The sequence below is a fragment of the Pinus tabuliformis genome, chromosome 9, assembly GCF_031772625.1.
Source record: "Pinus tabuliformis cultivar Carrire ecotype Pingquan chromosome 9, CPIR1, whole genome shotgun sequence".
Taxonomy (NCBI): Eukaryota; Viridiplantae; Streptophyta; class Pinopsida; order Pinales; family Pinaceae; genus Pinus; species Pinus tabuliformis.
The window spans coordinates 331,924,659-332,068,837 of NC_142307.1; the positions used below are offsets into that span (position 1 = coordinate 331,924,659).

Below are 144,179 nucleotides of genomic sequence, written 5' to 3' on the forward strand. Positions count from 1 at the left end.
TGTAGGAAATACTAAAAATTATTCATCCAAAAAAGTAGGTTACATTGATGTAGCATTGATCGGACACAAGTCTACTTTACATACTCGTCCCTTTAACCTCCCCATGTTCTCTATTGAGGAACATTCTCATCACTATAATTTGTTTTATAATTTTGTTGAACTACAATTTTGAGAAGTTTTCAAGGTTATGGAAAAATAACATTGTTAGGGTTTAAAGTAAGTTTTGATGAAGAAGTAAATAATGCCGGTCTTCATAATTATAATCATGAGATGACTAGATGTAATTATTGTACTTGTCAAAAGAAAGAAAAGAAAATATTTATTTGTAAAAAGAAAATTATTTTATGTGCTCCTAGGTGAAAGCATCCATTGAGTGCTCTAGGGTTGTGAAGAAGAGTCAAAGTCAAAGTCATGTTGTAAAGTCCCTTGAAGGGATCATGTATCAAAGAAAGGAAATATATTTTATGTAAAACTATTAGTCTAGATGCTACCAAAAGGACTGGTTGGCCTAGAAGAGGCCTAATTTAGCCCTCAAGAAGCCTATTAATTTCAATGGCTCCCAAAACACACTGTAACTAACAATTTTTAAACTCCACACAAATTTTCATCAATTGGAGTTTTATTTCAATGGCTCTCAAAACACAATGTAACTAACAATTTCTAGAATTCATGCAAATTTTCATTATAAATATAAACAAGCCTCTAAGGACAAACAATTAAGTAGCAAACAAGTTAAAAATCAAGATCCAATTCTTAACATCTGTGCTGATCAAAATTATCATATTTACACAAACTGATGTATGTTAAAATTTAATATAATGCAGAACCAAATTTGTCATCATACCAAGATTAAAAATCATAATATTTTTAGATCAAGATGTTTCCTTAATGAAATCCTCTACCAGGGCTTAAAATCTTCTTTTCACTACAAAGAAATCCCTAGGTCAATGTAGTACTATGACTAGTAATAGTGTGCACTGTAACTATCAACCACCATTGGAACTATGATGTGTTTCTTGGTTGAATGTTACAAAAATATAAAAATATACAATAGAAACTGCCAAAATTTCCTGTTGATTTATTATACAAGTGATGCCTAAGTACAATCAATTCTTCAAGTAAGCATGACATGTTGGTCCTAGTATAACCCCCTATGAATTTTTGTGAGGCTTTCAAATGATAGAGGTACATTACATACAAGGGCTTCAAATGATAGAGGTACAATACATACGAGGGCTTCAAATGAAAGAGGTACAGTACATAGCCAAGGTAGGGAATTCACGCCACTAAAAGAATCCACGACAACTGACTCTTCAATGTTTCAAATACCTTAAAATAAAATAAAATGCCTGGTAGGTTTTGACATCTATGGGTGGGACTCTACCACATTTTTTTTCCAAAAAAATCAAGGCCTCCTCATTGTACTATCTATTATAGCATAGTATGGATCAAAGTTCTTTCATCAAGGTTAAAGAGGTGGTTTCCATATTTCAATTAGTGCTAGGTAAAAGAAAAGGTTGTTGTTATATCATATTATAACTTGAGCATAACGTAGTTGTGTACCTTGAGCCCTATTCATTCATTCTCAATCTTATTAATGCTAGATATTCTGTGTTTGCAATAAGTAAAAAAATTCATTTTTCTACTGCATTAGAATGTAAAAAAGGCATACAAAATAGATCAGAGGTAAGGTTGGAGTAGAAGACACTTACCGAAGACATTTCATCCTCTTGCTATGCTCTGCTATTCCTCTTGCAAATCTAAGATAGGCTAATGCAGGTAAGGGGTGATGGAGAAGGTCAGCTTCCTCTTGCAGCTCGGAGGTGGGCAGAGGCAGGTGAGGTCTCTGTCACGATGCTGTAGGATTTCCTCTTGCATCTCGGAGGTGAGAGAAGGTGGGCATGAGCTAGGAAAATGGTAGAGGCTTTCCTCTTGTAGCTCTTAGGTGGGCGAAGGAAGGCTCGGGCTAGGATAAGGGCTCGTGTGGTAGGTTAACAGGGAGCTTTGGATTTGTTTTAATTTTTATGTTATATATATGGTTGTGTTTCATTGTTTTTATTTTTATTTTTATTTTTTATTTTATTTTTATTTTATTTTATTTTGTTTGTTTTTTATTTTTTATTTTTACTTGCTTTTTTATACAATATTAAATTTAATATAATATTAACTTTGTGATATTATAATATATATTAATATATCATGATACATTAAACTCTAGATATGTATGGAGGGAATAACAAATACATAGAGGTGGAGAGATAGAGGGAGTGACATGAGAGATATGGAGATAGAGTGAAGGAGAGGGGAGAGAAGGAATTGAGAGAGAGATAGAAGGAGACGAGTGAGAGAGGGAGAAAAGGGTAAGAGAGTGAGGGAGGGAGACACAAATATGGATGGGGGGGAGAGGGGGAAAGAAAAAATGAGAGAGGAGGGAGATAGTGATAGGGTTTCATGGCATAGAGAGAGAGATATAGAGAGAGAGGGGGGGAGATAGAGGGAGGTAGGAGAGAAAGAGAGAGAGAGAGAGAGAGAGAGAGAGAACTTGAGAGAGAGAAGGAAAGAGGGAGGGACAAAGATATGGAGTTGGAGGGGGAGAGAGGGAGGGAAGAAGAAATACATAGAGAGAGAGAGAAGTGGAAAAAGAGAGAGAGCGAGTGAAAAGGGAGAGATGGAGAGGGGGAGAGAAGGAGAGAGGGAGGGACATAGTGATGTAGTTGGAGAGAGAGAGAGAGAGAGAGAGCGAGAGAGAGAGAGAGAGGTGGGAGAGAAAGGGAGAGAGAGCAAGGAGGAGAGAGAATGATAGAGGAAGTGGGGGACAAAGATGGAGTTGGAGGGGGGGAGGGAGAGGGTCAAGGTAAAAATAAATACATATAAAGAGAAAGGTGGAAAGAAAATTTAAGTAGCTTCTAACAAGAAACAAATGTCAATCGATTATATTTATGTATGTTTATAAAGAAAGTATTAAGATAGAAATCCACTAATCCAAAACGTGTTTATGCATTTGTCCATCATATTTGGATAAGGAAATTTTAGTATCAAGTTTGAAGTTAGGGTTTAACTCCCAAGTTTTCAATGTAGATCTTAATCAATGTTTCAAACAATAACTAAATGATATTAAAGAGGCTACATTTTTCCTCATTTGGCAAGTCATCATTGCACAAAATCATGAAGAAATAGAAAATCAAGATACTTTCATAGACATATAAAATTTAAATCTTAGGTGGGGAAATGAATAGGGTAAAGGTTGAAAATTAAATCCTAGGTGGAGAAATGGCTAGGGTGCATTTTACATATCACTTGAAACCCAAAGATATAATTGTTGATATCGGAGGGTGAAGTTTATAGGATATATAGAGGGTGATGTGACATAAGAGAGTTGGGAGTAAGGCTTCCAAATCAAAAAGTGCATGTGTGTTTGGGTGGACATTAATCCTATGGAACTCAAACTATAAAAATGTATGAGGAATAGAAATATAAGTTTTCTAGGTTTACCCAATGACTAAGAGAACCAAGAGAGAATAAAAGCTATAAGGGTGTGTTGATGGTGCTAGACACACCAACATTCATGGGATATCCCCGATATGAAGTCCCAATTAGACCTCACACCATTTGGTATAGGAGTCATACAAAATATGGCCCGGTTTCCTAATTCTTAAATATTTTCCTTGGCTCTAACTATCACCATGAGAAAGGGATGCAATGGTACCTTTGAAAAGCAAGGTGTGCCCAGTGAGTATTCGGTTGTAGATGTGTCAAAGTTATTTTACTACAGAGGGAGGGAGAAAAGTGAGCCTCTAAGAGAGAGATAATAGTACCACCCAAGAAGAGACACACGCAAAAAAGAAGGATTCGTCTAACATCTAGTGGAATAGTCCACAAGAGATATGATGGTCATTACAACCAATAAACAAGCTATCACCAAAAAATGATCACCTAGCCATTTTTAACTAGGTGGATCAAAATACACCATGTAGGATTAAGTTTACCATAGTAAAATCACTTTCGTTATGGGAAATAATTTAGTAAACCATCTTTATTAAATTATTTCTGATTAAAATTCAAAAACCCCATGAGAATAATTTTTTAAATCATTATTTATTCAATTTTCCCTAGCAATAATTATTAAATCATTATTTGATCATTTTCCCTTGTTGCATATGACAAAATCACCTAGGAATAATTAAATAAATCACTATTTATTTAGTGTTTCTTAATTCTATTTTTGGAATAATTGTTAAGTCACTATTTAATAATTATTTCAATTTCACACATTTATTAATTGTCATGAAATAATTAATAAATCATTTTATTTCTTAATTATTTCTAAATAAACATATTTTACCATTTCGAATATCTTTTCCCTCTCCGAAAAATATAATAACGTATTCATACTGGTTAGATCTTGATTTGGTCAATAATATTTTATTATTTCCCAGTTTCAAGATTAGTCCAATACTTTGTTATAAATAAGAGGGCTTTCTATTCATTCTTTACCATGATCATTATCATCATCACCACCATAGTCTTCCAGCATTCGAGCTCCCACTACAACTCTATTCATTGTTTTGGGTTTTTCACATTTTGAGAGAGAGAACCAATCACTGAAGCATAAGGACATCAAAGGACCTATTCCAGAGAGGGGGATTTGCAGAAACTTGTTGTAGATCTCCTTCACGATGTGTCATTAATAAAAGATTATTCATTTTAAAATTATTTCCATATTGAGTTATTACATTGGTTATTTATTGTTTTTTTCTATTTTGGATTGCATACAATCCTTTTCCTACAGGGTTTTCTCGTTTTATTAATGCAAATATTAAGTGTAAAAAGCCACATATTGTTGTCAGAGTCATTTTTCACCAGTGACTTAAGTGAACCATTGTTGGTACATCTTCTTGAAATATTTGCACTAACAAATGGTGACTCCACTGGTGTAGTAATTCAGCTCCTCGGTGATTGTTGTTTCAGTGGTTTTCAGTATTTTATTCAACTATTTATAGCCTCTCAATTTATATTTTTAGCTCTCCTTTATTTTTGTATAATATTTTTGGATTCTAGTCATTTTTCGGTTCTTTCCGCAGGTCACAGGTACCAGTCGAGAAGGATATGGCACAATCTGGGTGAGATCTATTGATCAAGAGTCTCTGGTGTAATACACACCTTTTACCATAGATTAGTGTTCTAGAACACACTTTTTGGCCAATTTGCTACGTTTTCCATTGTTTCCAGGTGAGTACTTGCAATTTTCATTTTTTTCTAAGAATTTTTCAGAATTTTTTAAGATTTTCAAAGAGTGTTGTGTGTGGAATGGGAAGTGTTTCTTATCTATTTTTTACTCTCCCTTAGGCCTATATTCTCTTAGTTTTTCTCTTTGAGGAAGGAAACAATCCCCATAGGGTTTAGAGTACACCTCCACCTTTTTAGGAAGAAATTATTGAGTTGAGGAGTCTAACGTTTAGTATTTCTAGCCACTGATTTTTAGGGTCTTATCTACTTTATTATATCCCTTTCAGACAGGTTATTTCATCATTTTAACTCCATTTTGAGTTTAACATTTCCTACCCACTTAGGATCCTCTTGTGTATCCTAAGTTTTAGAGCTTCTTTCCTATTCTTTGCAGCATTTTTCACCTCTGACTTTTGTTAGTTGTCTGCACCATTTACAACATATTACTGCCTTTACATCACATTCCTTTTGACATTAGATCCTTTAGGATTCTTTGTGTTTTTGAGTAGTTTGTTTGCCTCTCCTTGGTTAGTTGTTTGATAGCTTTTTGAGTGGGGTTTATGTGCTTGGATTGGCTGTTTATTTTACCGTCCATTTACTACATTATTTATAGTTTTTTGAAAACACATGGCATCATAAAACATGCTCAGTTAACTCATACACTAAACACACATTTGAACACCCCAAGCGAAGATGAGCTTGGTTAACGCTGCCAAGAGAAGACTTGAAACAAGCCACATAATAATAGTTTAACACACATATAATAAGCCCACATGGGCATCAGGGCCAAACAATATGTCTAGTTAGGTGTAGGAACAGTGGGATAGGCTTCCAATAACACCCATCGATCACCTACATTGACACATAGATGTCGAATTTTTAAGGAGATTAAAATACTTCACCATCCCACGGACCAAAGCCAGAGTGCATTAGAAACCCAATTCAAAGGGTGTTAGGCTATGTCGTCGTGTGAGTAGTTCTCCTCAAAGCTACCCAACCCATGGTAGGAAATTTTGTGCGGTGGCTTATCACCAAGAAGAACAAGACTCAACCACCCCCATGGGACGAAGGTAACTGTGGTGACATGTTATCACTAAAAAATGATCACCTAGCCATTTTTAACTAGGTGGATCAAAATACACCATGTGGATTTAATTTTACCATAGTAAAATCACTTTCACTATGGAAAATAATTTAGTAAACCACTTTTATTAAATGATTTTCTGATTTAAATAAAAAACCCCACGAGAATAACTAGATAAATTATTATTTATTTAATTTTCTCTAGGAATTATTATTAAGTCATTATTTAATAATTATTCCTTGTCACATTTGACTAAATCTCTTAGGAATATTTAAATAAATCATTATTTATTTGAATTTCTTTATTTCTGTTGTTAGAATAATTATTACATCACTATTTAGTAATTATTTTGATTTCACACCTTTCTTGTTTCTCACGAAATAATTAATAAATCATTTTATTTGTTAAATATTTCTAAATAAAGGAATTTAACCATTTTAAATTCCTTTTCCTTCTCAAATAAATATAATAAATTATTCCAAGTAGTTAGATTTGAGTTTGGTCAATAATATTTTATTATTCTCCATTTTTGAGATTAACTCCATGCTTTGCTATATAAAGAGGGTTTTTTATTCATTCCTCACCATCATCATTATCATTGTCAACATTATCGTAATTTTCTTGAGCTCCCATTTGAGTTCTTCACTTTTTTTGGGTTTTTCACACGATTGAGAGAGGGAATTCTATTTCTGAAGAATTAAGGATATCAAAGGACCCATCCCATGGAGGGGGACTTACAGACCAATTTGTAGATCTCCTTCACCAAGTGTTATCAATAAAGATTTATTCATTTAAAATTGTATTTCCAATTGGGTTATTATTCTGGATACATTATTTTGCTGCTATTTGTTTTGGATCTTGTTTTCTTTTACTGCAGATTTTCCATTTGTATTGCATATCTAGAATGACAGCAACCATCAAATTTTTGTTAGGGTCACTTGTCACCTAGTGACTTAAGTGAGGATTTTTGGTACACCTTCTAGGAATTTTCACACTAACAAATAGTGACCCCACTGGGTTTTTAGTTACATTTGTCGTCAATAAATGGTGTCTCCACTAGTTTAATAACCACGTTCTTGGGTGACTGAAGTTTCAAAAATTTCAGGGTTTCTTCAACCATTTTTTAGGCCTCTCAATTTTTATTTCCATTTTTAAACCCTATTTTGTCAAATTTTCAGATTTTGTCGGGTTTCTGGTCTTTTCCGGGGGTCACAACCAAGCAAGATACAACAATATTTGTCTGAGATCTACCGACTGAGACTCACGGGGATAGAGAGCACTTTTTTTCTGCTTTAGTGCACTCTAGAGCACACTTTTTTTCCAAGGATCTGCGCTCTCATTGAAAACAGGTCAATACTTGCGTTCTCTAACTTTTCTGAAATTTTTTCAAATTTTTTATAGTTTTGCTGAAAGTGTTGTCTACAGATTGGTTTGGGTTAATCAAATTTGTTAATTAGTCTCCCTTAGGCCTAGATCCACTTGTTTTGTCTCTTTGAGGAAGGAAATATCCCCCTAGGGTTTAGAGTACTCCTCCACATTGTTAGGAAGACATTTGCTGAGTGAGGAGTCTAGAGTTTTCAACATTTTTAGCCTCTATTTTTTAGATCTGAACCATTACCTTTAAGATCCATTGGATAGGTGTATATTACCTTTTATCACTTTAGAGTTTGGGTTTTCCTTTTCCCCCTTAGGACCCCCTTGAGCATCCTAGGTCTTATAGCTTCATACCTATCCTTTACAATCATTTTCACTTCTGATTTTTGTTGTTTTTCTACATGATTTTCAGCAGCTTAGGGCCTTTAGATCCTATTCCCTTGACATTAGATATTCTTGGCCTCTTTATGTGTCTTTGAGTAGCCGGTTTTCCTTCTCTTTCTTAGCTACTTAGTATCCCTTTTTGGGTGGGGTTTTATATGCTCAATTGATTGTTCATTTTTCTATCATTTTAGATTCATTTACAACATTTCAACATTTATTTTCAGCAGTATATGGAATCATGAGACATTCTTAATTGACTCATCCACTTGACACATATTTTTCACACACTCACACCTTAAGCGAATGAGATCTTGGTTAACACCTCCAAGCCAAGACTTTAAACACTACACCTTAGTAAATCAATACACATAGATTAAGCCCACTAGGACATCAAGGCCAAACAATATTTTTAGTGTAGGTGTAGAGTCGGTGGGATAGGCTTCTAATAACACCCATCGGTCACTTTTCATTGAGACATCAAATTTTTCATATTAGGGAGCTTAAAATCCTTCACCATCCCATGGTCAAAGCTAGAGTGCGTAAGAAACCTAATTCAGAGGGGTTCGGCTAGGTCATTGTGAAAGCAGTTCTCCTCGACCTACCTAACCGGTGGCAAGCTATCCAACCCATGGCAGGGAATTCTATGCGGTGACTGACTACCAAGAGGCTCAAGATTCAACCACCCCCGTGGGATGAAGGTAACCGTAGTGACCAATCTTAGGAAAACACCTTATAGGAATGGTTGTGGGAAGTAGTTGGTCCTCTAATGCACCTTTCACTGGACAACTATGCTTGCGGGGACGAGATTCCATCAAGTAAGAAGTTCTTTGGAAGGCCATCTGAAACATTATATCTGGCATTATTTTAGGATTCGGATCACCTATAGGCTAGAGGTATTTTTTATTTGATAAGATGTGATTGCTTGCATTAGAGTAATATCATTTAAATATCTATTTTACACTTGGCACCACTGCAATAAGTGTTTTCTTATTGTTTTCCACTCTTTTCTTCCTATCATTATCACTTAGTATAGACATCATAGAGCCTCCAAGGTGTTTGTCACTTCGAATTTTAGGGCTTCAACCTCAGTTCCCGTTAGGCCATATTACTTCTCCCTGTCGAATGCAAGTTCATCCTCCCAGTCCTCCATCTATTCATCAATCTGGTTTTCATTCTGATTCTACTGATTCGTCCCATTCATCCTTTGATTTTTCATCCCCTCATCCTCATATCGTCATCATGTCAAGCAGCAATGTAGGTGCAGAAACCCAAGGCGATAACCCAAATTCCAACCAAGGTACCCCCACTAATGGAACCTCAACTAGTGTGGTCACTTCGACTCCTTTACTTCATTTTTTAATTGGTCTAAGTCTCCTAGATTTCAACCAGCTTATTAATGATCCCCTTCTCCATGATCCCACATGGACAACAATGCCTACAAAACTCCCTTCATACATCCTGAAGTTTGAGGATAATCCTGGAGATGGCCCAACCAATCATGTTCGCTCCTTTCACATGTGGTGTTCATCCAATTCTATTATCGATGACTCCATTTGTCTTTGGTTGTTCCAACACACACTTACTGGAGCTACTGCGAAGTGGTATGTAGACTAGCCTAGGGAAACCCATTCCACTTTAATGACTCTTGAACAACCATTCTTTCATATTTCTAGTTACCTCTCTATTGTGATACCAGTACTAAACTTTTGACTTCATTTTGTCAAATGTCTGCCAATCACCTTTTCGACCATATTCAAGAATGGCGTAGAAGGAGGAGCATCTGTCGAGCTCTTGACTCCGAAGAACAAGTCTATATGGATTAGATTCTTAGATCAATATTGGCCGCCATTGTGAAATATGTCGCTTCTCACTTTCCTCAATCTGAGGAAGAATCTCTCCTGTGGCTCTTAAATTTGACATGATTTACACCCAGTTAGGTTATGTTTACACTGTCATCCCCGATCTACCTCGACCTGGTGCTGCTAATGCACCGGGGGAATCCCATGCTGCAGATGGAATTGTTGGAACCCTTTCACATCCCCAACCATATGCTCCTCCTCAGATGAGTTATGGTCAGCCTCATGGAAGGACCAATCCCATGTACAATTATCCCTACCCCAATCCTTCACAGGGCACTCCGTATCGAAGTCCCAACACACCATATGCATATACCCATTTGCATCAATCGATGCCATGGCTAGCTGTTGCACCACCTAATTATACCAATGTTGCCCCATCTCCATATTATCCATACGCATATCCTAGTGCTCTAGCTCCTTTGGCACCAGTGCCCCAACCCCCCATGCCTGCTCCCCCTCTGTTGTAGCAAGCACCTCCTCCACGAGGACAAGTGTACACTTAGCAGAGTGGTCCCAATCCCACAAATCCCAAGAAAAGGAACAAGGGAAAGGGTAATAGGAACAAACAGCAGCAAGATAATCAAGGAAACCAGGGTCCTCCACCTAATGCCCCTCAGGGTACTCAACCTAATCCTGCAACCCAACAACAGGGCGGTCAACCCAAGCAAAACAAGGTTCTTCATACAAACAAACCTGTTGATGCCTCGAAAATCGCTGCAACAACAATGGGGGATAACCACCTGGTCCGGACCTTAAAGCAGCTCCTTTTCCGTTTGGTGTGATGGCTCCGACTGGTTTAACTAGGTCCAATTACCTTCTCCCTATTGCTATTGGTTTGTGATGTATCTTTAACTACCAATAGACAGGGATATCAGATCACTTCTTTTTGCTGATCAGGCAAGAGAATGACCCTTAAGCTGATTTGGGTTCAGCCAAGCCACACCTAAAGTTTTGCCTCTTTGAGAAGAGGACTTAAACGAATGTAGAAATTACTCTAAATGCAAGCTTATTCTATGATGCAAGCAAAAGAAACTAATCTAAATCCTATCTTAATTATGCAGATATAGATCTAACCCAACTAAGAAAAAGATAATTAAAGTATTGGAATTTAAATATGTCTTGTTTATAATGAATATCAAGTTAATGAAGTAGTTCGATTAACTGATATTATGGTTACCAAAACACATCCTATTAAGACCTCTTAACTGAAATAATAAACCAACAACATTCAGGAAGTAGTTCACAAAAATGATATTAATTATCAAATCAGTAAATCCAATAATTGAATAATGATATGTGGAAATAGTTCACAACACATTACCATTCAATAAATCAGTTTTATAAGACAGATTTTTGAGTAAGTAGTTACTCAAAAATGAGAAATTAATCCATAAAAACAGAGATACATAATAACAAGATTGAGACAAATTACCCATATTGACAATAGTGCACAAATATGAATAAAATGAGACATTCCTGTTACCATAAAAATGAAACTGATATTTGAAACAATAGTATTAAAAATATCAATTTATTGCATCCATTTATCTGATCTTGGTCTCCAACAGTCCTTTACATTGCTTGAACTTCTGCCTTCAAAACTAGAGCCACAATAGTGCAAACTTTGCCTCTCATACATAATTCAAGATACAAAGGAAAAATCTTCAATAATCCCCAGATCTGAGATTTTCTCTCCTCTCCCCTACAACTCCAAATTCCTACTATAGTAGTGCTTTCAGAAGTCTAAAATTGCAGAGGAGAGCAGCCTCCAATTACATTATGCAATCTGCTATTTATAATATTTGTGAAGGAATTCTTGAGAGGAGAGTTTATTGAAGAGAAATCTGTCAAATCCAATTTTATTTGCTCAAAAATCCTTATCTTAAATTGCTGGAGCATTCTCATTGATTGAGATTATTTTCTCCTATTTCTTCCACTGTTTTCCTGCAAAAGAAATCAAAATAAATTAAGATGCAATCAAAATATCATTTTTAGCAATTAAATCCAATCAAATTCTATTTAAATAAATAATTGAAAATAAAATATAAGCTCTCTATTGATGTTTGGAGTGGTTTAATTGGCCAAAGATGTTATTAACCAATGGATCTGCAATTAGAAGAGGCTTTGGACAAATGAAAATGAAGAAAATAACTCAGAAAATTGATTTTGTTTTCAAAATTTGGAGTCTGATCTTCTGCCTGATTTTTGACCCAATAAATGATCAAATCTGTTAGTGAAACCTCCTCCAAAATGTTCTCCTTGATTTTCCCTTTCCAATGAGTCGTCCGAGGCTTCATTTGGCCAAGTATAACTCAATCTATGAGCCTCCAAAGTTGATGGGTCAAGTCTGGCATGAATCTAGAAATTCTGTTGCTGGGCTAAAAATATTGTAATTAAAAACTAATCCTAAATTAGTCTCTAATTAATTCTAATTATAAACTAAACTAATTATTAATTAATATTATTAATATAATTAACTATTTATAAACAAATTTAATCTAATTAAAAAAACTAATTAATATTAATCTAAATGATATTTAAATTTAAATTAAATTAATTAAATATTACATATATTAATTAATTTAATTAATATAATATATTACATATAAAATATTAATATTTAAAAATAATAAATATATATCTACCTCCGTTACCTTTTATTAACTCCATTCCTTTTAACCTATTTCGAATGAGTTTTGAAAACAAAACATAACATAAGCTTTATAATAAGACTTAGTTAATTCCCCTTTGCATCGACAAATCAGGAGAATATGGTATCGGGGTTTTTAAACTTGGGCACAATACAAAATCCCCAATCCGATATCGGCATCGGGGTATGGTGTGGTGTCGGGGCTTTTGTTAAACAAGTTGTGTTTAAATCTTCCGATTCAATTAAAAGCCCCGATGCAATCAGAACAATTTTGTTATATGTTTTTTTTTTTTTTTAATTTTAATTTAATTAAATTAATTATATTTAATATATTAATTAATTTAATTAATTTAAAATATAATTTTAAACATAAATTTCTATTTTGGTTTTACTTTTATGAATTTAAGTTTCTAAACTACGGCCACTTTAACAAAAATAAAAATAAAACTACAGTCACTTAAATGTTTGTGTTTTCGAGATTAGGATTTGATTTGGAAATTAGAATGAATTTTTTAAAATCCCGATAATTAATGATTTGGCTGCATAACTAAAAATGGAAAAATGTTAGTAAAAACTCGCTATGGGTTAATATTTCAAAATGAATGCATTATTGAACTAATTTATTTACAAAATGCAATATTGTACATTTTATGCATTTTTTAACCCACGCTAGATAAATGATGAGACTTCAAAGGAGTGCCATTTTCAAACCAGTTGACCAAATGAGACGAAACAAGCATCAATGTGAAGCTTATAAAAAATCGATTCTAACAAAGCAATCAAGACAAGAATCCAAAGAACACGAAAAATTAACAAAAGCGTAGAGCAATCAACTAAATAAAAATCCAAAAAGGTGTTTAGCCAAAATTTTAATAGAAAGGGTCCCCATTATTTGAAGTGAACACATCAATAATGGGGGGGTTGTGTTTTTACCACAACAATGGCGGCACACGGGAGAAGAACCAGTTATCTCTCTTTGATATGAATGAGATTTTCCTAAAATTGAAGTAAAAATAATTAAAGAAGAGAGAATAATTTTTTGGAATGCTTGACTAGGTTCATTAATCTTAATAAAAACAAGAATCATCTAACTATAATTTTTCTCAAAATTTCTCATAAATTAAAATATTTCAAAATTCTATATCAGTCCTTAATTAGTTGTAGAGATAAAACAGGAGTCACTTTACAGCGTAGCTTTTAAAATATACTCATTTGTCACAGATAGAGCCACTGCTGCCAGCAAACATCTATAGTCTCGACAGGGTTACCTTTTAATCATCAATGATTCAGAATCCCATCTCTTCAAAAATTATTGACCTCGAGATAAATCCATTTATATATGTTTCCTTTTTTTTTCTTTTTTTTTAATTTTATTTTTTAAGTAAATCTTAAAAGCCATTGTCCTGGTATGGTAGCCATATAGTTGACAATGCCATTCACTTGTTAAAATTGGGCTGAACAAGCTAGCTCGTGATGAGACCCCTTGTCTTATAATTGTTTGCAATCATAAGCCATTACCCTGGTTTGTTTAGCAGTGTTGGTAATGTCAGCCTATTTTTCCCCTATGATCATGGTAAATAGGCTCAAGATGAGACCTCTTATCTTTTAAGTTTAAATATATTTCTGGATTATACTCTAGAAAAATAAGACTCTTTGGGACATGGAGAATCATTGACTCCTTGAGAGTTAAGAATGACAATTTCAGAGTTAAAGGTGCTTTGTTGTAAAATGTCTTTACTTGGTTAAAAATAACTTTTCTTGACTGATAATAGAACTCTGAAAAATCCTAATGAAATTTTGAAATCTCAAAATGATTACAATTTGATGAAAAATAATTTTTTTAGATTTTATGATACTTTTCCAACTTCTCTTGATTGGTAATCTCTTCCTTAAATATGTTTACCTTTATAATAAGAAAATCAAACTCTACTAAGAGATTTAAGAAAAAGCTAATAGGTGACTATTAACAATTTTTCTCCATGTATGTTGACCATTGTTAGGTAACAAGTAGGCCTTCCATATAAATCACGGCAAAGTCACCAAAATCAAAACTGAAAACCAAAAGAAAATAATTCTTATGCTAAAGTGAGAAAAGAAATCAGGAAACAAAATTAAAATGAAGAAATGTGAAAAATGAAGGAAAATCCAAGTTTCAAAAGATAAACTCAAACAAGAATGCTTATACCAATGTCTCAACAATATGAAGAAAAAGAAAATAATCGTGTAATCAATCTTTCTTATGTTGAGATTTATGAAAATCATACCTTGCAGGGTTGTAAGTATTTTAGGCTTTTTGGATAGCAGTGACGTTAAAATTCAGCCACAATGAAAACTTCCTATCTGGTATCAATCTTCTTGTTTCAAAGCATCATTTTAATCATTTTCTAACAAAAACAAGATGCCTAAATAAACAAACTAAAGGTTGAGAAACTTCCTGATGTAGTTGTTTCGACGAAGATTATCGCTGCTTCTTGAAATTAAGCCAGAAGAAGAGTATGGACTTCAAAAATATGATCCGGCAGAGGATTGAAAGTTTTTATGAAGAGCTGCAAAACAGATTTGTATATCAGAAAAACAAAACTGAAACTAAAGCAACGAAATGGAAATTAATGAAAGTGGGTACATGAATCTTACCATTGGATAATTTCTTTTGATCTTACCTGAAAGGTATCAGTTTCTCCAAACTCGCTGACTTCTTATTTTAATTATCATTAAAAACATGAAGAAGTCAAACTAACCAAAATCCTATAACCCAAAATCATTATTTATTTCATTTAAACTAAAGCAAGCAGTAAAATGTAAAAATGGAATGCTTAGTGCTCAAGGGAGTTGAAATTAAAACAAATGCATCAAAAATGAGAATTTGCAGTAATGAATGTTTCTCAAAATACTATAAGTTTCATATAAATTCCATGATTTTATAAATTGTCCAGAATCAAGACCAAATCCAAGATAATAAAATTTAAATATGAAGATAGAGAGGTCTTGAATTCTATTTTTAATTATGGAATTATATATTTAAAACTAAAATGTATGAGAAATCAAAATGGTTTAAATATGTTGCAAATTGGTCATTAACTGCTTTCTTGCCATAGTGGTTACCCAAGCTCGCTTTTAAAATAACACATCGCCGTATCAGATGATTCACATAACATGTTTCTTCACTATGCTTCAATTTTAATCTGCAAGACTTCATTTTTGTTGCTATGCCATATATCAATTAAATGTTAATGGCTCAAAGGCATGCATTGGAAGCTATCGCATCGGTGGTTTAAATATCAAATTGCAAATATGAGATCATGTGAAAAAAATATGCGCGATGAAATGTAGTGATCACACTATTGAAGAGCTGTTATATTGCGAATCGGGGACAGTCATGTCGCAATTCTTATATCACACATCGCATCTCGCGATTTGTATTTTGCACATTGCACATTGCGCATTGCAAATTTGGAATAGTGATATGGCCATAAAAATGTGATGAAGCGATTGTGATATCGGCGTTTCGGAATATCGGAGAATAATCATGTTGGAAATGCCAATATCGGCGATGCGATGGATGATGTAGCGAATCGGCAATCGGCAAACTTTGGGTACCCGATGTAACACAATATGATTCTTGCGATGCCGATATGCGATGAAGAGTGGACCCGATAAATTTATGATGGGATTTTAATAACATATCGGATCCGAGATATCAGCCCTTTTAAAGTTGTGCTCCTACCATTATTGCGATTAAACGGATGTGATATTTTCTATGAATTTGATTTGAATTTCATATCGAGTCCGGAATTATATGGTCATTGCAATATCGGTAAAGTCGATTATCATAGATGGGCGATTCACGATAATGGAAGTATACTTCAACTGCAAAGCTCCGATATGCGAAATGCAATATGGCATATGAGTAAGATAATATATCGGAAGTATTTTATGAACAATTTTCTATAAAAAGAAATGCTAAGAACTACTTCTGATGAAATCTTATGATGTGAATAGTCTTATGATATTCCTTGAAATTTCAATTGGGTTTTCTAAGTGAATAAAAGCAAAGTTAGAAAATGCTTAAATTTTAATGAATCAAAAGTAAAATTTCCCTGAACCTATTGCAAATTTGAAATGGGTTTACTGCTTACCTTATGTTTTGAAAAGAAATAAAAACCCGCAAATAGAACACAACACGAATCAAAAATAAACTAAGAAAAATAGAAACTAATAAGAGATGAGAACGGACTTGTAAATGCGTACCTGGAAGGAAATTGTCTGCAGATTTTACCTTATAAATCTTCGGATCCCTCCTTCGATTAAAATTTTAACTTTGTTCAAAATCATCTCATTATTTATTCTAAATCTAAGTGTGCAATCAGCCTAAATAAAATTTGTTTATTCATGTTCAGAAAATATGAAATTTACCAGAAATAAATATGAAAATAGTCTTCCCTTTTGAATTGAAACAGCAATTTATTACCTCCGCTTATTATGAATAATTTTGAGAAGAATCTGTATTGTTATAGCGACTGTTCAAAAATGCCTTTATTAAATTAATATGATGCGTATTGCAGCATCAAATAATAAACTAAAGATTAGAATGGGATAGAGCTACCAATTGCAGAAAAATATCAAAGCAGATTTGAATGCGTGCACTCAACAAAATGGACATCCTTAAGGTCAGCTTTAGCAAATTCCAAAGAAGATAATATGAACTTCATATGATTAACGTGAAAGGTTAGACTGACTAACAATGATTGAATTAGAATTAAGCTTGTCATAGACAGTCACACATTTCATGGGATAATAGGGTTGTGAAGCTTTTATATCCTCAAATCCTTACCATATAAATTTCAAAAGAAAATCTTAGAAGGAAATCCCGGAACGAAGAAAAGTGGCTTTGAGGCAATCGATACCAAGTGCAACTTTAATTGAATTTAATCAAGACATTTTTCAAAATAGGAAGAGTAGAGATATTGCTATAAGAAATTTTAAAAAGGAAAGCAAGAATTAAAATTTTCTGATAAGGAAAAATGTTTTCACTGAACATGTATGAGAATGGCTGATTGCTTTGTTTTATTTTTAATCTACAAAACTGTTGAAAATAAATTAACTACATACAACAAACTAACTAATTTAATTCTACTCCTATTCTAACCATATACATGAAAATGACTAGGTATAGTCATATTTCCAGTGTAACCATTTTCTCATCTTTATTCCCGCATATATGTACAGTTCAAATATTAGTAATAAACATATAAATCTAACTAAATTAAGGAAAATAAATCTGAAATCAGAATGTACAGTTATTGTTAGCAACTTAATTAAAATCTCTTTCTCTTGAAATTTCCTTTCCAATTGAATACCAATTGGATCATAGAAATCTGGATGGATTTCTATTAAGGATTGAGCAATGTTCAAAGGGAGAGATAACAGGCCAGATTGTGAAGATGAGCTTTTAAATTCAAAGGCCTGGAAAGAATTGTTAGTATTATGTACAAATGTTAAATCATTGACAATTTTCCTTGAAGGAAAAGTTTCCAAATATTTTTCAAATGAATTAATGAAAAATGAATGGAAATCTATTAAATACAATTGAAAATTATTAATTGAATTAGAATGCTAGCCAGATTGTAAAAATATATCCTCTAGTTGAGATTGTCTTTGAGGAAATAGAAGCTTTTGATAAGAAATGAACATCAATTGATATTGACATGTTAACAACTTTTGATGTTCATGGTTATAGCATGAAACTTCAATTTCCCAATAAAGCAATTCATCAATTGAGTGTTTGATAGTAAAGTGCTCAATATGGCAGCATAAAGTGTTAAAATTCTGAAAAATAAAATCAAAAAATAAATCTAAATTTAAACAAAATAAGTGTGAAAAAAAGACTAAAATCAAATCACTACTTTTACAACTAATGTTATAGCGCAATTGGGATTGTTTTGAAATGATTTATTTTTCACAAAGATTGGCCAAAATTATGGAATTTGAGTAATTTTCAATTCCAACTTGTGAACTAGAAAATGAATTATAATTATGAGTAGGAATGAGAGCTTGATTATGATATGAATCATAAATTGGAATGTTTTCTTGAATGGTGAAATCATGAAGATAATTTGTTACTCTAAAATGAGGATAGGTTGGAATAATTTCTAAATTGAAATGTTCCTCATTCTCAGATGTTATCTGAATTTTATCATGAGGATTCTCTTGAGAAGAATAGAAATCAACATCCTCAATGTCAGAGTAATTATCATAAACAACTTCACAATTTTCTCTAGAATTCTCTTCAATCTCATCCAATATATCCAAACAAGGAGGAACAAGAATTTCATGTTCCTTAATGGAAAAAGAATGATCATTAATTGCTTCTCTATCTTGATAAAAACTTAATGGTAATTCATTTAGATCAGCCTTTGTATTTTCTGAAATATCATTAATACCAAGAGGGGAAAAATTACCATCATTAAAAATATCAGGATAAAGGGAAAAATGTGAACCTGAAACAATGTATTTAAAAGTGTCTCTATTTGAGAACTCTTGTGCATTATGCTCATTGTAAATTTCAGATTGCAGATCATTCCTTTGCGTGCTCATGCTTTCTTGAAGGAGGCTGCTTTGCTGCTCTGATTTTGGCATTTGTTCATCATAGAAAAATTCAGAAATTTGTACAGCAGTTTGCATTTTATTATTTACTTTGATTGCTGCTTGTACTTGTTGATTTGCGATCTAATTTTCTGAATTGACTGTAGAGTAATTTTCAGATTCTAAGGCAGCTCTTTCTTCAAAATTGTTGTTGTTGTCTTCTTGCATTTGATTAGAAATATCTTCTAAGCTTTGTGAAACCACTTCATCACAATTTATTTGCACATCCAATTGGGATTCTCATTTATATTGGAAGGGGATGGAACAAAGCTTGAATTAATTTCATATGGATTGAGAATGGTTGGAAGAGAACAAATATATTAAAACCAATCTAATGATTCTTCTTCCGTAGGTTTATCTTCAACTTTAAATCTTAAACAATTCAAGTGAAATCGAATATTAAAATCATTAACATACTCATTTTCAAACCTTCGTAGATATTCAATTTCATCACATACTTGTTCATAATCATAGCCGTCAAATTTACAAATGAAAATTGTAACAAATTGATCCCAACTGCGAATTGAGGCAACTAGAAGAGTTTTACACCAGTTTCTGACTTTTGCCGCAAATGTGAGAGTAAAGATTCTGCATAAGATTCCTTCATCAATTCCTTGAAAATCATAATTTGAAACATTTTGAATAAATTGAAAGACATGGTTAAAAGCAGAAGAATTTCTCTTACCTTTGAATTTTACCTGAGACAAGAGTCTTACCACTTCGGGTGGAGTATTGGAAGATGCACGTCCATGGATGCAACTCCAAATTGGAAGCTTAAGAGGAGCCATCGTGATTTAAACAAAATGTTAAAATTGAAAAGACTCCAACAGACAACAAGTCTCAAGCCCTCCTTCTAGCGCCAAAATTGTTGATGCCTCGAAAATCGCTGCAACAACAATGGAGGATAACCACCTGGTCTGGACCTTAAAGCAGCTCCTTTTCGTTTGGTGTGGTGGCTCCGATTGGTTTAACTAGGTCCAGTTACCTTCTCCCTATCGCCATTGGTTTGTGATGTATCTTTAACTACCAATAGACAGGGATATCAGATCACTTCTTTTTACTGATCAGGCAAGAGAATGACCCTTAAGCTAATTTGGGTTCAGCCAAGCCACAACTAAAGTTTTGCCTCTTTGAGAAGAGGACTTAAACGAATGTAGAAATTACTCTAAATGCAAGCTTATTCTATGATGCAAGCAAAAGAAACTAATCTAAATCCTATCTTAATTAGGCAGATATAAATCTAACCCAACTAAGAGAAAGATAATTAAAGTATTGGTATTTAAATATGTCTTGTTTATAATGAATATCAAGTTAATGAAGTAGTTCAATTAACTGATATTATGGTTACCAAAACACATCATATTGAGACCTCTTAACTGAAATAATAAACCAACAATATTCAGGAAGTAGTTCACAAAAATGATATTAATTATCAAATCAGTAAATCCAACAATTGAATAATGATATGTGGAAATAGTTCACAACACATTACCATTCAATAAATCAGTTTTATAAGACAGATTTCTGAGTAAGTAGTTACTCAAAATTGAGAAATTAATCCATAAAAACAGAGATACATAATAACAAGATTGAGACAAATTACCTATATTGACAATAGTGCACAAATATGAATAAAATGAGACATTCATATTACCATAAAAATGAAACTGATATTTGAAATAGTAGTATTAAAAATACCAATTTATTGCATCCATTTATCTGATCTTGGTCTCCAACAGTCCTTTACATTGCTTGAACTTCTGCCTTCAAAACTAGAGCCACAATAGTGCAAACTTTTCCCCTCATACATAATTCAAGATACAAAGGAAAAATCCTCAATAATCCCCAGATCTGAGATTTTCTCTCCTCTCCCCTACAACTCCAAATTCCTACTATAGTAGTGCTTTCACAAGTCTAAAATTGCAGAGGAGAGCAGCCTCCAATTACATTATGCAATCTGCTATTTATAATATTTGTGAAGGAATTCTTGAGAGGAGAGTTTATTGAAGAGAAATTTGTCAAATCCAATTTTATTTTCTCAAAAATCCTTGTCTTCAATTGCTGGAGCATTCTCATTGATTGAGATTCTTTTCTTCATATTTCTTCCATTGTTTTCCTGCAAAATAAATTAAGATGCAATCAAAATATCATTTCTGACAATTAAATCCAATCAAATTCTATTTAAATAAATAATTGAAAATAAAATATAAGCTCTCTATTGATGTTTGGAGTGGTTAAATTGGCCAAAGATATTATTAACCAATGGATCTGCAATTAGAAGAGGCTTTGGACAAATGAAAATGAAGAAAATAACTCAGAAAATTGATTTTGTTTTCAAAATTCGGAGCCTGATCTTCTGCCTGATTTTTGACCCAATAAATGATTAAATCTATTAGTGAAACCTCCTCCAAAATGTTCTCCTTGATTTTCTCTTTCCAATGAGCCATCCTAGGCCTCATTTGGCCAAGTATAACTCAATCTATGAGCCTCCAAAGTTGATGGGTCAAATCTAGCATGAATCTGGAAATTCTGTTGCTAGGCTAAAAATATTGTAATTAAAAACTAATCCTAAATTAGTCTCTAATTAATTCTAATTTAATTGCTAATTATAAACTAAACTAATTGTTAATTAATATTATTAATCTAATTAACTATTTATAAACAAATTTAATCTAATTAAAAACTAATTAATATTAATTTAAATGATATTTAAATTTAAATTAAATTAATTAAATATTACATATATTAATTAATTTAATTAATATAATATATTACATATAAAATATTAATATTTAAAAATAATAAATATATACCTACCTCCATTACCTTTTATTAACTCCATTCCTTTTAACCTATTTCGAATGAGTTTTGAAAACAAAACATAACATAAGCCTTATAATAAGACTTAGTTAATGCCCCTTTGCATCGGCAAATCGGGAGGATATGGTATCGGGGTTTTTAAACTTTGTCACAATGCGAAATCCCCGATTCGATATCGGCATCGGGGTATGGTGTGGTGTCGGGGCTTTTGTTAAACAAGTTGTGTTTAAATCTTTCGATCTGATTAAAAGTCCCGATGCGATCAGAACAATTTTATTATATGTTTTTTCTTTTTCTTTTTTAATTTTAATTTAATTAAATTAATTATATTTAATATATTAATTAATTTAAAATTTAATTTTAAACATAATTTTTTATTTTGGTTTTATTTTTATGAATTTAAGTTTCTAAACTACGGTGATTTTAATGAAAATAAAAATAAAACTACAGCCACTTAAATGTTTGGGTTTTCGAGATTAGGATTTGATTTGCAAATTAGAGTGAATTTCTTAAAATCCCAATAATTAATGATTTTACTACATAATTAAAAATGGAAAAATGTTAGAAAAAACTCGCTATAGGTTAATATTTCAAAATGAATGCGTTATTGAACTAATTTATTTACAAAATGCAATATTGTACATTTTATGCATTTTTTAACCGAGGCTAGATAAATGATGAGACTTCAAAGGAGTGCCATTTTCAAACCAGTTGACCAAATGAGGCGAAACAAGCGTCAATGTGAAGCTTATAAAAAATCGATTCTAACAAAGCAATCAAAACAAGAATCCAAAGAAAACGAAAAATTAACAAAAGCGTAGGGCAATCAACTAAATAAAAATCCAAAAAGGTGTTTAGCCAAAATTTTAATAGAAAAGGTCCCCATTATTTGAAGTGAACACATCAATAATGGGGGGGTTGTGTTTTTACCACAACAAAACCTTATGCTTGTTGTGGATTCTATGATCATTATACTCATGAGTGTCCCCTGTTACCTCAAATGCACCAAGTATGGGAAGCTCAAGAAGATTCTCGAGGATTGCAACCCTCCGCTCCTCCTCCCACTCTTAATTCATCTCAACCCGATGTGCTTACCAACCATTTTCCCCAACAAGGGTATATAGTTGCCTAACCTTCGCAAGGTCAGATTTATTAACCAGCTCCTCTGTCTAGTCATATCCATTATCAGATTCTCATGATGAATTATGATGAGGTAAACACCGAACAAGTCAACCTCTAGACTCAATCGTGTCAGCATAACAAGCCATCTGCTAAGTCTGTGACTGTGTCCCAACCCAAAGGGTCTACTGAGCCTCTATCGACACCCAATGGTTCCTTAAAGATCCCTCAACCTAAGGTTGAGCTCATACCCAAGATCCCCAAAGGTTCATTACATCGAAATGTTGCTTCCACCAAAGCCGCCCATACATATAGCATAGTAGATGACTTGGCACAGTTTCCTATTTCCACGTCAATGCTGGAATTCCTCCAGACGTTCCCATCACAATGAAAATCTCTACTATCTTCTCTAGGCATTGTAGGTCCTCAAGAGGATCATATGTTTTTTATTCCATGTTGACAAGTCATATAACCCTCCTCTGCCTTCATTTGTTTCTTTCCAAATTCTAATCTCCATTCGAAACACCAATGTTCGGCGATGTATCATTGATGAAGGTGCCTCCACCTATGTAATGGACACTAGTGTTTGGAAACAACTTGGATCCCTTGACCTAATATCCCCACCCACCATCACTTTACATGCATGGTACGGTCATCCTTCACAGCCCATTGGCTTATACCACAGTTGCCAAGTCATAGTTACTGGCATGATCATTTGTATTGATATCGAAGTCATTGATGCGCCCCTTGACTATAACATCCTTTTGGCGTGTAGTTATACTTATGCCATGTTAGTTGTCGCATTTGCAGTTCACCGTAAGATGTTCTTTGCCCACAATGGAAAGATCGTCACTGTCGATCCATTGACATATTATGATCCAAAAGCCCAGACTTCTCCTCAAACAAACATTTCTTTTGTGGATGACAATAAGACTAGATGAATCTCATCTATCTCACCAGGAGTCTATAAATATTCCTCTTTACTTGGTGCTTACTATAGCCCCTCGCCTAATACTTCTGAGCCTAGCTCATCAAGTGTTTACATGCTCCAATCATCACGGACCACCCACAAATCAGTCGTTATGCCTTCACAATAGTCTACACCTTCCCAAATTGTTGTTCTTGACTTAACTCCACCTTCTGGTACAACTCCTCAAGGATCACTTCCTTCTCCTATTATCTCTCTTAATCCAATTCCACCCAAAACCGTTCCCCCAATCCTTAACCATTATTGAGCAGTTCCTCTAGGCCACTATCCTTTTAGTCATATACCATTTTTATTCCCACCTCATGGTGTCTATTCTACACCTATCATGGCTATATTAAGTTTACCCAATATTACCTTAGGAATCCCAGTCTAGTACATATATCCCCTCGTAAACACTCTGCCTAATCAATTGAAACCTTACATCGTTTTGACCCTAGTCCAACCAGTTGTTCCTAACCCTTCCTTTTCTTCAGTTCCTTAGCAACCTCAAGATGAGCCTACTCCTATTAAAAAATCATGTGGTGACGAGGGCAAAGCCTCAAAGAAGGGATCCCAAGACAAGGCTCTCCCAGCTACTCCAGCTACCCCTAAGCCCCCAAAGCCTCTTCTTCCTTGTGCTTTGTGTGATGTTGTCGCTCATGCCACAAATAATTGTCCTGGAATCCCTCACATTAAAAAGGTTGTCACTGATACCTTTCTTAATCCTAACATCCCCAAGGTCCATGTAACCTTGCCTGAATCGGCTAAGAGAATCTGATTATTACATACAAACCACCCTTGCACTTTGTGTGATAACTATGGCTAGTATTCCCATTGTTATCCCTGTCTTGGAGATTTTTGTGATACGCTTCAAGTACTTCGCAAAATAGAGGCCACTCGTAATGAGTACACTTCTCCTCTACCTACGGAGTTTGATCCCACCCCTACTCCAGAATAGGAGGTCTCCCAACCACCCATCATGATCTCTCCCCCTGATGTCGAGATGATGGACAATTCTTCTCCCATCCTCTACCTATCATCATTCATGATATCGCTCCTTAAGAACTCCCTAGATATCTCCTCTCGTGATTATGTTGAACCTCCTTGAGCGGAAACATTGGTCTCAACATCGGCAGATATCCCCTCTACTAGTCATATGTCTCTCAGTCATGATGATGCATATGTGAACCTAGTTTCTCATGAAGATGCTTCAGGTATCTCTTCCTCGTCATGTGGTCTTTCTTCCTCTAGTTTTCCCATATTCTACTATAGTGAAGACACTGTGGAAGCTATGACCATCCCTGATTATCCTTGTGATGATATTGTTGGGCATGGAATCCCCCCTAAGGCATGTTTTGGGGCTCAAAGCCCATGTTTTGACAGAATGACGTTGTAAAGCCCCGCAAATTATGGGCGCAAAAGTATGTTAGAGTCATATGGTTGTCTTATTGGCTTATTGGGACCTGACTCAGGTTTAGAGGTGATTTAGCCAAACAAATACCGATACTATTGGCCCTTTCAGCAACAATCCGCGGAGCACAGACTGAGATCTCACCCGAAGTAGTATGAGAGGGTGCTAGAACCATGTTTTCACACCCTAGAGATGTCTGATGAGTTCAAGAGGTCTGCAGTTCGACCCTACTCACACGTCGCTATGCACGGTTTCCCTTCCTCGCAGCCTGTGATGCTGCCTTCGTGTAGCCCTACTCGGGGCCCGAACGTTGTTATTACCCAAGTACTTACTAGTATTCTACTGTTAGTTGATTAACTTAGCTTATTTGTATGCTTTAAGTTAAATTTAGCAATATAAATCATTCATACATGCGCGCACAGTAAACAAACAGTATATTTATAATTTACATCAACCATGTATTAATCCAAGAACATATACATGAATTGGTAACAAAACCTTTCTTTATTAATCACTTCTTCAGTTATAAACTCGACTCCACCCTACACACTCAACTGCAAGGGTCCGCGTACTCAGATGCAGACTACTAGGCCTTTACACACTCAACTGCAGAGCCTTTTCCTATCCTATGACCCAAGACACAGTTAGTCACTTAGACTCTATCCTCTCTTCTTCATTGCTGCTTGCTCTCTTTTACACTTAGAGCCTCGCTCTATTTATACAATCCCATGGTCCGCGGACCATGGGTAGGCCAACATTACATCCAAAACTAGGGCGGACAACCCTATGACTCTAACATACTTCCGCGCATGCAATTCGCGGGACTTTACAACATCATTCAGTCAAAACATGGGCTTTGAGCCCCAAAACATGCCTCAGGGGGGATTCCATGCCCAACAGGCCCCCAACACAAACATCGTGACTCACCCTTGAGTCACTCTGTCGACGTAGAGATCTTGGCATGGAGTTCCTCCAATTATCCTCGAACTGTGCTGATGTCGGCAGCGCACTGAGTTGCTGCTTGTTGAATTTGTTGCACACTATGTTCTGAGACCTCTGATTCTAAACTGTTTCCATACATCTGTACCAGTATATGTTTATAGTCTCATGCCTTTGTCCGGCTCCCTGGAGCACGAAGACTGTGCTTCTGCCGGCTAGTCAGATAGCCGACTCACCCGTGTAAGGCTTCAAGCGACTACCATTCTCCATTTAGTTTTACTAGCTAGACCGCGCCTCCGTCTGTGACCTCCTTAACCACGTATGGTCCCATCTAATGCATTATGAACTTCACCGTGAATTTTTCAAACTTACTGTCATACATCAGCACTAAATCATTTACCTTGAAGGTGCACAACTTAATATGGCGATCGTGCCAGGCCTTTTCACGCTGCTTTTGTACCTGTTGATGAAAACCAGCCAAGAACCGTTCTCCCTCAAGTTCTTCCAATTGCGCGAGCCTTTCTTCGTAAGCTTCACGATCTGTCATCCCTATACTAGAGGCTATTCGTAGACTAGGTACAATATACTCCATTGGCATGACAACTTTCATGTCGTAAACTAACCGGAAAGGTGTTTGTCCCGTCAGTTTCTTGCACGTTGTCCTATAAGCTGATAGAACTACTAGTACGCTATTAAGTTATGGTATGTTCTATGGCTAGAGCAGTTTACTTCTTTTTATTATTATTATCCACAGATTAGCAATCGCATGTATAGTAAATAAAGTGCAGATAGAACATTAAACAATCGACAAAAAACAAGACAAGACAAGATACACAAGATCTAGCCAGGGACAAACCCCAATATGGGGAAACCATTTTATCAAATCTTCCTTTATCTTCAATAATGCAGCAGAGAGAAATAGTACATAAATCTGATTTACATTAGCAACAGAAAACCCTAGATCAGCCCTAAACTAGGGTAGACAATATATTGCAAACCAACTATCGGATCGGCTTGATTCCTTCACAAAAAAATGTGGCTTTCTGAGGAAAGTCAATTCCACCTACAGCGCAAATTTGAGAGAGATTCTGATCGTCAACGTTGGTCAAACTTTCGATCTGCAGTTGCAGCCCTAAATTGTGCATCCTTCCTTCCACACGTGTGCGAGAAGAGTCCCTTTCTGCACAGTAGGAGAGGGCCTCTTTTCTGCGTAGGAGAGAGAGAGAGATGTGATGAGATGAGTGTGTCCAAGTGAGGAAAAGACCTCCAGTATTTATATACAAATGTTGATGATGAATAGATGCGTCTGTTGGGCTTCTGAGCCTACATGAGTTGCTGGTCTCCTTGATAATTATTCCATAATCAAAATAAATTCATATCTCCATAAATACTTATCGGAATCGGATGATCTTTAGATCAATCCTACACCGCTCGATGAGAGGAATCTAGGAAAAATATTATCAGCCATGAATAAGGTGACCCACATGGATTTTGGCCCTAGTTTCCAAGTTTAACATACGCATAGGTCCCAGTCAGTGCGTCTCAACTGGTGGACCATGTTCAGCACTTCACACATCTTGTCAAAGGCTTCCCCGCGGATAAAAATTGGTGTGCTTGGTCTTATCATCCTTCGTCATTCGCGCCCTCATCTTGCCCGCTCCTACTTATTGTTCCTATTTCCTAGTGTGAGGACATTGTGCATTCGTGCAAGTTGTGTACCATACGCCTGTACGGCTAGGCCCCTATCCTACTAGTGTAACCCCTTATTGTTATTAGTACAACCCCCTTATTATATTGTTGTACCCATGTAGTCCCCATATTGTTATTATTGTGCCCCATAAAAGCCCACTTTTGTTATTATTGTGTGCTTACATTATTATTGTTATGTCAGCTCTGATTATATTATAGAAAGGATGTCTTATCATTTCTATCATCTAATAATTGTTCATTTGTGTAATGTAAAGGAGGTTGCACCCTCAAAGAGGCTTATTTCTAAGGCATTGATCTATATTTTGTATCTTTTTTTGAGTTGGTTTCATAACATGTACCCATCTGGAGAGGTGAGTGCACAGGCTACTTCGTCCATCATAGTCGTCTTTCATCCGCATCTGAGGCTTTCCAAACCGTATGAGCATCATTATTTTGTAGTTGCACCAGTTCTCAAAACTTCTTTAATGTGTACCCCACCATCTTGCGGGCGTAGCGCTCAGTGCCCATTTCAGAGCGTCAAAACACTGTTGTTACGGTACTTCTCTTTCGAACTTTTTCAGGAATTCATCCATGACTGCTAACCCGTCATAAATAGGCAAATCCCTTGCCTTTTTTGCTGCATAGCGTAGTGACTTTATCATCATGTTGCAATTGAGCGTGGTTACCTCATGTAACTGATTCTGCCATCATTCTATTTCCTCATTCGAATCTGATCTGCAGGAGCTTTCGCACTCCCACGAAATCCTGCCATCCGTTGTATGATTCACCCAATCCTATTCCCAAGCGGTTATCTTGTAGATACAGTCTAGATTGTTGACGCTCTCATTGTCACACACTGGCTCTGTGTAGCGCGATCCTTCTGCAGGGTTTAAAGGTACCACTACACGTAGTGACTTTTTCTCAAAAATCATCTTGTGCTTCTTTAGATTTATCACTATGTTCATATCAATGGTCCAATCTATTCCTAGTAGTGTGGGATAGGGATTGTTGTCATCAACAATCTCTATCACTTTGAAATATGCAAGCACACTCGCACCTTCAATATCTACCATTATTCCCTGCAATCTTCCCATCGGTAGGATATTTTGTTGGTTCGCCATTCGCAATTGAATAAGAGACCATTGCAAGCCCATGCGCTCCCATGTCTACTTTGGCAGTGCGTTCGCGTCCGATCCTAAATCCAGAATCACTTTATCCATTTCATATTCACCAATTTGCGCAGTCAATCTCATCTCCCTTCATGTTCGCATTGTGTGCTTCCCAAGCTTCTGGACTATGTGTGGTTCCCTTAATCTAGTACATCTAGTGAGGAGTTCTTCTAGTCCCTTCACAACCTTTCTATCACACAACAACTTCATGCATGTCGCCAGAAAGGTAGTAAGCATTGATGGGTCCATCTCTAGTTCTAGTTTGTCTTTACTACCCAAAGTGGAGGCCTTCGTGAAGCTCTTCTTGGATTCCATGAATGTCTCCTTCACGCGTTCCAAATCGAACTCTGGTTCCTTGGTTGGAGCCTTGTGAACCCAAGAGCTCTCTTCTAGTTGCTTACCTTTGTCATCTCCTATCGTGATACTGCTTCGGAGCACGATGTTTACATTTGGGTCCTCCTCACGTGGCTGTTACAGGTCTACTTGGGCACATCAATCCTGACTTCTAGATCAGTACTATTAGGGTCCATCAATCCCTAATTCAGTTGTTTTCATTCCCTAATGAGGTAAATCTACATCATGCTTTCCTCCCAAGAGTTTCCATGACACCATTCATCCAAAAGTGTCCCTAAGGAGATCAGTGCAGGTAGCCTTTTATCAAGCTACATTGCAATGCAGAAACTGCACTGACTAGGTGCACTGCAGTGCACTTAGCCTTTGTTTCACTTGCGTTGAGTGAGATTCATCAAATTTTTTAAATGACTCCATTGGATTCCTCATCCAATGGATACTTCTCGAAGTTTCCAGATTGATTGAGCTCACATTTGGATGAGGAAGAGGATGAATGAACCTCAATCCATTTTCCCTTCCTCCATGGAACCACCTCCCAATTTTGGCGGAGCATTCATGAGGGCCATTAATGGCTTAACCTCCTCCATTCAGCTATAAATTAACCAAGAATTCAAAGGCTGGTCTAGGTTGGAATTTCTTAAGCTAAGGAGATGTTGTTTGAATGAGATTAGTAAGAGTATTGTAATGATGTCGAATTGTTGCTTCATGAGGGGAGAAGGGATCGAAACTGGAAGGAAGACACTGAATCAAGCATGAACATTCATGGGTTGTAATCTCTCATTTTATCAATAAAGAATTCAAAGATTTTTCCATTCATGGTCTTATATGATATATATAGTATTCTGGAGTCTATGATATGTTTAATTAATATATCTTTATTGTATGATTTGATGGGTTTCTGTCTCAGCTTGTGTGCAGTTACTTTCCAAGTGAATTAAGTATGGAAAGGAGTGGCGGAATAGGTCAAAGGAGAGATGGAGCAAGCGAAAGCTACAGGTTGGTTTCTCCTCTTACCTCTATTATCTATTGATTAAAGAAAAGGTAGTGAATTACTTTGTTTGTTGTTTCTAGACTAGCTACTAGGTCTAGAGGGTTAGGCTTTTGTAGAAACACTAAATTTTCCCAAAACAAATTGGTGACTCCATTGGGGATCGTTTTAACCCTTTTAGTAGCTTATCCGCTTCCTTAGACACCTTGACATACTTGTTGTAATTCAGCCTTTTGCATTGAATTTTGGTCAAAATTTGAGGTTAGATGACTCTTCAATGGTCGCACAGGAATCAGTGTAGGCTAGCCTTAGAGATAGTGCACTGTAGAGCAGTTAGGCCTTCTTTGACCTGCATTGATTAAGCTTGGAATATTTTGATCAGCGCAGTTTGGCCCTCTTTGACCTGTGCTAATCAGTCCAGATTGGCCCTCTTTGACCTGCTGATTAATTTTGAAATCATTGAAATTAACACAATCTTTAGTGAGAGCTAGTGCTATGCAGTGTAGTTAGCTCCTCTGTGACCTGTGCTGATCAACCTTAGGTTAAATTCTCACCTTTGGATTTAGTTTTTGCCAAAATTCTGTTGATTGCTTGCTTGTTGAATATCAATGATGTCTTATCTCTGAAAATAGTTTTTCATCTCCTTAATCCAACCCTACTTTGATTGGATTGATTAATGTTTCTTTAATGTTTTCTTTGTCATTATCTGTCTATAGTCAAAGTTAGAATATAGTTAATTGATCTTTGTCAAAAGAAAGTGTCATAAAATCATCTTTTCCTTCGAAACTTGAATTGTCGTAAAGTCTTCATTCATGGAAGATCGATTGATTGATGTGTGCATTTGATTTGTATTTTCATTTAAAGTGTCGAAAATCTTCATTTCTTTAAAATCGAAAGTGTCGTACAGTCCTCCTTTCCCTTTAAAAGAAATTGTCACAAATCGTCATTTTTTAAGAAAAGAGTTTTAAATCATTTGTGCACTAGTTTTTCTTATTGAATCATTCACATTAAGAGAAACTGAAAAGAAATACATGAAATTTGCATTTTGTAGTTTGTGAATGCTTGAAAGGAATAGTTCACTAATTTGTGCTCTTTGTTGCTTGTTCAAAAAGTACTTGTATGTTCTATCCCTCATAGCTAGGATTTTCATTGCTGAAATTAAATGGAAAGAGTGCTTCTCATTCTAGTTGCATCTTTAGGAATTTCAAAAAAACATCATGTGGTGAACCTTCAAAGGAAAATTTTAAGCAAGATCAACCTACAATTTACATCAATTAATCTAATAACTCATTGGAACTTAACAAAAAACATCTAGAGGTCTAGGCTAGAGATGTGTTCCGGTGTCTTTAAACCTAGTGGTTGTCGTTTTCACTAAGGTTGGGTGATTCCTCCTCTCTGATTCGATAAGTGCTAGTACGGACTTGTGCTCCCTGTACCATTGTGTATATGGTGGGAGACCCCAATAGGTTGAAATCCTTTATCCCTAGGAAGCCAAGTCTGCCTCCTTATCGATCACAATGCACTGAGCACAGCATTTGGGAAGATTGTCTATCGTATGTAAAGTCCTTGGTCATTTTTCTTTCATTTCTCACCAAGGTGTATATTGCAGTTTTGCAATTTATCTGGTAAACCCTCTTGTCTAGAATCTCTAGAGTAGTCACTTTCGTTCCTCTTTGACTCTTTAAAAGTAGAAGGGTCATCTAAGAACTTGTACTTTCAGGCTCATTAAACATCGAAGGCGACTAGAGTCATCTTTTATTTTTTCTTGACTCTTTAAAAATGAAAAATTGAAGCTGTGTTCCAGTGTCATAAAAATTAATTAACCGCGGATAACATCCTCCACGCTCGCTCCTTAGTTGATCTTAGGTTGAAACATATAGCGACAAATATGGAGTCCACCAATCAAGGAATTCATTTTGATGGGAATCCTAGTCCTTTTCCTCAATTTGGAAATATTGGTGCTCCATATATGGCTACATTGTCCCTTCCAGGATTTACCATTGGCTTTCCAGTATGGTTGTTTTCAACCTCCTTGGTTCAAAATTTCATGATTTCTATGCAATCGAGTACACCTCCAACTGGACAAAATCAACCTATAGTTGGTCCTAAAGTTGACCCTTTGCCTTCTTCCTCGTTTGTTTCTTCCTCCCCTTCTTCCTCTTCGCCTGGTGAAAGTATTGGTACTAGTAACCAGGTGGCTAAGAAGAAGAAGAAAGGGAAGAAGAAGAAGAAGAAGAAGCAAATTCAGCAGAAGGGAAACCAAGAAACCATTGCTTTGAATGCAACATCTGATGAGAAACCGTCTGTCAAGCCTCACAAAGTTTGATATCCATGCAAAATTTGTGCGGGAGACCATCTTCTTCGAAGTTGTCCTGATATTCCTCAAATCTTAGAAGAATGGTCTTCTCGTTCACATCATCCTGTGTCATCAACCTCTGGAGATCATGTTGGTGACACACCATCAACTAGTGATAGTAAAGTTCATGGAAAGAAGGGAAAAGTCAAGTTTCCATGTAGGTTATGTGAAAGGAATCACCCAATTCACCTTTGTCCCTATTTGGATGAAGCCAAAAAAGTGTTGGATAACCATCTTGCTTCACCACAGTGACTTCCATCTAGTTACAAGAAACTCTCCCTATATCCTTCACTAGTTGATGAATTGATTGATCAAAATCAATTTCCAATCGAAACCACTCTCTCTGAAAGTGAAACCGACCCAAATCAACAAGTTGAGGTCACAGTTGACCCGATTTCACCTTCAGCTAATCGCACATTTCCCGAAGAGAGTGAATATGATACCACTCAAGTTATTTTTGTTTCTTTAGATTCTAATGAGCTTGGGGGTAGTCCTCATGTTCCATAAAGACAAGAGGAAAATCCTCCCACTCTTGTAACTCAAGGGGTTAATTCTCCTCTTTCTACGGTACCCCCTCCAAGTAGTCTGGTCACTTCCTTTGATTGGAATCGACTAGCAGGATTTCGTCTTCCTTCTTATGTGCCTTTCCAGATCATAGTACAAGTTTGTAATATGATTGTATCTATCACTGTTATAGACAAAGGTGCATCAGTGAGAATCCTTACCTCAACTTCTTAGCAAGCGCTCGGTTCACCGCCGCTTGTGCCTGTTACTCATAATCTGTTTGGTTTTAACAAAGAAACCAGACAACCATTAGGGATCCTCCCTTAGTTACCTATTACTTTGGGAGGAAAAATCATTTATCTTAACATGATGGTAGTCCCACACCCTTTAGATTACAATTTACTTCTTTCACATGTCTATGTTTATGGCATGGGAGCTATTGTTTCAACACTCTTTCGAGCGATTTGTTTCCCGAATGAAGGTAGAATTGTCACTGTTGACCAGCCTTCATTTCCTTGTCCAAATATGGCTCCCAGTCAACCATCTTCCCTAAATGGTCCTTTTCTATCAATGGTATCATCGCCGCCACGGGTTAATTATGTGGCAACCTATTTCATACCTACATCAACTGAAAATCAATTCAGTGATGTTGTACATCATGTATTGGGGGCATTGGAACCAAATCTCTCCTTCATGACCTCTTATGAGTTGTAATTCAATCCAAGGATAGTTTGTTGTCTTGTGTCAACCTCATTAAAAAATGAAACAAGGGTCACTGAGGATAGTTTGTTGTCTTGTGTCAACCTCGTTAAAAAATGAAACAAGGGTCCCCGAGGATAGTTCTTTGTCTTGTGTCAACCTCATTAAAAAATGAAACAAAGAATACGAGGATAGTTCTTTTACTGTGTTAACCTCATTAAAAAATGAAACAGGCCCCATGAGGATAGTTCCTAGTCTTTTGTCAGCCTCGTTAAAAATGAAACAAGGAAATTGAGCAGAGTTCCTTGTCTTGTGCCAAGCTCATTAAAAAATGAAATAAGGTCCCCTGGAGAAAAGTTCCAAGTCAAGTCTTTGATTAGATCTCGTAAGATCCCAGTCAAGTCTTTCACTTGATCTCATAAGAGAACCTTCATTCCATCCACCTGATAGCCATGAGTAGTCTACTTAGGTGAATGTAATGAAGCTTGGGGGGCATGTTAAGTTTCCCTGTAGGTTATGTGAAGGGAATCACCTCATTCACTTTTGTCCCTACCTAGATGAAGCCAAAAATGTGTTGGATAACTATCCTGCTTCACCGTAGTGGCTTCCATATGGTTACAGGAGACTCTCCCTTTCATCATGCTAGGGGCATGTAAACCAATTGAAGTATATTTTAGTTTTCTGTTTCAAGCTTGTGTAAAATTGAAACTGAATCCAAGCATAGTTTTTTGTTTCAATCGTGTGTAAACATGAAACTAAATCCAAGCATAGTTCCCTATGGTTAAAGCTTGTCTAAAAGTGAACCCGTTTCTATTTTAACGCTTGTGATTTCCATTCTATCAACCTTTTCTATCATATGAGCCTTGGTTGTTTCATTCCCTCACCACCGTCTCTTTGGCCGATCATACGCTTTCACTTGGTTGTTTTACCCTTTTTGAGGAACAGTTGCAATGATTGGTTTTATTAGCCAGCCTCTTCACATAAATCAACATGTTTTGAGAAGTTCCAACATCAATGGAACCAGTTGCTACCCTAGACACCACTCGTTCCTCAAAATGGAGTCCTCTTTAAGTCTTTTCAAACTCTCTAAACATGAAAAGATCGTCAAGCGCTTGTTGTTTCTAGCTTGTTAATTGATTAGAATCAATATCTACTCAGTATAATTTTACCCCTTCTTCGGGCTGAGATAGATTAACTACGAAAAAGGTACTTGTTGATCGAACATGATCAATAGGTTCTCTCTTGTATTATTTTATGCTTTTTTGGACTTGAGAGACAAATTTATGAAAAAGAACTTGTGGAGTTTCATTTTCATCCATTTTCAAACTCTCTAAATGTGAAAGGGACCGAGTTATCTTTGTCGTTGAACTCATTAAAAACATTAAATAGTGACAAACTTGTCCATCTAGACAAGACCGAGTTTCACCTTCACTAGACTCATTAAAACATCAAATAGCAATGGATTCACCCGAAGGGTGGAATTATACAACAAGCATATGTTATCCTCCTCAAGCTTGATAAAAATAAAGAGGTATTGGTCAAAAATGACTAGGGAAAATGGAAAAAGCTTAGAACAATTTATGGTAGCAGGTTGTTCTTGAATATGACACTTTCACCTCATCACTGTGACTATGTGGGTTGGGTCATTGAGCTTGATAGTTATCACACCGTTGCTTTATCATACCATCCATCACTTTGTTTTAGGTCAATGCTACCAATTCACTTCAGTGTCGCCGATATGTTCAAGAGAAGTCATTCAGTTCAAAACTTCATCCTTTACAATACAGTAAACCTTCATTTTCATGACTTCCATTCCTGAACCTTGTGTCGTCAGTCGATATTAAATCTACAAAATCATTTACCTTGTTTCGTGTCGTTAATGTGGGATACATCAAGGCCCTCCTGCGACGAGTCACTTCTTGTCGACATCAGCACATCATCCAAGAAGTTTACATAGAAACACCCCTTCAGTACCTTAAGGCTTGCATACATCAATGGTAGGTTTCTGGCTTCCAGCGATAGGTTGACATCAATGGCCTTCAACCAAAAGACTTTGTATGGTGTTCGGCATCAAATCATTTATTCACACCATGCGAAATGTATTGCAATACCTTGAGGGTCATTATCATTATCAATGATTCCTCTCGTATCTGTTAACGACTTACATCATTGGTTGGTAATCAGATGATGTCTCTCCATGTTCTACTTCAGATCATTTATTCACATGGTTAGACTTGTACATTAAGTGAAATATTTGACGAGATAGAAGACCCTGGATCTAGTTTCATCCATCTGGGCTGCGATATATTTTTAGGAGTACTATATCAAATGTACAAATGGCCTTACACTCATGGTCATCCATTCATGGGTCTACATCTGTAGACGACAATATTTGTACATATAATGAAAGTTTATAAGTTGAGCATGTATATGCCTTCCCTTAGCTAGTTCGTGAAAAAAAGTCGAATTATCATGATATTTTTATTGCAACTGATGCAGATCACCTTCCACTTTGAAACCTTCTCTCTAAATGGTAAAGCATCTCACTCGACATGTTTATTTTCGACTTCATGCTTTAGGGGGAAACTGTTACAAGTCAATTTGGGCACATCAATCCTGACATCCAGATCAGTGTTATTAGGGTCCATCAATCCCTAATTCAGTTTTTTTCATTCCCTAATGAGGTCAATCTACATCATGCTTGCCTCCAAAGAGTTTCCATGACACCATTCTTCCAAAAAGTGTCCCCAAGGAGATCAGCATAGGTAGCCTTCTATTAGGCTGCATTGCAATGCAGAAACTACACTGACTGGGTGCACTGTAGTGTACTTAGCCTTTGTTTCACCTGCGCTGAGCAAGATTCATTGAATTTTTTAAATGAATCCATTGGATTCCTCATCCAATGGATACTTTTGGAAGTTTCCAGATTGATTGAGCTCGCATTTGGATGAGGAAGAGGATGAATGAACCTCAATCCATTATCCCTTCCTCCATGGAACCACCTCCCAATTTTGGCAGAGCATTCATGAGGGCCATTAATGGCTTAACCTCCTCCATTCAGCTATAAATTGACCAAGCATTCAAAGGCTGGTCTAGGTTGGAATTTCTTGAGCTAAGGAGATGTTGTTTGAATGAGATTAGTAAGAGTATTGTAATGATGTCGAATTGTTGCTTCATGAGGAGAGAAGGGATCGAAACTGGAAGGAAGACACTGAATCAAGCATGAACATTCATGGGTTGTAATCTTTCATTTTATCAATAAAGAATTCAAAGCTTTTTCCAGTCATGTTCTTATATGATATATATCATATTCTAGAGTCTATGATATGTTTAATTAACAGATATTTATTGTATGCTTTGATGGGTTTCTGTCGGCCTGAGTTGACAACTTCTGTTGTGACAGCGCGTTCTTTAGATGTGGCGTTAACGATGCTACAAACCATGCATGGTGTTTCCCATTCGTTAAGGTTATGTTGGCTTCACGAATCATACACTTCAATCTCTGATCTAGCTCCTAGGGGGTCTCACCTGGAAGCATTGTGATTTCCTTAAACCCGATAATCGACTCTATCTCTGATTTTGGTCTGCTAATTCCCTGTTTAGCGCGGCTTGGATATCCACGATCCCTACATTTGGATTTTCATTAGAGTGCTTAATATACCACATCGATTCCCAATCCTGCAAGGCACTAACCAGTGTTTCATTCTTGATATTATCATCCGTGACTCCTTGTGCTTCCCATACAGCCTTTACTACGTACCAAAATTGGTCTAGATCTTCATTCCTACCTCTTTAAATACCGGCAACTTTATTGCACTCACCATGTTGAACTGTGGTGGTGGCGGAGGTGGTGTTGGCGAAGATGGGGGTGAAGATGGTAACTAGTGGTGGTGTAGGTGGGGGTGGTATGCATGTAATTCGTTGCCTTATCAAACTAATCACGCTTCTTGGTGAAACTTTCCTGAGCTCTTCCTCGCTTTCTCGCGGAGGTGAAATCAAGGGACTAGTCTCTAATTCTTCACTTCTTCCATTTCTGTAGATCCTTCCACTTCACGTAGCCCCAAACATCAATTTATTCACACAACCTGCTTTTCACCCAGTATCATTTTAATCCAAGTATTCAAAGATTTAATGTACTTACCTCGCAGTCCTTGGAGGAAGCTTCATTCCGCCTCGTTGTAGCTGACTGACGTGTATATCGCGAATTCAGTGATAAACCCTCCTATAATTCGATTGAGCCAATGGTCCACAGAACACATGATCTTATCTTCTAATGCTTCTAGTCAGTGCACCATCTCTGGGGTCCACACAATAGGTTTTCCGAGCTTGCACCTTCCCTGAATGTCTGCTAGCTTCACGATCCACTCATACAACTCAAAGGGGAAAGATGCAAAGAAAATCTCGTGGATTTCCATATATAATTAGTGCTCCAACCACTGTTTCTTTGATACTCACAGATTCCTATTTTCTTGTGTCGCGAACTCATGAATATTTTTGTCCAACCACCCTTCAATTTCTTTCTTTGTCAAATTCCAGTGACACAACATCAGACATCCCTTATGCAGATCTCGGTCCCGGCAATGGAACCATTTGTTAGCTTATTGGGGCATGACCTAGATTCAGAGGTTATTTAGCCAAACAAATCTCGGTACTACTAGCCCTTTCGGCAACAGTTCGCGGAGTATGGACTGAGGTCTCACTTGACGTAGTATGGGAGGGTGATAGAACCAGGTTTCTACACCCTGGAGATGTCTAATGAGTTCAAGAGGTCCGTGGTTCAACCCTACGCGCACATCGCTACGAACGCTTTCCCTTCCCTCGCAACCTGTTATGCTGCCTTCACGCAGCCCTACTCGGGGCCCGAACACTGTTATTGCCCAAGTCGTTACTAGTATTCTATTGTTAGTTGATTAACTTAGCTTATTTGTATGTGTTAAATTACATTTAGCAATATAAATCATTCATACATGTGCACGCAGTAAACAAACATTATATATGCAATTTACATCAACCATGCATTAATCCAAGAACAAATACACGAATTGGTAACAAAACATTTCTTTATTAATCTCTTCTTCTATTACAGACTTGACTATGCCTTGTGCACTCAGCTGCAAGGGTTCGCGCACTCAGTTGTGGACTATTATGCCTCTGCACACTCAGCAACAGAGCCTTTTCCTATCATACGACCCAATACACACTTAGTCACTTAGACTCTATCCTTGCTTCTTTCTCTCTTTTACACTTAGAGCCTTGCTCTATTTATACAATCTTATGGCCCGCGAACCATGGGTAGGCTGACATTACATCCAAAACTAGGGCAGACAACCCTATGGCTCTAACATACTTCCACGCCCACAATTCGCGGGGATTTACAACATCATTTGGTCAAAACATGGGCTTTGATCCCCAAAACATGCCTTGGGGGGATTCCATGCCCAACAGATATGCACCATCATGCATACATCCTTTCGTAGCAAACCCATGACCAACATGTTGTGGAGTCCAAAGACTTCATCCACACTGAGGTCAGTTGGTTCATACCCCCTTACTTCAAACCCATGACTTCAAACCACATGCACCTTGTGGTCATTACATGGAAACCCAATTTTTGGGAAAGGGGGCATACCTATTAGAGGATCCAGAAGAAGAAATCCTTCCCATTTCTCGAAATGCACTCTACCTCAAGAAATATTACCCATAGCATTTCCCATCTAAGTGCACATATATCTGTCTTTCTTCTTGCATTTAGGTAGCTTCCATCCCCCACATTCTTACATATTGTCTTCTTGCATTTTTCAGAAGGATCTATCATCCACACATTATATCGGTTTTGCCAATGGTGTGAGTTGCTTCACCAGGAATCTTGCCTCGACAAGTTGGGTTGTTTTTACCCCCATGCATTCGTTAGTCCACTCCAACAACATTTGCATTGGACCTGCCACCAATAACCAGGCTGAATATGATTCAGGGATAGGTTTGTTAGTGAATGCCCTTGATCATCGCATCCTTCACCTTCATGTTTGTCTAGATTCCTTGCTACTAGTCATGCAATTGAATGGCTTTTATCGTGTGCATAATCTCGTCCTATTTAGAAAATATTTATGAGTTAAGCTTTTGATGCATGAATTTGAATCCATTTCATTCAATCATGTACCTAGAGCCCAAAATCTCTATGTAGATACCATTGCTAATAACATTCTAAATTGGCATTTATGACATGTAAGAAGACATCCATAAAACAGATGGTGAACCACAATTGTCACAAAAAGATGCATGATCATATACATATGTATCGTCATGCAAGTGTTTTGAGTCCATAACTCTAAATACATCCCACATGCCCACACACATGTTATCAAAAAACAAAAATAGGGACCCACATCTCCCTATGCCTCATCACTATCATCTAGCGATTCCCAAGCCAACAGATCCATCCCACCAGCCCATAAATCTCGTATACCCTTTCCGTCCATCACCATGTGCATCATGATGCCTCACCACTCCGAGGGTAGACCCGTATACTCATCTGTGTACCAATCTTCTAGCTCATGCCATCTATTCTCTGTCACTCTAGACAGTAGTACATCACATATATGTTGAAGATCCTCTAGTAGAGCCCTATCATCTAGCCTCTATTGCGATGAGGATCCACCTTGATCTACAGCTTGTCCTGCATATCTTGTCGGCCTCACCGATGTTATATCTGCATCCCATAAATCTTAGTAATCAGTACCACATACATACATTTTTTTAACTATAAATGCAACACTTTCACTTACCATCTGGGCCCCAAGCTTGTCCTAGTGGACGTGATAAGTCAGGATCCCCACGATAGTTCATGTCGTTGTATGGATAGTCATCTATATATAACAGAATCTGGACCTAGCGAGCAAAACAATTGGGCCGAAATACACATCCAACTCCCCTTCCACCTCCTCATCTCAGTCGCTGCTCCCAATACCACATCCTGGGCTCCTGTGGGCCCCCATCCTGGATCTGAACATGAGGTCATATCGTGGGGATATTCTCAAAGAAGAGTGAGCAAAAAACTGTCCCAAATGAATAGTTATCATTGGTTCCCCATCTACATAATGTCAACTTTATTTTAAATGACAACAACATCATCAGGGCCCACCCATAGTAGGTCCCTCCCAAAACACTCTCCATTAGCATCATCTACCCTCTAGTGATAAGGTGGAAGGCATGGCTAGCACAAATTCACGACACCGTTGTGGCTACAGATCATGTCTCCAATCTCTCCAAGTCATCAATTCGGATAGTCTTGCCCATCACATGACAACCCCATTTACAATGGTGCTCCACAAACTCCTCCTGCTAGGGGACATCATTCCCACCTTTGCATACTAGATCAGTCCCCTCCATCACATATGTTGGGGGGGCAATATCCCATTCTTGGGGGCATGATGGTTCCCCCCAACCACATTCTCACTTGATCAATATAAGTCTCAGCCTAGACCTCAATGATCTAAGTATGGTCAGTTATGCTTTCATTCTTTGGATAGTTTATCCTACCGGCCTCTCCGGCGAGCCATATACACATTGCATATTGTAGAGAACTTATACCATCTATTGAAAAATTATACTCTATGTGATCCCACATTTACCATCTAGTCCCCATGTTTGACTTGGTGAGTAGGGAAGATCCTAGACCCTCTAGTTGTTCATTCCCTCATGTTTTCTTACCTTGATTCTTCATCAAGAACCATTCTTCCAAGAAGCATTAAGGCCATCTCTAGACAAGTAAGGACACATACCTGAAAGTCGACGATCCTAATTCCAACAGTTGGTTTGTCCGCTACGATCTCATTGAGAAAAGAGATGATTTCATTTCTATCGCCATGCTTCTCCTTGAGAACTTGTCCTAGTAAAGTCTTCAGCTGCCAATGAAGATTGACTGAATGCTTGCATTGATTTATCCCGCCGCTAGTGTGCTCAAGGTTTGGGAACCAATGAGAAACTTCACCCAAGAGCTTAGAATCTGAAAAGGATTTTCTTTCCTTGCAAACAACCCTTTCAAGCCATTGAATGTCATCCTGTGTGTTGGGAGAGGTCACATCCTAGTAAGCAACAATTTCCTCCTAAGCCTAAGCCTCAGAGTGAGGCCTACTAGTATGACCATGCTCCCCAACACCTTGTTAGCTATGAGCATGATGTCGTGGAATGGTGAGCAATATTATCCAAAAACATTATAGTCCCTAAGAATATTGCAAGTGTAATACCCATGTAACCTAGGCCCATTACAGTTCGTGGGAATAATAGAGTAGTCCAACTATAAATAGGGACCTCACACCCCCCCTTTTCACAATACCAAAGAGAAAATAAAACCTTGTTAGTACCTATAGCAGGAACAAAAAGACATAGAGCACTGCCAGCAAGTAAATTCCAGGGCCATGAGAAAAAAAAATAATAGAGGGAGATAAGTGGCATGCAACCTAGAAAATTGAAGTAGACACAGAAGAAATAGAGTTGTATGGAGAAAACCAAACTGACAATCCACAGACTTAATTTGAGAGAGGAACCGAAGACCTAGAATCACCCAAAAACCAACCAAAACAATAAAGCAGAGTACAAAAATCCAGAAGAACAAAATTACCTCAAGTACTTTTGACGTGGAGGAATTGAAAGTACCTTGTTGCGGACAAAAAACTGAGTGATTTGCCTTCAAATCATGTCAATCCAAGGTAGGCACTGTGTGAGTTACTTTTTCTACTTCAAACCAAAAGCCCTGCTTTTCGATCTTACTCCTTGTAAAATTTGGTGCCTTAAGCTTCGATACATAGAAAGGTTATGCTTTTGGGAGGCTTGTCTAAAAGACAACTCCTAGCTTGCCTTGCACTTCCTCTCATTCCAACAATTTCCAACAACAATACGTAAAACCAGGGTTATAGGGTTGCCTGTAAAACCCCTATGAGGTCCTTGGATTTCCCATGCAAATTTCATAAGAAAACAACCTCAAAGAAGTATTGAGGACAAAGAAATAATTGAGGTGTCATAAATTCAGGTGAAGTTGCATGTATAGTGTATGGGGGCATGCCATGCCACCCCTCAATCGTCTTAGAAGTTGGTGGGGTGGGGAGCACCCATCCCCTCCCTTCTTGATCTCCATCTCCCTTTATTTCTCTATCCCATTGAAATATTTATTAATAGTTAAAAAATTAACAAAAATTTATTGAAATTGTAATTTAAATTATATATTCATATTTAAAAGGTTTTGTAAATATTGAATTTATTTGCACAATACAAATAAAATTTTAAAAACAAAAAATTACAATTTTACAAAAACTTGTATCACCATATTTTATTAAAAAATCAAAACACAAACAATTAAATTACATCTTCATTAAAAAAAATTGAAACATAATTTTATTTTTATATAATTATTTTTTTATTTAAAAACTATTTACTAAACGTAATTTTACCAATAATAAAAATTTAAAAGATGATGTAATATTTATGTGAATTTTCATGGCCATCGCATTGGTATATTTTTACATTGTCATCAAAACTATTTATTTTTATCGAGAGGAGTAAACTTTATATAAAATGATATATAAATAAATATGTAATGAGAACCAATTGATTATATATTTTAATATTTTTGTTGACATGCCATTGAATTGTAATAGAGATTTTCTTTTCATTATTATTTATGGAAGTAAGTTGGGTTGAGTTGGTACATCTAAGTGAAAATTGGGGTCATTTTATTGAGGATTTAATGAAAACGTTAGAATTTTAAAAGGGAGGTTATGTTGAAATTCTCTTAATAAGTTTATAAATTGTTTTTTATTAATAGATTATAATAATATTTGTTAAGGTAATTATAGTGTTAAGAAGCGCTCTATAGTATAGTTTGTATATAAGGAAAACATTGTCCCTTAGTATTATATTGAAAAATAATATATGTGTTGGTTTATATATATATAATATGTTGGTTATGAATAAAATACTTAAATTTTTATTTTTATTTTACATTAGATTTTATATAGTGAGATAAAGTAACCGAGGAAAAAAAAACCTTTTTGTATGAGGAATATACATAAGAAATCTAATACCTACACTATAGTATGTTAGAAATGTGTAACCTAACATAATGTAAACATTTTAACTAGGTGAAAATAAAACAAAATAACAAAATAAAAATAACCTTATAACAATGAAATAAATAGACACCCTAGTATTGATCCATGGTATTCACGTGGAATATAACCTATTTTAAGAAGAAATAAAATTAGTCTAGATCCATCTTAGTTTGATGTTATATTTAGATACATAATTAGTTGTAAAAAATGATGGCATTGAATCCATGTAGCATTTGTTTAGATATGTTCAAAGGTGGGGGAAATATTAGGTGAAATGTAATTATTACATTTTATCTAATATTTTAGCATACCTCCATCCACTTTTTCCTAGGTTATATTGTGTAAAATATCATATTATAATATTACATTTCACCGAATATTTCCCCTCAACTGGTCCACTCCTTATTGTTATTTTTCTTTATATTTGAAATTTGAAAGTAAACAAACTCAGCTATAAAATTAGTAGGGGTGAAGTGAGTAAAATGAAATATTTGGCTAAGGTGTGGCTAGAAATATTAGGTAAAATGTAATAATATTATATTTTACTTAGTATTTCTCCACACCCTTGGCCGCTTTGTATTAGGTGGGGGTGGTAATAAATATTGTACTATTATATTTTATCCAAGATTTCCCCTCATCCAATTCATTTTTTCTTAAAAATATATATTTATATTTAAGGTTAATAAGTAAACTTAACTCTTACATAAACATTTGATACTAATATAATCTTTAACATTTTGACATGGTACAAATAAAATAAAAAATATTGAATCATTAATTATAACTATAATTGTACTTAGTTAATAATCCATCTTCACTTTGGATCTATCAAGCACTGAGAGGGATCAAATTTCTTGATAAATCTAAATACTAATTATCTAGTAAAATTGGTAGTTTATTTAGGTACATCAATGGCACTGAAATGAATTGGTAGTTTATTTAGGAAGACCAATGACTCTGAAATGAATGTTGATAAATGTTTTTAGGGATTTTAATGATATATTAAACCATTACTTTAAAATTAAAAATTGTTAAATGGGTTAAAATGTAAATGTCTCTTAAAAAAAAAAAGCAAAGCAAAGCAAAACAAAACAAAACAAAACAAAAACAAAGAAAACAAAACAACAACAACAACAACAACAACAACATAAAAAACAATTTAAGCAATTACAATAAGAGTGATTTAATTTATTTAACAATTTATATTTATGTTCATCAAAAGTCACTTTCTTCATGTATACTAATAAGGTCCAACCTTTGAAAACAAATACTCTTCATAATGCTTGCACGTAGTTAATAATATTTTATTTTTTCCAAACAAGGAAAAATCTACAATATTTAAGGTTATCATTTAGTTTTTATTAATACAATCTTAAGAACTTGTTATATAACAACATCATCATGTGAACATAAAATGTTATCACCTAAATTACTCATTGGTAGTCTATAAGGGGTACAACTCCACTCTTGTTAGATGCCTCTAGGTTTTCATCATGAATCTATTTTCTAAAAAATATCAATGTCCTATGTTATCATTACTTAGGTTACAATAATAAAATAATATACCTTCAAACAAAATAAAAAATTATTTCTACTTATAAAATCAAATACTATTTATAATTAGAATTTGACTTTTTAATCTAACAAATGTTAATTATGTATTCAACTACTATTTTTCCCATGATAATTAAAATCCTCTTACATATTTATTTTTATATAAACTCTCAAATACTATCAAATTACTAATATATATATATAGAGAGAGAGAAAAGGCACCTCACATAAAAACAAGTTTGAATTATAATGATATACACTATTTTTATTATTTACAAAAGACTTTTAAATAGTGGGAAAATCTATTATAACTCAATTGTCAAATCAATAAAGGAAACAATCATCACACACTATTATTCACAAATACAACCTAGCTCATCATTGTTACTCATGTTACCTCTAATTACTTGTTGGTAGTTCATAAAGAGACACACTGACTTTCACTATTCTGAAATGTCTTTAGATATTAGATAATCAACCTATTTCCTTACATACAAAAAAATCTTAAATAATCAACCTATTTTTTTACATACAAGAAAAAAACGCTTAATCAAACAAAAACAATTTTAAAACATCTTAAAAAACATATTTAAATAACACCTATTTTATTTCTTTAAACAAACAAATAAATAATCCAAAGTACTAGCTTCGTTAGTTTCCATGAAATCAATTACTTCTACGCCATTAATACTCAATATTAATTGTAACATTACTGTCACATGTTCGTAATACTCAATATTAATTGTAACATTACTGGCACATATTCTCACAAGCACAAATCATGCTAGCCCATATGCTTACAAACACAAATCATATATAACAACCTTCATTATTTTTATCATCCACAACAAACCTAGATTTTGAGTGTAATTGATTATTATTATTTTAAAAAACAAACGAATCATATTTATCCAGTTTTAATTAACAAAAATTTGTCACCATAAACCTTGTTAATCAATACTTCTCTTATAAATATGAAGATGAAGAATGAACTATGTTAAAAAATTTAGGGGTTATTTATTTAGTAAATGTGGTATATAAAATTATGTAAATAATGACATTGTGTGTGTGTTTTTTTTTTAAATTTGTTTGATTATAAATTTATATATTGTTTAAAAATAAAGTGATAATATTTATAGATTATAATGGTGGTAGGTCTAATTAATTATATTTGATGTGAGTATAAGTTTAATCTAATTACTATTTTTTTTTAAATTTAAATGTTGAAAAAAATTACAATTTTTTATATTATATACCAAAATTTTATGATAAATTATATAAGAAATACAGCCTTACTATTTTATATAAAAAGTGTATACTAAATCTTTAAAGAATTATGCAATTTGAAAGAATAAAATCATCTAGTAAAACAACCATAAACATTTAAAGAATTATGCAATTTGAAGAATAAAATCATCTGGTAAAACAACCATAAACATTTAAACACATGTTGATACAACATCTAGCAAGTTAGCCTCTAAATAATATTCACTAACAAAATCCTTGCACAATTATGTGATCACCATCCATCATGTAGGCATATTTGGCATCCTAATTCTTTAACAAAGTGAGCACAATGGTCAACATATGCCTATGGGTTAGATTTAATTGTTACTCCACATGTGCCTAGTGGTCATTTTATGTATTAATTAATTCATATGTGCATAACTTATTTATGTAGTGAGGCAATCCCTTTAGACGCTAACAATTTAACGTTGGGTACTAATGTTGAGTGCTCTAGATTGTTGTCAATTTTTAGACCAATTACATCGAGAAAAGTGAGCTTCTTTACATCAAGAAAAGTGGGAGGAGGTATATGTATTCTTGAATTACTTTAACCCATATGGAAAAAAAAAAATTGACTATATTATTTAGAATTTATATAATTAATGATATTTCAACTTTAGATTTATTTAAGTTGACAATAATGTTCAATGCAATGTGAATATCATCCGGAAAAATATTATTATCATTTTCATTTATTTACAAATTATATGGTAATTTTATAACATTTTCTCTAGTAAGTTATTTTCAAATTACTAACCATGATTAACATGGTAATATTGTTTTTTAGTCAAATTATATAAAAATAAAATAAAATAAAAAAAATTAATAAGTAAAATAAAATTTAGATAAAATAATCAATTTATCATTGGTATTTTTGGGCTAACAACCCTTTGTATTATTATTATTATATATATATATATATAGATTTACTAAAGATCAAATTTATTGAAATGCAAACCTCTTTTATAGTAAAAAGAGATTTAATACCTCTTAATATTTAATAAATCAGAAATTAAAATGGATCTAAACTAATTTATATCAAATCTTATATTAACAAAATTTACATTATAATTATCCTTGAAAACAAAAACAAAAGAATCTCCCTCACCAAACTTGAAACAACACAATTAACTAGTACATAGTCTTTGTTAATAATGATATTAATTCATATAAGCCAAGATATAATATGATGGTACATTAACAAAATGTTATAACAAGTTTTCCATATTGGATTTTAAGTAAACCTTGTTTGAGTTTTATTTAAAAAATATTAAAATGTTATATTTTACCAATTATATTTTTATCAACTTTATTATTAATTAATTTTATTTTTAATTAAAAAATAAATATCAATGAAAAACACTAATTTAAAATATATATATATATATATATATATATATATATATATATATATATATATATATATATATATAGTTATATATATTTTGTTATAACGAGTACAAATTAAACTTCACATAAAGTTTATGGCTTGTTGAAGGTATGGGTTTAGGGAGCAGACCAATGATCCCTCCATTGATAACATGGATTATCATAATTGGTATTCAATTCTTGGTTTGATTTTATGGTTGTACATGTAATGTATTTCTTCTATATGGTCAAAGAATTTGATGGTTGTTGATATCAGGGAAGGACACTCATTTAAGTGGATGGTTGTTGCAAAGGATTTAAATTCTTAGGATGGTGGCAGTGTGTCAAATATATTCTCCAACAAGTGCAATCAGGATTGTCTTATAAGCATTGCAAAGAATTATTGCAATATATAGCAAGACTTCCTTGAGGTTTAGCAGAAGGGCTCATTCGTAAATAGAAATATTGTTCGCGGTTCAACACTAGCTTCTAGCTTTATTGTTGGATGGGGAAAGTTTCATATAATGTTTTCTTTGATCGTTTATGTCTACCAGTATTATAGGTTGTTTTTCTTATCTTCAAAGCATTGAGGTTATGTCCAGGGAAGTCATGGGTTCAACATTGATTTAGAGGCATTGGATGGATTTATTATTGGTGGATAGGTTTGGCTCTATATTTGTGACCAATCGAGCTTTGTATTTATCCACCTTGCCTTTCACAGTCATCTTCTTCTTAAACACCCATTTGTTGCTAATGGGTTTCCTTCCATTCGACAACTCCACCAAATCCCAAGCCTCATTTTTGTCCAAGGCTTCCATTTCTTCAACAATGGCCCTTTTCCAAAAAAAAATCATCCTTTGAATCCACTGCCTCCTGAACAGTTATGGGATTATCATTAGTAATAGATAAAGAAAAAATTAAACAGAAAGTGGATGAACTATATCTCTCTAGATGCCTTCTCTATCCTCAAAACCGGAGTGTGTAGCTCTTCCTCTTATGATTCTTGTTTTGCTTTCCTCCTTTAGTTCAAACTCTATCTTATTTGGTTCCTTTTCCTTTGGTAAGACTTCGTGTTTAATAACATATTTCACCTCTCTAAACACCACATCTCAGTTGTACACAATCTTCCTTGTTTCTTGGATCCAAATCTTATAGCCTTTTAAACCATCCTTATACCAAATGAAGATACACCTTTCGGATTTACTATCCAACTTGGTTCTTTTCTCATTTGGAACATGTACATATGCATCACATCCAAATGCCCTGAGATGTGAGAGAGAGGGTTTCTTCCCATTCCATACCTCATGTGGAGTCTTTTCCTCCAACGCTAATAAAGGTGATATGTTAAACAGGTAACATGCAATATCCACTGCCTCTGCCAAGAATTCCTACCCTAATCTAGCACCACTAAGCATCCTTATTGCCTTTTCCATCAACGTCCTATTCATTCTTTCTGCAACTCTATTTTGCTGAGGTGTGTATGGAGTAATCCTCTGATGTGTTATACCACACTTCTTACAGAACTCTTCAAATTCCTTCTTACAGAACTCTCCACCATTATCTGTCCTCATTACATTGATCTTCTTCTTTGTATGATTTTCCACCAAAGCCTTAAATTATTTAAACTTGTCAAAGACTTCAGATTTCTTCCTAAGTAAATGTATCCATGTATTCCTTGAGAAGTCATCTATAAATTAGACATAGTACATAGACTTTCCTAGCGATGGTACTGACACAGGTCCAAACACATCATTATGCACAAGCTCTAGTATCCCTTTCGCCCTGTTAGCATTAGAGGGGAAACTCACCCGACTCTTCTTCCCATATACACAATATTCATAGAAATCAAAATCTAGAGATAAATTAGACATACCTTTTACCATACCATTACCATGCAGTATTCAAAGACCCTTCTCTCTAATATGTCCAAGTCTTTGATTCCACATCATAGCCTTTTCTCGAGGGACCACTAGATTTTATGCTTCATTTTCGGGAACCACAAAAATGTTTCACGTCTCAATAAGAGTACTAACGAGAAGCTTGTATAGAATTCCAATATGATCTCCTGAAATCAATATCAGTTCTTCCCGAACCATCTTGTAGGTATCTTTCTCGAACACTATTTTTACACCTGCATCATCCATCTTGCTTATAGAAAATAGACTTTTGGCCAATGCAGGAATGATAGAACACCAATAAGTGTTCTAATCCTTCCACCTTGAAACTCTAGCTTGACTTTTCTATGTCCTATGATTTTGGTCTTCCTATCATCACCTAACAAGACATCACCACTATCATATTTCTCATACTTGCAGGACCCCTCCCTATTGTTGAAGAATCAAGGGAAATTAGGTGTAGTGTGATTCTTCTTGACATGATAACAATTTGTGGAGTCTTTTTACTTTTTCTTGTTAGCTTAATCTTCTTATTATTATTATTAATGCACATGTGTGTACTTCATTAAACTGCTACCAAAAACATAAGAACAAGAACACAATATGTTGGCTCTCTGCCATGGCCAAAAACTCTCTTCTCTTGAGAAGAAAATCCTTTAGTAAGTTTCTCTTATTGAAGCTTCTTATTGATCAATGCCAAACCTTGGACCCTTGACAAGAATATCCTCCAAGCACAAGTCAAGTCCTTCCTCCTTTTTGCACTTTGTTCCCCGACACTTTCTTCTTTCGGCACTTCATTCCCGACACTTCATCCTCCTTCTTCCGGCACTTCATTTTTCTTTCAACCGTTGGTAAAACTTGTTGCACTTTCTCTAGAAGAGGCACTTATTCTTGGTCTATGATGAGACTCCTTATTTTCAATGATCCCTTCCTTCCTCTTGACCAAATGAGATTCTTCCTTGAGATGTAGGTACAAACTTGGTATGATTGTCCTACAGCCCTAATTTCTCATACGTGTGGTGGTTTACTTGATGTTGTAGGCTCTTTTCTCCTTCACTTGAGTGCCCTTATTCTTTACTTGATTGGGAGGCCTTATAGGTCTAGTTTACTAGCCCAAATAGAGATATATATCAGTTGTGAATTGTTGTTGCCATAGCTGCAGAGACAACCCTCCTTTTCTCGCATGTGTGGTTGTAACTTTCCCAAGAAATAGTCTTATTAAGCTCGGTTGTGTACCCTTCTTCTTCGCTACACTTAGAGACCCTTTCTTCATCCTTCATTCACCCTTTTCTCGGCTTCCTACCTTCGCTGATTTCATAGATGAATTCTTGAAGTTATGAGGGAGTAAGTTATGAGGGAGTGGAAAACCTCTATATATAGAGGATTGTCCCTCCTTTAGGCCGACTAGAAGACTGTTGGCCGACTTGACATATATAGTTTAGATTGCTTCTTTGGTGTTGTCACATTCTTGGAGGAGACTTGTTGACTTTGCTTGGAGGTATTCTTTTGTCTCTAATACATAAATATACATGGTGTAACATGCCCTTAAGGTCTTCTATATTTTCTTTTGACTCTTTGACTCACCTATAGTACTTTAACATGTGCTAGACCTATTTCAATGAGAAAGAAACTCATTGACGTATATTATAAAAATAATATTTCTTTTCTCGAATAAATACAAATATAAAAAGTACATTTATGAAGATCGAACCTAGTTACATTTCATTCAAAACCTATGGGGATTCATGTGAAAGGATGCACCTTAGTCAATCAACCATGCATCATGATCTACATGTGTACTTGAAGAAGAAGCCAAGTACATATCTCCACCTTCATCTATGGTGGTTTTTGCCTCTGTAAAATGAGCATCATTAGATCCCTTTCCTTTCTTAAGAGTTTTACATCTACAGTCCTTTTTTTAGTGCCCTTATTTTTTTCATTTCTAGCATACCTTTACAAATTTTCCAGGAGATTTAGATCTCCCACTTGAGGACTTATTTATGCTTCTATTTTGGGAGTGTTCTCTTACAAGCAAAGGCATCTCCATTCTAGCTCTCCATATTTTTTCGTCTCATCTCCTCTGACAACAAGGATGAAACTATTTACCAAACTTCAAGGTAGTTGTATTGTTTCCTATAGTAACAACCAGACTATCCAATGAGTCTGGTAGAGAACACAAAAAACTGATGCACTTATATTCATCTAAAATTTTAATATCAACATATAACAACTGACTTACCACAATATTGAAGGCATTTAAATGCTTTGTCACCTAGTCTCCATCCTTTATCCTCAGGCTATACACATTTTTCCCACAGGAATAGTTTGTTCACCAGAAACTTAGATAGATACAAAGTCCCTAACTTGTCCCACAAAGCCTTTGTCATAGCTTCCCCTGATATATTCAAAAAATACTGAATTTGAGATTCACAATTGTATTGTACTCTTCACCTTCTGATCTAACTTTGCCCAGTCTTCTGTCGACATTCTTGTTGGTGTCATACCTAGATCTATAGTGATCCACTGATCTTTGTCCACCAACAGATCCCCCATCTTGAGTTTCCACGACTCAAAACTTTCTCCATTAAATTTATCGATCTCTATATTTCCATTGTTTTCCATCTCATTTTACGGCAAGAATCGATCACGCAGATTTCCCACTGTAACATGGTCTACCATAGGCCCAAGAAAAACCCTTGTACATAAGTTACTTGCAAACAGATTCTTAAAACAAAAAAATATACAATTGCGAGAACATAAAACATACACAGAGATTTTCCCTTGGAACCCAAAGAAGGAAAACCAGATTGATTTTTCATTATGTTCCTTTCAATACTACAATACATCATATACATGTCAAAGCATTCATAAACCCCAACCCATTAACCATGGATTAAAACATAATCATAGTTCCCTTGATCGAATCCACAAATACCATTGGAAAAACCATCATGGCAAAAAACCATGTGTGAAAACCATGTGCAAAACCATAGGTAGGTCTGCCCACCATCCTTGCATCCACCCCACATCCTTGGGTCCATCCAACTATTATTAGGTTCACATAAAAAAATATTCCCAGGGTGTTGCCCCCAAATCTGTGTAGGGGAGTTACCACCCCCTGCAAACCCCTCGGCAGGGGAGGTTGTCACACCCCTTGTGATCCCCTTGTTGAGCCCGACACAATGTAAAAGTGCTTGGAGCTAGTCGTGAAAATAATATAACACACACCCAACATGGCTAGTACGCATAAACTTTATACTGGTTATTTTTGTATTTGATAAGATATGTTATTTGGTACCAAATTTTTGAATAACCCAAAAAATTTTGTTATGTTATTGGTCTAATTTCCCTTATAACAAACCAATAAACACAACAAAACATATTAATTGTATATCTCCTTAATTTACTATTAATACGAACTACTCAACTTACACAAAACCATATATATTTACATACATATAATTTTACTTTCAAAACTTTTATTTTCTTTATTAAAAAAAAAAACGAAAAACAACTAAATTTTTACATTGAATGCATATTTAAAAAAACACACAATTTACTTCCTCAAATTCTCGTCAATAAACTTGAAAGGGAAGACAATGTAACCGAGTTGTCTTTAGTGCGACTTTTTGGACTTTCTGGTGCCAAAATCTAGCGGAAAAAATTGAGGTGAAATCTTGATTTGTGTTATTTAAAGTGGTTTTTTTACTATATATATGGATTCAGCACTCTGAAAAACCCCTAAGGGACTTTGATTGTGCAGGGGTTACCCATCAAGCTTGTGATTTCAATAAATTCCTACCAGATTTTAGAGAAATTAGACCAAAAAAACCCACAAAAAAACTTCAAAAAATCACACTAAAAAAAATTCGCAATGTAACCTACTCCACAACTTGTGTCATCTTCCATATATGGAATTTTTTACTCACTACCATTTACGAAGGTATATGTCGGTAGCCATGCTATTTTATCATGGATTGTCTCAATTTTCAAATATGATTATTATCTTCATGAAATTGACGAATTCAAAAATCATGAATATTGACGAACCCAATTCCAAAGTTCGAATACCAAACTATTTAACAATTATATATATAAACTTCTATTCAAAATTCGTTAATGATTTTGTTAATTTTAATTTTATGATTTTAGGGTAGTAAATTAACAACGATTATAATTATCATTAGTTATTAATAGAAATTGTTTTATTATTATTACTTTTAAAAAAATTAGTTGATTTATCATTATTATTTAATGAAAATTATGTTACTTTAAATAATTATAGATGGTTCATAAGAGAGAGGACTTTCATTTTTATTAGTTGTTTTTAAGTTTTTGGCTATTAATCTATCTCTTTACATTTGAGGAAGACAAGCTCATAGCCAATTAGAAGCATTTTTAAGTCTTACTATAAAGACAAAAGATAGTTTAACCGTGATAATATTACTCTCTCATCTTACATGAGAATAAGTTTTGTGATTTTGATCACATGATAAGATATTCCAAATAAAGTATAGGGCTATTAATGGACTTAGGTATACACCTTCCCTTTTGGCTCATAGATGATGATTTTCGTTCTTGAGTTGGTGCTCTCGATTAGAGGAGCTCCTTTGTGATAGATTGTCATGGTTTAGTTTTCTCTTTATGGTTAGATATCTTTGGTTGGTGGAAGTTTGGATTATGAATTTATGATTTTATTTGATTCTTTAAATTACAATTCTGAAGTTTGGATTATGAATTTATGATTTTATTTGTTCCTTTAAATTATAATTCTGTAATATTTTTTTAGCGTTATGCTTTATTGATATTGAATGATTTATAAATTATCTATGATTAACATGACCTAACATTCATACACCTTGCTTGTAGAACGCCTTGATTGATAAGTTAAAAGTAATATGGCATTATTTTAATCCATAATAATATTGTTACGTAAAATGGGTGAAATAAATAATCACATTTTATTATAATTTTAATTTATGGTAAAGTTTATTAAGAAAAATACAATTTTTATTACCTTTATTTTTTATTTTTATAATACAAAACCATGGAGTATATCCTCATTAACACATGTGGAGATAATTTATTAATCAATATTTTTAATGGGGCCACCCACTTTGCACTCTAAACTATATTTATGTTCAAGCAAGCCCTTAGTGATGACAAATATATGGAAGCAACTTTATATTATTTTGTGTCAATGGGGTCATCTCTCTATTCATGACATCCATTAATCTTTTTGGTATTGGACTATGGGGATGGCACATTTGTGAAGGCAGATTCTACTATAATTGGACCACATTTGTGAAGGCAGATTCTACTATAATTGGACCACCCATATAATTGGACCACCCACATCATTAGTTCATTCATATATTAGCTTGTTTCTTTATTGTGACATGGTACCTTAATCACATGGAATTGCCTTTGTTATATATAGCTAAGTTTACATTGGTTAATTGTTAGATGGGCCCGTCCCATTGTATGTGACACCCAGAGTATATGTAAAGAAATATGTGGCGATTTTTTATGCATATAAAGCCATTCTTATGGAGCTATTGCTGCGGTTATATATAAACTTGCATTGGGAAAGGGCATACTTGTATAGGATGATGTAGCCTAAAAGGAAAACGAATTTATTATTATTGTGGGTTAAGGTCGAACTTTTAATTTATGAATGGCTCACATATTGGATGGGGATGTGGTCATGTAATGATTCATGCAATTTTATTTATAATTATCATTTATGTTGGTTGGGTGCTATCTCTTTAGTAAATGGATGGGTAATTGCTAGGATGGTGAGTTATTATATACCATATTTATTGAGCAACATTTACTAATGATGTAAATGGTTAGTCTTTACATCATGGAGGTTACATCATGTTAAAATAGATAATTATTGTATTATTTGATGATGGGTGATAATTAAATTTATAATTCAAATCCATATGGAAGGGGATGTGTTTCATTATTGCATGGTAGTTAGTGTATTTATATTTATGGGTTATAGATAACGTTGTTGGTGATTATTGATATGGTTAAGTACATTAAAGAGGTTGTTGCAAATCTTGAGACATTTTTAAGGTTTTTATGTAACTAAATCCATTATTATTGAGTTGTCCCATGAATAGTCTTATGAAATTAGTTAAGGTGAGAACATCATTATATTGTTTTTATTTGTGTTTCTTTTAGGAGATGAAGATACATTTTAACAACTCATTAATATTGTTTGTAAAAAGTGATATGGTTAACCACATTAAAGAGGTTGTTGCAATCTTGTGTCATTTTTTAAAGTTGTTGTGTAACTAAATCCATTATTATTGAGGTGTCTCATGAAGTTAGTTAAGATAAGAACATCATTATATTGTTTTATTTTTAGGAGGGGAGGGGTTGGGAAATTGAAGTTAGTTAAGATAAGAACATCATTATATTGTTTTCCTTTTAGGAGGGGGAGGGGGAGGGGGACGGGGCTGGGAGATTGATTATTTTATTGTTTCTTTTAGGAGATGAAAGTACATTTCAACAACTCACTTATACTTGATGTAAACAGATAGTTCAGAAGGTTAAAAATGTAAAATTTTATTGTATTCCCTAAAGAACTAATGGATCTAATGAAAACAATTATTTTTTTGTTGGCATTATGACACAGGTTTGGCACTATGACACAGGTGTTGTCTTTGATGGCAACTCACTCAGATAACAGATCATAGTTCAAGCTCTCAGAATGAAGGCAAAAGATATATACACAGGTTCCACTTAACAAAGTCACATATACATGCGGGATAGCCAATCAAAAGGCACGTATGAGTATGCATGCACTTTCATGCAAGGAAAAGCGTGTACATGTGGGAAAACTTGTTTTTATTCCATGGTATTTAGTCCTTGGGATTTGGACCTATGGTTTTAGACCATGGTATCTCGTCCGAAGTGTTGAACCCAGGTATTGGGTCCCAAGTATTGGTTCTATGTGGTTTTGGACCATCGTATTGAGTAAGGCCTAAGAATATAAAAGGGGAAGGAGATCATTAGGCAAAGGCACTCAAGTATTGAATATCTTATGAAGAGTAAGATCTAGAATACTGGTCATGGGGTTATTGTGAATAGCTGGATCTAAATCAAGGAGGAACCTGAGCGCTAGAAGAAGGATAAGTTGTATTGATGGGTCAAGATCTTAAGGCTTGAAGAGAAGTATCTTTATGTGATTTTGATCTGTCATATTTGGCACATGACTTGATCTGTAAATTTGATAATCTGGGTATGAATGATGTCTGAATATTTGAAAATGGTAAATTATCTTTTATAGATCTATACGCAGGTTCAACATAGCAAAGGCACATATACACACTGGTTTGGTAATTTAAAATAGCGTACATGCAGGTTTGCTTTAATATAGCAGCGTATGCACGCAGGTTCTACATATTGAAGTAGCGTACATTTCATAAGATATGTTTTAGCTACTTCTGTCTACTATTACAGTGTTCTGGGTTCTGGTACTGTTACTGTATTCTGGTTACAGCATTCAGAGAAGTGATTGTGTGATTCAGTTTTTGGTTGGTGCAAAGGAGTTTGGTTGATGCAAATATATTTGATGTTTGATTGATGCTATTAATGGATCCAGTCTGAAAAATTATGAAACGTGGTCCCTGGAAGAAAAGAGAAGGTTGTAGCCTTCTATAGACATCAGCTAGTACAAGAGCTAAGGGGTTTGTAGCTCCCTTCCAGGAGAAGCTGGAGAAGGAGAGAAGGTTATAGCCTTCTGCAGGTGGTAGCCTGCACATTGGTATAAGACTACACTAGTACAGAAATATTGTAAAAATAAGTTTCTTATAAAAAGAAGATAGAGACGAATTGCAGTAGGTGGTTTTCACCCACATTGGGTTTCCACCTTATATATTGTGTTCATGTGTGTGATTTCCTGTACTGTTTACTGCACTTGATTACTGTTTTATGGTTCTGATACACAGATTAAGATCAACTAACTAAATTAGAAGTCTGCAAGATATACGCAGTTTTCTCTAAACTCAGTCGCGTATATATGCAGGTTTAACTAACAGAAGTATCATTTATCAATTTGTTTATGGAAATAAAAAAATAAAAAAAATAATGTTAAATTGCTAATACTGATTCACCACCCCCCCCCCCCCCCCCCCCCAAGTATTATTTCCAACATTTTTTATTGTAATAGGGATTGAACCAAAACTTATATGGATTTGTTTTTTCCCTTATTTGGTATGGTTATATTTGGGAGAGATCCTTGGAGCTTAGTTGAATACCTATTGGAGGTACTTGGAGAATGAATAAATCACTTAATGGATGAGGAAATCTGATAGATCTCTATGATATCTCATGTTAATGAAATATTTTTGGATTATGGTTATGAAAGATTGGATGAGGTAACAACATTCCTCTTTAATTGTATTTATCATTGGGATGATTCATATTGATGCATTTTTCTCTATACTTAGTTATATTATTGTAATCCATTCTTGATAGGTATAATTTTCATAGCCCTTAGAGTTTATCTACACTAATTGTCTCCCTTGATAAATTTATGAGGTTTCGGACAAAAATGAAATGCTTAGTTAAGCTCATACTTTATAGCCATAGTGTTCATATATTCCTCAATAGTACAACCTCTCATTGAGCCTTGATTTGAACTATTTTGTTGGAATTCACCTTGCAATTCATGGTATAATATTCTAGCAATATTATCCTAGGAAACACACCCTTGTTCTAAAGGAGACTCAAACTTAATGTCAAAAAGGTTAACAAGGTGACATTGGCCTCCCTTTTAGATGCTCCAAGGCCTTACTTGAGATTCAAGACTTTATATCAAGAAGTGAGACTTTGAGAGGTGTTACCTAGCATATGGTAATTGCAATATTTTTCATCACATGACATATTGTTAGGGGTAACTTGCAAGGATGTTGATGAGCTTGAGATGCATACTTACTTTTTTGGCTTGATGATAGTGCATATTGAGATAATGATATTTCATAATATTTCTTAAGGATGGGTGAGCCTAGTGTTCCTACTTGGTGGATTGTGTGGATGATGGTCTTGGTCCACATTGTTTTCTTCATATCCACATATATTTATATGGTTAATTAATGGTGATGACATGCTTAATGGTCGATAATGTTTATTACCTTGATCTAGGTCATTAGATAGTGGAGCATTGCTTCATGGTTGTTGTTCCATGCATATTTTATGGAATATTGGAATATTTCTATTGAGGAAGAGTGTTCTACCATGTATTTATCTATTTTACTCCCATGACAACGTTTGACAAAATAGAAAATGAATCTCAAGGAGTGCTCATCTCCTTAACTATGTTTCAAAATCCAATAGGATTTGTCTTGACATGATGACATGGAGCTCTTGTGAAGGAGGGATCTAGTATTTTGGTATCGATTATACTTTCATGATGATGTTTTGTAGTATAAACAACCCTTTTTGACAAGGAACTCACATATTTGTTGTATTTTGTATCACCCTAGGGGGTTTTGATGAGAAATTTGGTGGTGATATGCTACTTGAATCTTGTGATGAAGTGCCCAAGCTTGTGAAGTTTCTATTCTACTCTTATGTTGATATTTGACTAGATAGACTACCAAAGTTGTGGAGTGCTCACTTAGGAATATTTTGGAGCACCCTTGAGGGTTTGGTGATGGCATCAAGGTATGAGTTCCCAATAGATTGTTTTACCTTTTGAGATCTCTATTGTATTCCTATGGCGATACTTGTTTTTCCAAAGGAAAAAAAACAATTTTAATTCAACTTTTGAAAAAAGGAACAAAACTATGTTTTGTAGATGTTATTTGAATTTAGTAAGAGAAACCTCTCGGCTTATATGCATAAGAAAAATTGAAAATATAAAACAAACCTGAGAAGTTAAGTATAATAGTAATCATGTCACTTTATTTCCTTTCTTTATTTGGACCTTCTTCCATCCCCCTAAGTGGGGGTTAATTGGAAACATTACCATATTGTTCATAGTTATCTCTGGTGGGTGTTCATTATTTGAATTTGAACTTTCCAAAACATGAACTCTCTTTGTTCCCACTGTCCCATCCTTTTTTTGTGCCACATTTTCTATCGTTCTGGTTCATGGATTGCTTCTAATTTTGTACCATTTTGTTTGTGGGTTTCATTTCCAACATCTACTTGAGTACTCCCTCATTCTTGATTTAATGGGTTCTCTATGATTTCCCCTTATTTTTCAACCATGAGGTAGGGATTGAAATCCTTCCATCCTTTTGTTTTGTGAGCCTACCCCTTTTTCTTTTCTGGGTGCTTTTTTTCCTCAGGGCATGGGTCCTGCAAATGTATTATTTGGTAAAATCAATGGCATTTGAATGCCATATTGTCATAATCCAAAATTTGGTTTCAATGAATTTTTTTATGTTTCAGCTAAATATGGTCAAGTAGAGTCTTACTCAAGTCTATTTCTACACATATTCTAGCAAAGGTAAATGAACCTTTCTCCATTCTTTCGACATCTATATTTTCAAATGACCCAAAAGTGTTTCCAATATCTTCAAGAACCATGTGATTCTAGAGAGGAAGGGGAAGACTTGGTAGCCTCGCCCATACTAGAATTTTTAAGACTACTATTATTGTGGAATAAAAATTGGGGAACCAATGGGTGATTAAAGGCCCTACTCTTCCCTAAAACCAAGGATCTTCTTTCAATACTCTCTCCATATCTTCTTAAGTATTGAGCTAAACTATGAAAAAACCTTTTGAGCATAGGTGTATGCCACAGTTGTTGGTCCAGGTTGTAAGACCCTATGATGCAAAGCATCGGACCCAGGCCAAAACCCATTCAATCTATAGAAAAATGTTATTTACCTCTATTAGATTTACCTCCAGGGTAGGTGCTTGTTGCAGTTGTTCAACAATGTAAGGTCTTGGATTGTGTTGTGGTAGATTTGATGGCTTAGATTCCTTTCCCTGTGTCGTATCCTTATAGGAGAATGAACCTCTTAGGTTTCTAGATCCTAAAGCAACCCCTCATAGCCTCAAAGCCAAGACAATGGTGAAATTTCTTGAAATGTTGTAATCTTGTAGCTGAGATAGATCCTGAAGTTGCTTCCCCTCATGAAGAAGATGTTGTATGTCTAGAAGAAAACCTAATAAATTCTCTATAATTTTCTTGCGATTCACCACATAATCCAAACTAGAGACCCAAAAAGGAAGGACTTCCCATTAAGGGTCTTAATAAAAATCTGAAATATATCCATTTGTTATGACTCTTTCATATTTGAAGAAGAGGTGTTGTTTCGACCTCAGGAAAGCATTCGATCATATTCTGGATCATCTTTTGGCATCTCATATCGACATACCAAGAAAGTATTATAATGTGAAATCCATATAAGAAAGAAATCAACATGATACACATGATTATGGAGCATTCAATTTTCATATTTCCCTGGTTCAAACTCATCCTTACACACAACACATGGTAACGCCATATCCTTCCCGTTGACCTTCACCTCCTCCAAAGCGTCACCCATTACTTTTGACTTCAGGGGCAGGCCCCTTCTACCAAGCTCACTCTCTGCCAGTTCCTACAACAACTCTAAACCTAGACTAAGTAAAAAATCCCCCATATTCCCTTGCATTATTCTCCTCAGGGCCACAAGGAGGAATTCATCAGCATGCACTTTGTCATGTGAAGGAAAGGAAAAGGAGTTGAAGGGACAAAGAAAATCAAACCTAGCAAGGGATTGCATCACCTGGTCCACGACTTTTCCTTCTTCCACACCACGATTTCCATTCTTGATTTCTTACACAAATCCACCATAGCAATTTGGAAAAACCAACCTTCTTGTAGTTTCGGGCTATCTAATTGTCATGTTACGCTGATGGCACCACCAACTTTCCCTCGCCCCATCGATCTAGGGTTTTACTTTGTTGATATTTTCCTATGATCATACTTAATGTAATATATAATTAAATTTTATAAGCACTCACATTCTTGTGCACTTTGGAAAGACCTAAGGTTTTAAGGTTGATTTTGCATGGTTTATGGATCACAATTCCTAGATAGAACACACTACAATTTTTTATGTCTATTTCGGTTCCTATGGCTATACTTGATATGATAAATACTTCATCATGGTGAGTGATTGTTGGGATGAGGACCCCAGGTCTAAGTTTTGCAGAAGTTTGAGTCAATTTTTGTAATATTGTAAAGTCTCCGCAATTTGAGGAGCAGAGCACGTAGAATGTTAAGAATCAAAGGGGCGTTTAGGAAGGTCAAAGCCCCTCACAATGAAATTTGTAGATGGTTCGTGGAACATGGTAATATAATGTAAAAGTTATAAAAGGCAGTCATCTAGGATTCATTAGGCATTTCAGTTAAGTTAAGTTCTAAGTGGAGTAAGATTTTGAGTCTATATTATGGTGAAGGGGAAGGCTCTTATAGATGAGTGCGCAGAGACCTTGGTAAGTCCGTAGTTGAGTGCATGGGCTCCTACAATTATGTGCACATGGTTAGAAAAAGTGAATGTATTGAAGATCTGAAGCAATAAAGTATATTTGAAGCAAATATGTGTGTTATGTGTATATGTATATGTTTCTGTGTTTTTATGCTTAGTTATGATTCAGTTCTCTATCATATTGTTTTAATTGCATCGCGAAGGTTCAGATCTACTATTATATGTTAACTTATGCATGTTAAACACTTAGGCGAAGCTCGTAGATCTAATTAAGTAGAAATTATTTTAAGTCTGTGATCCTAAAGATAAGGGTTCGTGAAGGTCAAATCGGGCCCTAGATTAAGAAAACACCTCGCTACTACATCACATATCCTTTTGGATGCAGAAACTTGGTTCTAGCATCCCCCAATACTACCTTGGGTGAGACTGTAGACTGCACTAAGTGGACTGTTGCCGAAAGGGACAGTAGTGTAGGGTTTTGTTGGTTAGTGTAGCTAACTCTAAACCTGGGTCCAAGCCCCCTCAAGCCAACAAATGGTTCTATTTCCAGGACCAGGATCTATATGAGGGATGTGTGATGTGGTGTTCGTGGATACCAACTGAGAAAGAACTTGAGAAGTGGATAGATCATAATTTTCACGAGTTTGTAGCTCAGGAAAATTGAAATCCACATTGGTCAAAAGAGAGGTGGTTATAGAGATATCTCTACACAGAAGAACATAAAGTTTTCTTTTCATCGTTCCCTTGAGAATTACACAAGTAGTTGTCTAAGTTAGTGGACAACGAACCTACTTGGAAACACGACAATCCTATTGTGTGGACTCCTGAACTGATCAAGCACCTTGAAGAGTCTTATTATAAGGTTGTAAGGGTTGTTGACTATTGGATCGATATTATTTAGGGTGATTTCATCACTGAATTTGAAATTAACACGTATGTATTTTATAGCGAAGTTGAACGCTGATTCTTTAATGGTACAAGAGGTAAGTACCTGATATCGCTAAAAACTTGGATTAAAATGTTGTTGTGTGAAAAGGGTGTTATGCCTTTGAATTGATGTTTAAAAGAGGTCAGACCAAATCTACGTGAAGTGGAAAAAGATTCAAAGCTGATTGGGAAAAATACATTGAAGGCGCGTACAGTCCATTGTTGGGTGAATCAGACAGCGAAGAAGAAAGGACCAGCCCTAACACACCTGGGGTGCACCGCAGACAGAAGGTTAGGGAACTTTTGGGATTCTGCATCCATCCACCCCATCTCCACCTTCATCACCACCTCATACACCTACACCTCCACCTACACCTCCACCTTCATTCTTTAGTATGGAGAATACAATGAAAATGCCTGTATTCAAGGGTCAGGGATCAGAGGATCCTGATCAGTTTTTGTTCGTAGCCGAAGCTATGTGGAAGGTGAAGCAGATCAATGATAATGACATGAAGAAAGTGTAATTGGTTACTATGCTACATGATAGAGCACTTGCATGGTATATCAAATATAGTAGAACCAATCCACATGTTATGTTCGCTGAGACAAAGACTGCATTGAACACAGAACTTAGAAAGTTTAAATCAGAAACTCTATGTGTTACAGAAATAAACGAGATCAAGCATGAAGCTAATAAGTCTACATGGGATATGGTTCAGAGGTTGAAGTGCTTACTGAGACTAGCTAATATTCAGATTTCAAACGAACAACATAAGGAATGGTACATAGTTTCTCTATTTCCACATTTAAGACTGCCTTTGTCTCAACAAAAGATTGGATCTTAGGACAAAGCATTAGAGATTGTGATGAAGCTGGAGGCTTCACTGATCCAGGATACAAATATAGGATTCCAACAGATCCAATCATAGTTAGCAAGCCTACATATGGAGTTGCAGGATCTGAAGAAGGGAAAGGAGGTTCAGTCAAGACTACGCCCTAAAGTTTGGTGCACAAAGTGCAAGGCTATAGGCCACTATAAGGATTAGTTCCCTGTATACCAGGATTATATAGCTGCGAGAGGTCCCAACCCACTGAAACCAAAGTCCCCTGCTAGATCAAGCGTTTGTTCAATCATTTGGTGTAGTATCTGACAAGTATCAGGAATGCATACAACGGACAATTGTTATCTATTACAAAATTTTGTGCAGTCACCAAAGAAACTCTTTTGCAAGTTTTGTAAATCGGTTGGCCATGATGAAAGAGATTGCCGAAGCTATGACTTGATGATAGACAGAACCCCAATGTATATGATGCAGCCTGAAAATTGCGCTCAGAACAACCAAGGCTCACCTATGGCTCGCGGAGGATTCCAAGAACGTGGATGAGGATGTGGAGGAGGTGTTGGAAGAGGTAGGGGCCAGATAATCTGCTACAACTGTGGAGAACCAAGAAATTTTGCATGCGAGTATCAAAATCCAACTCACCCTTCTTGTTAATATTGTAAGCAATTTGATCATGTTATAGAAGAGTGTCATGTATTAATATCAAATATGCAAGAAAATAAGAACCAACAGTGAATGCAGAACATTCAGACGATGTGATCCGAACTACGTGAAGACAATCCTAGTGTCAATATAGTAATGCGAAGTGGTATAGCCATTAGTGAAGACAATGTAGAAGGAAAATCATATACATGGGTTCACAGGGCTGGTGAGAAGAATGTTGGATTTCACTTACACAAAGAATAGGATACGTTTATGGAGGCAAGAAATTTTTTTATGGATCCATGTGCTTCTATGTTTAAAACTCAAATACCAATAGTCCCATGAAGAGAGAAATCTAAAGAAAGTACTGCGACAAAGAACTCTGATCCCACAATGCTGAAATCGTTTCTATAGACATGCATGAAACTATTAAGGGATCAGAAGGTAGTTGAAGGACTCCAAGAAATGATAGATAACTGCACTAGCAAGGACAAGTCGCTAGCAGAACAATGCTCAATAAATAAGGTGAGCTTAAGCAAGAAAAGGATTGGTAGGGAAATGCAGTTGACAACACAAATTGGTTATTTTGATATGGATCAAATAATTATAGATTTTGGATCTGACGTTAATGTGTTGCCAAAATAGACTTGGGAATATATGGGGAAACCTAAGTTGCAGTGGTCGCCAATGTAGCTACGCATGACAAACCAACAAAAGATAATTCCGATGGGTCGCTTACATGGAGTGGTTGTAGATATTGAAGGAGACAACCTGCTTGTAGATTTTGAAGTTATTGAAATAGTAGATGATAGTAATTCATACCCATCATTTATTGGGATTGATTGGGCTTTCGACATGAATGCTATTATTAATTTAAAGAAGCAAAGCATGGTGTTTGAAAAGAATGGCCTTAGAGTGGTTGTTCCATTGGATCCAGCTGAAGGTGCACGATACACAGAGACAATCCGTGATGACTATGACAACGAAGGAATTGATCACATATATAATCTCACTATGCGAGATGAAGACTGGATTAATCCCACTACTGATGGGCGTATCAGTTGGGAGAAGGATAGTTCCTGCCAATCAGAATCAAATGAAGAATTAGAAAATTGGCAGAACCAGTTGCACGAGATCTCTACACTACGATGCAATAGGCTTACAAAGCCTCTACGATGTATATCAACTGAGGTACATAAATTACCTTATTATGATAGGCTATACAATGTTAATACTTTTCTTGACTATTTTGAAAGAGACGTACCAGAGGAACACAGATTCTAGGCTCTATATTTGGCTTTAAGAGCTACACCTGCAAGATGGTGGGGAACCCACAAGGATAATATCACTGATTGGAAGGAATATCGTAGACTGATGAGACTACACTTTGGCTTTGCAACAAATAGGCTCAGTGAAAAGTGCATAGACAAGGATGACCTGTGTGAACATTTGGTTTGATGGACTAAGGCTTGGTGTGAGGTGCCTCAACTGTAGTGGGTACATATCTTTATTCATATCTTATATGTTATACCAATGAATTAGTATTTGGAGATGGAACTGCAACACAGGACTGCTGATTGGGATGAAATGAATGAGAGTTTTTTTATTACATTCAACTTTGAACATGGGTTTGAATGCATTGATGGGGCAGTTTAGGTGATTAAGGCGGCAATCTTCCCAACACCAATAGAACCTATAACTTGGATGCATCCTGACTACAACGTGCAGCTACAGCATGCGCTGGAATGCTACACTGTTACTACAGATGAAGGCAATGAGGATCCACGAAATATCAATATTCCTGAGTCAAAAGGATTGCGTGAGGTTACAGGACCTGATGCAAAGATCCTTGATATATCACAACCAGTAAACACAAAACAAATATTGGCTTAGAAGCAGAACCAAAGTTCGCGGATATTAGTGACTATTGGGATGAATACATGGTAGGCAAGGTTGTTGAATTACTGCATGAATATCAAGACTTATTTCCAACAAATTTCTCTGAATTGAATGGAATAGTAGGTGATTTGGGTATGATGAAGATCCATTTAAAGCCAAATGCGAAGCCGGTTAACCAGTGCCCATATCGATTTAACCTCAAGTACAAGGAAAAGTTAAGAGAAGAGTTGGATAAGATGCTTGCAGCAGGTATCATTGAGCATGTGGAAGAGTCGGAATGGGTCAGTCCAATGGTGGTCTGGGAAAAGAAAACAAAGGGTGATACAAGGATTTGCATAGATCTACAGAAGTTAAATAACACATGCATACATGACCCTTTTCCTACACCTTTTACAGATGAAGTTCTAAAAATCAATGGTGGATAGGAGGCTTATTCGTTCAAAAATGGATTTTCAGGATATCACCAAATTAAGATTGCACTAGAGCATAGAATCAAGACTACCTTCACTACAGAATGGGGGTCATTCCAATATACAGTTATGCCTTTCATACTGAAAAATGTCTCTGCAATATTTTCAAGGGTTGTAGTCACAACATTCAAGGAGTTTATCCATAATTTTTTAGAGGTCTACTTCGATGATTGGATAGTATTTGGGTTGGATAAGAAACATGTTTCCAGTCTGCGCCTAATGTTGCATACATGCAGGAAGTATCAGATTTCCTTGAATTTGAAGAAATGTATTTTCTGTGTATCTTATGGAACACTGTTGGGACATGTCATATGAAAGAAGGGATTGATAGTAGACCATGCCAAGATTGTTGTAATTATCAATTTGGATCCACCCAGGAATGTAAAACAGCAATGCCCAACTTTGGGTCATACATTGTATTACAAGAAGTTTATAAAGGCATACGCATAGATCACTACACCAATGGAGAAGTTATTGAAGAAGGATGATACGTTTTATTAGGATGACGACTTCCAGAAGAGCTTGAATGTTCTTAAGGAGAAGATGATTACTGCGCCAATCCTAGTATTCCTAGATTGGAAGAAAGAGGCATGTTCACATGGATGCATCCTGTATAGCATTAGGAGTTGTTTTAACTCAACCAGGTGAAGGAGATATTGACCTTCTGATTTCCTTTTCAAGTAGGAAACTATCTAAAGTGGACATTTAACGAGTCAAATTTGAAATGTAGATGTAGGTCGCAGTGCTGTAGATGAATCTATAGCCAACAACACCTCCAGAAGTTCGAGAGTAGCGTGAGGTTGCTATTAAGGCAGATATGGAAGTCCTAGAAGTTGCAGTTAAGGACTATAGCCATATTTTTTAAAACACTATGGAGATGTGGGTCATGCTGCAGGAGGAACCACATGTACACACGATTGAAGTAGACATCAAGGACAAATAGCTGCAGTTTGATGAAATCAGGGCAACAATGTGGACCTTAGCACTTGTGCAATGGTTCGCCAGGCTACAGGAAGGAAAGGCCCTTCAGGTTCAGATAGACAAGCTGCAACAAAAAGCCTCAATCATTTCAGAAAGAATGCAACCTTGGGCCGACGAAACTAGTCAACTCTCTCAGTTTGTCGAGAGTAAACTGAAATGAATGTAGCATACGTAGAGGACCATTGGCTTGGCAGTAAAGAAGCCAACTACTGAGAAGTTGGTTGAGGAAGTTCAACAAGCCGCCATGCAGTGTAGAGAAGAGCTTCAATCATTGAAGGCAGAGTTCAACGGTCCTAAAGCGTGTGTCAAGGATGTACCAACAGAGTGCGTTGGGACAAGTCACATGTTTGTGTTAGGGGCCTATTAGGATGAGGACCCCCAGGCCTAATTTTTGCCTAAATTTGAGTCAAAATCTGTAACATTGTAAATTCTCTGTAATTTGAGGAGCAGAGTGCGTAGAACGTTAAGAGTCAAAGGTTATTTTAGGAAGGTCAAAGCCCCTTATTTTGTAAAGGGATGGGTTGTTTTGATAATACAATGAACTTATGGTTCACGGACCATGGTAATGTAATGTAAAATTTATAAAAGGGAGTCATCTAGGAGTCATTAGGAAGTTCAATTAAGTTAAGTTCTAAGGGGAGTAATATTTTGAGTATGTATTCTGGAAAAGGGGAAGGCTCCTGCAGCTGAGTGCGTAGAGACCTTGGTAAGTCTGCAGCTGAGTGCGCAAGCCCCTACAGCTGTGTGTGTAGGGTAAAAAAAAGTGGATGTATTGAAGGTCTGAAGAAATAAAGTATATTTGAGGCAAATCTGTGTGTTATGTGTATATGTATATGTTTCTATTTTTTTATGCTTAGTTATGACTCAATCCTCTATCATATTGTTTTAAATGCATCGCGAAGGTTCAAATATACTGTTATATGTTAACTTATGCATGTTAAACACTTAGGTGAAGCTCGTAGATCTAAGTAAGTAGAAATCACTTTAAGTCCGTGATCCTGAAGATAAGGGTTCGTGAAGGTCAAATTGGGCCATGGATTAAGAAAAAGACTTGTTGCTACATCACATAGCCTTTTGGATGTAGAAACCTGGTTCTAGCATCCCCCAATACTGCCTCGGGTGAGAGTAGGGTTTTGTTGGTCAGCTGTTAGGTCCCTATACTACTAGTGTAACCCCTTATTGTTATTAGTGCAACACACTTATTATATTGTTGTGCCCATGTAGTCCCCATATTGTTATTATGGTGCCCCATAGAAGCCCACTATTTTTATTGTTGTGTCCTTACATTATTATTTTTATGTCGACTCTGATTATATTATGACCTCTTAGACTCCTATATATAGAAAGGAGGTCTTGTCATTTGTATCATCCAAGAATTTTTCATTTGTGTAATGTAAAGGAGGTTTCCCCCTCGAAGAGGATGATTTCTAAGGCGTTGATCTTTCTTTTCTATCTTTTTGTGAGCTGGTTTGATAAAATTTGTATCAGAGCTTTGGATTTTAGGGTTTCGCTGCTCCAAATAGGTCATCGTGGAATTTTCGATGTAATTTTTTTTCTACGAATTTTCAAAAGCTAAAACAAAAAACCCATTTGAGCTGAAATCATTCTAAACCTCGGGTCCAACTTTCGGATCTTGTCTTACTATATTTTCAAAGATATGATCTGAGGAAGTTAGGGTTTTTGCAAGCTCCATAATTCCATCTCAAACGAGTCATTGTGGAATTTGCGCTATAATTTGTTTTCTACAAAGTTTCAGACTCTAAAATTAAAACCCATTTGAGATGAAATTTTGTTGAAGCTCGATTCCAAATTTTAGATCAGTTTTCTTTATATTTGTAGAGATATAGTCTAATACATTTAGGATTGCTGCAGGCTCCCAAATTACATCCCAAACAGGTCACCTGGGGAAAAGCGTCATAACTTTTTCTCTGGGCATCAGATTGAAATTGCATAAGAAGCTACAGAAAGAGGATAGACGATACTTGTATGTATATTGTTTTCAGGTTTGAAGGTCGAAATAGTGACACGTGATACTTCATACAAGTTTGATCTACTGAAAAGGTATATAATTAGGTCATCTTGGGAGATTGGGCATAACTATTTCGTGGAGAATCCAATTTCATTGAGACTAGTGGCATTGGAAAGAGGACGCAAAGGGATACTGCAAGATGGAATTTCAGAACTCAGAGATCATAAATTACAGAGTTACAGTCGTTTCAAGATCGAGCTCTTAAAATCAAGAAAAAGTGATATGAGGAAGTTTGATGGAAAGGATCTGGTACATTGGATACTACAGATGGAGAAATATTTTGATCTACATGAGGTGAAACTGTTACAAAAGGTACGTACTACATCTTTATATTTAGAACCGGATCAATTTTTATGGTATAAAGGGCTTTGTTCTCATAAACCACTTGTCACATGGTCAATTTTCATGGAGGAAATGATAGCACATTATGAGGATACAAAGAGCAACACCTTTAGCCAATTGATAAATCTCAAACAAAAGGGTTCAATGGAAGAGCACATTGAGGAATTTCAAAAATTTAATACAAGGGTAATTGATATTCCAGAGAATCAGAGTATTGATGCCTTCATAGGGACTTTAAAAGATAACATCCAACATGAGCTTCGCCTTTCAGAACCTGATTCATTGGAGAAGGCATACGGGTTGGCAAGAAAAGTGGAAAGAAAAATTATGGAAACAAGGAAATATACCCCTCATAACTATAAAGATGGAAGTGTTGTTTCTCCTAGCCTTACAAAACCTACAAGATTGACACCACAAAAATTGGAAGAAAAAATAGCAAAAGGGCTCTATTACAATTGTGATAGCAAAAACATTAAAGGTCATAAGTGTGCCGAGAAGAAATTATTTTACATAGGTTGTGAATAGGAGGAAGAAAAGGATGAAGAAACATCAAAAGAAGAGGATATACACCAGGAACCAACCCCAGAGAAAGAAGAAATGAATCTGACCATATCTTGTAAAGCATTGGAAAGAATTACCACTTCTCAAACTCTCAAGATAGAAGGACATATCAAGAAGAAAAATGTTCAAGAAGTGAAAGATCACATTGAGCATCAAGAAATAAATCCGACCATATCTTGTAATTCATTGGCAGAAATTACCATTCCTCAAACTCTCAAGATAGAAGGACATATCAAAAAGAAAAAGGTTCAAGCAGTGAAAGATCACATTGAGCATCAACAACAAGTTCTCCAACTTTTAAAGGATAATGCCACTTTGGTGTAGAATCGAATGAAACAACAAGCAGATCAACATCGTAGTGAAAGAAGTTTTGATGTAGGCGACTGGGTATTTTTACAGCTACATCCATACAAAAAAAATGTCCCTCAAGCAAGCTATTTATGAGAGGGAAATGTTGGAAATACTACACGCACTTAAGAAATGACAACCTTACCTAAGGGGAAGACACTTCAAGGTAAAAATGAATTGTCAGGCCAGGAGTAACTCCAGTTTGGCAGAAAATTGATTCGATTTATTTCATTAGGTAGCTATTGTTATATACAAAGGATGAGACTACTCAATTCATCTTTTGATGACTGTTCACATTCCAAATTCACCCAATCGCAGAGGATTAGGTGTCAACATTCCCCCCCTTAATCTGAAGGGATGTTGGTGAGTCCAAGCATCGTTCTAAATCTTTCAAGCTTTTCTCTTCCAAGCGCTTTGGTGAAGATGTCTGCAATTTTCTCATTTGTGGAACAATGACGAAGATGGATTGTTTTGGCCTCAACATGATGTCGGAGCAGATGATATTTAGTATTGATGTGCTTTGTACGATCATGGAACTTTGGGTTCTTGGCCAACTTTATTGCAGAGGTGTTGTCAATCATGAGTGGAGTTGATTGTACTTGTTTTACCTGCAAATCTTCAAGAATTTTCCTGAGCCACACAATTTCTTTCGTTGCTTCAGCTGCTGCCACGTATTCTTCTTCTGTTGTGGAATCTGCTGGAACTGATTGTTTGCATGATCTCCAAGAGACAGCTCCTGATCCAAGACTCATAGCATATCCTGAAGTAGATACTCCAGGTTCTTTGTTGTTAGAAAATTATATATTACGGAGCAATGGAACACATAAAATATTGCAGAAATATAAACACAGAGAATGCACAAAACAAGAGAGACACAGATATACGTGGTTCACCCAGTTTGGGCTACGTCCACCCCGAACAGCTAGTCCTTCCTTTCTATTATCCAGCAAAATGAAGAGACACAACCTACAGCAAATCTGCTGTAATATCCTCTGTTTTCTCTCACAGTCTCACCTCTCTGTTTCTCGCTCACAGAATACACATCTCAAATACAGTACCCTCATACAAAGAGAGGGGTTGCCTTCTAGGGCAAAAAACCCTAAACTAAACATAAGTTCTACCGTCAGATCATCCGCCTAATGAACGGCCCAGATTGACTAGAAATTACTATACTTTTACAAGGCAATTTTACATTTGTTTTTAGCTTCGGGGGCACTGCCCCCGAGCCCCCGCTGGGGGACCGCTGGCCCCCGGACCCCCCAGCCGGGGGGGATCGGCCCCCCCGGACCCTCGCGGGGGGGACAAGTCCCCCCCACACCCCCCCACGTGGAGGGGTGTACAAACTTCCTGGGGTATACATCTGGCTGAAACAAAGACCTCTGAACAATCATGCTCCACACACAACAATCTCCCACTTGGAGAATGATTGTAGAAACTCCACCGCTGCTTCATTTGCTGGACAATGACTCCTCTTTGGACCTGGCTATTTCTCATCTTCATTGTCATCCTTGAAGACCAATTGAAACTGAGCATATTCTCAGTTTCTCCCTGGTTACAACTTTTGTTAGCATATCTGCAGGATTCTGGCTAGTGTGTATCTTTTCCAGCTTCAACTCTCCATCTTCCAACACTGATCGTATGAAATGGTACTTGAGCTGTATGTGTTTAGTCCTAGAATGAAATGCTGAGTTCTTTGCAAGATGAATGGCACTTTGACTATCACTGTATAACGTGCCCATATCATGATCCTTACCCGATTCACCCATAAACCTTTGTAACCAAATCATTTCTTTACTAGCCTCTGTAGCAGCAACATACTCTGCTTCTGTTGTTGAAAGTGCAACAACACTTTGGATTTTTGAAACCCAACTGACAGTTGTTCCTCCAACAGTAAATACATATCCTGTAGTGCTCCTCCTGTTATCTCTGTCACCTGCCATATCTACATCAACATATCCTTGTAGGGAGATGTTTGAACCACCAAAGCATAATGCTTTATTTGTGGTACCTTTCAAATATCTGAGAATCCATTTCACTGCCATCCAATGTTCCTTTCCTGGATTGTTCATGTACCTGCTTACAACTCCCACTGCATGTGCAATATCAAGCCTTGTGCAGACCATTGCATACATTAAGCTTCCAACTGCTGATGCATATGGAACTTTAGACATATAATCCATGTCTTCTTGGGTCTTTGGGCACATTTCCTTGCTAAGTTTGAAATGGCTAGCAAAAGGTGTACTAACTGGTTTTGCATTGTGCATGTTAAATCTTTTCAACACCTTTTGTATGTACTCATTCTGAGACAATGTTAATTTACGATTTTTCCTGTCTCTAGTTATTCTCATACCAAGGATTTGTTTTGCAGCTCCCAAATCCTTCATTGCAAATGAATTTGCCAATTTTCTTTTGAGCACATTTATTTCCTGCATGTTAGATCCTGCAACAAGCATGTCATCTACATACAATAACAATATAATATAGCTGCCATCATTTTGCTTTTTCAAATAAACACAATGATCAGAGTGACATCTAATATAACCTTGTTCAGACATAAACTTGTCAAATTTTAGATACCACTGCCTTGGAGCCTATTTTAAGCCATACAAGCTCTTCTTCAACCTGCACACTAGTTTCTCCTTCCCTTTCACCTCATATCCTTGTGGCTGCTGCATATATATCTCTTCCTCCAAATCCCTATGGAGAAAGGCTGTTTTTACATCTAACTGCTCAAGATGCAAATCTTCAGCTGCTACAAGACTTAAAATGGTTCTGATTGAAGTCATTTTAACAATAGGAGAAAATATTTCATCAAAATCAATACCTTTCTTCTGTGCAAACCCCTTCACCACAAGTCTAGCTTTATACCTCTGTTTTCCTCCATCTTCTTCCTTCAGCCTGTAAACCCATTTATTCTTCAATGTAGTTTTTCCTGCAGGCAACCTGACTAAATCCCAAGTCTGGTTATGCATTAAGGAGTCCATCTCTTCTTCCATGGCTACCTCCCATTTCTTCCTGCTTTCAACCTGCATTGCTTCTTCATAACATTCGGGTTCACCAGAATCAGTCAACAATAAATAATATAATGAAGGAGAGTATTGTTCAGGGGGTCTACTTATCCTGGTAGATCTTCTAACACCACTTTCAGGTGTTTGGGGTGCCTGTTGTTGTTGTGGTGGTTGTTGTTGTTAATTATTATTATCTTCAGGCACCTTTACCTTTTCAGTGATTTCATCAAGAACTGTGTATTCCTTGTTTTCTTTTCCTTTTTCTTTTCCTGCAACTGATTCTTATACAAGACCTTTTCATTGAATATTACATCTCTGCTCCTAATGATTTTATGATTTTCGTAATCATATAAGCGATAACCAAAATCATTAACACCATATCTAATAAAGGTACATTTCTTTGACTTTGCCTCAAGCTTTGTTCTATTTTCTTTATCAATATGGACAAAGGCCTCACAACCAAAAGGCTTTAAAAAAGAGTAGTTTACCTTTTTACCTGTCCATGCTTCCTCCGAAACACCACCATCCAAGGAACTTGAAGGCCCTCTGTTTATTAGATAAACAACGGTATCTACAGCATCTGCCCAAAACTGTAAAGGCAATCATGCATGCAATCTCATGCACCTTGCACGCTCCATGATTGTTTTGTTCATCCTTTCTGACACACCATTTTCTTTTGGTGTTCTTGGAACTGCCTTCTCTCTGCGAATTCCATGTTCTGAACAGTACCTATCAAACTCTTTGCTGCAATATTCACCTCCATTGTCTGATCTAAGACACTTTAATTTCTTTCCTGTCTCAATCTCAACCAAAGCTTTCCATTTCTTGAAAGTATCAAATACATCAGATTTATTCTTAATACAATAAATCCAAGTTTTTCTAGTTGCATCATCAATAAAAGTAACATAATAACGAGAGCCACCGAGAGATGATACCTGAGCAGGTCCCCATACATCTGTATGCACAAGCTCTAATTTTTCATTCTTCTTTTCTTTCCCAACTCTGAGAAATCTGACTCTCTTCTGTTTTCCATAAATGCAATTCTCACAGAAGTCCAAATCAACATTCTTCAAACCCGGCAACAAATTCCTTGAGTGAAGAATCTTCATCCCCTTTTCACTCATGTGTCCAAGCCTATGATGCCATAATGCTGCATCTGCTCCTTTGGAAGTTAAAGCATTAACAGAGTTAGAAATACCATTTCATAAATACAATGTACCAACCTTTTCGCCTTTTGCTATTACTAGGGTTCCTTTGGTGACCTTCCAAGCTTTATCTGTGAAAGTTGTCACACAACCTTCACCGCCTAACTGCCCTGTTGAAATCAGATTTTTCCTTAGATCTGGAACATGCCTTACCTCCTTTAATTGCCATTGGTTTCCATTCTGTTGTTTTACAAGAACCTTACCCATTCCAACGATTTTACAGGGTTTATCATCACCCAGACAAACTTGTCCAAAATCTCCTTGAACATAGTCATGAAGGTATTTCTTATCAGGTGTGGCATGGAATGAAGCCCCTGAATCTACCACCCAGGAATCAGTAATATTTTCGAAAGAAAGAATCAAAGCATCTTGTAACACCTCACCTGTCACATTTTCTTCATGATTGTTTTCTTGCTGTGCATCTCCTTCTTTTCCCTTCAGAGATCTACAGTATTTCTTTAGGTGTCCTTTCTTTCCACATTTCCAACACACTATCCCCGATCTGGACTTGGATCTGCCTTTCCTTGATTTACTGCAATATCCTGAGCTCTTTCCTCTTTCCATTTTTCTTCCTCTAGACTCTGCACTCAAAGCATTTCCCGATGTCTCACCGGAGCTTTTCCGTCGCATTTCCTCGCTAAGGATAGCACCGACAACATCATCAAACTTTAAAGTACTAGATCCAGAAACGGAGTTACTAATGGCCATTACCAAACCATTCCAACTTTCTGGTAATGAGCACAAGAATAACAGAGCTCTAACTTCATCATCAAAGTTTACCCCTACAGAACTTAACTGACTTGTAACTATATTAAAATCATTTAAATGGTTTGCAACAGATCCACCTTCCGACATATTCATATTGAATAACTGTTTCATAAGAAATACCTTGTTTGAGGCCGAGGGTTTTTCATATAGTTTCGACAACGTCTGCATCAAACCCTCTGTCGTGGTTTCCTTCGAAATGTTGAAGGCGACTGACGCAGCAAGGCACAACCGTATTGTTCTGAGTGCCTTTCTATCGAGAAGGTTCCATTCTTCGTCTTTCATACCCGTCGGCATCTTTGTTTTTCCGCCCAATGGTAGGTATAGATCTTTCTGATACAGATAATCTTCCATCTGCATCTTCCACAGCGAGAAGTTTTGGCCGTTAAATTTCTTGACCCTAAACTTACCATCTTCCGCCATTGCTCCCACTCGAACCAAGAACCCTTCTTTCCTGCGAGTTTATCAACCAAATAGACCTTCGGCTCTGATACCAGTTGTTAGAAAATTATATATTACGGAGCAATGGAACACATAAAATATTGCAGAAATATAAACACAGAGAACGCACAAAACAAGAGAGACACAGATATACGTGGTTCACCCAGTTTGGGCTACGTCCACCCCGAACAGCCAGTCCTTCCTTTCTATTATCCAGCAAAATGAAGAGACACAACCTACAGCAAATCTGCTGTAATATCCTCTGTTTTCTCTCACAGTCTCACCTCTCTGTTTCTCGCTCACAGAATACACATCTCAAATACAGTACCCTCATACAAAGAGAGGGGTTTCCTTCTAGGGCAAAAAACCCTAAACTAAACATAAGTTCTACCGTCAGATCATCCGCCTAATGAACGGCCTAGATTGACTAGAAATTACTATACTTTTACAAGGCAATTTTACATTTGTTTTTAGCTTTGAGGGCACTGCCCATGAGGGATCGCTGGCCCCTGGACCCCCCAGCCGGGGGGGATCCGCCCCCCCGGACCCTCGCGGGGGGGACAAGTCCCCCCCGCACCCCCCCGCGTGGAGGGGTGCACAAACTTCGTGGGGTATACATCTGGCTGAAACAAAGACCTCTGAACAATCATGCTCCACACACAACATTTGTCTCCATCGAAGTCTGAATCAGAGTATCCAATCAAGCTGAAGTCGTCCACCTGTGTATGCTTGATTCCAAGGTCTTGAGTTCCCTTCAAGTACCTTAGAACTCTTTTTGCAGCAGACCAATGTCCCTCACAAGGCTTTTGCATAAACCTGGAGAGGATTCCAACAGCAAATGAAATGTCTGGTCTAGTAGTGGTGAGGTAGATGAGACTTCCTACAAGCTGTCTATACTTTGTTGCATCCTCAAATTCCTTTCCTTCAATAGATGTGAGCTTTAAGTTTTGTTCCATTGGAGTATAAAGAGGATTGCACTCTGTCATGCCAAATCTGTTTAACAAATCTCCAATGTATTTCTTTTGAGAAAGAAATATGGATTTTGGATGTTGGGTTACTTCAATCCCAAGATAGTAATGAACATAGCCCAAATCAGTCATTTCAAAACTTTTCTCCAATTCCTTCTTTATGGATGCAATGTAGCTTTAATTTTTCCATGTCATTAAAAGGTCATCTACATATACCACAAGATATACAACTGTTTTGCCAACTTTCTTGACAAATAAAGTTGCATCATCAAGATCAAAATGATTGAAGTTGAGTTTCAGAAGATGCTCAGTTAGTTTTTCATACCAGGCTCACGGTGCTTGTTTGAGGCCATACAAGGACTTCACAAGTTTGCATACTTTATGTTCATGTCCTTTCACAGCAAATCCTTTAGGCTGGGACATAAAAACATTCTCTTTTAGATCTCCATTCAAGAAGGCAGTTTTTACATCCATTTGATGGACTTTCCAACCGTTCTGAGCTGCTAGAGCAAAGAGTGTCCGGATGGTGGCCCATTTTGCTGTGGGGGAAAAAGTTTCCTCATAATCGACCCCTTCCTTCTGTGCAAAACCTTTTGCCACAAGCCTAGCTTTGTGCTTGTCAAGTGAGCCATCAGATTTGTACTTGTTCTTGTAGAGCCACTTGCAGCCAATTGGTTTGGTTCCAAATGGAGGATCAACCAGCTTCCAAGTGTCGTTCTTTATGAGGGCATCATACTCCTTTTGCATTGCTTCTATCCATTCATCATGAGAAGCAGCTTCTTTGAAGGAAGTTGGTTCAAAATCTGTAGACAAGTTCAATTCACAATCATAAGTAACATCCATATCAACAGGTGAATTAGAGTCATCTACATCACCTCCATTTTGTTGGTTTGAGTTTCTAGTTCCTGTTTTTCCAATTTCATCAGGATGAACACTTTCAAGTGTCTTTGTCAGCCACTTCGGGGGACCTTTCTGAGATGGTTCAGGCTTCTCTATTGATTGAGTTGGGACTGAATCAAGATTGAGTCTCCCAATTCTATCAATTACATCACTTAAAGCATCATCCGTTGTTGGAGTTTCATGCAGGGGAGATTGTTCTTTAGAAGAAGATTCCACATGTTGATCTAGTATAGGAATCCCCCCTTCAAGATGTGGAATTTGATTATCAAATTCTTGAAATGATTTCGTTTTTACGAATCTATCCAAGCGATCAAGTTGCCGCTCAACAACATTATCAGATTTGGATGATTCAAGAAAAATTACATCTCTAGATACAACAAACTTTTTATTTGCTTCATCATAGAGGCGGTATGCTTTGGAGGTGTTTGAATACCCCAGGAAGATACACTTACGACTTCTAGCACCAAGTTTGTTTCTATGTACCTTTGGTATCAAAGCATAACAGGTGGAACCAAAGATCCTGAGATGTTTTACCGAAGGAACATGTCCATACCACAATTCATAAGGAGTCTTGTTTCTTATAGCATTATATGGACATCTATTCTTTATATATGCAACACATAGAGCAACATCAGCCCAAAACATTATCTTTACATTTTTGAAGAAAAGCATGGATCGTACTGTTATAGACATTTTTGTGCCTTACAGCATGAAGCATGAAATGTCAATAATCTAAGGGATCCAAAGTCCCTAAACATGTTGTTCCTACCCCTAGAGGAACAAGGTCAGCAAACCACAGCACTGAATATCAGTTCTCCACCTGAAAACACTCAAAAACAAGCTAATTCTGGATCATGTCAACTGCTCCACTGAGCATCTGCGCTGAATGTCAACTACTCCACTCTGTACCTGCGCTGAATGTCAACTTTAATGAAGGCTACTTGCGCTGGGCGAGATTGGCCAAGTGGCACAGTCATTCCTCAAGGTGTCAATGCCCAGGAAGCTTCCAAAATGACACTTGGATCAGGGAATTCGCCTAGTGATGAGTAAGAGGGTCTAGATCTCCAAGTGGAAGCAAGAACCTCCAAGTGGACTCAAGAACTGAAGAATAACTGAAGTGGGAGAGGACACTAGTCAGCTTCATGCCAGCCTCAAGCTGACTCATCCTTTCTCCAAAACTCCTATATATAGAGCTCTCTCATGAGGTCTAGGGAGGTTGGAATCTTGTGAATGTAAGGAAGTGTTGTTGGTTTGAGTATAGAACTATTGGGTGATTTGCTTGAAGGAGGTGAAGAGGAAATTTCTTTCTGCTGGGAGGTGTTGCTGGATTGGGCCTCTTATGGTTGTAACAGTCTCAGAACTTTACTTCTTCCATTAATAAAGCATTTGAGGTTCTTCTATATGCATGTGTCTCAATAGTGTATTGCTATACTTGTGTATTTGATTTATTCTAATCCTTGAATCAATTATGAATGTATGCTTCTTGTAGTTTCCCTCTCTTGCCATTTTACAGGATCTTGGTGTAGCTGGGCCAGTGAAAGAGCAAGGAGCTGAGAGCAAGCAGCAAAGAGAGAAGATTGGATCAATCATTAGCGGAAGACAACGGTTAGTGGATCTCTTTCTCCCCTCTCTTACATCTCATAAAGAAGTAATCTCGAATAGCTTTGCTTTGATTGTTGCTGAGGTACTATCACCCTTAGAGTGGGATAGGGTCATTCCGTATTGGATACTTTTCCCAACAACACGTACCATATTCAAGATTGTTCTATTCATTCTTTCAGCTACACCATTCTGTTGGGGATTATAAGGCACAGTTGTTTGATGTTTGATCCCATGTTGGCGAAGATAGTTTTCAAATTCATTTGATGTATATTCTTTTCCATTATCAGTGGGAATAGACCCAATATGAGATTGTGCATCATTTTCAATCCATTTATGAAAATTCTTGAATGTTTGAAAAGCATCAGATTTGTTCTTCAATAAATAAACCCAACACATTCTGGTGTAATCATCAATAAATGTCATGATATATTTATTTCCATTTGCAGAAGGAACAGGCATTGGACCACATAAATCTGAATGAATGAGTTCAAGCTTCCTATGTGCTCTTGAATGTGAATCATGAAAAGGCTGTTTGCTATGCTTTCCTAGAATGCAAGCATCCCCTAGGAATTGTAGGCAAACCAGCAACACCATTTTTCTTCAATAAGCGGAGACTGTCATAGTTTAAATGTCCAAATCTAGCATGCCATAATAAACTTGATGGAACTGTACCTTCTTCATGATGAGAAATATATGAGAAATTTTGTGCATGACCAGAGGTTCCTTGCAGATTGAGAAGCCTTTCTTCTTCCATTCCCCTCATGACAAGTGAGTGGTCAGAAGCTTTTCTTACCTCAAGTTTTCCATCAAACATATGAATGGAGTGACCTTGCTGGCGGATGTGGACCAAAGACATCAAGTTTCTCTTGAGCTGAGGGAGATATAGAATATGATCCAGAAGAAATTCTGGAAGACCAGGCAATTTAAGCCTGATTGTGCCAAGCCCTGATGGCTTGATTTTTGACTGATCTGCAAAGTATACTGCTCCATCAACATTATCAGTGAAATCTTCAAAAAAATATTTTCTATGATTCATATGACAAGTTGCTCCTGAATCAAGCAACCAATCATTTTTCGAAGAAGCAAGTGAAGCATTAAACAAATCTTCATTTACTCTAATGTTACATTGTGCCTCAATATAGTGAGCGGATTCAGGTGCTTTACCTTTGTCTGTATCATTAGTTTTACCTTTCTGTTGGTTTCTTTTCTGCTCAATTTTGTCCCATGGTAGCTTGCATGTAGAGGCATTATGTGATCCATTCCTTTTGCAGCGAATGCAATGTAAGTCTGCCTTTTCTCCTTGAGAATGTCTGCCCCCCTGCCTCTGAAGTATCTTCCTCTTTCTCTTCGTCCGCCTCTTCCTCTTGTAGAATCTTGAGCAGGATGCTTTTCTTTATGAGCAAGGCACACAGTCTCTTCAGAAGATTCAGAGGCTATCTTCTTTCCAAAGGCTTTCTCTCTTTTAGCAAACTCTTCATTTACAGATGCTGCGATTAATGCATAGGCTTTGCTATTCTTGTTTTCCCAAATGACGAGCTCTTTGTCTGATGTAGGCTGCACTGGGTCATTGTCTCCTTCTCCGACACACACTCCTTTCCACAACTCATTGAAGATGAGGGTGTGTTTTATCATCCGGGACCATTCAGGATAGTTCTCCTTGCCAGTGAGAACTATTCCTACCATAGAGATGATTGAATGCATTCTGTAAAAAAATACTTCTGCTGATAAAAAACTTCTGCTGATATACAGTGAAATTGTACTCAAAAAATTTCTGTGGGAAATAATTTTGGTTGTTTAAAAATAATCAATCATTCACCGCGAGCTCTACAAAGTTGGAGCAGCAACGGCATCAACCGCGAGCTCTACAAAGTTGGAGCAGCAACGGTATTACAATTTCAAAGTTCACTGAAAAGACTATAAAAAAATCACCATAAATCCCTTTGATTCTCTAGACTTTGAAGCCAGTAATAAAAATATGGCAGCGTTAAAGTGCTGGACAGTTTTTAAAATATGGGACAGCGTTAAAGTCGTTTTAAAGACATACTAAAAAAATGCGCTGGATCACCATTGCCAATCAATATATACCATTTAATATACAACATTCAACGCAAATGGGAATGCAAAAACCCTTCCGCACTCAACCATATACCATATACCAGGTTGTTACTGCTTCGTTGAACAGTCGATACCATATAACGCATACTATATACCGGAACAATGAGAGGCGTATTGAACAGTTGAGAATATCGGAACAATGAGAGGCGTATTGAACAGTTGAGAATACCGGAACAATGAGAGGCTTTGATAACCCACTAACGCATACTATATACCCACAGCGCATAGCTCATATAAACCACAACGTTAATACAACCCACAGCGCACAGCTCATATAAACCACAGCGTTAATACAACCCACAGCGCACAGCTCATATACAATCAGTCTCTGTCGTGTGGAAAACAAGGCAAAAATGCACATGTACTGTTAATTTGTCATCACAAATCCATTCCAATACCCAGTGGTATTTGAAGTGCTGGTTCAATTCCAACGCCCACTGGACAGACGAGAATACCATACAACGTTTCAAATACCATATAAACAGCGCACAGCTCAATACCATACAACGTTTCAAATACCATATAAACAGCGCACAACTCAATACCATACAACGTTTCAAATACCATATAAACAGCGTTAATATTCCAGATTAAAAGAGCCGTGGAATAGTGAGTAAACCCACAGCGTTAATACACATTCAACGCAGTTCAACAGGAAAACTGGACAGCGTTAAAACCACTGGATTATTAGACAGCGCATACCATGAGACAGCACATTCAAACGTCCCACTCGTATATCCATTCAACAACGCATACAGGAGCTGGTGGCGTATCTCTGCAGTGGCACCGTCAGGTCTCAGTATGGATAGATGTGTAGTGCGGCAAAGGCAAATTATTTCAGAACAGAAGGGAGTAAAGAAGAGGCAGAGGCAGAGGCCAGGACAGAGGAGTTACAAGGAGCATAATAGCTAAAACAAGGAGCTGGCTCTGATACCATGTCAGGCCAGGAGTAACTCTAGTTTGGCAGAAAACTGATTCGATTTATTTCATTAGGTAGCTATTGTTATATACAAAGGATGTGACTGCTCAGTTCATCTTCTGATGACTGTTCACATTCCAAATTCACCCAATCGCAGAGGATTAGGTGTCAACATGAATCATGATAGTCTTAAATACTTTTTAGAGCAAAGACTATCTTCAAAAGAACAAAAAAAATGGGTCATAAATATGTTGGGTTATGACTTTGAAATCATCTACAAAAAAGGGAGAAAAATGTTGTTGCAAATACACTCTCAAGTAAGGATGAGGATGTGGAAGCATTATTTTGTGTTATTTCTATTATCCAACCAGGTTGGATAAACGAAGCAAGGGATGAATGGAAGAATGATGAAGAAGTGTGGCCACTCATTCAAAAGTTTCAGAAGATCCTAGTTCAAATAATATTGCCAAAACTTGACGAGGAAGGAAAAATCATATTGGAACCTGAAGCAGTCACAGAAACAAGAAATCAACAGCTACGAAATCAATCAATTTCAAAGTATCTCATCAAGTAGAAGAACTTATCCACTGAAAATTCCACATGGGAGGATGATAATTTTATACAGATTCATCTTGAACTACTCAAGCATTGAGGACACCATTTTTTGAAGGAGAGGGGCATGTTAGGTCCCTATACTACTAGTGTAACCCCTTATTTTTATTAGTGCAACCCCCTTATTATAATGTTGTGCCCATGTAGTCCCCATATTGTTATTGTTGTGCCCTTACATTATTATTGTTATGTCGACTTCGATTATATTATGACCGCTTAGACTCCTATATATAGAAAGGAGGTCTTGTCATTTGTATCATCCAAGAATAGTTCATTTTTGTAATGTAAAGGAGGTTGCCCCCTCGAAGAGGCTGATTTTTAAGGTGTTGATCTTTCTTTTCTATCTATTTGTGATCTAGTTTCATAACATTAATGCAGCTTCCTCTGAACCTAGGTCCAATACCCCTCAAGCCAACAATGATCCCCTCTATCATGGATTTCCAACACTTGGCACCATATTTATGTCATTTTTAGCTTATGGATGAGGATGGATTATATAGTACACTTATTGAAAGTTTCCTAATGTTTCAAGTGTCTATTGAGGTCATATTATGATATTCTATGGAATAGACACTTGCTATAGTAGAACACTCCTCTCCCTCATGGTTTCCTAGGTTCCTAGGGTTCGATTAGAGGGACTAACCCCCTCCTAATTTCACACTTGACTCCATTACTAGAAAACTTGACTTTTTTCTTATGTTTTGAAGTTGAAATTATACTTTTGATGAGTAAACACCTAATTTTATTGGAGCACTCCATTATGTGGAGGAATTTCTTTTGGATTAATATTGAAATTCTATATCATTTGCAATAGAATACAATTTTCTGATATGATAATTACTTCCTAATAGTTTTCAAGCCAGTTTTCTAATGCCATTGGTATCATTGAATAATTACATAAATAAAATCCTAACAGTGACTGCAGTTGAAAATAGGAAAGATCCTAGAAATACAACCATGCACAATAGACAAAAAAAAAAAAAAAACTACTCTGGGAAACGAAAGCTTGGGAGAAATCGCAACAATACTTCTTGAGGAGAAATTGTCTTTTCAATAAGGTTTGCAAATCAATATTCTTTTCTATAAATGTGCCAATATTTCAAGTCAAATCACTACTCAAACCCAATCAAAGTGTTGTTAGTCAATGTTGGTCAAACCAGTCAAAATTCAACTTTCTATTGTCAAAACCTTGCACATGAAACTTATGGTCAACCTTCCTTCAGTAAAATTCCCACACAAGAACCTATGGTAAACACTATTCAATCGATTTGTGGTTAATTGGTCAAACTCAGTCAAATAATTTTGTCAAACTTGGTCAAATAATCTGTAATCAAACTTAGTCAAACTCAATCAAATATTCCACTCGTGCAACCTAGTCAAACTTGGTTGTATAAATCGGTCAATGCTAGTGAAACTTGGATATATCGATTCACACATGCAGTCTCTTCAAGAGTAGAAACAATGATGGAGATGAAAGGTAAAAGATTTCTCCTTAGCTAAAATTCTCCTCTAATGGCATTATGATGCATGTGTTGTAATTGATGGCAACCCACTTGTAGCAGAACGACTCACTTGTATATGGTAACTAGATGAATCTACAAGAGAGATATCAGATGTGACGGAATGCATAGCAATTTTGTTTACAAATGTGACAAAATGCAGGGCAGTTCAAAGGAATCATTTCAGAAGTAGTACAAAAAATTACAGTGTAATAGGTCAATTAAGAGGTAACAAGGCATTGGTACAGAAGAATAAGAAGATGGAACTAAGTTCTATTGATCATAATAAAGAAGGTAAAGGAAAAGGTTGATGTAAAGCAGTTTAAGAAGTATATGCAGGTCCACTTAGTCAAAATAGCATATATACACTAGTCCACACAACAAAAAGAGTGTATACATATACACACACTCCCATAGGAGGAAAAGCACGTACATGTTGGAAAACCAAGGTTTTGGTCCGAGCTATTTGGTCCAAGGTATTGGTCCAAGGTATTTGGTCTGAGGTTATTTGGTCCAAGGTATTGGTCCTAAGAGGTTGTGGTCCAAGGTATTGACAAAGGATCTAAGTATATAAGGATGAGAAGATCAAAGGGCTAAGTGCACAAGTAATGAATATCTTATGAAGTGTTAGATCAAAAGAAAATATGCATGTTATGGGTTTCTGATACTTTGCTTGATCTGAACTAAGTATGCACCTAAGTGTTTGATGATGGATGAGATCTAATGATGGATCGGGATCATAATGACCTATCATTATGAGATCTGATAATGGATAGTCTAGATCTAATTGCTAATGCACGCTTTATCCTTTACAAGTCATGATCTGGGTATGTCTGAAGTCTAGAATTGCAGTGAAGTTATAAGTAAGTATTTGCAGATCTATACACTCGTTCTCTTTGATGAAGTTGCGTATACACACTGGTTCAGCTCTTCCAAGTAGCGTACATTAAAGAAAAGCTTGATTTTCAGGGATGAATGATCTATCAAACCAGTGTTGCTATTTTACTACTTTTTGTTAATGAAGTCTTCTTAGATTTGTACGTAAAACTGAATGCATAAAGAGTTTGTGTCTCATTGAAGAATTGATTGAGAAGTAAGGGTGATCCTCATTGCTAAATGTTTAGACCTCTTTAATATGACAGTAGATCTTCATAATGTCACTGATTGGTATAGTCTGTGGTTCAGAGGGTTTATGATTCAGTATCTTTAGAAGTATACGCAATTTGGATAAAAGGAAGTAGCGTATACATGCAGGTTTGCCTCATTAAAGGAGCATATACATTCTGACACATGCCTTCTGAGGTTACAGTTAGTTATGGTTGTTGATGCAGTGTTCTAGGTTCAAATTTGTGTACTGGTTACAGTGATATGTCTGTTCCAATTGATTGGTTGAATTTGATTAAGTTTGAATGAATGGTTGATTGAGTTGTGTCAGAGGTTCAGTGATTGTTTTGTGTCAGAGGTTCAGAGGTTTCAACGATTGATTGTTTCAGTTATATTAGAGATTGATGATTGGGTTTCAGTTATATCAGAGATTGATTGGGTTTCATGATTGGTTGATGCAGATGTATTTGATGGTTGTATTGATTGTGAGCTTCAATGTTACTAATGGGACCAGTATGCAAATTTGATGAAACGAGGTCTTCATGTGTATTGTTGTTTACCAGGAGAATCCAGTCTGAAAATTTATGAAACGTGGTCCCTGGAGGATACTGAGGGTTGGAGCCTTCAGTGAGGAAGTCGAAGCCTCCTGCCAATAGTGGCTGGTGATTTGATCAGGGGGTTAGAGATCCCTTCTAGTAGTAGCTGGAGAATGAGTGAAGGTGGTAGCCTTCTATAGGTCGGAGCCCATGTACTAGTAAATATATCATATAATACAAGAATTAGGGGGTTGTATCTCCCTTCCAGAAGAAGCTGGAGAATGAGAGAAGGTTGTAGCCTTCTGCAGGTGGGTGCCTGCATACTGGTATGAGTCTACACCAGTACAAGATTGCAAATATATTTTCTTATTATTAAAAGAAGACAGAGATGACAGTAGCAAGTGGTTTCACCCACATTGGGTTTCCACCTTAAATCTTGGTGTTCATGTGTGTTGCTTATGTGTGATGGTTTACTCTGTTATTACTGCATATGGTTATTGTTTAATGTTTAATAAAGTAATGATGCATTGATTAAAGATCAACATATGATGAATTAACTTAATCATAAGTTCACTAGATATACGCTAGTTTCATTAAGAATAGTTGCGTGCACACGCGAGTTCCCTTCTCTGAAGTAGCGTATATAAATATGATTATGGAAATGAAAAAGGTATTGATTTGTAAATATTGATTCACCCCCCCCCCCCCCCTCCTCTCAGTATTATTTCCAACAATTGGTATCAGAGCAGGTCCTTTAGCGAAAGCTTGATCACTTAAAGGAGATCTGTAGTAACAATGGGAAAGAAGCTAAAGAAGAAAGCACCTCAAAAGAAGAAGACATCTCAAAGGAACTATGACAGTGGGAGAGATGATTGGCCTTTATGTGGAAGCAACTCTTCAGATTCAGAATCACCTCAGAGTGAAGATCAACAAGCAAAAGAACTATCAAGTACAAATTTTTTGTCCTCTGGTGATACATTTCTTTGTTCATTTGAAGATAATGAAAGTGACAGTGAAACAACTGAATTTTTTCTTATGGGTGAAAGAGAAAGAAATCAAATATAGGTTGAATTTAAAAATCTCACAGGAATAATTAGAGATCAACAAGATCTATTGGACAAAAGGGAGTATACCTACAAAGAAGAGATTACAAGGTTAAAAGCTCAGTTAGAGGAAGGAAACAAAGTAAGGAAACAATATGAGGAAAAGGAAGATGAAACTCAAAGGCCGCAGGATGAAGTGACATCATTGAGAAATGAAGTGAATGGAAAGGACACAACAACCAAGGAACATATAGAAAGAACCAACTACTGTGAAGGTCTTGAAGGTGTGGTCATGTCTCTAAAAGAAGATCTCAAAAATTCAAATAAGCAGAATGAAGAACTACTCCAAGCATTTGAAGAACAAGAAAATGAAGTTTTGGAATTAAGACAACAAGTGGAAGAAGGAAGAAAAGCTGAAGAAATCATGAAGAAGCAATATCTTGAAAAGGAAGAGCAATATCAGGTTGAGGCAAATATCCTAAAAAGTAAATTAGAAGAAAAGGATAACATTTTACGATTTCAAGATAGTACTAAGATTTTGGATGATATTCTTAGTAGTCAAAGGTATCCTACCATCAAATCTGGTCTTGGTTTTCATGAAACTGTTAAATTTTAATCTAGCTCACAAACTGAAGCAAGGAAATCTAATGCAAAATCTGAAATGCTCAACAAGGAGCTAAGAGGTCAACCCCATCAACAACCAAGGAAAGAAAGTATTCAAAGAAAATCATTTACTCCTAACTGTGGAAGTGATAATCGGTTCTTTCCTCTGATGAATAATGCTAAATGTTTTATATGTCATAATTTTGGACATGTTGCAGCTAGATGCAGAAGTAGAATGGTTCAAGCTAATAACTGTCACATAGAAAGATCATCAGCTTCCAAGTACTTCAAGGGATATTGTTTTTCTTGAAGTATGTTTGGTCATAAAGCCATTAACTGCTATAGAGGGAATATGAAACATATAACATGTTATGCTTGTAACAAGTTTGGGCATATAGCAAAAGAATGCAGGAAGAAGCAAACATCATCACACTCCAAGGTATGGAAGAAGAAGGAAGTACAACCAAAAATATGTGGCATAGCTCAGTATGCAGATAGAATAGACTCAGGAGGAACTAAAAGTATGAAATTTCAGTGTTCTAATTCTCATACGCAGTTATCTTGAAGACAAGTCGTGTATATACACGAGTTAGAAGCTACACAGTCGCGTATATGTTGGTTTGATGAAGAAGCAGTGGGACAGACTCAGAAAAATGATCTGATATGGTTTAGACAATTATCAATTATCTTTTCTATCTTGATGATTGATGACTACAGTCTGTGGATGTTATTTAGAAGTGATTTTGATCCTCATAAGTTGTTGATGACTTGATGTATATCTGATTGATGATGATGCCTTGATATTTCTTACCGATATATGCAATGATTAGATCTGATAGTGAACATGTGACACAGGTTCAGGGGAGAATATGTTATACTTCTAATAATGCATTGTTGGCATTATGTTTAGAATTCTTTGGTACCTAATGATTCTTGTCAATAGTGATGATGCTTATGTGACTAAAGTATTTAAATGATACATCATGCTATGTTGCAGTTATGAGTTGCCTATGATGAAGTCTTAGATGATACTTGTATTACTTGGGGTTACATAGTTGTTATTCAGATCATATTTATGGATGATTGTGGATGAATTTTTGATGATGCATACAGTATATATATGTTGCTTACATGGTGATCTTCATAAAGACAAGGAGAAGTGCAAATATTGAGTACACAACTTCATTATTTGATGATGAGCCACTTATTTCTTTTATGTTGTTGTCATCACGCCTTCAAAGATGCATAAAGTTCATATGGTGCAGTTATGATGCAAGATTCCTATAGTTCTTGGCTCTCACATGGTTGAGGATTGTTGTTGTTGATGGTATCAAGAAATATTGACAAATGACTATGAGCTCATGGTTTTCCAGATACATATTGCTATCTCTTTGATGAATATACAATATGCTAGATACATGGATGATTACTTAAGTTGCATATTGATAAATATTGTTTGTTGGCCAAGAAAATGGTGTTATTGTAGGCATATCTATTTGAAGACATGGATATTCGGAGACATGGCTTACTTAGTCACATAATGATGATGACTTCTTACTTTATGATGATAGGTTTGATACTCACATATGTTGATTATCATGGTTAATGCTTATCAGATGTGGGATGTTCCCTAGTGATGATACATGGTTAATATATTGAGGGTTCTTGTGGAAAGATCATGCAGTTCTTGATGATGATGTTATGATCATAGATGATGACTATGGTGTTTTCACATACATATGATGTGAATGATTTTGTGTTACTATTTGGACATGGAAGCTTATGATAAGGCTCTTTCTTCTAATGAAACAGACCAAGTTGGTCTTGATGAGATCAAGAGGATGAGTTGATATCTGTATACGACATACTTTGTCACGAGTTGATGATATTTACATTGTCATATCTTGAGAACTGATAATGCACGTATACAGGTTGTTGGTCTGGATGTTGCTGACAGATGCTTATGGTGTAGATCATATATGGTGTATGATAGTTGCTGATGACTATCATGGTCTTGTTTAGGTATTTGGTCTTTGTTAAAAATGTCATGTATATCATTTGATGTAAAGGTCATGTAAAGGCCCATGATGTAATAATATGTCTCTGTCTATCATAGTCTTTTAATGAGTCCTTTTTGGTCATATGATGTAATTTGTACCCCCACTATGCATGGGAAGGATGATGTAATAATTGCTATATTTCAGTCATGTATAAATAATTGGTATATCCCCACTTGGTTGGGTCGATGAGTCAAATTTGGTATATCCCCACTTGGTTGGGAGATTGATGTATGTATGAGTCATTAGTGATAGGAAGTTCAAACTCACATAGTTGAGTTATAGAGTCATGTTATTCTTTTGGAAAATATTTTTGTAGACTTTGCATGTGCTCAGGGGGAGCATGGACAGTTTAGTGCATCACAGCATGTACAAAGGGGGAGTTTAATCAACGAATTCAGCATGTGCCTAGGGGGAGCATGATCAATGTTTATATTCAGTTGTTTAGATATGAAATCCTTCACTTTGGTCAGCCCTTTGCCCTTGATATCAAAGGGGGAGAATATCTTGATCTGCCCTTTGCCCTTGATGTCAAAGGGGGAGAGTATTTTGGTGTTGGTTGTTATCTCTAACAATTTCTATAGCTTGTCGTAATCAACACCAACATGGTTGCCATCAAGTCCAAAGGGGGAGATTGTTGGCATTATGATGCATGTGTTGTACTTGATGGCAACCCACTTGTAGCAGAACAACTCACTTGTATATGGTAACTAGATGAATCTACGTAACTAGATGAATCTACAAGAGAGATATCAAATGTGACAAAATGCATGGCAGTTGTGTTTACATATGTGACAAAATGCATGGCAGTTCAAAGGAATCATTTCAGAAGTAATATGGAAAATTACAGTGTAACAGGTCTATTAAGAGGTAACAGGGCATTGGTACAGAAGAACAAGAAGATGGAACTAAGGTATATTGATCAGAATAAAGAAGGTAAAGGAAAAGGTTTATGTAAAGTAGTTTAAGAAGTATACGCAGGTCCACTTAGTCAAAACAGTGTATACATGCTGGTCCACAAAAAAAGAAGAGCGTATACGTATACACGCACTCCCATAGGAGGAAAAGCACGTACATGTTGGAAAACCAAGGTTTTGGTCCGAGGTATTTGGTCCAAGGTATTTTGGTCCAAGGTATTGGTCCAAGGTATTTGGTCCAAGGTATTTGGTCCAAGGTATTTGGTTTGAGGTTATTTGGTCCAAGGTATTGACCATAGGTATTTGGTCCTACGTATTGATCCTAAGAGGTTTTGGTCCAAGGTATTGACAAAGGATCTAAGTATATAAGGATGAGAAGATCAAAGGGCCCAGTGCACAAGTAATGAATATCTTATGAAGTGTTAGATCAAAAGAAAATATGCATGTTATGGGTTTCTGATGCTTTGCCTAATCTGAACTAAGTATGCACTTGAGTGTTTGATGATGGATGAGATCTAATGATGGATCAGGATCATAATGACCTATCATTATAAGATCTGATACTGGATAGTCTAGATCTAATTTCTAATGCATGTTTTATCCTTTACAAGTCATGATCTAGGTATGTCTGAAGTCTGGAATTGCAGCGAAGTTATAAGTAAGTATTTGCAGATCTATACGCTCGTTCTCTTTGATGAAGTTGCATATACACGCTGGTTCGACTCTTCCAAGTAGCGTATGCTAGAGAAAAGCTTGATTTTCAGGGATGAATGATCTATCAAACCAGTGTTGCTATTTTACTACTTTTTGTCAATGAAGTCTTCTTAGATCTGTACGTAAAACTGAATGCATAAAGAATTTGTGTCTCAATTAAGAATTAATTGAGAAAGAAGGGTGATCCTCATTGCTATCTATTTAGAACTCTATAATATGAAACTAGATCTTCAGAATGTCACTGATTAGTACAATTTGTGGTTCAGAGGTTTTATGATTTAGTATCTTTAGAAGTATATGCAGTTTGGGTAAAAGGAAGTAGAGTATACACACAGGTTTGCCTCATTAAAGGAGCGTATACATTCTGACACATGCCTTTTAAGGTTACGGTTAGCTCTGGTTGTTGATGCAGTGTTCTAGGTTCAAATTTGTGTATTGGTTACAGTGATCTGTCTGTTCCAGTTGATTGGTTGAATTTGATTGAGTTTGAATGAATGGTTGATTAAGTTGTGTCAGAGGTTCAGTGATTGTTTTGTGTCAGAAGTTCAAAGGTTTAAGCAATTGATTGTTTCAGTTATATCAAAGATTGATAATTGGGTTTCAGTTATATCAGAGATTGATTGGGTTTCAATGATTGGTTGATGCAGATGTATTTGATGGTTGTATTGATTGTGAGCTTCAATGTTACAAATGGGACCAGTATGAAAAGATGATGAAACGAGGCCTTCATGTGTATTTTTTTGTACCAGGAGCATCCAGTCTGAAAATTTATGAAACATGGTCCCTGGAGGATACTGAGGGTTGGAGCCTTCAGTGAGGAAGTCGAAGCTTCCTGCCAGTAGTGGCTGGTGATTTTATCGAGGGGTTAGAGCTCCCTTCCAATAGCAGCTGGAGAATGACTGAAGGTGGTAGCCTTCTATAGGTCGGAGCCTACATACTAGTAAATGTATCAGCTAGTACAAGAATTAGGGGGTTGTAGCTCCCTTCCAGAAGAAGCTGGAGAACGAGAGAAGGTTGTAGCCTTCTGCAGGTGGGTGCCTTCGTACTGGTATGAGTCTGCACCAATACAAGATTGTAAACAGATTTTCTTATTATTAAAAGAAGACAAAGACAACAAAAGCAGGTGGTTTTCACCCACATTGGGTTTCCACCTTAAATCTTGGTGTTCATTTGTGTTGCTTATGTGTGATGGTTTAATTTGTTATTACTGCACATGGTTATTGTTTAGTGTTTAATAAAGTATTGATGCATGGATTAAAGATCAACATATGATGAATTAACTAAATCATAAGTTCACTGGATATATGTTGGTTGCCTTAAGAACAGTTTCGTGCACACGCGAGTTCCCTTCTCTAAAGTATCATATATAAATTTGATTATGGAAATGAAAAAGTTATTGATTTGTAAATACTAATTCACACCCCCCTCTCAGTATTATTTCCAACATCCTCCACTAGAAAAGATTGAATGAGCTACTATGTTGATTATTTTTCTCCTCACATGCTTGTCTATTTATATAGAACTCCAATGTTGATTGGAGAGCCAATAGGTGGATCCTCATCATAAAAAACCTCTTCACTTTTTGAGCATGCATTACAACTGAACATTAGACTAGAATTTTTTATTCCATTAATGGGTGAAAAGCCCCATTAGATAAACAAATCAAATATGCTCTATAAAAAAAGATCACTCCGTCATGGAGCAAGAAATGTGAGAATCATGGGCCAATATTCCCATGCCAAACTAATCTGAAATGAAGGTTTAACATCTTGTCATACTTACAATAACCTCCCACTCCAAAGCTTAACAAAAATATGATCTAGCTTGTGTTGACAATTGCAGAATTAAGTACTTGAAACAAGTTTATGTCTTTTTTTGTTTTCAACTTTTTAAGTGCTTTAGGTTGATTTGTTTCTTCTGATCTTAAACACATATATCAGTCATATAATGCAGCAAATAAAAATGAACACATAAAAAAAAAAAAATCTAGGAGTTCACCCGAATATCATGGGCTACGTCTCCTTGAGCTTTTGTCAACTTGACTTGGCTCCTTGGGATTATGGCAAAGTTTCTTTTACAAGTTCCACACTCAAATCCAAAGGTTACTGAACTAAACCAATGGGCTTAGAAAACCATCTACATCCCTGTCATGGCTGTCCTCATTGTGCAAGCAGATCTAATATCCCTTAGACTTGATTCCTTCAATCAGTGCACTGAGCTTCCCTGAGCTTCTTGATGGCACTAACTCCTTCAAAATTCTTCAACTATCTCCGAAACCTCTTCTACTATCTCCAGCACATATCTGACATCAACAAATGACTGTTCATTTGCTCACAATGAGCACTGTATCCCCAATCTATGCCTTACTCCATGGTTGGCACTAGGCTGCCTGAAACTCCCCTTTAGCATCCCGGCCTTTAGAAGTCTCTAAATGCTTCTAAAAACACCTAAAATGGATTCAAAAGGTTCATCAGAGTCAGGAACGACTGTTTATTTGCTAAGAATGAATATTGGTAACTCCTGCAACTGCCTCCAACCCCTGGTGGCCTTGAGCTCCAAAATCTCCTTGGATGAAAATCTCATTGAAGATGGCTTTTTCAGCTTCTCTGGATTGTTCCAATGGCTTCAAAAGGCCCAAATTATCCTAGCTAGCCTCTTTTTTCACTCCCTTAGGTCAAAAATTGCCTCTTAAGTTTATTAATCAGTCTCTCCTAGAATTACTCCACCAAATCTAGCAAAACTGCAGCTAACTGCAGTTATTTGGAGCTAAATTTGGCAAACTGTGCCAAATTTGGAAGTCCACCAAGTGAAACCACCAACTGACCGTAACCGTCGGTGGAAACTGCACATGTGATAGGTCCCGGGCGGATAAGGTTACCGTTTACTAGCGGGTTGCTAACGTAACCGTCGGCATGTGAACGGTTAATCTGGGACTGCTGGTGGTCTATTCCCAAACTGCCACATGTTACGATTTAAATAAAACCCACGGACATATATTGGTAAGAAACAATCAGTAGTGGAGTTGGTAACGCGCTTGGTTAACCCGCTGGAGGTCATGGGTTCGATCCCCCAAGTCCCCAACATAATTTTACAATGCCATTCTAGGGCCACATGGCGTCCTACATGCTTGCCACGTGTCAGCTCCTAATTGGTCAGCCAAAAGGAATATTTTGAGGAATATTCCTTGGAATATTCTTTTTCTAATATTTTCCAAAAATCATTTTATCCTTGGAAATTGCAGTTTACTAGACTTTTTCAACTGGCGATAACTTCTTCATACGGTGTCAGTTTTTCGAACCGTTCACGGTGCCAGAATTAGGAAGATGAGATCTATTCGGTCGTTCAGTTTCGACCCTCTTTCGAACACTTTGAAATTTGAGTTATCATCAAGGTCCTGTATCAATATCTGATCACAAACACCAAGGCTAATGGGAGAAATATTTCCCCTGGGCCATTCACCCCTAGCCAAATCAGCATGGCCCCATGGGTGAACGTATCATACCCAACTAGTCAAATCAGCATGACCCTGTGGGAGAATGTTCACTTGATGTTGCAAAACTATAAATGCTCCCTCTTAGCAAGGGAGACATTATTCATCATGCTAGTATTGTCTCTAAAGTATAAAAAGCCCCCCTCGACAGAGGCTTGGTGAGAATGTTCACAATCTACTCATTTGTGAATATGTACTAGAGCTTCACTACTCCCTTCTACACCATGTCTCAAATGAGGTGATATTTGATCTCAATGTGCTTTGACCTATCATGAAATATTGGATTCTTTAAAATCTTGAAATAGATTTGATTATCACAATGTATCAAGTTAATCTCTAGCACCTTTTAAAATAGCCCTCCAAGAATCTTTCAAAGCCACACTCCTTCCTTAATTGTGGCACTAGTTATGATATACTTCACTTCTATTGTACTGAGGGCAACAAAAGTCTACTTCCTGCTAAACTAGAATATCATAGTTGATCCCAAGCTGAAGCAGCACCCTGAGGTGCTCTTTCTATCCAATGCACTCTCCACTTAATCAAAATCAGCATATCCATCCAACCTCACTTCACCACCCAAGACATATCTCAGACCATATCCAACTATAACACACAGCTACATGTTGACGTGGGCTTTATGACCTTAGTCAATAACGGAGAAGTGACCTATACCATAGCACTTTAAATAGCCCAATTTGTTTGGGATGGTCACTCTTGATGGTTTTTAAGGCTCCACTAGCCTTTTGATCCTTCCTCTTGAGGAGAAGAAAACCAAGGGAAACTAATCCTAACCTATGTTATCTATGTAAAACTTAAACTGTTGTTAATATATCTAAAACTACTGGTTAATAAGTAATAAAATACAATCCATAGGTTAACTAATATAATGTATGTAATAAATTTAAACTACTAGTTATATATGTAAAATTATCAATTAAAGAAATACAATATAGAAATTAGATTATCGATAGTGACAGAAATACAATGAATTGTGTACAAATAATATGAGAACTATAATACAACAAATGGGAATATCAAAACTTAATGTAACTAGCTCAAAAGATTTTTATATTTATCTCTACAAGAATAGTACAAAATACGATCAAATTTTAATTTATATATCAATTATAAATCAAAAATGAAAATAATCCTTCATGCAAACAAATAAAAGATAGATAACTACAAAAATGCAAGTTACTTATCATTGAAACGAATGCAAATCAAACTGTGTTTATTTTAAGAATTATCACCAAGAATGAATGAGAAAACTAATTAATGCATTCTAATTCTTATTTCTAGGCTGAGGTGTACATAAATGGTAACTGTAACAATTTCTTTAAGGTTGACAGATTTCCAATCACTCGTTTATGAATCAAATCAATAAATAAATAACAAGATAACATTACAAATAAGAAATTCTTATAGCAGAGACATCAATTCAATTCATAGAGAAGAGATGACATTACTCTCTAATATAAATCTTTGGAATTAACTCACAACAATCTATGTCAGATAAATCCCCACATCAATTATCAATCTTGGGACACATCATTAGAGAAATACACTGACCGAGTGTAAATAAATACAAATTGAACTAATGAAAATTAGAAAAGAAATGTAGTAAACATATTGCATGTTTATAGAATCAAATCACAAAACAAAATAATTCTCTCTTCTAAATATTAAGAAATCAAATTACACAAAATGAAGAAGACAATAAGACAAAAAAATGAACAAGATTAGTGAAAATAGTATAAGTATATTCGATTGAATCAAACCATGTTTGTAAACTTACAATAATAATTAAAAATATTCCACAGTCAAAACAAAATTGACCAGCATTTCTTTTTAAAAAATTCCCCTCCCCTTCTTTGTTCAATTTTCCAATCTTATATATAGGCTCGAGAGCCTAATTCTTGTTCCTATACTAAACTCAGAAAAATGGAATTGTTTTTACATTATAATGTATTTTGGACTAATTGTTCATATCCTAACTAATTGAAAGAAATAGCATAAAAGCACTGACAAGTGATCCTTGCATAATTGAAAGGCATCCCCAACAACAACTTCGTTGAAGTCGATATCACTAGATGGACAACTTGTCAACCTATTAGGTTCCTATACCAATAGGAGTCATAATTTTGAATGACTGAGGTTAAGCCTTGTAATATTGTACATACCTTTGCTTTTTGCAAATGTTTTCTAAATATTAAAAAAAAATTAAAAAAATGTAAAGAGGGTATGTCCTAAAAGAATAATCAAAGGATGAAAGAATAAGAAAAGGTCAAAAAAGGAAGATATATGAACCTCAAAAGACAAAAAGAGACCATGAAAGTGTGCAAGTCAAAATGCCACTACTATTGACTTTTATGCATAATAAATATTATGTGCAGCTTGTAATTCATGTCACAATCCATGATAGTCAAATTGTTTAAACTTGGCTATTTCATGTTTTAAATTTTATGTTTATAGTTAGAGAATAAAATCTAACCAAACAGTGTAATCTTGGCAGATCATTAGATAGGTAGAGTAAATAAAAGGAGCTCATCAGTTTAATTTGAGCCCTTGGATGATATAAGGTTAGAATTAGATAGTTTACTTTGTAAAGAAAAGAAAAATATTGATAAGGGTTTGCTAGCCTAAATGCACCCAAATAAAGTGAAGAAAAAATGGTAGGATGAGTAAATGGGTAAGTAGTAAGAAGGTTGCAGAAATATCATGTGATTACACAAAAGTACTTATGTCATTGTTTCAAATGCATCTTTCAAATATGCATAAGCAGTAAACAAAGAAAAACAAAATGGTTCACAATATGGTTTATTTAACATCCCCTCATTCATTTCACCCCTTTACTTCACTAATTTCCCATAAATAAGTTCTAGTACTTAAAATCCTTTAAGTCAAAGGGGCTTAGAGCATTTCTTTGACTTTTGGAGGGACCAGACCCTCGGCTTGATGACTTATGGGCATAAGTGCTAGAATCCCCTTCATAAAAAATTCACCCCCCTTCATTTCCCCTCATTTCCCTAATAAAACCACACTTTCCTATGGTAGACACCTTTTACCTAGGAAAAGTGAATCACCCCCATGTAAGTATTTTTTCACCAAAAAACCCACTAAGGATTTTTATCCTAAGTATAAATCTAAACGCGCAATCACATACACTTAACCTTTTTTCCTTAGGAAAACCCATTCCACCATCACTTTCATATTAATTAAACTAACTTTATTATATAAATTCCCCGAAAACCATTAACCTGTATTAAATTAAAACCCTATATAGAATATCCCAACCCCTTAGTTTTAAATAAAAACTAATATAAACTACCCCTTATCCCAATATAATTTCACTTAATTTACCTAACCCTAGTAAAAATTAAGTTAATCCCGCATCAGCTTCACCTGACTCCCTAATCCCTCATTAAAGCCCAGCCCGATCACTTAACCCTGGATTAGTCCCTAAACTAATCCCGAAACCACCATAATTAAATCCCTGGGCCCCCCATCAATTCCCGTCATTTCCCACTGCACAACTTTGCCTCCTAATCACCATTGATCATCCCTTCCCCACATCCAACGGCCCATAATCATATCAGCCATGCCCAATGACTGAACAATAGCTGCCCGATAAAGTGGTTTTCCTCCTGACCCCCGATGCTACGTGTCAAATGATGTATGGAATCAGGTGACCCCTCCCAAATACCGCCCACACCACAAAAGCGGTGTGATGGCCCTCCAAAACTACTTCCCCCATTTAACTGAAAAACCTTCACTATTCATCCGAAAGTGAACCTTCTAAAAATTAACCATTTTCCCTATAAAAGACCACGGAGCCCTCTTTTACCCTTTTCCGCACATTCTCCGTGTAAATTCTAAAAACCATTTCCAACCACTGCAAACACCCAATTTACCCGTAGACTTCCAATTTTGTTCAGAAGATGCTGCAAACACCCAGTCAACCTTTTCAGATCGTACCAGGACTATGCCAACCACTACAACTACCGTGAGCTAGCCATTTTCAGAGCCAATTTTCCCATTTCTAGGTATTTCACCACAAAATTACCTGTTACCCCTGAAAATTTCAAGACCTTTAGCCTGTGTAGTATTTTAAATTAAGAAATTAAGTAAAATACTGCCAATTAAAGAAATCACTTGCCTAAACCCTCTGAAAAATCCCAAAAGCCTTTGCTCAAACTCCTAGAGCATAATTCAAATCCACAAGAACTGAATTATGGATGTCCCTATCGCCATGGATGTAAGACCCATTACTACTCCCCATTTGGACCTCGACCACCTTCCCCTGGCTAACAGGGTCATCCAAATAAAAGATACCACTACCCTAGAGCCCTTGCTCAAAATGCATTATCAAAGTAGGGACAGATACCTCAACTATGCTAATGAGATTTACCTTTGGGAGTCAGATTTGACCAAATACCAGTTCCCCCAAGTTCACAAGTTTCTAGAGATTGTTCATATGTGTTATGCATGCTACGTCCCCAGCCACAGAACCATAATGTCTCATGACCAGAAGGTCCTTTTCACTATCACAGCTGAGCCCTTAATGAAATGTTGCAGTTCCAACCAAGGTCAAACCTAACCCCACTCTCAATTGGAGACCTGTTGGACCAGTATCCCAAGCTTAGCCCTGAAAAATTGGCCCAATTGTTCCAAACCTTCATTAGGGAGGAAAAACACATCCCTAAGGACCCCCCTCCATATGTAGTAGCTATTTTCTCTCCATGGGGCCAAAACATTGTAGCTATGATATCATTTGTGTTAGGTTACACGACAAGTGAGTACATTAATAAAATTATCCTTGCTTTCATGTCCATCTATACTCCAAGACAACCTCCTGCAACCATATATGACTTTGCCACATTCATAGCTGATAGAATGCATGAGCAATTCACAAGAATGGGCAATGAGAGGGTGTTCAAATACTCTTCTGTATTGTACCATCTATTTTTGTACTATCAGTCAGATAAGTTTCCTTTCAGTCTCCAGAAGTTCAACACCAAGGGCCAGCCTAGATCTGTCATCTTTTGGACCCCACTTTTCCATGAGTTTAGATCACCTTATACATACTCTGACTTCATAGACTCTTTTTTGCATCCAATCATGACTATGCTCACTAGGAATCCTCCACCTAGGATAAGCCTAGAGATAAAGAGAGTTCTCCAAATTTCCAAGCAAGCCAAAGTGGGTGATTGATACCTTTACCAAAACCACACAGAAATCAGAATATATGGTTGCCTTCTTGCACCATATAAGTTGCCAAGATACCTCCCTATAAGGTTGTTTGCCTTAGAATAGTATAGACAAATCATCAATGCAGATGAGGTCAACTTTGTCAACGCCAAGAAGAGGGCCAATTTCAAAATCAAAGATCAATTAGGTCCCTTCATATGCAATTCTAGAGAGGCAGGGAAAGAGGCAGACCTATTCCTTCAGAGAATGAAATTCCAAAGGAGTTTTGTATGGAGATATGACCCTTTGGAATTCATTATCAAGAAAAGACAAAATGTCAAGCTAGGACCTGTCATCCACCACCACATACCCGAAATAGAGGCATATTCCAATCAAAAAGAATGGATGGAAGGCACTTTAGTAGACAGAGATAGCACACGAGTAGATGTACAAAATTCTCTAATTGATTTGGAAAAGTAGCTTGATGAGAGCTATTTTTTGCAGGTACCAGAAGAGCAAGAAAGATCCATGAGCACCCCTCCAATCATGCAAACTCCTCAGAATGAGGAGAAGATTCCGAAAATAAATAGAGAGGGAGCTTCCACTTCAGGAATGGATACCTCTAATTTGCAACAGGAAACAAGCAAGAGGTAAAGGCTCAATCCAGCCTCTGAACAGGAATACACAGAAGGATCAGCACCGGTTACCAATATAGAGATAGAAAGAAGTAGGCCTACTACTCCATCTGAAGACATACAAGAGCCTTCCACATCACAGACTTGGTTGTTGGAAAGGTAGCTTAGTGTGGAAGTATCTTCCTTCAGCATGCTTGTTGATAAAGACCAGGACATAAAAGACAGGTACAAGGAAATCAAAGCGAGAAATGAGAGGTTTAAGGCCCAAACGTATGCTTAGTACCTAAAGCTAACTCTCACAAATCAAACAAGACTAATGTCAGCCTTTGAGATTAAAGAGGGAAAGTTGCAGATGTCTTTCATCAAACCTACAACACAGAAGCCCAAGATAGCATCTGATTTCAAAAGGGTTGATTTTGAAGTATTGGCAAGAGATATTCATCCCATAGACTAGATTGAATTGCACAAACAGGCTGGAGAGATGATATACTCCACCCTGACAGGTAAATCCATAGCTGCTCATCAGCTACAAAACTCTTTAAACAACATCTCAACACAATTTCAGTTAGAGAAGGCCTCCTCACAGGCCAAGGATACAAGGATCAAGTCCTTAGAGGACTTAGTGATTGAATTGGGACATGATCCCAAGGATATAAAAGCTATAGAGCAGCTTATAAAGAAGAAAAATGATGATATTGCTGCACTTAAGAGGCAATTAAAAATACCCTAGCTGCAACATCCTCAAACTCTAGAAGTCTTAGAGAGCCAAACCAGACATGAGGAGTTGATGGACTTGGTCCTAAAGCTGAATGATCAATTAAAGGAGACAGAAAAGGAGTTGGACGCTTTAATTCAATTGAAGCAAAGTGACTTGGCCACAACTTCTAAAGATGTCATCCCTACAGTATCCACAACAATCCCTTCTACAATGGCACCTACAGCTCCACCTGCCATAGCATTGCCAATCACAGTAAAATCTACAACAATAGGTGCATCAGGAGAGAAAGCAATAGAATTGGTTAAAGCCATGGAAGAGATGTCTATCTAGGCTACATAAATGAACAGATTGAGAGAAAAGGTGGCCAGTTTGGAAACTGACTACAAACTTTCCCAGCTTAAGCAAAAGGAAGAAGCACAAAAGGCCCAAAGAATGAGTGAAAGAATCAAAGTCTTAGAGAAAGATTTAACACTGGAGAAACCCCTTGGGCAAACCAAGGAAATGTTGTGGGCCAATATCATTGACTCCGTCAAGGATATTTGGCCATCAACTCAAGTTATTTTTGAACAAACAAAATTAGTAAAGATAGCTACAGAAGCTATCTAGAAAGTAAAGGAAGAGTTGGGAGATAAGCCTGAGGATGCCAATAGACTCATCCACTTCCTCAACAGCAAAAATAGGTATGAGCTCCAAGAACTCAATATAGAAGACAGGACTGAAACCATCTTGGAGATAAGGAAGGTCCTTTCCAAAAGAAACCTTATGCTTAACTTAGAAGAAAAGTGCCATAACATGTAGGTAGCCATTGATAGGCTCATGGCTAAATTCCAGATTTTGAGGGAGAAAGGATTGCCTAGTCCATTGGTCATCAATGATAAACTCGTGACATAGTTGGACTATGATAACAGACTCGTATAGATGGCTAAGGAACAAGCAAGCACTTCAGCCATAAAAGCACTGCCAACAGGCAAAGTTTTGTACAATACATTTGAGAACTTTTTTTTTCTTGAGCATGAGATAAAACACTTATTCCTCACCAAGCCCAATTTTGCTAAGTATAATAAAGTTGATGAAATCTATAGGAGAATGATGAATGTAAAATTACCTGATTCAGAATGGTGGGAGATAATGACTGATTTACTATGATAAATTTACAGCAAAAAGTTACTGCACAGTAAAAATGAAAAAAACCAGGTCAACAGATGAAAACAGGGTAGCATAGTCAAAGAGTATCAGGTGAAAGATCAAAATTGAAGAAGATTCCAGCATGAAAGACCACAACTACAAGCCAACATAAGGGCTACAAATTCAACCATAAAAGCCAGTAGTACCAAATAAAGAGGGACAACATGAAACAGTTCAATAGCTGTCTCTATCTTCTTGCAAGAAGATATTTGTATTTCCTAGAATAAATCTCAAGTTTGTTTTGAGATATTTTGTAATAGTTTTTGTATAAATACTTCACAATTCGAAGTATGTAGTGTGGATTCTTAGACATTTCTATAGACTTTCTTGATAAAATACTGTAAGCTATTGTATCACTATTTGGACCACCAAGCTTGATTAATAAATAAAGCCAAGACATTTCACAAGATTCATGTGTAGTGTGAAGTATAGACAAGTATTTTATCTTGTGTTGTTATCTTTATTTAAAAGTTTTTCCATAATATTTAATGTATCTTAAATCTAAATGCTATAATATGGAATGATATCTCAGAATTTGCTTCATTTCACTCTGTTTTAACTATTATGCATTTTAATGTTTTCTGCTAATTATCTAAGTTAAGGAATTCTTGATTGCACCTTAGTCTAGGTAGTTTCCCTCTAATCTATAGTATAGGATTCTTAATTGCCCTTTTCTCATGATTATCCTTTGTTCTTCATTTTAATCCCAGTCTGAGAATTCTTAAGTTCTCTCTCACCCTGGTTAAGATAATTTCACCCATCCGACCTAAAGACTTGTACTTCACTCTGCTAGCTTGCCCTTTGAACACTCCCTTTAATGAGTTAATCCAATTTTTGTTGTTCGTCTTTGACTCCATATCCCAATGGTCCAAAGACTTCATTATATCCATATGTTTTATGGATTACACCATCCAACCTTCAATACAAATCAAAACCCCCTGAAATTTAAGAACTAGCCTAAAATCCCAGCAAACAAAGCTAAATCATATAGAGAGAGCCCTCTCTAAGTCATAGGTTGGCTAGAGCCTATACTTAAAAGATTGGTTTGTGGTTACCTCGGTCTTTTCCTTCTTCTGATAACTTCTAGGGAAAAATTTTGAGTGATAACATAGTGGCGACTCCACTGGGGACTCAAACCCTCAGTACTAATAAATCTTTAAGAAATTGTGAATCTGTATTTTGGGCCTCTTAAGGTAATTTATCAAAAGTTATTTTAAAAATCTCACAAAATAAAAGCAATTAGAACAATTTTCAAATTCTGGCCTCAAGGAGAACTCATTACACTAGGGCTAACCCAAATCCAAACCCTACCCCAATAGTTGATAATCCCAACCTGATTTCAAGAAAATCCAAAAAAGAAGAAAGTTCAACTAGTCACACATCGTTAATTAAAGCTAATTCATGTCCTGATGAGTGGTTGTTTTTAGAATATCTTCCCTTTGATGAGCAATTTGATTTGTCATTATTTAAAGCAAACTCTGAAAGTGAAATATAGGATATTGTTTTAGACCGTTATTTCATTGTAGATCTTGAAGTCCAAAAAGCCAACCAGTCAATTGATGAATACATTCTGAATTCTCCACAATCATCCTTTAGTACTACCAAGATCCCTGAGCTTTCTGAACAATTGTCCACCACTCTTAGTTCACCATTGTTCCCTTCAACTTCTAAAGTCCATTCTCCACCACCATTTATACCTTCACTCCCTCACCAACCTATTACATCCCATTCACCACCTACTAGTCTTGTTTCTTCATCCACATCTTAACCCCTCCCAGCCTACAACCATGGCAAACAGATATGCTCCTCTTGTTTTGCTTGCCCCACTTGGTGCTATGCCAATAGACTACCAGAGAAAAATTATCCAATTTGATGGCACAGGACAGTACATTGCATAACACCATGTCAATAAGATGAAAAATTACTTTGAATTACATGAAATTGATATTGTGGATGTTCAAATGAGACTATTTGCTCAGACTTTAGCTAGTGATGTTAGGAAATGGTTTAGATCATTGCCTGATAATAGTATTGATAGTTTAGAAGCATTTCATCAGCAATTTTTGAACAGATGGGAAAAGAAGAAAAATCCCCTACAAATCCTTTCAAAATATGAAAATATTAGAAGGGGACCTAATGAAACTGTTCAAGATTACTGCACTAGATTTAACAGTATATATAATGCAATCCTAGTTAATCTTAGACCCCCACCTGACTTAGCCTTAATAAAGTTCCCTGATGGTTTTGACACAGATATGGCATTCCAACTTAGGGAAAGAAACCCCCAACATTAGAAGAAATGCAAAGTGTAGCTATTAGTGTTGAAGCTAATTTGTTAGCTAAAAGAGCTAGAGTTAGAAATGAAAAGAGGGGAACTGCTAAAGATGAAGCTTCACCATCAGACATCAAAATAAATAGTTTAGCCAAAAGTATGGAAAGACTAATGAATAGAATAGATAACATAGAAAGGAAACCCCAATGGGATAATCAACAAGCACCTCCAAGTAAAAACCCAAACTTTAGAAAAAAAACAAAACCAAAACACTGGAAAAAATGGACCTGATCAGAATATTAGGCCTCCTTTTCAAGAAAATTATGCAGAGACATCCCATCCTGAAGACCTAGAACAAGACACACAGATCAATTTAATGGGATTAGATGATGAGGATACTATTTTTCTAACCCAAGATGAGCAGGAATTGCATATGTTGCAGTAATTGCAAATCCAGTCTGGAGAGTCATTTGATTATAAACAAGGTTATGATTCTACCATCTTTGAAGTGCATAAACAGTATAACTTGAGGAGTAAAAAGAACACTGATGTCCCTGACCAAACCAAGAAAACAGTGCAAAATCAACCCAAGAAAATCAAAGAAGCCCCGGTTTCTAAAATCCTCCAGATTCTCCCTAGACAAAACCAGAATCCTTCTGGCCCCACCATTGTAGATATAACCCCTAATCAACCTTCTGATGATCAGCCATCCACTTCAATTCCCCTAAAGAACCAGTGGACAAACCTCAAAACACCATATTTGAAAACCCACATAAAGAGGTCCCCAATAAAGGAAAAGAAGACCATCCTACTCAAATCCCTACTATGAAAATTCAAAACCCTCAAATAGAAAAAGCCCCTTTGCCATTCAATCTGGGAGCAGAGGTAGCTAAGCTAAAAATTTCAGTCCCTTTAACAGAACTAATCAAGAATGAAACTTACAAATCACAGATAAACCAGACCTTAAAGATTGTTCAAAATGAGGATTCAGTCAACCTGTTTGATGACCAGCGAGAACTTATATTTGGTCCAGATGTTAATTGAAAACCACTAGAAGGAGGAGTACCACCTTTCTACGTTAGCCTTAGCATCCATGAAAAAATTCTACATAATGCAATGTTGGATTCTGGGGCCTCCCACAACTTAATGCACAAATCAGTAATGGAGAAATTAAACCTAGACAATACAAGGCCTTACAAGGACTTATTCTCATTTGACTCAAGTCAAGTAAAGTATCTAGGATTAATTAAAGACCTGTGTGTTACTTTAGTTCAATATCCTGCCAAAAGCATCCTTATGGATATTGTGGTTGCTGACATCCCAGCAAAGTATGGTGTGTTATTATCCAGATCATGGGGAGCCAAACTTCAGGGATCTTTACAACTTGATATGTCATATGCAACAATCTCTGTTTTTGGACAACCTAAGAAGCTGTACCGAGAAACTTTAATGAAATACATGGTAAGTAGCCAGGATCGACCTCAAAACTTTCCTATCTACTCTATACATTCAGACATTGATTCCTTTATCTTGTATAATGTTGATCAAACACAAGAAACTATTTTAGATAGTATTGATACAAAACCAAAAGAAATTGTAGTTTCTATTCAAAATGAAACTAACCAAACTTTAGAACTTTCCAATAAACAAGGTGGCCAAATTGCTTTAAATGAGGAAAATTTTGTTGCACCAGATGATGAAAATTATGAGCATGAGATATTATGGCATCTTGAATTTGATGGGTCAGTCAATAAGTTTGGAGCAGGAGCAGGAGTATGGATATACAATTTGGAGAACAATCACTCAGAAGGCCATGCATACAGACTGAATTTTAAATGTACTAACAATATGGTTGAGTATGAAGAACTAATTTTAGGTCTTGAATTAGTTAGGAATCTAGGAGCTAAAAGAGTTTTTTTCATGGGAGACTCTGAACTAGTTATAAAACAGATTGATGCTATATATGTGACAAAGGACCCTAGATTAAGTTGTTATAGAGGAACTATTGTAAAAATACTTAATACTTTCTTAGAAACCAAGCTTGCAGTAATCGCCAGAAAACACAATATGCAAGCCCATAGTTTAGAAATGTTTGCCAGCACTTGCAAGTTACCCTTCCAACATAACCATCAATATATTGCTTAAGTTAGGCATAGACCTGCAATTCTAGATAATTTGAAGAATTGGCAAGTATTTTCTAATGATAAACAAATAAAAAACTTTCTAAATTTAGAAGAAGAGTTTGCAAATCACAACATAGATACTGATACATCCATAGATCCTGAATCTAAGGATGAGTTAGAAATTAATGAGATAGAAGGTGATGAACTAGATAGAGTTAACCCAACTAAATTTACTAAGTCAGATGTAGAAAACCTAGAGCAAGTTGAGATTGATGAAATAATTAACGAAGACACTAAAGTAATTAATCTCAAAGATAATTTCTTACCCAAGGGATTATCCCCTTTGGAAGATTTATTTGATTCAAATGATGTTCCTAGGAAACCTAAAATGGAACCTTTGAAATCTGATATAGAGGAGTGTACTATAGGAACTGATGAAAATTCAAAATTGATCAAACTTTCAAAATCATTACCTCCAACTGAAAAAAGTAAAATACATCGAGTTGTTGAAAGAATTTCAATATGTTTTTTCTTGGAGTTGTGAGGACCTCAAATCCTATGACACCAACATCATACAACACACCATTCCTATTAAAGAAAATCAAATGCCTTTCAAACAAAAATTTAGAAGGATCAATCTTGTCTTATTACCTTCAATTGAAAAATAAATTCAGAGGATGTATGATGCCAAAATAATTGCACCAATCAGATTTTCTAATTGGATCTCAAACTTGGTGCCAACTAGGAAGAAAACTAGTGAGATCAGAATTTGTGTGGATCTTAGAAATCTCAACAAAGTGTCACTAAAATACAATTACCCTCTCCCCAAAATGGATCACATATTACAAAAGGTAGTTGGAGCAAACAGAATCTCATTATTGGATGGGTTTTCTAGTTACAATTAAATTTTGGTCCATCCAGATAACCAACCCAAGACTACCTTCACTACTCCTTGGGGCACATTTATGTATGTGAAAATGCCTTTTGGACTAATGAATGCAGGAGCCACTTTCCAGAGGGCTATGGATATAGCCTTTGCAAAATAAATTCATCATTTCCTTGTGATATATCTAGATGACAATACTGTATTTTCAAAATCTGACAATCAACATCTAGATCATCTAAGGCAAGTTTTTATAAAATGCAGGAAATATGGAATTTCCTTAAACCCCAAGAAATCTTTGTTTGGGTTAGAAGAAGGAAAGTTATTAGGTCATATAATTTCAAAATATGGTATCTAAATATACCCTGCAAGAATAGAAACCATCTTACAGATACAACACCCGAGGAACATTAGAGAATTACAATCTTTTTTAGGAAAAATTAACTTTCTTAGAAAATTTATTTCCAATTTAGTAGAGTTAATTAGATCATTGAACAATATGTTGAAAAAGGATTCGACCATAAAATGGACTGTTGAGGCTAAGAAATCCTTTGAATACATTAAATTGGCCTTAACTAAAACACCAGTGTTAATCAGTCCAAAATTTGACAGAGATTTCATCTTATTTTCCTTTGCTTCTGAGCACACAATTGCTACAGTCCTACTGCAGAAAAATGATCAGGGCTATGAACAACCAATTGATTTCTTTAGCAAAGCCCTGATAGATGCCCCCTTGAAATATAACATAATGGAAAAACAAGCCTTCGCTTTGGTCAAAGCCATCAAGGATTTCAGGGTATATGTCTTATATTCTCATATAGTGGCCTATGTTCCGAATTTAGTAGTCAAAGACATCCTAACTCAGGAAGGTCCAGATGGAAAGAGAGGAAAGTGGATTGCTACTATTTTAGAGTATGATATAGAAATCAAACCAACTAAGTTAATCAAGGGCCAAGGTTTAGCCAAACTCATGGCTGAATCGAACTGTCAGGCCTTGGATATAAACTTTATTGCAGCAATAGATGATGGAGAAGATGTGGCGACTCCGTTAATCAGCCAGGCCTTTATTGAATCACCATGGTATGCTGATATCATTTACGTTTTACTGAATTTACAAGCTCCTCCTGAATTATCTAGGACTAAAAGCAGGTTTTTAAAGATGAAATCCTTAAAATTTTGTATATTATACAATGCTTTGTTTTGGAGAGATCATGAAGGCATTCTTCTCAACTACTTATTAAAATATGAAGCTGATAAGGTGTTGCAAGATTTTCATACAAGTGACTGTGGAGGACACCTTTACTAGAAAACCACTGCAGATAAAATTCTTAGAGCTGGTTTCTACTGGCCTACTTTGTTTTCTGATGTCAAGAAATATGTGATCTCCTATCACAAATGTCAAATTTTTTAGGGAAAGAAAAAGCTTTTACCTTTACCCCTCAAGCCAATCTCTATCTAAATACCTTTTCAACAATGGGGTTTAGACTTCATTGGTGAAATTCACCCACCCTCCTCTGCCCAACACAAATGGATCCTCACAGCCACAGGCTATTTCACAAAATGGATAGAGGCCATACCTTCAAGGCAAGCCACAGACATTGTTATCGCAACCTTCCTTGAAACCAATATCCTATCAAGATTTGGATGTCTAACTAAGCTCATTACCAATAATGCAACAGCCTTTAAATCCAAAATAATGATAGAATTTTGCAATAAGTATCATATAACCCTGGGCCATTCCACAACCTATTATCCTCAAGGAAATGGACTGGCAGAATCCTCAAACAAAATTCTGGTAAACATCATCAAAAAGTTGCTATAGGACAATAACAAAACATGGAACAAGAAGCTAGTCAATGCCCTATGGGCAGACAAAGTAACCACTAAGAAATCAATTGGTACTTCTCCCTATCAACTAGTTTATGGGATGGAAGCTATCTTTCCATCTTCCTTGGGAACACTAGTGATGAAGTTGCTTCAAGAAATATAGGTTGAACCAAATAGTATTTAGAAAAGAATCAACCAAACAATTCATCTTCAACAAACCAAGGAAGAAGTCTATATCAGGTCTCAAGTTGTGCAGGAAAGGGTTAAAAAGATTTTTTATAAAAGAACCAAGGCTGAAGATTTCTACCTTGCTGACAAGGTGCTCAAGTGGGATTCAAGGAGCGAAGAAAAAGGTAAACATGGAAAAATTTGATTTCCTATGGAAAGGCCCATATGTCATTTATGCTTCCAAAGGTAATAATGCTTTCTTCCTGAGAGAACTTGATGGTACAGAAGCAGAAGGTGGGCCAGTGAATAGTTGAATGCTAAAACATTCTTTTGAGCCTAATTACTAATTTTTCATTTCCTATGCTGAGGGTTTTAGGGTCATGAAGCCCCAAACCACCATGGGCCTTAGGTTTGTAGAGCTTGTCCCAAGCTACCAAATCCCACTTCTTTTTCTCTTCCCCTTTGCCCCAAAGAAAATCTTGTTGAATACTCTTGATTTGTTGCATAACTCCTTTAGGAGCAGGAAGAGCTGAAAACATGAAAATGGAAATAGCCTGCAGGACAGCCTTTGTAAGCACAAGATGCCCTGCCAAATTCAAAGACCTACAAGTCAATTTCTTGACTTTGTCCTGAAGCTTATTAGTTAACGGCTCCCACACTCCCTTGCTTAGAGATTTGTCTGTAAGAGGCATTCCAAGGTACTTGGAAGGTAACTCTGGTAGGTTCCTCTGAATAGCAATGCCAGTGTTAAAAAAGAAAACCTTTGATTTGTCAAGGCTTACCTCTGTACCAGTAGTCAAAGCAAAGTCGTTCATGATTTGTTTGAAAGCTTTGGCTTCCTTGACTGTGGGATTGCCCTACAGTATTGTGTCATCCACAAATTGTTGATGAGTAGATGCATCACCATACGGGGTAAGTTTCAACCCCTGGATTCTTCCTTCAGCATTTGCCATTTTGATCGCTCTGCCTAGTCCTTCCATCATGAGAACAAATAGGAAGGGGGAGAGCGGATCCCCTTTTCTGAGACCCCTAGAAGGCATAAAGGTTCTAGAGGGAGAGCCGTCAAGCAAAATGAAGAAGCTAGCCATGGATACAAGGGCCATAACCCATCTTATCCAGTTGTGGTTGAAGCCATACACTCTTAGCACTGCCCAGATGTAAGACTAGCTTAGCTTATCATAAGCTTTCACTAGGTCAAGTTGCATGATCATACCAGCTTGCTTATTACTCTTAAGAGAGTGTACCACCTCGTGAGCTTGTATGATATTGTTGAGAATCTGTCTTCCTTCCACAAATCCAGTTTGCTCCTCTGAGACGAGAGCAGGAAGAAGGGGCTTGAGTCCATTAGCAATCACTTTGGAAATAAGTTTGTACACCACATTACATAAGGCTATGGGGCTAAATCTGTCTGGTGTCATAGCTTTTTCCTGCTTTGGAATCAAAGCTATGAAAGAGGAATTAAGAGCCTTCAATATAGTTTTGGATCTTCTAGAGTCCTTTACAACATTAAGGATATCTTGTTTGACTATTTTCCAGCAAGCTTTGAAGAAGTCCACATTGAAACCATCAGGGCCAGGAGCTTTCCCATTTTGCATCTCATTGATAACTTCACTAACCTCCACTTCAGACACTGGCCTATTAAGATTGTGGTTGTCTTCCCTAGTTACAAGCTTAGGAATGAATTTTGTGAAATTGTTAATGAACCAAGATCTGTCGACAAGAGGCTCCTCTGCAATGCTAAGGAAGTGTTGAACTAGGACAGATTCCATTTCTTTGTGAGAGATGAGCTCTTTCCCTTGAGAATATTTAAGTTTTGAAATTCTATTATGTGATCTATTATCTAAGGTTGATCTATTAAAAAAACTTTGTGTTTCTTTCTCCTTCTCTAATCCACTGCACCCTCGATTTCTGTCTCCAGAAAATATCCTCTTGCATGCACCGATCTTCCCATTCGTTCTAAAGAGAGTCAACCTGAATTTTATGTTCCTCGGTAAAACCTTTTATGATGATGATCTGATTAATCCCCTGGAGTTTCTGCTCAACTTCTTTTTTGGCTTTAAAGATATTACCAAACTCTTTTTCGTTCGTATCTTTAAACCTAGATTTGATGTGTTTAAGTCTTTGTTGTAACATGAACATTTTAGTGCCTTGAACTGGCATATCTTCCATCCACCATTTGTCAATATTGTTGGTGAAGTTAGGGTGAGAGAGCCAAACATTTTCAAACCTAAAAGGTTTGTTCCTCGATGTAGCCATAAAAGTAGCTTCAAGTTGGACTGGCCAGTGGTCCGAGCCTCTGAATAGAAAGATTACAGCTGACACATCAAGGCCTGTGAGAAGGAGGTCCTCTGATATTATTAATCTATCTAGTTTAGAGGTGACTTGAGAATCCCCTCCCCTCTTATTGTTCCAAGTAAAAGTGCCATTTACTGTTTTAGTGTCCACTAGCCCCATGTTATTCATGAAGTTCTGGAAGGCAATGGAGTCTCTGCCTAGTTTTTTGGTATCGCCTTTTTTCTTTGTAAGAGATCTAATCATATTGAAATCCCCTGCCAGAATCTAGGGTATATCATGATATCTCTCTCCCAACTCCTCAAGGGAGGTGAGAAGCTTAAGTTTGTCTTCTAGTTTTTGAGGACCATAGACATTAGTGATCATGTAGATCTCCTTATCACCCAAAGGTTGAATCACCAGTGATAGATAGTTCCTAGAAGCTTCAACATCCAGGATTCCAAGTTTCTGAGGATCCCATAGGATAAGAATCCCACCCACCAAGTTTTCCACTTTAACCTATAGATACTCATACTTGATTAACCATTTGTTGTGTATCTCTCTAATCTTGTCCATCGAAAATTTTGTTTCCTGAATAAAAACCATATCTAGTTTTTCTTCTTTTATTCTACTACTAAGATTTCTTTGTTTCCTTTTACTTCCTAGACCCCTAATGTTCCAGGTTGTAAGCTTCATTAAGAAAGGATTGTAAAGGAGTAACTGGTAAGATCCCTCATCTTTCCTGAGTTGATCATAAGTTTCCCACATTCGGTCAGCAACTCATTCTATTTTTTTCTTCCTCTTTTCCTACCCGGGTTCTTGGGAGAATATATTGGTGTATCCTCCATCGTTTTCACCCCTCTATTCTCCTGGCTATCATGGTTTCTTTTGACTCCAGAACCCTTCATGTGTGATCTCCAGAGGAAGAGTTGTTGAACCCTGTCGAACTCCTCTTTTGGCAAAGAGTCTACCCCTTTAGTGATTCCCTACTCCATAAACTTTTCTAGATCTAAATTCTCCCTCTCTAGAATCTCCTGTAGTTCATGGTCTTCTATTATAGCCTCATTGGGGTCATCTCATGGTCCCTACTAAGCTCCATAATGCTTGGCATATCATCCTTTTGTTTTTTGTTCTTTGGTATATCCTCCATATTAGCATCCCTTTCCTTCTTAGTGGGAATATTCTTTGATTCCTAGTTTGTCCCTTGTTTCCAACTTCTTCTTATAATATCTTGAAACTATGGTGGCTTGGTTTTCCATCTTCATTAATTTTCTTTTGGTACTACTTTCCTCCTTTCCCTTTACCCCCCACCTTAGTAAAACCCTCGGGATCTTTTCCTGTAGTGTCTTTCATCTTGCTCTCCAGCTTGTTCAATGGCTAGTCCCTGTATAGGTTCCCGCATTCATGGCACTTATGACACCTAAATGGGACGTTTCCATAGTCCACTACCTACATCCATTCCTCATCATACACCTCTAAAATGATTGCATCCAGAAGTGCCCCAGATAAGTCCATTTCCACACGTATCTGGGCGAAGGAAGTGTATTTTCCTCTTAGAGTAGCATCTGAGATCTTTATAAAATTCCCTAGCTTGTTGTCGATAGCCTTTAGAGACTCCAACAGCTAATAATCTAAACAAAGGGAGTAGAGTCTTATCCATACCGGTACCGATGTGAAAGTTTCTCGTTCCGGGACAAAGTTCATCACCCATGGTCGCATGTAAAGGCCTGCAGAAGTGTAAAAATAGGGTCCTCCCTCGAACACTCTGTCTTTATCCTCTAAGCTTGTGAACACCACTGTGAAGAAGCCCTTGGACCTAAGGTGAACGTTGATTTCCCTCTTTGGTTTCCATTGGCTCCTTATCCATGCTTTCAGAGCCTTCTTCGTCAGCCAAATCCCCATAAATTTGCAGATAACCACATATTCCGCCATGTGATCTTTGTGCACCTGTAGCGCTGGGTCACTTAAAACAACCCGAGGAATAGTGGTTGACTTGGGTTTACAGACCCCTGTTTTACTCATAGGAGCAACTTTATGACTACTAACCTCTGTCCTCTTCTCCTTACTAGCTTCCTCATGATTCTCTTCCTATCCATGAGGTCTGATATTTTCTGATTTTTCTGTATTCGTAGCCTCTGTTTCCACCTCCATTGGTTTCTTGAATCTATGCGATCTAGTTCCCTTGCTTCTGTCCACAATCACTTGACTGTAGGAGGGATCTGAACTCCCTCCTCCACGTCCTGCCATGGAGACCAACGACAAAACCCTAACATAAAAACCCTAGTTTAGATTGTCGCCATGTATTCTTCCCTGTCTTAAAATCATGTTTTAATTCCTCGTGGTGAAATTCTATATTTTTGGCCATATTTCGAGTACCACATACTGGTGTGGCTTCTAGGTTTACCACTTCCTTACCACCTAAGTAATTTACTTGGTCCGCGTGGTTTTCTTGGAAAGTGGTGAACTAGGAAAAACCTTGATCATAGAACTTGGTTGTTTAGAAACCTGTCGTTTCTAAAACCCATTCCGTAAGAAATGAATTCCATTCATCTTCTCACTTTACTAGGTAATTCTTGAACAAAATACAAATGAATCCATGGTGAAATAAGGACTTGTCGAGGTTATTTCATTAGGCTTGGCAAGCTTTGGCCATTTTATCCAAGCTTTTATACAGAAAATATGGAAGATTTAATTCATGGCCCAAAAACACCATAAGAATATGTATGTGGTAGATGAAAACTAAGTCATAATTCCCTTCATATGTAATATAAAGACACAGAAAAAGAAACATGTCCTACCACTTAAGCTTCAATAAGGAAACATGCATAGCTTTTACACCATATGTGCAATCCTTGTTAACCAGAAATCTCTTCTAAGGTATATCATGAACTGGGCAGCGTTTTGACCATTTTTGTCCCTTTGTGGGAATATGAGGTGCCTCAACGATGAAATTGACATCGAAAAGAATTTCCATATCTCAAACTCTCACTTTCTTACCATCGAATGTGGCTACAAAATCTCGTACAACTCCCCCACTATAACCTTGAAACAATTGAAGAAATTTCCACCACCCAGATACTTATCACATGTATCAATAAGATTAGTTCCAACAAGTTAGGCCTGAATTACTAGAGGCATAGTAGAATTTCTGATAATAATTCGACAAGGGTTCTCTCAGAAGGGTGTATAGAAATAATGAATGGTTTAAAACCCTCACATCTCACAGAACAGTCATGAGGAGGTTGATCAGTGAAAAGAAACATATCGAGCATAAACCAAAACCCTAAGGCATGAATTGGTGGGCTAACAAGATCAAACGTACCAAGAAATTACAGTGACAACTTAGGTAGTACTATGGCTTGTAAACTAAAATTATGGTAACAGTGAGTGACAGTAATAGGTGGCAAGAACCATAGTTGAGAGTTTAGACGTGTCCCTCCAAGTCATCAAACGTAGATGATATTTTATCCAAAACAAATCTTCCCAAATACACATACACTCAGAACATATCATTTCATTATGCAACATATCGAGAATTTTCAGTATCACACTTAATGGCGTAGAGAACTCGACTTTAATAATTGTGATGAGATTCAAACCATAGTTAAGGGTTGGTGCATTGATCAAAATATTTGACAATAATCAATGGTATGATAAGGTCATGAAATGACAAGGTTAGAAAAATATACATATATAAACCTTTTTCCAAAATCCATACAATCCATATAATATATAATGTGGAATCAATAAAACCTATAAAATGTCGATACCATCATTTAAAAAAATACAACATTTAATCATATAGTCAATAAATTGAAAAAGATAGAAATCTAATGAAAATTCATAAAACCTATTAAAATACAACATAATCAATATTTATACAAACGAATGAAATGTACACAAACTAGAATGAAGACTTTCCTAAGAAGAGATTGGCTATGTTCTTGAAACTTGTAACTACATAGGGTAGCCTAATAGCAGTTACAACATTGCTACAAATTAAGATAAATAACAAAAATCATTATATTAAAGACAAGCATCAAATTTTGATTAGATTAATGTGTCAATCACAAACAGAATGTCTTATTAAATTCTATAGTAGAATCCATACTTAAAATTATAATCAATATCAATTACGAAAATCCAAAACAAAAACTCAAATGAAAAGAGAGGGGCCCATATCATTTATGAAATGATAGGGGATTCGGTTGGGTAACCAACAATACCTCAACACATGCTTCACTACAACCCAATGTACATGCCTCAACTCAACCATAAATTGGCTTAAGTTATTCATTTCAAAGAAAATATCTAGCCTGGTGTTAACCATGTATATCAAGGATCCAATCAACTGCATGTACATAGTGGGATCCACCAAATCTAAATATGAAGTATAATCACTCAAATTATTCAAATTTGTCACCATGGGTGTAACCATGGACTTGCAGTCCATCATACCGAATATCTTCAAGATTTGAATTGTGTCCTTCCCTTTTCCAAGGAAGATCTCATTAGGTCTCTACCACACCTCCAATCCTAAGAAATATGCATCAATCGAAGATCTTTCATCTTGAACTCCAAATCCAACTCCCTCTTTGCACCTAACAATGAGCCTCTCTATCACAGTAAGGAACAAGTCATCAACATATAGCACCAAGATCAAAGGATCGCCATCAACAACCTTTTAGTAAAGGTTATGATTTTCATCACTCTTAGTGAAGCCCAAAATCATCAAGTATACATCTATCCTAGAATACCATGCACTAGGTACTTGCTTGAGTCCATACAAGTCCTTCTTCAACCTGCAAACACGGGACTCCTTCCCATGTAACACAAGTTCCTAAGGTTTCTCTATGTGCACTTCCTCCTCAATCACACCATTGAGGAATAAATTATTTACATCCATTTGATGTAACCTCCAACCTATAACTAACCTCCAACCTATAACTAAAGTAAGAGAAAAAATATTCATGATGGAATTGTACCTAGCGACTAGAGAACAAGTCTCATCATAGTCCTCTCCCTCTTTCTGGGGGAACCCTCTCACTACAAAACTTGCTTTGTACTTCTCAATATTTCCATATGTTGCATGTTTGATCTCATATATCCACTTGGAAGTCACTATTGACTTCCCATCTAGTCTCAAAGTTATCTCCCACACATCATTCTTCATGATGGACTAATACTCCTCCATCATGTCATCCTTCCAAACCTACTGGCATGTTGTCTCATCATAACGTGAAGGTTTAGAATCAATGATGTGGCTCATAAATCGAGAACCTTTATGGTCATCTACTCTCCCTAAAATTACCATTGGCATCTTCATGCCTCTTTGCATCCTGCAAAGTGTCACAAAGCCATGTTAACCTCTTCCTAGTCTTTACAACATCTCAATGTGGGTCCACTAGCTTTTCTAGATATACTAACTCCTCCTGATAGTCTAAAGGATGAAAAAATATACTAAAGGAATATGTACCCACATCCTTCAGAGCCTCTTGCTTCTCACTATCAATCTCCATATGAGACTCTCTATAACTCTTGAAAGTGACCTCCTGATCAAAAGTAACTTTCTGGCTAACCTCAATTTGACATTTTCCCAGAACGTAGATCCTGTAGGCCTTCAAAGTCTCGATGTATCCCACAAAAGTACCCTTATTCCCGTAAGGTTATAAATTCTTCCTCTTCTCCTTGGGAATGTGGATATATAGTGGACAACCAAATATCCTCAAATGACTAATCTCTAGCTTCACTCTTGTGAATGCCTACTCAAGAGTCTTGTTCTCTAATATCTGGTGAGGACTTCTATACAAAACATAAATTGTCATGATGGATACTTCTGTCTATAAGAACATGGTTAAATCCTAATCATGAATCATTGCCTTGATAGCCTCCATAATGGAACTGTTCATCCTTTCCACAACCCCATTCTGTCAAGGGTTGTAAGGAACTATCAACTCCCTCTTGATCCCTGCCTCCTTTGCATAAATCATTGATGTCCTTGGAAGTATACTCCCCTCCATTATCTAACCTCAAAACCTTGATCTTTTTCCCTATCAAGTTCTCTTCCTAAGCCCTGAACTCCTGGAACCTATTGAAGACCTCATCCTTGGTCTTACTGAAGTATATCAATGTCTTCTGGGAGAAATCATCAATGAATGTCACATAGTACAAGAAGCTTCCAAAATATGATACTATCATCAATATGCATACATATGAATGTACTAGGTTCAAGAACCCCTTGGACCTACTACAATTGCTCAGAAAATATCCCTTGGCATTCTTTCCAAGTGCACAATGTTTGCAAACACCCTCATTCTCTGCTTGGAGCTCTAGAATACTTGTAACCATCCTCCTCAATGTTGAGAAAGCCTTGTAATGTAGGTGAGAAAATATTTGATGCCATAACTCACATAAATTGATATTTTCATGTACCAATCCCTAGGCTCGATGTCCTAACAATATGTGCAATCCTCCCTCTTGAACACCAATCACCCTTGTTGAGTATATGATTGAGCCCCTTATGCCATATAAAAACCTAACCATATACAAATGCAACTTTGTAACCTCACGCAATGTCGAAATAGGGAGTAGGTTATTCTTCAATCCTAGTACAAAAAATACATCTCTCATGTGCAGAGAATATCTAGACTCCAATTGAAGTGATGTTGTCCCAACTCCTTTCACTACATACTTGGAATTATCTCCAAGTTCCACCTACAATGTTGAATCCTTCTCTATTAAATATGTGAGATAATATTGTGAACCTGTCATGCACCTAGAAACACCATTGTCCACCAATCAAGTATCAATTTTGTTTGTAATAGTTCCTGTAAGATCGGATGCAAATAAATATTTTTTATGAAATCCATATGCAATCTCATCAAGTTTAGATTCCTTTGTCTTGTTTTGTGGTAGATACTCATCGTCATTGTCAACATTGGTTGTTGATGCATTCTTCTTTCCCTTCCTTTTCTTCTGAGGACAATGGGAGGCATAATGGCCAAAAATATGACATTTGAAGCACCTGATCTTTGAAAGATCCTTCTTCTTATCTTGAACTGGAGCAAATATTCCACCTATATTTTTCTTATAAAATTTTCTTCTTCCTCTTCATTTCCTTGCATGAACTACAAGGGCTTGGGTTTCTTTGTCCTGAGGTCTCTGTAAACTATTCTTGGATAATAATTTGGCCTCCTCTTGGACATAATCAGTCCAAAGTTGATCAAACTTGGGCAGCTCAACCCATGCACAAATACCTTGTACAAATGGATCCCATGAGGAAGGAAATCTATTAAGAGTCATTATAACAAGCTTTGCATCATCAATGGTATCTCTAATGGATCTAAGTTGATCTTTCAACTAGGAGAATCTCATGAGATAAGTGGAAACTAGATCTAATTTGGACATCATGATACTACAGAGTCAATGCCTCAAGGCTAATTTCCTACTAGGGTCCTTACTCTCGAACAATCCCTCCAAGGAATCATACATTTCTTTCACAATCGTCAACTCAAAAACATGTGGAGTCAAATGGTCCTTTATGGAATCTATCATGATCCTCTTTTCCTTTGCTTCATTCTTCTTATTCCTAGATTTCTCTTCAACACCTTGTGGTTATGAGATATTTTCCTTCACATAATCTTGAATCTCATTCTCATTCAAGGCAAGGAATATCCTTGTCTTCCAAGATCTGAAATTTGTAGCCCCATCTAACCTATATTATACTCTAAGAATGGGCAACATATTAATAATATATCTAAAATATGTATTAGTTGTTAAATACTAAAATTAGGGGTTGAAATCAATGACTAATCTTCAACAAAGCTTTGATACCTTGTTGAAATTCTATAGCTTGTGCACTAGAATACAATTTTCCGATTTGATATTTATGTCCTAATGATTTTCAAACAACTTTTATCATGCCACTGATATCATTGAATAATTACACAGAGAAAATATCAAATGTAAATGTAGCAGAAACAATAAATATCATATAAATACAACCATGCACAATAGACAAAAATTGTTTTAGCCTAGGAAACCAAACCTTGGGACAAAACCTAACAATATTTTCTTGAGGAGAAATTGTCTTTTCAACAAGGTTTACAAATCATAAATTTTTCTAGAAATATGTGCCAATATTTCAAGTCAAGTAAAATCACCAGTCAAACATAGTCAAACTATTTCTAGTCAACATTGGTCCAACTAATCAAAATCTAACTTTATACAATCAAACCCTTGCACCTGTAGCATGTGGTAAACCTTCCTAATGTCAAATTATTATGTGTAAACCTGCAATTAAGCTTTGTATTCAACATTGTTCAATAATCTATGATCAACTAGTTAAACTCGGTCAAACTTGATTAAATTGTTTGTGGTTAAACTTACTCAAACTCGATCAAATCTTCCACACATGCAGCCTAGTCAAACTTGGTTGTATAGATCAGTCAATTCTAGTCAAATCAGTTGTATGGATTCATATGTGCAGGATCTTTAAGAGGATAAATGATGATGAAGATGAAATATGAAAGATTTATCCTTAGCTGGAATTATCCTCCACTAAAAAAAATTGAATGACCTAGCTATGTTGATTATTTTTCTGCTCACATTGTTGTCTATTTATATAGAGCTATAACATTGAATGGAAACACCCAATAGGTGGTTCCTCATCACAAGAAACCATTTCACTTATTGATCCTACACTACGAATCAACATTAGACTAGAATTGTTCATTCCATTAATGGGTGAAGAAACCCATTAAATAAACAAATCAAACCCACTCTATAAAAAATAGATCACTCCATCCCGAAGCAAGAAACATGAGCATCATGGGCCAATCTCTCCAAGCCAGACACCAAGGTTAATGGGAGAAAGACTACCCTTGGGCCATTCACCCCTAGCCAAATCAACATGGCCCCATGGGTGAATGTATCATTCCCCACTAGTCAAATCAACATGACCTTGTGGGAGAATGTTTTCCCGATGTTGCAAAAACATCAACAAACAAGACATCCTTTCATTAGATAACAGTTATAGCACACACGTAGAGGTTTTTGAGGCCCTTTTGATGAGTTTTCACTTGATCTATGGTTTTTATTTGATGATTTTCAACCTCCTATCTTGATATCCATTTCATCTACCTTGGTCTATGGAATATTTGGAGTGTTACACATGCCTTGCATATTTCTTGGAGTTGGTGACACATAATTTGGAGCTTTAGCACGATGATTTGGCACACTTCTACTTGAACACTTCACATTTTCAACCATTTATGTCCATTAGGAGAATTTGAGGAGGCTATTTGCATATGTCATTATGCTATATGTGGAATATGTCTAGTTAAGGAGTTGGATTTCACTCTTGCACAAGCTTATTGATGAGGTCATATTGCATATTTCCCCGTGTTATATTTATTGACGACATCTGCACTGAGGGGTGTCTATTTGATTCTCCACCACTACTTCTACATTGAGATCATCGCACTTTATGGAGAAACTTGGTCCTATATGCCACATGTGTGGATAAAGGCGGTTATTTGCACATATGAATCATGGATTGACTATATGGAGACTATTATTATACACATCCTAGTCACTTCATGTTACTTCACATCTTGAACATACTTGCTATTTTGGAGCCTAGATTTGGTTGATCCTTAAACAAAGAAAGCACCTTATTCTCTTGGATCTATTTTTGGAAAGTTGTTGTAGCTATCTCAATTATTAGTTATATGATAGCTTCATTGAAAATTGTTTCCTAAATTTTTCTTATTGTAACCTCATAGAGAAAATTGTGGATTTCAACAGATTCGTATTTATTTTGAGTAAGAAGTTTGTAGAGGAGGTTAGAGATGATTATTTTATTATTATTCCTTGGAGAACTAATGTATCAAGGAAAACAATCCATTGTTTATTGTATGAAGAGTTTGATCCTAAACCTATATAAGGGTTTTTTATCTACATGTGTAACTTAGGGTATTGAATGAATGAAGAACTTATGAGCTACATAGCTCCAAACAATGGTGTTATGCGGGATTTACTATTGTGGAAAAAAGTATCTCCCCTAGGTTTTGTGGCTAACCTATAACAACAAAGAGACAAGGAACCCAATGCTTTCCTTAAAGTAAATATGATGACAAAATGAAGCCTACCTAGAATCCATTGCATGCTTCACTCCTTCTTTATCTTGAATGCTCTGATTGCAACTCTGATTGCCAAAATTAGAACCTACACAGTCAAATAAAACAAGCCAAGAAACTACGAGATTATGCAGTATAATCTAAATACTTTATTCAACAAATCAACATGGTATTAAAATACATGAAATAACAAAATCACATATAGGAAAGCAAAGAATTCTTTGCATTAATATAAATGGGAGCTATAACCATAAATAGATGTTGATCTTGTAGAAGAGCTCCTTCGGGCTTACTTGTCCTTTCCTTGTCACAATGTGCACCTCCAATCACCCTAAATGCATGAAATGAAACCTCTCACCACAGTAGCATAAGGGTAGATTCACTCTCCAAAATTCAAACCCTTGCATATGGAAGGTTGTAAATATATAGAGGAGTGGGGTAAGTTGGGAGGTCTTATCCAATTACCAATCTAAGGTTTTAGATCCACCTTTGGTGGGAGGATGGGATAAAAGGATAAGGGATGGACACTCCAAAGTAGGGTAGGATATAATCTGAATGTTTTATTTGAGGTAAATGGTTGTAACAAATTCTGGAAGCTTTTGGAAGAGGAAGTTTCTGGAATTTCTCTCATTTTCCAAAATTTCTAGAACCAACGCAGGTGTCAAGGGGAGCAACCTGTAGGTGATCAACTCAGACCACAGTGGAGAAACTTGAATGTGAATGCTATCCAACAAGAGGCCAAGGAGTGTTGGTCCCAAAATTGGCTAAGATGATGCAGTTTTAGGCTAAAACTTTGGGGAATAAAATATGCATGCTTAGGGCTTTGTGCAAGATGATGACAAGGGGGAATAGGATGTTGATTGATCCCATTAGGAGGCCTATTGATCATATGTGAAAATGACCTATAACAAATGGAGAATAAGGTATCTTTATTTTTTTTAATTGATGTAATGCATGTACAATTTTATTATGTGTAGCAAATATTCTTGGCATTACATTGGTATAATTTTTATTGTATATTTAGTTTGTTGGAGAAAATCTAGGATTCACTTTGTCTTGAAGAGGAGTAGTTAATGCCATAGACATCCATCACAAGTGAGTTCTTAATTATTTCTATGTTGGTTTGGTTACGTAGCTCTCCCTTAGAGAAGTCCATTGCCTTCTATTTCCTATAGTAACTTGTTTACTATGTTAGGGATGTTATAGAGCATGCCATCTTGGCTATTTGCATGCATGACTCCATAACCGAAGCAAGTAAAATGTTAATCTCCCTTTCATCCAACACCCCAAAATCATAAGATTCATTTTTTTTCCATTTGTCTTTGTTACTACGATTTTCTTTACTCCACTCCATACTACATGAAATGAGCTTAATAACCCCTAAGGAAGCTCCCCTTGGTTAGGATTCCATTTTCCCTAGTCTAAAGTATAGGAGGGAGTTGGTGAGATGATAATGGCCAACCTTTTAGTTACACAAATCTCACCTAAATGCTTGGGACTTTTACACTTTCATGAATGAAAGATTATGTGATAACAAGATGTAACAAATAGTATTTATGAGAAATTCCTCAAACTTAATGGAGTCATATACTTTCAAGCAATATTTAACTTTGATCTGCCTCCTCATGCGACGATCGAGTAGTTGGCACAATTTGGGTTGTTGTGATAAGGCTCAAGCAGTAGGCTCCCCACCTTTATACAGTTAACCTTACCCAAATTACTTTAACAAATTATCAATTCACCACACAAAAATAACAAACATTTAATTTTAATCTCTATATAAATCCAAAAACTATTTTGGTTACAATTTAAAATTTTACCAAAAATAAATCAACCTACAAATTTATCCCATTAATATAAACAACTTCTCGATATAAAAATAAGAGTGACAAAATACTAAATCCCTCCAAAAATTAAAAAATAAATAAATAAAAATTAAATTAAATTAAATTGGTTAAACCAAAAGTTCACACTATACAAATATATAGTGTTTCCATTATTAAAATATTAAGCAATAGTACTCAATGACACGTCCTCACTGCGTATGTTTGCATGTTCCTTTACAAAAAAAAATTGAATTCCATGTCATGTACTTAGGCATGACATTTATTCTTCATTGTGTTTTCTTGCTTGTTTCACTTATTAATACTCTAAATTTAATAAAAGAAAAAGGGACAAGTTTATAGCGTTTGTAAAATATTTTTATTAAAAAATTATTGGTTAAACACAATATTGTTTATATAAAAAATTTAATTACAATTTTATTATTAAAAAAACAAAACTTATTTATTTATTAATAACTTATTGATTAAATGCAAGTTTAAAATTATTGTTTAAAAACATCTATATTATGTCACTGCATGACATATATGAAAAAAAATTAGTTTTTATAATATTAATTTTGGTTTTCTATATATATATTTTTAGTAGACATTATCTCGCCACTGCATGCATGGGCTAAAGCCTGAGGGATGATGATTGTTGTTGTACTACTCTAGTTCGGCTCCCAAGGTAATTCAGGTAAGGTCATTAATGGCATTTTTGAGGTGAGAAGCCTCAGATAGTACCACAATGTTCCCTTGTCTTGAAACATATATGGTGCTTCTTGATGTTGATACCTTAGTGCGATTAATCCTTATATGGTTTTTTGTGTTCGCCTATTTTGAAACAGGTCTGGTGCTTCCAGAGCTTCGTCAACCACATCGAGACCTGCTCGGACGTCGAAGAATGTGGCTTCACACTCAGTCAATACCACATCTCGTCACTTCACCTGATTCGAGGAGGGTTGTATTAAAGTAATTCCATGTTGAAAGTAGATGTTGCTATAGTGAAATATTTGGTATATGTCGACATTCAAAAACATGCATTAATTTTACAGTGGTGCTAAATGCAAAGCATATTCATATGACACGAAATGAGATGAATTCATATGTGAAATTCGAATGTAATCCTATAAAATTCCATGTTGGATAGCTCAAATGACCGATATAATGCTTGCATTAGATTCCATTTTTCGAAAGGACCAAAATCAACCTAAATATCACCCAATTTGGTTAGGTGGAAGTTGAGTTATGAATTATTTTATTCATACATGTATTATGGAATGGGTCGGCCCTAACCACATGGGTAACTGCTTAACCCCAAGTGGACCCTCATGAAAGCCTATAAATAGAAGAGACATCAAGCTCATTTATTCACATATAACCAAACCATTTTCTCTTCTCTTATTGTCTTGGTTCGCATAGGTCTATCAAAGGAAAGTTCGCACAATGGTCTGCAATCTCAAGGTTGAAGCTCGCACTGATCTAGGGATTTCTAGTCGTGGACGCTGGCATAGAACAAGGTATTTTAGTCCTTGGACGCTACGAAACAAGCCTATGAGAGCGTCCAGAAACCCATAGACCCTGTCAAAAAATCTTAAGAGAGAGCATAGGGTTCCAGGGGAAGATATGGAGGTGTCGATCCCCTGGATGCTCACACAGAGTGGTTCTGAGAGTGTTCGGGAGGTACTAGACACATGCACATTAACTATAAGAGATCATCCAATTTTTTTTTAGCAAATCTAGTGAGTTTGTCTCTAGACACATGCACAAAATGGTCTCAGAGCATCCAGTTTGCCACAAACACTGGCATACAGTTCACAGAGAGCACCTAGGTCTGTTATAGGTGCTCACACAACTCCTCTCTGTGTTTGAAACTCATAGATGATAATTTTGTATTCCAAAGTTTCTGCTCAATGACAGCAATGTTCAAAATTTTTCAGATCAGTGTTCAGTAGTGTTTAGATCAGTGACAGTAGTATACAACAATTGACTTCAGTTTGTGATAGCACATTACAGCCATCAAAATAAGGGTTTTTTTTCAAGCAGGATTAGATATGTTTCATGGATAACGTATTTGTTTTCTTGCATAGATAAAGTTATGGATCATTGTACTCTCTTTTTCTGAATCATTTGATGACAATCTAAGAAGAAGAAAATTTGCAAGAGTTTTCCCCATAGTGGGTTTTTCCCTAGTCTCAGACCAGTCCTGGTGTCTCTATGTGTGTGCATGATTTTGTTCTATTGTTCCTTTTATGTTATGTTGCATTGTTGATGATGATGATGTTGTTCTTTCTGTATAATTGCATATGCTAATGGATAATGGTGTAGATATGAATAATGTAATTATGATATGGGGTGAACTTAATGTATTAATGATGAAATGCAATTATCAAAGCAAAGAACAATGTAACCCTATGAAAAATTAACATGGTATCGAAGTTGGGTTGAAGAAAATCCATGGAGATCACCCCGATGATGTTATGAAAATAGCTCACAAAAAGATAGAAATGAGAGATCAACACCTTCAAAATAAGCCTCTTTGAGGAGGAAACCTCCTTTACATTACACAAATGAATAATTTTTAGATGATACAAATGACAAGACCTCCTTTCTATATATAGCAGTCTAAGGGGTCATAATATAATCAAAGCCGACATAACAATAATAATGTAAGGGCACAACAATAACAATAGTGGACTTCTATGGGGCACAATAATAAAAATATGGGTACTATATGGGCACAAAAATATAATAGGGGGTTGCACTAATAATAATAAGGGGTTACACTAGTAGTATAGGGACCTAACATGCCCCTCTCCTTCAAAAAGTGTTGTCCTCAATGCTTGAGTAGTTCTGGATGCTTCTGTATAAAATTATCATCCTTGCCTGTGGAATCTTCAGTGGGTAAGTTATTCCACTTGATGAGATACTGTGAAATTGATCAATTTCGTAGCTATCAACTTCTCGGTTCTGTGAATGCTTCAGGTTCCAATATGATTTTTCCTTCCTTGTCAAGTTTTGGCAATATTGTTGGAACTGGTATCCTAAACAAATTTTGAATGAGTTCCCACCCTGCTTCACCATTCTTCCATTCATCCCTTGCTTTGCTTATCAAATTTGGTTGGATAATTATACTAACCTCTACCATTTCTGCAACCATATGTTCAATTTCACTCCTTTGGGCATATGGATATCTATAAGGCCTGATGTTTGGAGGAACACTTCCTGGAATAAAATGAATAGCATGATCATGATCATGAATACGTGGGAGACCTTTGGGAGTCTCAAATACCTTGGAATGATTGTCCAATACTTTTTAGAGATCTGGAGAAATAGATGATTTCGATGTGGGAACCATTAGCGAACATAATTGTGCAATTACGCCTCATTGTTCTTTCTTTAGAAGATTTGTCATTCTGTTAGAGTTGATTATCTTTCTTGGTTTCCCTATGATACCCCTTAATTCAACTTCCTTTCCTTTCGAAGAAAATCTCATAAAAAGTTCTTGAAAATTAAAAGTTATTGTACCCAAGGGTTGTAGCCATTGGACTCCTAGTACAACATCAGCACCACCCATTGGAATGGAAAGCATTGGGCTATTCAATACATATTCTCCCATGGATAGCTTGATATTATGGCACTTTCCAGATAAATTTATGGTTCCTCCACTTACAACCGCCACTTAACACTATGGTGCTAGATATAGGAATAAATTCAATTCCTTGGCTATCTTACAATGAATAAAATTATGGGTACTAACCGAATCAATCAACACTATTACCTTTTTCTTCTATATATGTCCTTCTATCTTTATAGTTTGAGGATTGGTAATTCTGACCAATGCATTACAAGATATGGTCGGATTCATTTCTTATTTCTTTGGGGTCGATTCTTGGTGAGTATCCTTTTCTTTTGATGTTTCTTGATACTTTTCTTCCTGATATTTCACTGCTTGAACCTTCTTCTTCTTGATATGTCCTTCTATCTTGAGAGTTTGAGTGGTAATTCATGCCATTACAATACAAGATATGATCAGATTCATTTGTTCTTTCTCTAGGGTTGGTTCCCAGTTTATATCCTCTTCTTTTGACGTTTCTTGATCCTTTTCGTCATTAGGAGGCCTTTCTTGTAGCAACTTTGTCCCACCTTCCTTCAAACCTTCCATGTCTTTCTTCAAATCTTCCATGCCTTTCTTCCAACATGTTTTCATACCATCGATATCACCTTCCATGGCATAGATAAAACTATTTATCTTTTGCTTCTCTAGAATATCATTTACCCTTATATTCAATTTTTGAAAGTCCTCAATGTGCTCTACCACTGAACCCTTTTGTTTAAGATTTATCAATTGGCTAAAGAAGGTGTTTCTCTTTGTATCCTCATAATGTGCTATCATTTCCTCTGTGAAAATTGACCACGTGACAAGTTGTTTATGAGAACAAATCCCTTTATACCATATAATTGATTCAGTTCTAAATAATTAGATGCAATACGTACCTTTTGTAACAGTGCTACACCATGTAGATCAAAATATTTCTCCATCTGTACTATCCAATTTACCGGATCCTTGCCATCAAATTTCCTCATCTCACTTTTTCTTGATTTTAGGAGCTCGATCTTGAAATGACTGTAAATCTATAATTTCGAATCTTTAAGTTTTGAAATTTCATCCTGTCATAGCCCTCTGAGTCCTCTTTCTAACTCCACAAGTCTGATCGCAATTGGATTCCCGAAGAAAGATTCATCCTCAATCTCCCACGATGACCTAATTATAGACTAGTTCAGTAGATTGAATTTGTACGACATGCCACGTGTCACTGTTTCAACCTTAGGTTTTGAAAATTACACCCAAACAAAATACAGTCCGTCCTCTTTCTGTAAATTTTTACAAAATTTCAATCTGATGCTTAGAGAGAAAGTTATGACAATTTTCCTAAGGTCACCTATTTAGGATGTAATTCGAGCGTCTGCAAAAACCCTCACTTCCTCAGATCATAAATTTGGACACGAGGTTCATACCGATTTCTTGTAAAATGGGTTTTTGTTTTAGTTTCTGAAACTTCGTAGTGAAAGGGTTATAACGAAAGGTCCACGATGACCTATTTTATATGAAATTCTAGAGCTTGCAAAATCCATAACTTCCTCAGATCCTATCTCTGAAAATATAGTGAGACAAGATCTGAAATTTGGACCCAAGGTTCAGTGAGATTTCACGTCAAATGGATTTATTTTTTGCTTCTGAAACATCGCATAAAAAATGTTATAGCAGAAATTCGACAATGACCTATTTGGAGCAGTGAAACCCTAGAATCCAAAGCTATGATACCAAATGTTATGAAACCAACTCACAAAAAGATAGAAAAGGGAGATCAATGCCTTCAAAATAAGCCTCTTCGAGGGGGCAACCTCCTTTACATTACACAAATGAATAATTCTTAGATGATACAGATGACAAGACCTCCTTTCTATATATAGGAGTCTAAGGGGTCATAATATAATCAGAGTCGATATAACAATAACAATGTAAGGGCACAACAATAACAATAGTGGACTTCTATGGAGCACAATAATAACAATATGGGTACTACATGAGCACAACAATATAATAAGGGGGTTGCAATAATAATAATAAGGGGGTACACTAGTAGTATAGGGACCTAACAGATGATGACACCTTTGATGGAAACAAGGAGAGGATGGTGGAGACCTAAAATAATTCTAGAGTTTGAAGAAAACCTTAGGAAACTTGATTATTAGGGTTTGATGGATTCTATGAGGTTAGGATTGGACAGAAAACCCTAGTTTATGGAAACAATGTGAGATATGGAACCTAGTTGGTCAATGTGAAGATGCTCAAGCGCTTGTGGGAGATTTGATGAAGCCCTAGATGGGATAATACCTAGCAGAATTCGTTGGATACTTAAAGGAAACATTGGTATATGGACCATGGACATTGATGGCTCTTGAAGATTGGTTCAAGAGGGAGAGGATCACCTCTTATTGAAGATAATTATTTCTTGACTTATGATGCTTCTTACTTGTTAGACTTACATATCTGATGATTATGTTTATTACCTTTACTTCCTGCATATGTATGTGAGTATATAGATGTTTCTAACCTCCTTGATGAGATGTGATCCTTCTTGAGGATCATTTTGAGATGCAAACATGGAAAGAGATAAAGAGGCACCTGATGAAAATATGACAAAGTGCTTCAAGTGGCCTATGTCTAATGAGAAGGTTCACAGGTATTTGAATACCATAAGGTATGCATGGTATGTTGTGTTTCAGTTATTGGCTCGGTAAGCCCTAAGGTATGATGAGAATTTCTCTTTCTTTGATGGCTCATACATGCATATGAAAGTGACTTGGATCTATGTTTTCTATGATGAAATGATGCACATGGTGTTGAACATTGTGATCTTCTTGAATCATATGAGGTTATCTAATGTTGATACATTTCTACACTTGATGTTTGGCTAACATCTATGATCTATCTGTTGGATATCTTGATCCTAAAAGAAGGCTAGCACCTTGGCTCTAGTAGATGATACTCTTGATGCTTGTCATGCATGGGTCACATTGTATTTCAAAAATAAGGATAGCTCATTGACTCCTATACATGGACGTGCTAATAATTCTTGTGATAAGCATGATGAAAGCATATGGAAAGAGAGATTAACACTCTCATTTTTTTGATGAATTTTTATTGAAGGACCTTACTTGATCTTATTGATAATGAAGAGAATAGTAACCTTGATGTTAGAGGTATTAGTGTAAGATTGATATCTAGATCTATTACTAACTATGGTCTTGGCTTGATGTGATGAGTAACTATGGCATATCTTATTGTCCTAACTTGATGGAGTGACTTGATAGAAAGTGTTATTATGTTCATAAACTCTAAAATATGATGTTGCATCTATCTGCTGCTTTAAGTCTAAACCTTTGATGAAAGATTGATGTCATGATGTTGATAGCCATGATAGATATATATGATTTAACAAATCTGTTGTTGCTTGACTCTAGTAGAGACGGGCTATTGACATGAATGAAGTATATCGTCAGTCATAGGGAGAATATATTCTTAAGACTCTTACTCATATTACTATTTGCATTATGTGTTGTTGAAGTATAATTTATGTGCATCTGACATTATTGATCTACAGCAGAATCTAAGATCTAAATTCCACACATAAATTAGGGTTTTTTCCCTAAAAACAGTCACAAATGTGGGAGATTTTGTTCCTGGATGCACGCATGCTAAGGCCCAAGTAGCGTCCAGGCAGCTAAAGACACTCCCATGCTAACCTGAAGGGAGCGTCCAGAGGTTTGACTACAATTGACAATCATTTGAATCTTTTTGAAGTTATCATAACTCTGAATCAAGATGTTTCTGACATATTTTGCCTTTGTAATTTGATTCCTGATTGGGTTAAATTGTTGATCACATAATGAAGTGTTTTGCATGAAACTGGATGGTCACCTGGAAGATGTCAGCTCCACATATTTGTTACAGATGGCTAGATCTGCAAGTATGAAAAGGTTGAATGTTTGCCATAATATGAACATCCAGACTGAACTTGTGTTTGCAGGTGACCGAGATATACATATAGATATGTCACTATGTTTGTGCTACAAGATGTTGGCATGATATGGCTAATTGATATAGATGAACAGTGCTTTGTCATGATGCTTGACAATAACTTTGAATTTATGATTGAGATATGCTTTGACTATAGATCTCTCTACAATAGCAAATTTGGACTTGACTTCATGTCTAATGATCTGATTTGATGATTGTTGATTTGCCCTAATGTATATGTTATGTAGGCATAATGACTTATGTGAGTATTCTGAAAAATGATTTTGTATTGACCTCCTCATTCCTAGCACAATGGTTGAGGTAATGATTGTTGTGATTCATCATGAAAATGGAACCTCAATGACTCATCCTTTGTGTATGCATTTGCACCTAGTGACAAAAATGACTTGTATTATGATTATGATTATGACTTGATCAAGTTCGGATTGTTGATGCATGGTTGAGGACAACTTGTTGGCATGATGAAGTCATGATTTGATATGAAAGAATTGATACTATGATATTGATGAATTTGATAATGGTCGCAATCTAGCTTCTAAATTCTAATGAGATGACTTTGTTGTTGTGATAGTACAACATTGATTTATGTAATTTGATTATGCTGGCTTAGTAAGGCATTATGCTTAGAGAATTGCAATCCAAATATGTCTATATGTGGCAGTTATCTGACAAAGTCAGGATGATGAGTTCCAAGGTATGACTTTGATATTGATTATGGTTTTGATTTTACGTCCTAATGATTTACTCTTGATAGGTGATGAGACTTTCATGATCTAAATCAGGGAGAAATGGATTATGGAGTCTGAAATGATGTATCATGGAATGATGAATCAATTTCTGGAATCTGGGAAAGAAATTCCATATTGCAAAGCTATTGGAAAAAAATGTTTTTGAATAATGGAAATGCAAATCCTTGAACACTCCTATTTGAAGTTCAAAATATTGTTTAACTTAACATAACATCTGACAATTGTTTGAAGCATTTATGTTTCATTTTGAACATCCATATCTATATGTATGATGTGCATAGATCTTGAATAAATTCATGATTGAGTTGCTTCATTCACATAGAGCTTTTGCCAAGCATGCCTTGAAATATCTGCATGAGGTGTTCTATTTTTTAGGATGAGATATTTCTCCTATGATGTGTGACTGCATGGATGTATTGTTGATATTTGATATTATTGTTGTTAAGCACATTTGGATGTTTCTTTAGTATGAGATCTGCCATGATATCTTGGATGAGAGGTCCATAGCATGACCAAGGTTGAACATGATGTTTCTAGCATTACTAGCTGTGAGGCAGGATCAAGAAGCTCCCTACAGAGCTAGTTGAGCATGATCTAGATATGACATGGATACATTGTGAGATCCAATTGGCAGGAAATCCCATATTTATAATTGGGACCAAGATATTCTCATATATTGAGAGAGTGCAGTTGTTCAAAACAAGCTTAGGCTTGTGGTTGGTACCTCCTTGAGAGGGAGGATGATTATGATATCCTTTTATGATTTATATGATTATTTATGTTCTAACATGATATTTGATTTGATGTCATGTATGAACAGGAAAAAATTTCTATCAAGACAAGCAGATACTAAATTTGAATATTATGAGAGCAGCATTGATCAAGGACACTGAGCCAACTCTTCCTCCCTATCTGAGCTCCAGGGTCAGGAATTGAGATGGAGCACTCTTGGGGTTGAGGGAACTGTGGACAATAGGGCATTACCCCTATCTATTACCCATAGGGTTGGATAATTCTTCTCCCCTATATTCGTAGGGTCATAGAATGTTGCTCCCCTGCTTGGTCTTTGCAGAGTATACCCCAGTTGGCATTATACCCACAAGCAGGCCAACTTGTCAGGAATACCTCTCCTTGTTTGGCCAACGAGTTGAGAGTGTATCTGGGATGTACAACCAAAGTTGATTATGATGCAGGTGTTCTACCACATGACTATTCAGATTCATTGATGAGAATATCAGTAGGAAATAGGATGGGTTGAGATAACCCTATGAGATTCCAGGTTGAGATTGAGCTCCCTGATGTGATCCCAAGGTCGAGATGTGTTCCCCCATGTGTTTGGATATCTTATTGCTCGATATGGGGTCGTAGATGTATAGATCCCCCATGAGATTGTGGGTCGAGATGTGCTCCCTGATGTGGTTCCAGGTTGAGATGAGCTCCTTGATGATATTCTCTCAGATGATGATAGATGATGATATTCCGGGTATCATCCTGCTGGCAGAGATTCTAGGTAGAAGCCCTAATGAATAGAGGGTGGTAGCTTAAGCTCCCCTCTGGTAACAAATTCTTCTAGATCCAATAATTTGTATCATATGAGGAGGAACAATCAAGAGATAAGTAGGAATAAGCAAAGGATAGATTGAGATGTACAATGATGATTTGTGATGATGAGACATTGAGATGGACATGGCACAATGACTACATGACAGAGATGATCCGTGATGATATGTGATGAAACTTGAAGATTCTAGAGTGGAATATTGATCAATGGAAGAATATTAGCGGGTGGAATTCTCCCTAGTTGAGAGGGAGTGTTAAGTTTTGCAACTATGGTCAAATTCCACCTTGGACAGCTCAAATTACTGAGATAATGATTGCATTAGATTCATCTTTTCGAGAGGACCAAAATAGACCTAAATATCACCCAATTTGGTCAATTGGAAGTTGAGTTATGAATTTTTTATTCATAAATGTATTATGGAATGGGTCAGACCTAACCACATGGCTAACTGCTTAACCCCAAGTGGACCCTCATGAAAGCCTATAAATAGAAGAGACCTCAAGCTCATTTGGTCACATTCAATCAAGTCGTGTTCTCCTCTTATTGTCTTGGATCGCATAGGTCTATTGGAGGAAAGTTCGCACAAGGTTTTGCAATCTCAAGGTCAAAGCTTGCGTTGATCTAGGGCTTTCTGGCCCTAGACACTAACACAGAACAAGGAATTTTAGTCCCTAGACACTAGCACACAAGCCTATAAGAGTGTCCAGAGACCCATACACATTGGAACAAAAGCTTATAAGGGTGTCTAAGGTTCCAAAGGTAGATCTGGAGGTGTTGGTCCCCGGATGCTCGCATAGAGTGGTCTTGAGAGCGTCCGGGAGGTACTAAAGGCATGCACAATAACTATAAGAGAGCGTCCAAAGGTTTTTTAGCAAATCTGGTGAGTTGGTCTCTGATCGCATGCACAGAATGGTTTGGGACCATTCGGGTTGCCACATACGCTAGCATATAGTTCACAGATAGTGTCCAGGGTTGCTATAAATGCTCACACAACTCCTCCTCCCTGCGTTTGAATCTCATAGATGAGAATTATGTATTTTGAATTTTCTACTCAATGACAATAGTTTTCAGCGGTGTTTAGATCAATGTTCAGTAGTGTTCAAATCAGTGATAGCAATATAGAACAATTGACTTCAGTTTGTGATAGAACATTACAACCATTAGAATAAGGGTTTTGTTTTCAAGCATGATTAGATCTATTTCATGGATATCATAATTGTTTTGTTGCATAGATAAATTTATGGATCATTGTACTCTCTTTTGCTGAATCATTTTATGACGATCTAAGAAGAAGAAGATTTTCAACAGTTTTCGCCATAGTAGGTTTTTCCCTGGTCTCGGACCAATCCTGGTGGCTCTATGTGTGTGCATGTTTTTCTTCTATTGTTCCTTTTATGTTCTGTTGCATTGTGGATGATGATGATGTTGTTCTTTCTATGTAATTGCATATGCTGATGGATAATGGTGTAGATTTGAATAACGTAATGATGATATGGGGTGAACTTAATGTATTAATGATGAAATTCAATTATCAAAGCAAAGAACAATGCAACCCTATGAAAAATTAACACTTCACACTCAGTAAGTACCACACTTTGTCAATTCACACAATTCGAGGAGGATTGTATTAAAGTAATTCAATGTCGAATGTAGATGTTGCTATAGTGAAAGATTTGGTAGAGGTCAACACTCAAAAACATGCATTAATTTTACAGGGGTGCTAAATGCAAAGCATATTCATATGACATGAAATGAGATGAATTCATATGTGACATTCAAATGGAAGTCAAGTCTCTGTTTTTTTTGTGTTCTCCAAGCTATAGGTGAAACTTCAATTTTGTAATATTGAATTGCGAATATACATGGTATAGCATCGAAAACAGATTAGAGGGTTATAACAGGTCAAACTTATGGCTTCATCTTGGATTTTGAGAACTTTGGATTCATAGAGAGAATTGTGTGACATAATTCTATTATGTGGTTTGAAGAATTGGATAATTTTGGTGGGTTTCACAGTGTTTGTAGAAGATGTAGAGAATTTTGTTGAGTTTCTCATTTTTGTGGGTTTCTCAATGTTCACAGAGGGTGTGGATTTCCCAAATTTTACATAATATCTTGAGAATTTTGGTGGGTTTCTTAATTTGGTGGGTTTCTAAGTGTTCACAGAAGTTAAATTCAGGTAACTTCTTTTGTTGATTCAGAAATTAAATTACAATTATATGGTTAATTCAATAATATTTGATTTCATGATGCATGTATCTTATTCTTCTTACATGTTAGTTTAGTTTAATTTCATTTCATTGCAATTTTCTCTGATGCATGGTTAGTCTAGTTTATCCACAATTTGGTGAGCGGCAGGTAAGTATGCTTCTCATTTTTCTTGATTGTCTTTATTGTTATTGACTTCGTACCAATTTTCTCTCCATAACTTGATTTTGGGAAACATGTTTCTCATCCTTTAGCTTCTTCGGTAGTTATATTTTTTTCTTAATTTTCAAGTTAGACTCATGTAGGAGCTTCTAACATGGTTTCTATATCTTTCTTTGACCTCTTCTTTTCTATACTGGAGGTGCCAACAGTTTACTTCGTAGACTTGTTGGATTGTCAGTGCCTTCTTTTGGGCTTTGGGTGAGGCCTTGCCTTTGCCATTGTCTTTTCTTTATAGGCTTCATGCCCTATAGATGATCTGATAATATGTTTCTTCTTATTTTCTAAGTCATGGTTGAACCTCTTCTTTTTCAATAGATTCCTCAGTAGCTATAGCTCGATGTTGTGTCAATTCTTCTTTTCTCTTAGTGCAGCAAATTTCCTCCAAACATTCTACCTCGATGGCATTAGTGCCTTGTGCTTTAGGAGTAGTTTTGGAAATTGAAGCTTTCTAGTCTTGTATAATCTATAATTAAATCAAGTCTGAGGACTTTAGAGTTGAGAACTTTGGATTCATAGAGAGAATTGTGTGACATAATTTCGTTTTGGGGTTTGAAGATTTGGATAATTTTTGTGGGTTTTGCAATGTTTATAGAAGATCTGGAAAATTTTGTTGAGTTTCTCATTTTGGTGGGTTTCTCAGTGTTTGCAGAGGGTGTGGGTTTCCCAGTGTTTTCATTCTAGAGAATTTTGGTGGGTTTCTCGTTTTGGTGCATTTATAAGTATTCACAGAGGGTAGTTTTAGGTAACTTCTTCTACTAATTTAGAAAGTAAATTGCAATTATATCATTAATTCGATAAAATTTGATTTCATGGTGCATATAGCATATTCTTCTTATGTGTTAGTCCAGTTTAATTTCATTTCATTACAATTTTATCTAATGCAAAATTGGTGAGAAAGATTGGCAACTCCATAGCTATTTATTTTAACCATAATTTGGTGAGCAACAGGAAAGTATGCTTATCATTTTATTTAGTGTCTTGATTGCAATTGACTTTGTACCAATTTTCTCTCCATAGCTTCATTTTGATCAACATGTTTCTAATCCTTGAACTTCTTTGGTAGTTATCTTTTTTTTCTTCATCAATGGGGAATCTTTTGCAATTTGGATGCATGCAGGAGCATATAACATGGTTTCTATATTTTTCTTTGACCTCTTATTCTCTATACTAGAGGTGCCAACAATTTCCTTCGTGGACTTTGTTGGATTATCAATGCTTTCTTTTGGGCTTTTGGTGAGGCCTCTCCCTTGCCATTGTCTATTCTTAATAGGCTTGATGCCCTATAGATGATATGATAATAAGTTTCTTCCTTTTTTCCAAGTCATCATTGAACCTCTTCTTTTTTGATAAACTCCTTACTCATTATAGCTAGATGTTGTGTCAATTATGTTTTTCTCTTAGTGCAGGATATTTCCTCCAAACATTCTACATTGATGACATTAGAGCCTTGTGCTTTAGGATAAGTTTTGGACATTGAAGATTTTCACTCTTGTATAATCTACAATTAAAGAAAATCTAAGGACTTCAAAATGTTTCTAATAGTCAACTTGTGGTATGGCTCTAATCATTCATTTTTGAGCTTATATTGGTCTGGATCTTAGGATTTTAACATTCTACGATCATTTGAATCATTTTTCTTAGGGTAGATAACCTACCTGGTGGTTTCTTTCTCATCAATTGATTCTTTCTTGGCCGAGAATTTGTTTTCATGCTTAAATATTGCAGGAATCTTAGATAAAACATGCAAGTCTCCTCGAAACTTAGGTGCGAGTGTCCCCCACGGTTTTCCTCCGAGAAGGTTTCCTCCGGTATGAAATTATTTGGGTTAACATGCAAGTCTCCCTGGAACTTATGTACAACTATGCTACGCACTTTTCCTCTATGAATGTTTCCTATGGGATGAAATTGTTCGAGTTAACATTAGTATATCTAAGCATTCACTTGGCAAATAGGTAGGTCTCCCATTCCCATTGTCAACTTGCAGTATGTTTGTAATCATTCATTTTCGAGATTATATTGGTTTGGGTCTTAGGATTTTAAGATTATATAATCATTTTCATCACTTTTCTCAAGTTGAATCAGGTGCTTGGTGTTTGCTCGCTTGTCAATTAATTATTTCCTAGCAGGGAATCTGTTTACATGCCTAGTTGTTGCATGAATTCTGGATAAAATAAGTTTGGGAACCCTGGATGCAAGTATTCCTGAAACCTAGGCACAAGTGTACCCTGTGGCTTTCCTACAGGAAGGTTTCATTCGAGATGAAATTGTTCTCATTAAGATGTAATTATCCCCATAACTTAGGTACGAGTGTGCCCTATGGTTTTTCTCTGGTAAGGATTCCTCTGAGATGAAATTATTCTCGTTAACTTAATATCCACAAGAATTCATTTGGCGAATAGGTAAGCCTCCTGTTCCCATCACGAGAAACCTTTGGTTAGGAAATCACATTAAAATAGAAATAATATTCATTATTTTCTTGAACCAAAGATGCAAAACAACTGAAACAAATAGTGGAGACCCTTTGTTCAAGAATTTTAATCTTCTTATTCAATAGACTCCTCAGCAGCTATAGTTCGATGTTGTATCAATTCTTCTTTTCTCTTAGTTTAGGATATTTTTGGGAACATTTATTCGCTTTCAAATTGTAGAGTATAGCCATAATGACTTAAGCATATTCCTCCAAACATTATACTTCAATGACATTATAGCCTTGTGCTTTAGGAGTAGTATTGGACACTGAACCTTTTCACTCATTTATATTCTACAATTAAATTAATTTGAGGACTTCAAAATAGTTCTAGTAGTCAACTTGTGGTATGGTTGTAATCATTCATTTTCAAGCTTATATTGGTTTGGATCTTAGGTTTTTAACATTATACGATCATTTGCATCATTTTTCTCAGGTTGAATCAGGTGCTTGGTGATCACTCACTCGTTAATTGATTCTTTCCTGGTTGGGAATCAGTTTTCATGCTTAGTTGTTGTGAAAATCATGGATAAAATAATTTTGGGAACCCCAGATACAAGTCTCCCAGGAACTTAGGTATAAGTGTCCCCCGAGGTTTTCCTCCAAGAAGGTTTTCCTCTGGGATGAAATTGTTCTAGTTAACATGCAAGTCTCCCTGGAACATAGGTACGATTACTATATGCTCTTTTCCTATGGGATAAAATTATTCTCGTTAACACTAGTATCTTCAAGCATTTGTTTGGCCAATTGGTAGGCCTCACATGCCCATAGTGAACAAGTTAAATCAGGTGCATGGTGGTTTCGCACTCGTCAATTAATTCTTTCCTAGTCAGGGATCTATTTTCATACCTAGATGTTGCGTGAATGTCAAATAAAATAAGCTTAGGAACCTCGGATGCAAGTCTTACCGAAACTTAGGCATGAGTGTTCCCTATGGTTTTCAAGTAGGATGTTTTGTCTGGATGAAATTGTTCTTGTTAAGATGCAAGTCTCATCAAAACTTAGGTACGATTGTGCCCCACAGTTTTCCTCTGGGAAGGTTTCCTTCAGGATGAAATTGTTCTCGTTAACATTAGTATCTGTAAGCATTCGCTTGGTGAACATGTGAGTTTTGCATGCCCAATGGAGAAACCTATGGTTAGGCAATCACATTAAAACAATGAAAACATTAATTACTTTCCTGAACCAAACATGTAGAATGAATGAAACAAGTATTGGAGGTCCTTTGTTCAAGAATGTGGAGGCCTTGACAACATCTTTTTGGAAAACCAGGTCAATAGTATGTCTCTCCTTGACTCTTGCCCAGTTAACATAATGTCTAGAATATGGTGAAATGTATACATCTTCTTAAAAATTTGAAAGTTTGAAGCTATTATTTCATTACAATATGTTTCAAATTATTCTCACTACTATTGTGTAGATTTACTACTTTGTATTTAAGATGCATTTATTGATTAGATTCAGTGCTTTCTATTTTACTATATTATTTCTAGTTTGCTTCACTTTGATTTCTTCAACTTCTTTGTCACAGAGCTAGGTACTTACATTTTCATTATTGACACACAAAACAAGGAAAAAACAACAACAATCAGAGAGACAAAGAAGACTATATATTGTATAGGAAATTTCAAAAATGTTATATAATGATCCCCATTGATTGAATATTCAATGTAGTTTGTGCTCTTTGAATTGTACATCAATGTTGCATTGGACAAGGGTTTTCATACTATTTCCATAGACTTAATCTAAATGAAAAATAGTTTTGCATTGAATGAGACCAATCTGCAAGAAATCGATAATAATTATCTAGATTTAGTTTATACAGATTGGAGATTTTTTCTTATTATCTGGATGATTGTCTATTTGACTCATTTGTTGTTCTTCTTCATTTCCACTATACTTCAGCTGAAATATGACAAGGAATTGTAAACCACTTCCTACATTGTTTATATCACCAACATGATGCATTTCATTGCAATCATTGTAAACTGAATCGGCACCTGAGTTTCTTCAAGACCTTCACAATGTTAATGATATTAAAACATACTTGAAGGGATTGTCTACACCTCCTTTTTCTCGTGTTCCATCTACACTTAGCTTATGTGTAGATGCCTTAGGTGTCAAATGATTCTCTAATTGTTTGTCAATTGCAGTGGATTGTTAGGTCCCTATACTACCAGTGTAACACCTTATTGTTATTAGTGCAACCCCCTTATTATATTGTTGTGCCCATGTAGTCCCCATATTGTTATTATTATGCCCATAGAAGCCCATTACTTTTATTATTGTGCCCTTATATTATTATTGTTATGTCGGCTCTGATTATATTATGACCCCTTAGACTCCTATATATAGAAAGAAGGCTTTGTCATTTATATTATCCAAGAATTTTTCATTTTTGTAATGTAAAAGAGGTTTCCCCATCGAATAGGCTGATTTCTAAGGCATTGATCTATCTTTTCTATCTATTTGTGAGCTGGTTTCATAACATTTGGTATCAGAGCTTTGGATTCTAGGGTTTCGCTGCTCCAAATAGGTCATCGAGGAATTTTCGCTATAAAGTTTTCCCTACAAAGTTTCAAAAGCTAAAAAAACCCATTTGAGAAGAAATCGTTCTAAAACTTAGGCCAGAATTTCATATCTTGTCTTTCAATATTTTCGAAGATATGATCTGAGGAAGTTAGGGTTTTTGCAAGCTCCAGAATTCCATCTCAAACAGGTCATCGTGACATCTTTGCTATAACATTTGCGCTACAACGTTTCAGAAGCTAAAAAAAAACCATTTGAAAAGAAATCATTCTATACCTCGGGTCCAAATTTCAAATCTTGTCTTGCTATATTTTCGGAGATATGATCTGAGGAAATTAGGGTTTTCGCAGACTCCCGAATTACATTCCAAACAGGTGACCTTGGGGAAATCGTCATAACTTTCTCTGCGAGCATTAGATTGAAATTTCATAAAGTTACAAAAAGAGGACAGACTTTAGTTTTTTATTTATTGGTTTCAGCTCATAAGGTTAAAATAATGACACGTGGCACTTTGTACAAATTCTTTCTATTGAACTAGTCTATAATTAGGTCATCGTGGGAGATTTGACATAACTCTTACTTGCAGAATCCAATCTTGATCAGACTTGCTGGGTTAGAAAGAGCACTCATAGGGCTACTACAAGATGTAATTTCAGAACTTGGAGATCTGAAAGTTCATTGTTACAGTCGTTTCAAGATCGAGCTCCTAAAATCAAGAAAAGGCGATATGAGGAAGTTTGATGGCAAGGATCCGGTAAAATGGATACTACAGATGGAGAAATATTTTGATCTACATGAGGTGCAACTATTACAAAAGGTACGTATTGCATATTTATATTTAGAACTAGATAAATTTTTATGGAATAAAGGGCTTTGCTCTCGTAAGCCACTTGTTACGTGGTCAATTTTCATAGAGGAAATGATAACACAATATGAGGATACAAATAGCAACACCTTCTTTAGCCAATTGATAAATCTCAAACAAAAGTGTTCAATGGCAGAGCACATTGAGGACTTTCAAAAATTCAATATAACAAAAAATTATATTCCAGAGAAGTAGAGGATTGATGTCTCTATAGGGACTTTAAAGGGTAACATTCAACATGAGGTTCATCTTTGGGAACCTGATTCATTGGAGAAGGCATTCAGGTTGGCAAGAAAAATTGAAAGAAAAATTATGGAA

At 36.2% G+C, this 144,179-nt stretch overlaps 1 pseudogene; it reads right to left on the reverse strand.

The window, feature by feature from the left end:
- Positions 1 to 61,687: 61,687 nt before the first annotated feature.
- On the reverse strand, positions 61,688 to 64,141 carry LOC149148553 (uncharacterized; annotated as a pseudogene).
- Positions 64,142 to 144,179: the final 80,038 nt, after the last annotated feature.